At 48.0% G+C, this 144,127-nt stretch overlaps 2 protein-coding genes across 2 annotated transcripts; both read left to right on the plus strand.

The window, feature by feature from the left end:
• The first annotated feature begins 63,219 nt into the window (after window positions 1-63,219).
• Window positions 63,220-71,168, plus strand: LOC128832945 (C-type lectin domain family 2 member B-like). Its single transcript, XM_054020711.1, has 5 exons — window positions 63,220-63,276; window positions 68,219-68,335; window positions 68,634-68,788; window positions 69,701-69,810; window positions 71,015-71,168. The coding sequence occupies exons 1-5, from the start codon at window positions 63,270-63,272 to the stop codon at window positions 71,166-71,168; spliced, it is 543 nt and encodes a 180-aa protein (XP_053876686.1). The 5' UTR covers window positions 63,220-63,269.
• Window positions 71,169-90,500: 19,332 nt separating this feature from the next.
• On the plus strand, window positions 90,501-100,338 carry LOC128830518 (C-type lectin domain family 2 member B-like). The gene is made up of 6 exons (XM_054016367.1): window positions 90,501-90,783; window positions 91,719-91,829; window positions 97,491-97,666; window positions 98,776-98,879; window positions 99,196-99,336; window positions 99,513-100,338. The coding sequence occupies exons 1-5, from the start codon at window positions 90,501-90,503 to the stop codon at window positions 99,311-99,313; spliced, it is 792 nt and encodes a 263-aa protein (XP_053872342.1). The 3' UTR covers window positions 99,314-99,336; window positions 99,513-100,338.
• The last annotated feature ends 43,789 nt before the right edge of the window (window positions 100,339-144,127 follow it).

Raw genomic sequence — 144,127 nt, forward strand, 5'->3', positions numbered from 1 at the left:
AATAAAAGCTGAGGGCTTTCAGTCTTTTCAGACTTATGGTAATGCCTGATCCTTCCCAACTGCAGACAGTTGATTTGGAATGGTTTCTTACCCTAATAGTCAAACATCACCAGCAGATAGAATTAATTGGCTGGGCCACATAAACTCACTCAATGTCTGAAAGCCACCTTGCTCTCGTTTATCCCTCACTAGTCTTAGAACTATCTCAACAGAGAAATTAGTAGATTCATATACTGAGACGTGATCTACACTTAACATTTAGATCAACCTATCTACAGTGCTCAGGGCTGTGAAAAATTCACACTTTTGAGCACAATAAGTAAACTGACCTACCCCCTGGTGCTTGGAAAGAATTCTTCCATCAACCTAGCTACCATTGCTTGGGGAGGCAGATTACATATATCAATGGAAAAACTGCTTCTGTCAATGTAGGAAACCTCTACTCCAGGGGTCAGCAACCTTTCAGAAGTGGTGTGCTGAGTCTTCATTTATTCACTCTAATTTAAGGTTTCGAGTGCCAGTAATACATTTTAACGTTTTTAGAAGGTCTCTTTCTATAAGTTTATAATATATAACTAAACTATTGTTGTATGTAAAGTAAATAAGGTTTTCTAAATGTTTAAGAAGCTTCATTTAAAATTAAATTAAAATGCAGAGCCTCTGGACCGGTGGCCAGGACCCGGACAGTGTGAGTGCCACTGAAAATCAGCTTGTGTACCGCCTTTGGCACGCATGCCATAGGTTGCCTACACCTGCTCTACTCTATGGTGATCCAGCAGCACAGCTGGAGCGCTGCCACTGTAGCACCAGTAGCATAGACATGCCCTCACTCAGAAACCTAAGAGTCCATTTGTACCTAGCTCAGGATTGGATGGGAACTTGCCCTGCCTTCCTTAAACGTTACTGTTGGACTGGAATAGCCCTTCGGACTGTTTCCCCAGCACATGTTCTTTGGGTGTGAAAGTAAAGTGACCCTAGTAGATGCCCCTGAACTGAATCTTGTGCTACAAACTTATGTGGTCCCAGGAATTATTTGAATCACATCCTCTGATCAGCCTAGCTTGGAAAGTGACTCTCATTAGTAGTATTAATTATTTGTATTGCAATAATGCCTAGAGATAATGGCCCCATTGTGGTAGGCATTGCACAAACATGACAAAAAGATTGTTTGATCTAGCTAGCCAAGGAGCTTAGACTCTAAGGGCACACTGCAATCAGAGGTGAGACTGCAGCAAGCATAGACATACTTGAGGTAGCTTTGATCTAACTAGTTTGTGTAACAATAGCACTGAAGCTGTGGCAGTACAGGCTAGCAGCTCAACTGCATACCCAAGGTCCCCAACAGGATTGTATAGCCCGTGCTGCTGTGGCTGCATTGCTATTGTAATTTGAGCTAGCTAGATCAAAGCTAACTCGGGTATGTCTACATGTGCTGCAGTCACACTTCTGATTGCAGTGTAGACATACCCTCACTATAGGATGAGAAACAACAGATGGATACACCAAAGAGATTGGGGGAGGGGGGGGAGAGCACAAGGAATCAATGAGATGAGATGAGACTGAGAAGCAGCATTCACAACACACCAGCTTGTTTAACTCTGGCTGAGTTCTCAGTTCATGGCTAATAGATCTTTCTCCTTCCTTTCTGAACCCAGGTGGGGTGGTTGTGGGTTAGTGTTTTCGGGAAGAGATTTTGCTAATCTACAGTTGTTAATGCTTTGAAATGCATGTAAATTTACTGAGGCTACATTGCATTTATAGCTTTCAAGATATTGTTGATATAACAGACTGACAAGTTCCTACAATATCCTGAAGGAACTTTATTGAACTAAGTTAGACCTTAGTGAAATTGGTGATTACCTTTGGGGGTCCACTGTATTAAGATGTAACTGTGTCTGTATTACTGTGGAATTGTATGTGTTTCCATGGGAAGGATAAATAAGAGAACAGCAGGGGGTAATTAGGCACATTCACTGAGGTTGTAATATCTCCAGAGAGACACCACCACCTGGAGAAGTGCGCCTCCACTAGTTCAAACTGGACGCTCCAGGGACCAACAGACAAAAAAGATTTTTGGATAAATAGCCTGATTTTCAACCAGCTCTGGGCCTTCTTCCTAATCCAGCAAACAGACAGGACCTCTGGTCCACAAAAGGCCCCAATCCTTCTGGTAGGGTTGGAAGGACTGGCCCTAGTGAGCTTGTTCTGAGCTGATGCTGTGATGAACTTGTAACCACAAGGAATCTGTTGGGTGGGGGGATGGAAGAACTGCTCCTGCCAGTATCCATGTTAGGGTGAACTCTGGGAAGCTTAGTAGCATGTGCGTAGTGTCTTTTATTGTTTTAATGCTTTCTTCATAATGATTTTTACCGTAAGAATAAAGTGGGCTGTCATAGGAAGTGCTGTGTGGTATCTTGTAACTGTAGCAATTACACCTGCTAACTGTCTCGGAGGAGAAAGCAAGCAGGCGTCCTTAGGCAACCTGTCTGTGCTGGGAACAACACAGTAAAGGCAGGGAACTGTGCAGCCTTGGGCCTGGTCTACACTACGACTTTAATTCAGATTTATCAGCTTTAATTCGAATTTACCCTGCAACCGTCCACACAACGAAGCTATTTATTTCGATGTAAAGGGCCCTTTAAATCGATTTCTGTACTCCACCCCGACGAGCGGAGTAGCGCCAAAATCGATTTTAACATTTCGAATTAGGGATAGTGTGGCTGCAATTCGATGGTATTGGCCTCCGGGAGCTATCCCACAGTGCATCATTGTGACCGTTCTGGACAGCAATCTAAACTCGGATGCACTGGCCAGGTAGACAGGAAAAGCCCCGCGAACATTTGAATTTCATTTCCTGTTTGCCCAGAGTGGAGAGCACAGGTGACCACAGATAGCTCATCAGCACAGGTAACCATGCAGGCTGATAATCGAAAAAGAGCACCAGCATGGACCGTACGGGAGGTACTGGATCTGATCGCTGTATGGGGAGAGGATTCAGTGCTTGCAGAACTTGGTTCTAAAAGACGAAATGCCAAAACTTTTGAAAAAATCTCCAAGGGCATGATGGAGAGAGGCCACAATAGGGACTCAGATCAGTGCCGCGTGAAAGTCAAGGAGCTCAGACAAGCCTATCAAAAAACAAAGGAGGCAAACGGTCGCTCCGGGTCAGAGCCGCGGACATGCCGCTTCTACGCCGAGCTGCATGCAATTCTAGGGGGGGCTGCCACCACTACCCCACCTGTGATCGTGGATTCCGGGTCGGGGATAGTCTCATCAGCTACACCTGAGGATTCTGCCGATGGGAGAGAGGAGGAGGAGGAGGAGGAGGAGGAGGAGGAGGATGAGCTTGCAGAGAGCACACAGCACTCCGTTTTCCCCAACAGCCAGGATCTTTTTCTCACCCTGACTGAAGTACCCTCCCAACCCTCCCAAGCCAGTACCCAAGACCCTGACCCCATGGAAGGGACCTCAGGTGAGTTTACCTTTTAAAATATAAAACTTGTTTTAAAAGCAAACGGTTTTTAATGTTTACTTTGCCCTGAGGACTTGGGATGCATTCGCGGTCAGTTCAGCTACTGGAAAAGTCTGTTAACGTGTCTGGGGATGGAGCGGAAATCCTCCAAGGACATCTCCATGAAGCTCTCCTGGAGGTACTCCAAAAGCCTTGCCACAAGGTTTCTGGGCAGTGCATCCTTATTCTGTCCTCCATGGTAGGACACTTGACCACGCCATGCTAGTAGCAAGTAATCTGGTATCATTGTCTGACAAAGCCTGGCAGCGTATGGTCCCGGTGTTTGCTGGCATTCAAGCAACATCCGTTCTTTATCTTGTTGTGTAATCCTCAGGAGAGTGATATCACTCATGGTAACCTGGTTGAAATACGGGAACTTAATTAAGGGGACAGAGGTGGCCGTTCCTACTGGGCTGTTTGCCTGTGGCGGAAAATAAATCCTTCCCTGCAGTTAGCCAAGCGCAGATGGGAAATTGGCCCTGAGCTTTTCGTGTTTGGCTAGGCTAGCAGGGATCTTCCCTGTTACCAGCCACGCGGTGGGGGGAGGGGTACCGTGATCATCCCAGAGAATTTATGGCGGGAGGGGGGCGGCGGCGGGGAGTGGGGTGGTTAGTTTGGTTCCTGCAGGGATCTTCCCTGATACCAGCCACGCGGTGGGGGGAGGGGTACAGCGATCATCCCAGAGAATTCATGGCGGGAGGGGGAGGTGGGGTGGTTAGTTTGTTTTCTGCTGCTGCTGAATGTTAACAGAAAAACCGCAGCACTCTACAGGCTATGCTTGGTATGTGGGAAAGGAGGGCGCAGAAGCTGTAAGACAATGGCTTACCATGGCCGCATGCAAGCCGAATTCTGTTGCCCAGACCTGTGATCTCTAGCAGCAAAGCCACAGGCACTCAGCATTAAGAGGCAAAATGCGACCTTGCACAGAAATCACATGTGCTATGTAATGTGAATAGTGTTGGTCACCGTGAAAGAGTATAAGCATTGTTCTGCAAAATGTATCTTTTTAAACAATTCTCTCTTTTTTCCCCTCCCTACAGCAGCTGCAAATTCCTCAAGCCTCCCTCCTCCATCCCGAAGGCTATCACAGATAAGGCGTCGTAAGAAGAGAACGCGAGACGAGATGTTTTCTGAAATTATGGAATCCAGCCACAGTGACAGAGCTCATCTGAATGAGTGGAAGGAAACGGTTTCAAAGTATAGGAAAGAAGCCAGTGAACGTGAGGACAGGAGGGACCAAGGTGAGGACATGAGGGACCAACGTGAGGACAGGAGGGACCAACGTGAGGAGAGGAGGGACCAACGTGAGGAGAGGAGAGACGCTCGAGATGAGAGGTGGCGGCAGGAAGATCAGAGGAGGCAGGATGCAACGCTGGGGCTGCTGCGTGAGCAAACAGACATGCTTCGGCGTCTGGTGGAGCTTCAGGAACGGCTGCAGGAAAACAGACTGCCGCTACAGCCCCTGTACCACCCTCCCCCCTCCCCATGTTCCGTATCCTCCTCACCCAGACGTGTAAGAACGCGGGGGGGGGGGGAGAGGCTCCGTACACCTTCCCATTCCACCCCAGTAGACAGCCCAAGCAAAAGGCTGTCATTTTTTTAACCTTTTTTTAGTGGCCTTTTCCTTCCCACCGATCCTCCTCCCAAATCCCACCCGGGTTCCCTCCCTCTTTTTCTAATCTATTAATAAAGAATAAATGATTTTTAAATGATAGTGACTTTATTTGGTTTGAAAGAAAGCTGGGGGAAGGGGGAGGGTGGGTTCCTTACAGAAAATGAGTCAATAAAGGGGGCGGGTTTTCATGAAGGAGAAACAAACAGATATTTCACACTGTAGCCTGGCCAGTCATGAAACTGGTTTTCAAAGCTTCTCTGATGCACAGCGCTTCCTGATGTGCTCTTCTAATCGCCCTGGTGTCTGGCTGCGCGTAATCAGCAGCCAGGCGATTTGCCTTAGCCTCCCACCCCACCATAAAGGTCTCCCCCTTACTTTCACAGAGATTGTGGAGCACGCAGCAAGCAGAAATAACAATGGGGAGATTTCTTTGGCTGAGGTCAGAGCGAGTCAATAATGATCGCCAGCGACCTTTTAAACGGCCAAATACACATTCTACCAATATTCTGCACTTGCTTAGCCTGTAGTTAAACAGCTCCTGACTCCTGTCCAGGCTGCCTGTGTATGGCTTCATGACCCATGGCATTAAGGGGTAGGCTGGGTCCCCAAGAATAACTATTGGGATTTCAACATCCCCAACGGTTATTTTCTGGTCCGGAAAGTAAGTCCCTTGCTGCAGCCCTTTAAACAGAGTAGTGTTCCTGAAGACGCGAGCGTCATAAACCCTTCCCGCCCAGCCCGCGTTGATGTTCGTGAAACGTCCCTTGTGATCCACAAGTGCTTGCAGCACCATTGAAAAGTACCCCTTGCGGTTTATGTAGTCGGTGGCTTGGTGCTCCGGTGCCAAGATAGGAATATGGGTTCCGTCTATCGCCCCACCACAGTTAGGGAATCCCATTGCAGCAAAACCATCCACTATGGCCTGCACATTTCCCAGAGTCACTAACTTTCGTAGCAGCACCTGAGTGATTGCTTTGGCAACTTGCATCACAGCAGCCCCCACCGTAGATTTGCCCACTCCAAATTGATTCCCGACTGACCGGTAGCTGTCTGGCGTTGCAAGCTTCCACAGGGCTATCGCCACGTGCTTCTCAACTGTGAGGGCTGCTCTCATCTTGGTATTCTGGCGTTTCAGGGCAGGGGACAGCAAGTCACAAAGTTCCATGAAAGTGCCCTTACGCATGCGAAAGTTCCGCAGCCACTGGGAATCATCCCACACCTGCAACACTATGCGGTCCCACCAGTCTGTGCTTGTTTCCCTTGCCCAGAATCGGCGTTCCATGGATAGAATCTGCCCCATTAACAACATGATCTCCAAAGCACCGGGGCCCGCGGTTTCACAGAATTCTGTATCCGTGTCCGTGTCCATGTCCGTGTCCATGTCCTCATCATGCTTGTCGCTGCGCTGCCGCCGCCGCTGCCTCCTCGCCTCGTTTTACTGGTCCTGGCTCAGCATAAACTCCACGAGAACGCGCGAGGTGTTTACAATGTTCATGACTGCTGTCTTGAGCTGAGCGGGCTCCATGCTTGCCATGGTATGGAGTCTGCAGTGTTCACCCACCCAGGAAAAAAGGCGCGAAATGGTTGTCTGCCATCCGTTGCTTTCATGCAGGGAGGGAGGGAGGGAGGAGGTGAGGCTGTACCCAGAACCACCTGCGACGATGTTTTTTGTCCCATCAGGCACTGGGATCTCAACCCAGAATTCCAATGGGCGCGGGAGACTGCGGGAACTATGGGAGAGCTATGGGATAGCTACCCACAGTGCAACGGTGCAGAAATCGATGCTAGCCCCGGTACTTGGACGCACACCGCCGAATTAATGTGCTTAGTGTGGCCGCATACATTTCGACTTTATACAACCTGTTTTCCAAATTCGAATTATATAAATTCGGATTAATCCCGTAGTGTAGACATACCCTGAGACTATGTGCCCTTGCTGGATCACTGAAGGGAAATACAGGTGCAGTTGCCCTGGACTGTGACAGTTGAACCCGGGGTCTTACATTAATTGGCTGAGTGAAGCCTGAGTACACAGAGCTAAGAGGTTTTCTTACAGACCCAACCCCTGATTAATGAGCATCCAGAACTGGAGATCCCATCTGATTCAATATAGGCACATTCTCCAGAACCCTTTACTGCCAACCTGCAAGAGAGAATGAAAGAAACTGTTACCTTGACATTTACCATCAAATAATTCCACTGAATGAGGGAATCCTAATGAAAATAATAATATGGAGATACACCTATCTCATAAAGCTGGAAAGGACCTTGAGTCTAGTCCCCTACTTTCCCAGCAGCACCAAATACTGTCCCTGACAGATTTTTTTGCCCCAGATCCCTAAATGGCCCCCTCAAGGATTGAATTCTCAACCCTGGGTTTAGCAGGCCCATGCTCAAACGATTGAGCTATCCCTCCTGGCTCTGGTGGTAACAAAACCTCTTGAGAGACCCCCAGTGTTTCACCCTAATTCATAGAATACCAGGGATGGAAGGTACCTTAGGAGGTCATCTAGTCCAACCCCCTGCTCAAAGCAGGACCAACCCCCAGACAGATTTCTGCCCCAGATCCTTAACTGGCCCCCTCAAGGATTGAACTCACAACCCTGGGTTTAGCAGGCCAATGCTCAAACCACTGAGCTATCCCTCCCCGGGGATTTCATTCACTGCATGAAATTTATTGCAAAGGAGAAGATAGGAATTTTCTTAATATAAAAGAGTTTATGTATTTAATTCCCAGACAGAAAGCTTAGTTAACATGGAGTTACTAGTAATTACAGCAAATATCGTTTTACAAGAATTTTGTAACAAACTAAATATCTGGAAATTCACTGTTAGGGTTACACTTCTTAAAAAGCTATGGGGCTGAATCTCCTCCTCACTCATGCTAGTTTTACAGTGGTGCAATTCCAGTGACTTCAGTGGAGTTACACCAGTGCAAATGACAACAGATCCTGAGAACACAAAATGTCTCCAGTTCAGGTCTCCCACACACGTTTTCCTTAACCTTTTCAAAGTCTGCTTTCATTTTTGATCTATGACATGAATACCTTGGGTTTGCAATCAGTACATTGGGTTATTTATACATGGGTATTCCTCCATTCCTGTCTGACAGCCCCAAGGAAGTGTTTCTGGATGCTTGCTCATCTGCCCGAATGGGTCATTTAAGGGGAATTCCTTTTCCTGTTCAGCACAGGTGTATGGGTTCTCAGAGAGACAGGGAGTGGTCTGGGCTGTGATGTCATCAACATGCAGATGATACACAAAGTCATTCCTCATGTGGCCCAAATGGTGCATGTTCCTTTGGTTTTTCCAATGTCTGGCTGAGCTTGGGACTAGAGTGAGCAAAAGGGCTAATAGTCAGGTAAAATGGAGACAATACTAGAAGCATACATTGGGATGCTTCAGGGTATTGGGGGGATGGTTCCACACCATTACTGAGGCAATTTGTCACTATTTGTCAAAGAGGATTACAGCCTGTGGCGAATATAGATCCCCGTCTGCTACTGGGAATCTGATACACTACAAGAACCCCAAAGTGCTGTTTCCATCTGCAGCTGTCTAGGCTGTACCCCATTTTTCTCAGATGTGGCTTTTGTCACAGTTCTCCAGGCACATGTGACCTCCAGACTGGATAAATGCATTGAACTGTACGTGGGGCTACCCATGAAGGCTTCATGAAAGCTAGGACAGCCACAGAAATGGAAATCAGTACACCAATCCTTTGTTAACTGCACTAGCTCACTATTTGCTTCTGGGTAATATTTTAGCTGTTGACTCTATCACTAAATCCCTTTATGGGTTGAGTCCTGGCCAGTGTTCCCTCTCATTTTTCCCACACATGTGCGGAATGAATTTTGTTATACCCTGTTTCCCCGAAAATAAGACAGTGTCTTATATTAATTTTTGCTCCCAAAGATGCGCTAGGTCTTATTTTCAGGGGATGTCTTATTTTTCAGAAATGAAAAATGCCTTATTATCGGTGGATGCCTTATTATCGGGGAGGTCTTATTATCGGGGGGATGCCTTATATTACAACGAGAGGCAAAACTGTAAGTAGGCCTTATTTTCGGAGGATGTCTTATTTTCGGGGAAACAGGGTATGCACGAATATGGAGGTGATCTGTGACATCATCCATATTGGTGCACATAACAAATTTCATGTGGCGGGGGTGAGGCTGAGGGGATATGGTGTGTGGGAGGGGGGATCAGGGCTGGGGCAGAGGGTTGGGGGGTGAGGGCTCCAGCTTGGGGGGCTGGCTCAGCGGTGGGGCTGGGGATCTGGGGTTTGGGGTGCAGCCTGCCCGGGGGCTACGGCAGGGAGAGAGAACTCTCCCCAGCTCTCTCTCCCCACAGCAGCACCTGGGCTGGGGGTGGGAGAGGCACCTCTCCCCTCCATGGGAAGTCCGATCTGGGGCAGGGTTGGGGCCAGGGGAGGGGCACCCGTCCCCCGGCCGCAGCAGGTCTGGGCCGGGGCTGGGTTTGGGCCAGGGGCCGAGCACCTCTCCCCCGGCTGCGGCAGATCCGGGGCTGGGTTGGGGCTGCGGCAGGTCTGCGGCTGGCTTGGGGCTGGGGGAGGGGCACTTCTCCCCACCGCGGCTGGTCCGGGGTTGGGGGAGAGTCATCTCTCCCTGCTGCAGCCCTGAGCACCTGCGCAGCCGCACAGCTCAGGGGGAACTTAGATCCTGGTTACCTAACAGCTCGCCCTTCTCCTCACCTGCAGTTACATAGAAATGGAAATCAGGTCACACTAATAGTCTCCAGAATTAAACATCAGGTGGTTGGTTAGGGTTGCCAACTTTCTAATCACACAAAACCGAACACCCTTGCCCAGCCCCTGCTCCGCCCCTCCCCAAGGCCCCACCCTTTCTCCGAGGCCCCACCTCCCAGTCACTCACTCCCCACTCCCTCCGAAACTCACTCTCCCCCACCCTCACTCACTTTCACTGGGATGGGGCGGAGGGTTGGGATGAGGGAGAGGATGAGGGCTCCGGCTCGGGGAGCAGGCTCTGGAGTGGGCCCGGGAATGAGGGGTTTGGGGTTCAGGAGGAGGCTCCGGGCTGGGGCCAAGGGGTTTGGAGCATGGGAGAGGGCTCAGGGCTGGGGCAGGGGATTAGGGTGCAGGATCTGGAAGGGAGTTAGAGTGCGGGAGGTGGGGTCCGACCTGGGGCCAGTGGTTGGGGTGCGGGTGGGGGTTGGGCTCCAGTTCGGTGGCACTTACCTCAGGCGGCTCCTGGTTAGTGGCGCAGCAGGGCTAACCAGGCTCCCTGCCTGCCCTGGCTCCATGTGGCTCTTGGAGGGATATCCAGGCAGCATTGTGTGGTGCGCACTACCTGTGCCCTCAGGCGCCGCCCCTGCACCTCCCATTGGCAGCAGTTCCTAGTGAATGGGAGCTGCAGAGCTGGAGCTCAGGGCGAAGCCAGCACGTGGAGCCTTCCTGATCACATCTGCACCTACGGGCCACAGGGACATGCCGGCTGCTTCCAGTAGCTGTGCAGAGTCAGGGCAAGCAGGGAGCCTGCCTTAGCCCTTCTGCGCCGCTAACCAGGAGCTGCCTGAGGTAAGTGCTGCCCAACATGATTTTTTTCTGTCTTATTATCTATCCCTTTTTTAATGATTCCCAACATTCTGTTTGCTTTTTTGACTGCTGCTGCACACTGAGTGGATGTTTTCAGAGAACTATCCCCAATGACTCCAAGATCTCTTTCTTGAATGGTAACAGTTCATTTAGACCCCATCATTGTATATGTCGTTTTTTGCCATGTGCATTACTTTGCATTTAGCAACATTGAAATTCATCTGCCCTTTTGTTGCATACTCACCCAGTTTTGTGAGATCCCTTTGTAACTATCTGCAGTCTGCTTTGGACTTAACTATCTTGAGTAGTCTTGTATCATCTGCAAATTTTGCCACCTCACTTTTTACCCCTTTTCCCAAATGGTGAAGCATTCCTTAGGCAAGTAAATACACTTGCACTCTTACCCTTCACGGTTCTCTACATGCCCAAGCAGTTCCTTCCCTGTCTACTCTGCTATCTTTAGCAGTGTCCCACTACCAGCGACTTTCCCTGCCACAGGGACAGACTCCAGCAGTAGGGAAATTCAATGGTGGGGGAAGGCACTGGGGAAAGGCTCCAGTAAAGGGGATTCTCTGCCACAGTGAAAGATCCTGGCATAAGTGAAAGGCTCTAATAGAGGGGGAGCAGTGGGGAAGGCTCCTTCAAGTCCCCACTGCCAAAGCCTTTCTCCGCTGCCATCCCCCAACCAGAGCTTTTTGTGGCTGTGTGTGACTGCACACCAGCACAGTGTGGACAAAGCCTGCTTTTCCCCGGCAGCATGCAGCTACACATACCCTACACACTGCCACCAGTGATGTGCCCTGTAGATGAACTGTCTGCTCCTGCTGCCTTGACCTTCTCTCCTTGGTCCCCTCCAGTCTATCCTCAGCCCCCTCCATTCCAGTGAAAATCCCTGACCAAGTCACAAAGAACCTTTGATTTGCTAATTCAAAGGGGCACTTCTCTGTCAATCTTTCTGATGTGCCTGCTGCCTTTATACCACTGATCTCTCTCCTCTTGGACTCTAACTTTGGGCTTTCTTGGATTAACTCCTGCTTTGCTGACCACTCCTTCAGCATCAACTTTAGTAAGTTCTCTTCCTCCTCTCTCTCTCTTTGCTCCTTAGGATTCTGTCCTTTGTGTTCTCAGCTTTTCTCTCCACCTTAACACCTCCTATGATTTTGACCATGCTACATGAAAGATTCAAAAATCTAGCTGCCTACCCCAGTCTCTCATTCTCTCTGCAGTCTCATAATCTCAGATGCATCAGAGGCAATGTTACTTGTATCACCAGCATTTTAATTCTACCTTCAAATCACTCCATAAATTCTGCTTATTCCAGGAACCCTTCATTAACCCTTCTGTTATCATGTATCCATGGCAATACAAGTCAATATCAACTTACAGATTTGTATCTAATGGAGTCCTGTTTACCCAATGGAATTCTTCTCCTGTCTTCTGAAGTCCAATCCACAGATCTTGCTTTGTTATTTTCATTATAAAGTTCTGTAGGAAAAAAAACACAAGGAGCAATCTTTGTTCAGGACTAGAAAATGAAAGGATGGTCTTTCCCTTCTCCCAGAAGACTATGGGTTAATGTACCAGTCTTTCACCTCTTGAGAGCTGACATCAAAATCATAAGTGTGGATCCTGTGATATCCACATAAAAAAAATCACCCCAAAATTCAGCCTGATTGGAAGTCTCTGCTCAAAAGACTGCCATGGACTAATATTAAGCATTTATATTGAGCCATGGAGGCGCTTTGACACTGTAGCGATGTTTAGAGTCTATTATAGGAACCTGGATGAACATAGACAATTATTAAGTATTTACATAGACTCATGTACAAAATAGAGAATAAATTATGTCCCTGCCCTGAACACCCTACAGTCTGACATCAACAGACATGGACAACAGTTTAGGCAAAGTAGGTTGGAGAAATCATCTGTGTAGAGACCAGAAGAAAGATTCCTGGATGAAGTAGGTTTTATAGAGGGAAGTGAATGAAGAGAGAGGAATTGTTCCAAGTGTTGGAATAAAAAAAAAACAGATGGTGCCAAACCAAGCATGGAAGAAGAGGAAGGGAGCAGTGAGGCAAAAAGACTGGAAGGAACATACAGAGCAAGGTGGGAAGTAGGAGAAAATGAGAGCAGAGATACAATCAGCAGCCAGATTATAGAGGGTCTTGAAAGGTAAAATAAGGAGCTTCAGTACAGTGCAAAGTTTCCTGTAGTGAAGGTGTAGGGTGGGAGTATGTACTGCCATCTAGGAGCCACTGCACACCCAGGTGCAGTCTGGACAGAGTGGAGACAAAGGGAAGCAAACTTCCGTGGTGGCTGGGGCCAGTGTGGCCCCTAGCACAACTAAGCGCAGCCCAAAAGCCTACTTTAATTCAGAACAGACCTTCCTGGGTTGGCTGTGTGCAGCTTTGCAACATTGAGCTGCCCAGAACCCACAGAGCAGCTGGTTCTCTGCAGACTCCCCTTCTGCCCCCACTATGACCACTATGCTGAGGTTAGGGATGGGGGCTGTGAGCGCTCCCTTCAGCAGAGGCAATTCTCTTCTGGCTGGCTAGGGGGCTTTTTGGGCCCTGTGCACTGCTGCAGCTCCATTTAAGGGACAGACCAGGGAAAGGAGAGAATCTCTTCCTATATTTCATAGCTGGGCTGGAATGGGACCATTTCTAAAATCCCAGCACTGAAATTTAAAATTCAAGAGAAATGGCAAATCGCAGGGGAAGAGAATTGTTACCTCACTCCCACAAGTATCCAGGCTAGTTGGCCTCGGTGGGTCCTGGTAACTTTGAGAGAATTTATGTCTGGTTACAGATAAGAAAGACGGGACATTGTTTTCACAGTCGCCTCCAAACACCAGCGTTTTTGAATGTGATCAATCCAAAGGTTAAATGAGGCATTCATGGGCAACTTCTAAAATATTAATTACCGGGTTTGAAGACGGCAGCTCCAGAGGAGAAGCTGGGAATGGGTGACAGGGGACAGATCACTTGATGATTACCTGTTCTGTTCATTCCCTCTGGGGCACCTGGTATTGGCCGCTGTCGGTAGACAGGATACTGTACTAGATGGATCTTTGGTCTGACCAAGAAAGGCCATTCTTATGTTCATGTATTTCTGTGCACTGTGCCTTGTCACACTCCTTGCACTGGATTTACTCATTCAGATGAGAGAGCAGAATGAGAGAGTGGGGAATCATATAGATCCCAGGAGATGGGAGGGGGTGAAACTATCATATTTCATTCTCTTACCAGTTCCTGCTGGTTTTCAATTACAGTTAGGGAGCTGTTGTGTGAGGAACAAAAGCTCTGACTGGAGTCCCAGTCCTTTTCTTTCTCAGAGAAGTAGTAACATTTCCTTTGGTGGTACAGCCAGTCGGCAGGGCATGGTTCCGGAGGAGAAGAGCCAGAAGAACCTTTCCCTGCTGAGCTGTTTACTGCTAAAAAACAACAACAAACCAATCACATTTCTGCCAGTCAGATCTCCCAGAGCAGGCTTCTTGGAGCTACATAGCCCAGCCCTGAATTTATGCCCTTTGCAGACAAGAGCTCAGAACAATTGCAAATATTACAGGAAATCAAATATAACATTGGGCTGAGATTTAAATTTAATGAACTTGTATCATTTTCATGTTTCCTAGAGGGTGCTAGATGCTGAACAGCCTCATAAAATAGACCTGGTCCCTGGCCTAAAGAAATTAAAGTCTAATTACAACCACAAGACAGCTTGTGAAAGCAACAGACCCAATTACCAAATTTAAAAAAAATCTCCCCAAATTCTGATAACTTCAGTGTTCGACTGAGCTGGCCTTGGCTGTTATGCCAGAGCAGCATTTTTTGGCAGTCTCATCAGTTTCTGCATTAATTTTGCTTTCATGTTTTTAAAGAGTCAGGGCCAGGGAAATCTTCTGCCTGTGAACTGAAGGAGTGTTTTCTTGAATCTGGAAATAGACAAGGTCGCGCATTCACAAGCCACGTGTAAACAGGACTAGATATTGCCCTTACAATTTCTACTGCTATGGGTTTCACCTCTCCTCTCCAGTCTTGAAACTGAGTCTTAAAATGAAGTGTCTCTCTCAAGGGACACCTATTCAACTCTCAGATCATGGAAGTTATGAACAAGCTAAATTTGGTTTTGGTTTCTATATGAAAATCTGGAGTTCTCTTGACTGTAGAGGTAAATAATACTTTATTTTATAATTACTTAAATACTTACCAAGGTGAATACACAAGATCAAAATCACAACAACAGCAAGAATCCCTGTAGTGCACCTCCAGAACCAGATATTTGAGCAGAGCCCTGAAAACAGTCACGTAATTATAAGTTTGAGAACCCTAAAATAAATCCATGTACTAGAATGGGGTTTAGGATGCAATGACTGGTTGTGGTCTTTAAACTAGTCCCAAGGCACATGAAAAGAAGGATAGGAGCAGAACTGGAGATCTGGGAAAGCTGACAGTTAACCTAGCAAAGCCCAGATGTAGAAATTTCTGCATTCAACAACCACAATGAAAAAACAACAAAAGGCTACTGAAGCTAGGAGAAGAAAAGACTAGACATCCACTACGAACAACTGTGTGCAATGCCAGTTCTCAGCATTGATAATAATAATGACAGAGAGAGAGGGGACTGAGCTGGACGAGAAGAGAGAGGAATAGAAATATGAAGGAACAGAGCTAATGGGTAAGGCAGTGAAGGAAGGGTTCATAGTGTGCATAAGAGAACTAAGGATTGTCATTGTCTACTGCCCTCTAAGTCCAGAACTTCTGCTGCTGGAACCTCCAGTCTCCTCCCACAAAGACTCCCTCTCTTTCCCCCACTCCCTGCTACCAACTTCAAGAGAGTGAGTGCTACTTGCTACCAGGAGGGACCAAACAATCTGTCTGTTGTAGTTTCCTGTTTCAAATCTCAAGGGGCTAGGAGACAGGGGACCAAGTACTTCCAGGAAACTGCTCCCCCAGGGAGAGTGCAAAACAAACAAAGCTGAGAGTGAGTGTTAGATGGGAGTATTTCTTGTTCTTTTTTCTGCTGCTTCATGCAGTTTCTGCGCTATTTTACACTTTGCTGCTCTAGCTGGAAAGTTCCCTGCTGTTCCTCTGTGCCCAGAGCACAAAGAGACATAATTATTTAGCATTTATACAACAAATACTCCTCGGGGAATTCTGCGCCACTGCACAATGCAGAATTTAGCAGAAATTAATGTTGTGCACACAGAAATTCCCCTTTTTCCTCCACAGAAATGGGCAGCAGAGATGTTGGCCACCACTAGGGGCCACTGAATCTGGCAGAGCACAGCTTGAAAATAGAAGACAAGGCTGGGGGAGGGAACTGGAGGGTTCCCAGCACACCCAAATGCAGGCAGCGTGGGCGTGCAGGAAACTCCATGCAAGCCCAGGATCCAGCATCAGGCTGTTTCTCTCTCTGGATCCCTGGTCTCAGAGGGAAGGTAGGGTGTTAGTGTATGGGCTGGGGGAGCCACAGCTGGGCTCTGGGGGTTAGGAGGTGTGAATGTCTGGACGGGGGGCACGCCTAGGCTCTGGCGGGAGGGGGAGGCACGCCTAGGCTCTGGCGGGAGGGGGAGTATGTGTCTGGGCTGGAGACAGGGGGCCTTGCAGCTGGCGTCTGGGGCGTAGAGGGTGTGAGTGTCTGAGCTGGGAGGGGCCACGGCTGGGCTCTAGTGGAGTAGGGGGGGGTGAGTTTCTGGACTGGGGGCGTGGCTGGGATCTTTGTGGGGGTGTGAGTGTCTGGCCACCCAGCTAGGCTCTGGGGGCAGAGAAACAGGAACTGGGTTGTCACAGGGGTTTCTTTAACTCTCTACTCCTGGGGGAAATTGTATGTGTGTTTATATTGTTACAAACATCCTTGCTGACAGGTATTTTTTAAATAAATTACCAAAATAGTTGAAAGTGACATGATTATATAGTGTTATTTTGACAAATAACTTTTACACAATTTTAAAATATTATGCACAGAATTTTTAATTTTTTGGCACAGAATTCCCCCAGGAGTAAACAACGGAAGTATACTTAATGCCTTAAGCTTACAGTTGGAAAAGATACAGGGCCAGATCCACTAGTGTAAATCAGTGTAACTCCATTTAGTCACTGGAGCTACCCAAACTTAAAGCAGCTGGGCATCTTTCCAAAGCTGAGCTAAACAGAGCTGAGCTGAGATTCTGTGGGAACCAGATATAGACTGTGAGGGGTATATTATTGCCCATTGCAGGAGGGAGGCAAAGCAACTCCAGCAGGGGTCACGTGAGGTACTACATGGGGCTCTCTCCACTAAGATCTCCTGGTTACTTTAGGTAAGGCACCTCTCAGTGCATTAGATCAGAGCACAGTGGGAAAGGGGCCATTTCATGTGCAACTGGATCCTGCTGTCATTCCTAAATTCTTAGCCCAGCAGCACTTCCCAGCCATCCCTCATGCTGCCCCTGAAATGGCCCATTGGGCTTTCTGATTGGAAGCCTCATACAGTGGGGAGACGTGGAGCATCCCACCAGACCCAGCCCAGCATATGCAGCATCTTTGGGCAATAGTTACACAGAACCTTTTTGCACAGATGGATGCAATTGGCCACACGGTCTGGCCTACACTACAGACTTAAGTCAACGACCTAACCCTGTATGCATCTACACTAATATGTAGCTCCCACCAATATATGTTGTCCACTACATCACCTTAATAACTCCACCTCCACGAGAGGCATAGTGCTTAGGTTGATGTAGTTAGGGCAATGCAGTGTCTGTGCAGACACTGTGTTACTTACATCGTCTGCTGGCTGTCAGCCCCGTGCTGGGCTCACAGCTGGAGCCCTCTGTCCCCAGGGGCTGACAGCCTGAGCCAGAGAGGAAATGTGAAATAACAGCAGTAGTCAGTTTATATAAATAACAATGTCAATTTCACTGCTGGTAGTCTCCCTGCCCTGGAGCTGGGAGCAGCATTAAGAAACCAGCCTGCAGATGGGGCTCCCAGGGCTGTTGCTGCTGTGTGGAGAACCTGTCAGCCCCCAGAATCCTGGCTCCAGCTGGGCACTCGCAGGCTGGCTGCTGTGTTGCAGGGAACCTGCTAGCTGCACACTCCAGCTGTGTGAGCCCCATGCCAGACTGACAGCTCAGGCTGTCATCCCCAGGGCGGGGGCTCCAGCTGTGAGTGCCTCACAATGCCCCACTTCAGTGAGTGGATGTGCTCCTGGTGAGGACACGCACCACAGACAGAAGGAGCACAGTGTGGATGTGACACACCACTGCTATTACTGCGGTGGCTGTAAATCCACTTAACTTAAGTCACTTTAATTCTGTAGTGCAGGCGAGGCCGGTTTTATCTGCTGCTCCCTTGCATCGCACTACTTCCCTTGCATCGCAGTCACGGGATTTCCCAGAACAGGGCGGGTCCGGGCAGGCTCTGGCCCACTGCCCTCAAGGGGAGCGGGTGGCTCCCTCAGAGAAATGCACGGAAAAGTGTCTGTCCGATGCCCTGATGTACATGAGTCCAGACCCAGGGCACCAGCCATTGCATTGGGATCCCCCTGTCTCAGGGGCTGCGCGCTCCCAGGCCCGCTAGGATCCTCTCGGGGCAGTCCTGGCTGCTGCTCCCACCCAGCTCAGGATTGTTTTCCCTGTCTGGGCTGGGTTAGGGTTGGGGTTGGGGCCGGGGCACTGGTCCCTTCATTAGCTCCAGGACATGGGCTGGGCTCGGCTCTTCACCTACCGTTATAGCGGGTTGTGCAGGATCCGCCTGAGCCTTTCCCCAAAGGAGCCACCTCCCCAGTGACACAGGTCCTCTCGCCCTGGCTTGATCCCGCTGGTGCTGGACTCACTGGAGCTGCTCCCAGCCCAGCTCCCAGCCAGGGGATGAGCCCAGCCTCTGCCCGGTCCCTCCCCACGCCAATTGACATTGATCTGTCTCCAGCAGGGTCCCCTCCTCCAGCGCCACCCCACTGCGGCCGGAGAAGCAGACGGAGCCCCAAGCAGCTGCTGCTGACCCCGGCGGTTGGCTCCCGCAGGCATATTTACCTGGGAGGCATCCAAGGGAAGCGGGGGGCGACCCCCCTCCTATTACAGCATCTCCCCTGCTCCGGCTCATTTAGCCCAGTTCTGCCTTCCTGTCTCCTGCTGCCTGGCGTCCTCAGGGCAGAGGCCAGGGGGCGGATACTAGTGGATAAGGGAAGAGCTTTGGTGAAAGGGGCTTCCCAGCTATTCTCACAACTCTGCACACAAAGGAGGGATCGTAGCTGGGGTCCAGTAAATTCTGACACGGGCCCTTCATCTCCGGCACGGGTAGTTTCTCATCCGGTGCATGGGGGAATGGCGATCTGCCTCCCGAAGAGTTGGAAAGCTTGGTCAATGAGTGTATATGAAGCACTCTGAATCAACATTATGTAAATGTTCAGTGTTGTTGTCTCACCTGAAAACGGAACTGAACTTGGATTTAAACACCGTCATGGGTTGATGGTCCATCTCCCTATGGCAATGGAACGGACGCATGGCGAGGAGGTGCCCCAATGAGATGCTTGTTTCTTAGGTGTGAAAGAGAGAGGGAAAGCATGTTAATTAAAATCATGATGATACTATATTGTGCAGAGTCGTAAATGTAATTGGGGGGGGTGGGGACAAAGAGCTCCAGACAAGTTAGCATTACAGGTCCCCTGTCCTGCATTCCTCCAGTGCAGGGCTATCTGCTCCTGCTGTGTAAATTGACCTTAGTTTGAGACGGAACAAGACCAAGGACCCTCTCCTGCCAAGCTGTCAAGGCTGGATCCCCACTTTGAACTTTAGGGTACAAATGTAGGGGCCTGCATGAAAACTTCTAAGCTTAACTACCAGCTTAGCTCTGGTTCCGCTGCCACCATTTCCCAACTTTTCCCTCCCTCGGAAGCCCTGAGAAACCTTTCACCAATTCCCTGGTGAGTACAGATCCAAACCCCTTGGATCTTAAAACAAGGAGAAATTAACCATCCCCCCTCCTTCCTCCCACCAACTCCTGGTGAATCAAGATCCAAACCCCTTGGATCTTAAAACAAGGAAAAATCAATCAGGTTCTTAAAAAGAAGGCTTTTAATTAAAGAAAAAAAGTAAAAATCATCTCTGTAAAATCAGTATGGAAATTAACCTTACAGGGTAATCAAACTTAAAGAGCTCAGAGGACTCCCCTCTAGTCTTAGGTTCAAAGTACAGCAAACAAAGATAAACACTCAAGTAAAAGGTACATTTACAAGTTGAGAAAACAAAGGAAAACTAACATGCCTTGCCTGGCTATTTACTTACAAGTTTGAAATAGGAGAGACTTGTTTAGAAAGATGTGGAGAACCTGGATTGATGTCTGGTCCCTCTCAGTCCCAAGAACGAACACCTCACAAACAAAGAACACAAACAAAAGCCTTCCCCCGCGCCAAGATTTGAAAGTATCTTGTCCCCTTATTGGTCCTTTAGGTCAGATGCCAGCTAGGTTACCTGAGCTTCTTAACCCTTTACAGGGAAAAGGATTTTGGAGTCTCTGGCCAGGAGGGATTTTATAGTACTGTACACAGGACAGCTGTTACCCTTCCCTTTATAGTTATGACACAAGCAAATGACACTGCCCCCCAAACTACTTAAATCAACCCCATCACCTCTAGTGATTTCAAACATCCTCTTCCCCCTCCCCATTTTTTTCTGTTTGTCTGATTTGGATTGTAAGCTCTGTGGGGCAGGGACCAACACCACTTTCATTTTTCTAAAGCACTAAGCACACTGTAGTAATAAGAATTAGAAATCTGCTACATGATAGCTCTGAAAGGGAAGGGCTTCACCCTGCTCAGAACGTAAAGAGCAACTTAAGTTGGGACCAAGTACTGTGCGGTGTACTTGGGGTTCTAGCCAAGGGAGACAGTGGAACAGAAACAGGGATAAGAATTAGGCTACGGGGAGAATTCTTGCTGCCCTTCCTATTGCTTTGCAGGGAATTTTTGTTTTTTTTTACGCTGTACAACCCCAAAGAGGGACCCTTCTGTTTTCATTCGTGCCCATAACGCCAAATTACTGTAATAATGTAACATTTATGCAGCTCTGTAAATATACATGGGGAAAATTTTCATAAGAGTACAGTACCCAGCTATTTCCACTGTGAACAATGTCAGATACTGTACACAATAGGAGAGGAGTTTATGAGGATTTATCCAATAGGCTTTTGTGGAAGAGAAGCATTTATATCAGAGAAACACAGAGCATCACCAAAGACTCAACAATAACTAAACAGAAACCATTACATAAAAATACCAGGAGAAAGGACTATTTATCTCTGTAACCCACATGCAACAGCATACTGCTATTAGTGGCTTGGACTACAACCCCCAAATACCTCTTGATTTGTTGGTCATGGCAAGAAAGTGCTTTGAGTAGTTTTGTGAGAGGTTAGTGATTTTAAAGATATGAAGTGTTACCTAGGTGTTGCCTAAACTAAACTATGAATTAATTATTAATTAACATAAACTATTGATACTATAAATGGGTGTAAATATAAACTGACTTGCTGTTGACTTAAGGCTTTGCTGCTGCAGCAGCTGCTGCTGAGCTGAGCCAGGAGCCATAGACAGGCTAAGAGACCATAGAAGGAGTCTGGGAGGAGGCGTGGAGAGCGGTGTAGATGACCAGAAGGGCCGTATACTGGGGGACACAGAGAGGTGGCAAGGAGCTGTGTGCACTCCCTGGCCTCAGAACATGGGGACTCTTTGGAAAGCTGAAGCAGTGGACAGGGCAGGGACCTCAAGTCCGTAGAAGAGTGAGGATACAGAGGGGGTGGATTGCAGAAGCAGAGGATAGATGGCCTGATCAAGGGAGAATTAAGGGTTGTCCACACTAGGGAGGGGGTTGGGGGGTGTGGCCATTTGGCTTTACAGCCTCTTTGCACCTGCTGCCACAAGAGGCCGCAGGGTAACGGAATCAGGCCCCTCTGAGCACTGCAGGACAGGGAAATATCAGACATTCCATGAGGTGTCACTCACGCTAACAGATATCTCCAGGCTCCTGGGGGGATGAAGCACCAGTGTCCTTGGCACCTACATGGGTGGAGATTTTTTAAAAACTCTGGAGCAGCCTGAGAGGAACAAGGAACAAGCTTGCATCTCTCCACTAAATGAAGGGGGAGGATTCAGAGTCTGGAATTTACCTGATCAAGATTCTTGAACATATGGGAATTGGGGGCTCAGCTTCAGAGGCTGAAGAGATCTGCGTGTACAAAGGGAGAGGGGTTTGTTAGGGACTGAAAGTATCTGGTGCCTCGCAGTCCATGAACCCCATCTTGCATTCTCATATGTGCACTCCTTGTTCAGTTGATTAAGGCTTGTAAGATGAGGCATTAAAGACTCTTTGATCACCAAGGAAATAGCCTGTTTTCCTGTCCTTGAAGTTTGCCTGAGTATTCGCACAATGAGTGACTCTTCTGGGACAACAGAGCAGAAGTTGCCCTTATGTATGGCCCGGTCTAAGGTTGTGCTGAGTACTTTGTGCAAGTTGCTGTGTGTCCTCAGCTCCCACTGAAAGTCATTGCAGTTGAAGGTGCTGAGTAGATTTGGTCAGAAAAAGGGAAAGAATTAATCTCACCAAAATTTCATTCCCCTTCCCCCCACCAAGGGTTTGATTTTTTCATGAAACTTTCTACTGAAACTTTCCCCATTTTCTAAAATGAAAATTAAAAATGATAGGAAAAGAAAACAGGATTTCAGCCATTTTTAAAAGGAAAATGACCAAAGAAAGGAAAATAGTTCACACTCAAAAAAGCCAAAAAAGAAAAGAATGAAAGGTTTTAAAATAATCAAAATGTCTTTGTGAACACTTTCTATGAAAAAGAAGGGCATTTTTCTATGAAAATCTTTTCATTGTAAACATTTTGATGAGCTCTAGTGCTAAGCACCTTACACATTTGGTCTACATGCCCTAATATTTTGAACCCTGACATGTCCAATCAATTAGGTTCCAGCCACAATTTTTTTATTCATTTATTTATTTTTACAAACTGATATTTTCTTTTCTGAGTATCCACCAATGTTTTATCTGAGAAGAAATAGCTGCATATCAATAGTGCAGGAGAAAAGTGTAACAGACTAGATCACAGCAGTCCCTCCTGGCCTTATAACATGGATCTGTAAGCATGCTTGAAGCATAAGTGGGCACTTACGTCCTGATCCAGCTCCAATAGCATTCAATGGGAAGACTCCAGTAGGCTTTGGTTTGGGCTCTGAGCCCAGTGAAGATGTTAACTGATACTGAATGGTATTTTTGGAAATTCTGGTTGGTTGTTATATGCTAGTCCACTATCGATATGAGTATTACTATCCTGGAGTACAATACAACTCCTATTGAAATCATTGGGAGTCTTTGCATTGACTGCAATGAGAGTTGGATCAGATTCAGGGGTGAAAGTAGGTTGGTACCGGCCGGTACGGCGTACCACTAAGAAGCCGGTAGCGGCCCAAATGCAGCCAACAGTGCTTGAACATCGCAGCCCCTTCCCCTCCCCCCAATCCCCTGTCGGCGGGGAAGGGGGCCAAAGGGGCAGTGACATTAAAGCGCTGCGGCAGCACTTTAACAACGTTGCCCCTTACCCCCTCCCCCCGGGCCACTGACAGAGGGTGGAGGGGGGGCAAAAGGGGCAGCTGCCCTGGGGCCAGTGTTTTAAAAGGGCCCAGGGCTCCAGCTGCTGTCGCGGTAGCAGTGGCCAGAGCCCCCGGCCCTTTTAAATCACCGCCAGAGCCCTGGGCAACGCGGGCCAGGCAGCGCAGACGGCCTGGCTGGGGGAGACTGACCCCCAGCCCCGCTCCTTCCACCTGAGGCCTCTTTTCTTAGTATTTGTAAAATAAAGTGTGGTCCTGGGCCTATTATTATTATTATTATGTTACACTATATATCTGCACGATGATTTAGTGATATAAGAAAAACAAGTTCCCTTCACCAAAAAACTTCAAATCTTAGGCCTCAAGGCTGCAAAGGTTTATGCACACATATAAGCATGTGAGTGCTCCCACTGCATTCCATGGAGCTGGCTCACACGTGTAAAAGTAAGCATGGGCAGGATCGGGGCCTTAAACAATGACAGATGAAAGAGAGGGACGGGAAGGGGGAGGCTGCAACATAAAATCATGCAGTGTGAATTAGCTAGCAGACACTCTGTCCTTGTTAGAGTTTAGAACCATTAAAAAGTCACTGTCCTTTAAAAACATTTGAAAGTAACATTGAAAATATCAGATGCAGCAAGTTAAGGGACAGATCCTGTGAGGTGATGAGCATCCCCACATCCCAAAGAAGCCATTAAAAATTGAGGATGCACCTCAGAGAATCAGATTCTGAGTGTCAAAACAGATAAGCCCTAGAGCTGCAGAGAATGTGTATAAAACCCTAGCATCTAGAAAGCAGTTCCCCTATAGTATTGTGTGGGACACAGCAGGGCAAGTGTTCCAGCTATACTGTGACCTGGGGTTTAAATACTGTTAATGAGTCCAACATTCATTATTATTGTTATTTATTTCTCTTTAGCACTCAGAAGTATGCGAGGTGCTTAACAGAAGACATGCCCCCTTCCCAGATCAAAGACAATCTCACTGGTAGAAGTTAAATACGTGATTCATATATTTCCAGGCCAAAAGGGACCATTGTGATTCTGTAGCAGTCTGACCTCCTGTGTAACACTAGGGTTACCATATTTTGTGCCTCCAAATGGAGGACACTCCACGGCCCCCGCCCCCAGCCCCGCCCACGCCCCGCCCCAACTCCGCCCCCTCTCCAAAATCTCCGCCCCCTCCCCTGCTTCCCGCGAACATTTAATTCACGGGAAGCCTGAAGCAGGTAAGGGGGAGTGTGGGGGGAGGAGGCACGGCCCAGGCTGGCCCCCGGCGGCTCCAGCCTGGGTCGGCTCGGGCCCCGGCCGACCACCCCCGGCCCGCCCAGCACTACTGGCCCTCGGCGGCCCAGCGCACCCCCCAGCTATCCCGGACCGGCTCCCAGCTCCGCGACCCCGCGCACCCCCCCGCTACCCCGGACCGGCCCGCGGCCCAGCGTACCCCCCAGCGCACCCCCCCCGCTACCCCGGACCGGCTCCCGGCCCCGCGCACCCCCCGCTACCCCGGACCGGCCCGCGGCCCCCCCCCCGCTACCCCGGACCGCGGCCCGGCGCACCCCCCGCTACCCCGGCCCCGCGGCCCGGCGCACCCCCCGCTACCCCGGCCCGCGGCCCGGCGCACCCCCCGCTACCCCGGCCCGCGGCCCCGCGGCCCGGCGCACCCCCCGCTACCCCGGCCCCGCGGCCCGGCGCACCTCCCGCTACCCCGGCCCGCGGCCCGGCGCACCCCCGCTACCCCGGCCTGCGGCCCCGCGGCCCGGCGCACCCCCCCCCCGCTACCCCGGACCAGCCCGCGGCCCGGCGCACCCCCCGCTACCCCGGCTCAGCCCGCGGCCCCGCGCACCCCCCGCTACCCCGGACCGGCACCGCGCCCCCGGCTCCCCGCCCGGCCCAGCACCATGCCCCCGGCCCCGCGACCCCGGCCCCGGCCAAAGAGGCCCCGGCCGAGCCAGCCCTCCCTCCCGATTTTCCCGGACATGCCCGGCTTTTGGGGATTTCCCCCCGGACGGGGATTTGAACCCCCAAAAGCCGGACATGTCCGGGAAAATCCGGACGTATGGTAACCCTATGTAACACAGGCCAAAGAACTTCCTAGAATCATCCCTAGAACAGATCCTTTAGAAAAACATCTGCCTTGATTAAAAAATGGTCAGTGATGGAGAATCTACTGTACCCCTTGGTGAGAGTGAGGGTAAAAAGAAATAGGGAGAGGATGGGGTGAGGAAGAACAAGGGATATAGCAATACAATGACATGGAGAAGATGAAGATAAACACGATTAAAATAACATAATAAAAATCAGTAAGAGAGAGAGAGAGAAGAGATCAGGGGCAGGATCCTCAGCTGGTGTAAGTGGACACAGCTCATCTGACTTTCTTTACACCAGCTGAGGATCTGGCTCTAGATACAGATTAAATGTATTTGGCAGGGGTGATCAAACTTACTGGCTCTCCGAACCACATGCGACAATCTTCAGAAGTTAGATGATCCAGGGCACTCCTGCCAAGGCTGGAGGTTGGGGCTTCAGTCTGGTGGGAGGCGCCTGATGGGGGTAGGGGCTGAAGCCCCGCTCCTGCTGAAGCCCCGAGCCCCGGAAGGAGCACTCCACAGAGCTGAAGCCCCAAGACCCCCTGCCCCAACAGGCAGAAGCCCCTATTGCACCACCCCGCTGCAAGGCAGAGGTCCCGAGCTCCACCACCTCCAGTCTGGAAGATGAAGAGTGGGTAGGGGCTCCACAAGCCACACTTTAACAGTAAAAGAGCCACAGTTTGGCCTCTCCCTGCTATATGGGTCTCCAACATTTCCACCTTCCCCGAGGAGTACAGTAGTTTCCTTAAGGCTGATGAGCCTTTCATTGAGTCTAGTTTTAACCCCCTGAAGAGCTACTCACAGTTTGAAGATTTTGCAGCCATGAGCCCAGTGAGGTTTCTCATTCTGTGAGTCAGAGTCATAGCCAGGTGAAGCTGGCCTCCATCCTATTCTCCATCCTGATGACTGTGGTTGGTAAATTTTCTAAGGAGATATCTGTATCCAGTGCATCTGCACCAGAAACCAGCTTAATGGTTGGGGTGGAATGAGGCTGCACAGTTGCCTCATCAGCCAATGCCATCATCTGCTACTTCTCCCAGGAAGCCAGACCTCAGCCATAGTTCTCTATATGATCTATAGATCAGAACCAGTTTCCTAGTTTGCTCGGTGGATTTGTATCACTCTGGGGTTAGGAAGCTATGAAATCACTCTGACATCACTTTGAGCTCTTCAAACCACAGTTTCCTGTTTAGCACTGGGTTTAGTCTTACATCAACTGCAAAAGAATGCTGAGCTGAACATCTGCCACCAAAGGGGCTTTACAAAAAAAAATGTCCTCTCTTGTCTGCCGAGTGAGAGAGGTTTCTTTTTCAGATACAGCCAATTTTAACTGCTCTCCTGCCGACCTTGCCAATGATGGAACTGAGAGATACGGCACTGAAAGATACTGGCCTAGCTCTTTGTGCAGAGATTAGGACCAAATGGGGGAGGGAGGCAGAAGGTCATTTGTGAAGTGCATTAACAGAGTGGTGTGGTGTAGAAGAGAATAAGGGGATCAGAGCGTTTTGTGGTAGTGGAGCAGCTTGTGTTTTCACGGAGAGGAGGGTGAATACAAAGGGATTCCTGATCAGGCAGGTGTACTCACAGTCAACAAAGATTACTTAAATTGAATAAAAGAAAATAAAGAAGAAAAATGGCATCAAACAATGGCTCAGGTAAGCAGAGTCTGAAAGCCTGTCTTCCAGACTACCCTCCAGTCCAGTCACCACAGAGGACTGACTGACCAGGTGTTTTGAACTCTGCATCAGAAAGTGTTGCAGATCTTAAAAGTGCAGTCACCCGATACGATTCAGTCAATTTTTTAAAATCTCTATGCACTACAGGAAATGACTGTGTCTATTTAAGGTACTGGTGGTTAAGGCCTTCTGTGACTTCAGATTTTGATCTGAAGGGGAAAGTATTTTCTTTTAGTAAAGTTCCTTTTCCTAAAATAAAGTTACATAAAATGGCTGGGAAGAATATCCGTCACTGTCTAATCCAATTTACCTTTTTTATTTCACCATCATCATGGTGTGAAGCAGATTTATTGTTTGTAAGGTTATATGAGGTGGCAGCAGATGTCAAAAGGTCATTCCAAGACTAGTAGCTGCTCAGCTGAAAAGAGAACTACAGGTTGCAGCTAGGTGTAAGGGGACTGTTGCCCCCTTACTAACACTCAGTGCGGGTGTTTTGGTTGGCTAGCTCCCAGCACTAAAAGGGGAAGGGTCGATGGCAAATCAGGAGCCTGAGACTGACTGTCCCCAGGAACAATGGGGAGAGGCCAATGCTCCAGATCAGCCTGATTGACAGGGCGGGCAGGCTAATCAGAGAGTCAGGAGGCTGGGGGGGGTCCCGTCCTCGGTGTGAACTGGAATGGCCTGAGTCAGACAGAGTGGGGCCGAGCTAAGGAGAGAGCAGGGGCCCGAGCTGAGCTGCTGGGAGCAGAGCTGCAGCCCCAAAGCCAGAGCACAGCCCAGAGATAGCAGAGCTGTAGCAACCAGAGCCAGAGGGGCCAGACAAGCAGCCAGGAAGCAGGTCAGAGCTGGGAGCAGAGTCACAGAAGCAGCCTGCAGAGCAGAGCTGTGCTGGGGGCAGAGCTGCAGCAACCAGAGCCAGAGAGGCCAGAGAAGCAGCCCAGGGAGCTGAAGGCAGAGCAGCAGCAGCAGCCGTGCTGAGGCAGAGTGGAGCTGGAGCAGTCCGGAGCTGGGGCTGGGGCAGTCCGGAGCCGTGTGCAGTCCGAGTGTGGTGAGCAGCTGGGGAGAGTGAGGGGGACCCTGGGCAGTGGGCCCAGCACAGGGAGACGCCTCAGCCAAGAGGCCTTGCAGGCCAAACTTGCAGGGGGATCATAACCCCGACCGGGCAGGGGCGACGCTGGGAAGAAGGGTCCTGCCACCTAGAGCCTGAGAGCGTGTGGCCACCACCAGAGCAAGTGTCCAACCCACAGCGTCCCTGCAGCACAGACAGGGCCTGAGAAGCAGGCCTGGGACCTACAAGGAACAGACTGAACTGCCCTGACGTTCCAGAGACACTGTTTGTAATGTTCCCTGCCACAGAGCGGGGTGATGTGTTTTCCTTTAACCTTTCCCATTTTTCCTTATTCTTTTTTAAAATTAATTGTTAATTAAACAACTTGTATTTGCTTTAAATTGTATGGAATAATCAGTGGGTCAGGGAGGTGCCCAGTGCAGAAAAAGTACCCCGGAGTGGGGACACCCTAGCCCCTGTCCTAGGTGACCACAGCAGGGTTGGGGGTCGAGCCCCCCAGGAATCCTGGGCCCAGCCTTGTTGGGGTTACGAGGACTCAGCCAGACAGGAGAGTGGAAGGGGAGCCCTCAAGGGCAGGGAGGCCTTTGGGTAAAGGAAGTGGGAGCTGGGACTCAGATCCTTTCGCTAGTCCACTTCACCGGGGTAGTGCAGAAGCCAGGAAAGTTCCCCACAATAGCGGGACCATTCCCCCGCTTACATAGGGATGGGCTCTGTATCCTGCCCTGTTAGAAGTATATAAAGTACAATAAAACAATGCAATCATTGAGTACAAGCTCTTCTTGCTTTAGTAAGATAGAGAACACTGAATGTCTATGTCACGGAGTGTAGGCGAGTCAGGGCCGTGCACCCCACCCTCCCCCCCGCCACTTCCTGCGATTCATCGTGACTCTCAGCACAGCCAGTAAAACAGAAGGTTTATTAGACGACATGAACACAGTTTAAAACAGAGCTTGTAGGTACAGAAAACAGGACCCCTCAGTCAGGTCCATCTTGTGGGGTAGGGAGTCCAGACCCCAGTGCTGGGCCTCCCTCTCTTTCCCCAGCCAGCTCCAAACTGAAAACCCCTCCAGCTCCTCCTCTGGCCTTTGTCTCTTTCCCGGGCAAGGAAACCACCTGATCTCTTTGTTCTCCAACACCTTTAGTTGGCACCTTGCGGAGGAGGGGCCCAGGCCATCAGTTGCCAGAAGACAGGGTGTCGGCCATTCTCTGTACAGACCCCTGCACACCCGTGCCCCTCTAGGGCTCTGCAACAATCACACGCCCTTATCCCACCACCTAGATTCTTAAGAAATGCATAGGGGAAAATAAGGCACTCACCTAGTATTCAGAGAAAATATTAAGAACATTCCCACTTTGTCACAGTCTATGGGGAACAAGTAGCCCCCCAAAATGCTTTTACACACTTTCTCATTTTCACTTTTTTCTTTAATTCTAGTCTCCCCACGCTGTCTCCCCATAAACACAGGATGAGGAAGCACCTCTAAGTACTTCTCCTCCCAGTGTCGGAGACATATGATTCACCACTTGCATGCCAATATAATCCCCTTGATTTCAATGGAGTTACGCCAGTGTAATGCGGTGGTGAATTAGGTCTATGAACTAATCACACCAACAGAGAATGTAAGGGGACAGAACTCATTTTTCCTGCTCCTACTCTAGAAGCCACAAAAGTGCAAGCTGATGGCACTACTCTCTTGCTACAATCTTTAGAACTGGAAATTTTGGAACAGAGTGAGCAGGATGAACAAAGCGCAGGATAGCGCTGATGTCCAGATCATATATATTAGAGTGGAGAAAGTTCCCACTAACACAACAAAACTTTTGCACCCCGCTGTGATCTAAATTCCTATGCTCCCTAAACATTTGATAAGTACATGTTGGATCTCCCGCAATCCACATCTCCTGAACGGCTATACAAAGGTACAAATACTAGAAGGTAAGTCCCTCACCCCAAATTCTTCTTGCACTAGGATGATCCCTTTCCTCCAAAATAAAATGCCCTTTCAGAAGCTGAGCTTCATCCCCAACTGCAGCTGCAAACAGCAAACAAAGAGTGAAGCTGCTGGCCAAGAGGGGGCGGAGAGGGGGGGTGCGAGAGAACTTGGTATTAAACAGGAAGGCAGTGAGTGCCAGCAAACCAGAACTGTCCCACTCCCCAGCCTGTGATGCATTAGATTAGAAGAATGCAGTTCCATTTCCCTGGTCCCTGACTGCTGAGCAGATTTGGGGCTTATAATGAAGGAGCAATGGAGGAGAGCAGCTGCTGGACAATGTGAAAGCAGAAGGCATGTAACTGGCAGGAACACAGCCTGTGTGTAGGTGGGGGTGGGAAATGCAGGGCAAAGCATGTGTGTGAGGCTGGGCCTGGAGGGGTAGAACACAGGGTATGTGCATGGGGCAGGGAAGCATCTAGAGCAGGTTGGATGTGGGGAGCTGGCTTGGGTGGGGGGCAAGAGCAGATGGTGTGTGTTGAGGGGGTAGGATGAGCACATTATTTAGTGTTTGTGTCACAGTAGAGTTTAGAGGGCACCAGAGGCGATGGGTATAATAGGCCAGAGAAGGCTAAACCTTCCCTGGCACAGTCACTGCAGTGGGACACCGTTTGCAGGATTTTACTTATTATTTTTCTCTATGCAGGTTTGGGGGCAGCTGAGGGAGCTGTATTTTTCTATTCAGCTTCCCAGGTTCTCTACGCTCACTACTTATAATCACTTAAAATATATCTTTCTGAAATTAATAAATCTTTTTTATATTTTACCTAAAACTGTGTGTTGCTTGAAGTGCTTGAGGAATCTGCTCAGGTTACAAAGGCTGATGTACATCCATTTTTCTTTGTAGAAACGGTTATCTTAATGAACTTACACTGGTCAGGCTTCTGACCAGTGCAAGACGGTACAGTTCTGGGGTGCAAGGCTGGGGAACTGGGGAGTATTGGCTGGAGCCTCTCTATTGTTGGTTCATGAGTGGCTGGGAGAAGCATTTGTGTAACTCAGTGGGTGTGTCCCTGCCTGTGTATGTCTATGTAAGTGCAGTACCTAACAGAGATTTATGGCTTAGCACAGAGAGTTGTGGGATAGAGGGCTGAGTGATCCCACAGTTCAGGTTGCTCCCTGGCAAAACCTGTTACAATGTGTTTCTGAATTCTCATGGCAACAGATGGGGAAAAACTGTTCAGATATAAAGAATGATAGAACCATTTCATCCAGTAATCTGAAAGTTATGTGAATTTTAATTAAGACAACTTGACATGTTCATACATATATGGAATGTATCAATATCTACTAGCTGTAGGGGTATTCTTTCAGGAGAGCTCTACTACTTTGCCCTTCATAGGGGTATATGTGTCCAAAAGTTTAAAATATTCTGCATTTATTATTAAATCTACAAAATATTAAAATGATAAAAAAAATCATCATATAGAAAATCTTAATCACTAAGGTATTGCAATCACACTCCAGGGCCTTTACAGTAACAAGACCCGAGCATACTGCCGACATTATACATAAGATGGACAAAACCGAACAGCAAATAAACTTTAAGAAAAATACATTAAAGTAAAATATATAAGGAAAAGTGAATAGTAAAAACAGACCATTATGGGGAAAAAATTGCAGTCTAATACTGTAAGTAAACAAGTTATGAAACCAAGCACAATTTTACAGCCATCAAAAAACAGATACACTTTGGACATATGAGAATATCGTGAGATCCTCTTTTTCCTAAATAGCAGGTGGTCTGTAGTGGCTGCATACAGACTTCTCCCTCCAAAAACTCTCAAGTGCCTAGTGTCGCAGATCACAAAGACCAACCTCATGCCTATGGAGTGGGGTGGAGAGAACTCTGAAGGACACATGAAGCCAGAGCCTCTGCTGATGTGATTTGTCACATCTTCACTTGAGTCAATGGAGTTGCAAATCAGTGTATTAGCTGAAGAGCTGGCTCTCTGATCTTTGGGGGCGGGGGGTGGGGAAATCACCATGATAAACTTTGTGCCAGTGGGGATCTGTGTTGGTTCTATTGCCACTGCTCATCGAAGGAAAATTATATTGAAATGAAAGCTGATATTTTTCTTCAGACCTCTCTCACGTTACAGGGCTTCCAGTCTTCTGTTATGGTAACTCCTGATCCTTCCCAACTGCAGACAGCTGATTTGGAATGGTTTCTTACCCCAGGAGTCAAATGTCACCAGCAGCTAGAATCAATTGGCTGGGCCATATAAACTCACTCAGAGTGGTCATTGTTCTCAGAATAGTGAGGGATAAACGAGAGCAAGGTGGCTGTGGAACAATCTCAGAGAAATTAGTAGATTCATATACTGACCTATGATATACACTTAACATTTAGATCAACCTAGCTATAGCCAGCGTAGATAAAAATCAATGATTTTTAAAAGAAATTTTAAAAAAATTGGATTTTAAATTTAAATTGGATTTGAGGAAAAAACCTTTAAAGATAGTTTTAATTAAGATACATTATAACTCAGATATCTCATCATGGAATAAGGATTATAAATTTTAATTCTATAGTATGACACAATATATTCATGTAATGTTTAAGAAAAGTTTTGTAAATGAATTCCAATAGTTCATGGATTAGGGACCCAATCTTATGGGGTTCCACAGGCTTCTGTATAGATTATTTAGGTTAATCTTTCTATCTACCCAATGGGACTCAGTGCTCAATCTAGAAGATACCATCAGAGAGGTTTTGTTCTGCAGTTCTCAAACTGTGGATTTGTGTCTCCAGAGGTAATATGCTTGTTAACAGCAAAAATGTTTCTAAATAAATAAATATATAGAGGTGAGAAATAACAGACCTCAACTCTATTGTCCCTCTGCAAATTTGTGTACACAGAGTCAATCCCTTACCTCTCTTTAAAAGTGCAAAGTTTGAAAAAGTTCAATGAATAGAAGATTGTTGGAGGCCCAATAGATCTGGACAAGGAGAAGAAGTCTGGAGATAAATGTGAGGGACATATGCTTATTTTGGTAAAATATGATATGTTTGCTGTTGAAGAAAAAAATCCAGAATACTTAACGTTGTTGTTTTAGTTAAATAAAATAATTTAAATGTCTGTCTGGTGATGTTCTCCTCCTAATATAGCATGGCAAGAAAATCATCCAAATATTAATGATTAACCAGTTGAACTGGAGATAGTTCATCTCCCAATGACTTCATAAATATCTGCTTCAATTACATTTGGTAAATGAAATAACCAATCATTCATTGCTGCTAGATCTTTCTCCTTCCTTACTGAACCCATGTGGAGGGGTTGTGAGTTAGTGTTTTGGGGAAGAGACTTTGCTAATCTACAGTTGTTAATGCTTTGAAATTTATATACATTAATTGAGACTACATTGCATTATAGCTTTCAAGATTATGTTAAAACCTGGGTCTTCTATTAATTGGGTGAGTGAAGTGACATCTAAAACTGAAATGGGGAACACACAGCACGCCTGATATCTGGTTAGCAGAGCTAGCAGCAAAAACTGTTTTTTTTAAAAGAGGCTGGTTTTGTGATTGGGTGGAACAGAACTGCAAGCTGAGCTTATAGGGATACGTTGGGGGTGGTGTGTAGTATGGGTTGCTCTGTGTATTGTAGGGAATGATCTTAAATTGGATAGTGATAGAATTGGATTAAGCGACCTTCCATGTCTTTCCATCTCTTGTATAATTCTACTAACTACAGCGCTGCTATCAGTGATGATTATAATAAATAAAATCAAGCCATTTGTAGCTAATGGTGAATAAGCATCTAATACTGGAGAAAACAGCCAAGTCAAGCTGTGTCCTGTGTGTATGAGCACAAAGAGCTAAGGGCTCTTTTTACAGACCCTGCCCATGGTTAATGAGCATCCAGAACTGGAGACCACATCTGAATCAATATAAGCACATTCTCTAGAACCATTTGCTGCCAACCTGCAAGAGAGAATGAAAGAAATTGTTACGTTGAAATTTACCATCAAATAATTCCACTGAACGAGGGAAACCTCTGGTGGTAACAGAACCTCTTGGGAGACCTCTGTGTTTTCACCCTAATTCACTACATCACAAAAGGAAGAAAGGACCGCAGCAGAATAAGGACCCTGGACTTCAGAAAAGCCGATTTTGACTCCCTCGGGGAACTAATAGGCAGGACCCCCTGGGAGGCTAATAGGAGGGGGAAAGGAGTCCAGGAGAGCTGGCTGTATTTTAAAGAAGCCTTATTGAGGGTGCAGGAACAAACCATCCTGATGTTCAGAAAGAATAGCAAATATAACTGGCGACCAGCGTGGCTTAACAAGTTGGCGAGAATCCTGCGGAGGGCAATGAAAATAATCAAGGGGCTGGCGCACATGACTTATGAGGAGAGGCTGAATGAACTGGGCTTATTTAGGGTAGGTCTACACTACGAAATTAGTTCGAATTTATAGAAGCCAGTTTTAAAGAAATCGGTTGTATACAGCCGATTGTGTGTGTCCCCACATAAAATGCTCTAAGTGCTCTAGTCGGCGGACCGCGTCCACAGTACCGAGGCTAGTGTTGACTTCCGGAGCATTGCACTATGGGTAGCTATCCCACAGCTATCCCACAGTTCCCGCAGTCTCCGCCGCCCATTGGAATTCTGGGTTGAGATCCCAATTCCCGGATGATGCAAAACAGTGTCGCGGGAGGTTCTGGGTACATGTCGTCAGGCCCCTCCCCCTCCGTCACAGCAACGGCAGACAATAGATTTGCGCCTTTTTACCTGGGTTACCTGTGCAGACAACATACCACGGCAAGCATGGAGCCCGCTCAGCTCAGCTGAGCTCACCGTCACCATATGTCCTCTGGGTGCCGGCAGACATGGGACTGCATTGCTACACAGCAGCAGCTGCTAACTGCCTTTTGGCGGTAGACGGTGTAGCATGACTAATAACCGTGGGGCTGGCAGCCGTAGGGCTGCATTGCACCAGCCCCTTGCCTTTTGGTAGAAGATGGTATATTACGATTGGTAACCATCGTCGTCGTACTGCAGTGGCTGTCAATCATGGGCACCTGGGCAGACATGCTACTGTCTCGATGATGATGGCTATCAATCGTAGTATGCTATTTTCTGCCAATTGCCCAGTGTTGTCTGCTAAGCACCCAGAAGAGGCCGAGGGCGATCTGCATGCTGGCAGACGTGGGGCTGGCAGACGTGGGGCTGCATTGCTACACAGCAGCAGCCCCTTGCCTTTTGGTAGAAGATGGTATATTACGACTGGTATCCGTCGTTGTCGTACTGCAGAGGCTATCAGTCATGCTGCACCGTTGGCTGCCAGCTTAAGATGTAAAAAATAGATTTGTTCTGTATTCATTTGCATCCCCTCCCTCCTTGAAATCAACGGCCTGCTAAACCCAGGGTTTTCAGTTTAATCTTTGGGGGGACCATTCTGTGTGACAGTTGTTTGTGTTTCTCCCTGATGCACAGCCACCTTTCTTGATTTTAATTCCCTGTACCTGTACCTGTACGCCATGTCGTCACTCGGCCCTTCCTCCCTCCCGCCTTCCCTCCTTCTCCTGGTCCGTCAGATACTAGTTTCGTGCCTTTTTTCAGACCAGGCGCCATAGCTAGCACTGGGATCATGGAGCCCGCTCAGATCACCGCGGCAATTATGAGCACTATGAACACCACGCGCATTGTCCTGGAGTATATGCAGAGCCAGGACATGCCAAGGCAAAACCTGGACCAGCCGAGGAGGCGATTACAGCATGGCGAAGAGAGTGATGAGGAAATTGACATGGATATAGACTTATCACAAGGCACAGGCCCCAGCAATGTGAAAATCATGGTGTCATTGGGGCAGGTTCATGGCGTGGAACGCCGATTCTGGGCCCGGGAAACAAGCACAGACTGGTGGGACCGCATTGTGCTGCAGGTGTGGGACGATTCCCAGTGGCTGCGAAACTTTCGCATGCGTAAGGGCACTTTCATGGAACTTTGTGACTTGCTTTCCCCTGCCCTGAAGCGCCAAAATACCAGGATGAGAGCAGCCCTCACAGTTGAGAAGCGAGTGGCGATAGCTCTGTGGAAGCTTGCAACGCCAGACAGCTACCGGTCAGTGGGGAATCAATTTGGAGTGGGCAAATCTACTGTGGAGGCTGCTGTGATCCAAGTTGCCAGGGCAATGAAAGACCTGGTGATATCAAGGGTAGTGACTCTGGGCAACGTGCAGGCAATAGTGGATGGTTTTGCTGAAATGGGATTCCCAAACTGTGGTGGGGCCATAGACGGAACCCATATCCCTATCTTGGCACCGGAGCACCAAGCCACCGAGTACATAAGCCGCAAGGGGTACTTCTCAATGCTGCTGCAAGCCCTGGTGGATCACAAGGGACGTTTCACCAACATCAACATGGGATGGCCGGGAAAGGTACATGATGCTCGCGTCTTCAGGCACTCTGGTCTGTTTCGAAAGCTGGAGGAAGGGACTTTCTTCCCGGACCAGAAAGTAACTGTTGGGGATGTTGAAATGCCTATCGTGATCCTTGGGGACCCAGCCTACCCCTTAATGCCATGGCTCATGAAGCCGTACACAGGCAGTCTGGACAGGAGTCAGGACCTGTTCAACTATAGGCTGAGCAAGTGCCGAATAGTGGTGGAATGTGCATTTGGACGTTTAAAAGCGCGCTGGTGCAGCTTACTGACTCGCTCAGACCTCAGCGAAAAGAATATCCCCATTGTTATTGCTGCTTGCTGTGCGCTCCACAATATCTGTGAGAGTAAGGGGGAGACATTTATGGCGGGGTGGGAGGTTGAGGCAACTCGCCTGGACGCTGATTACGCGCAGCCAGACACCAGGGTGGTTAGAGGAGCACAGCAGTGCGCGGTGCGCATCAGAGAAGCTTTGAAAACGAGTTTTGTGACTGGCCAGGCTACGGTGTGAAACTTCTGTTTGTTTCTCCTTGATGAACCCTCCGCCCCCCCCCACCCGGTTCACTCTACTTCCCTGTAAACCAACCACCCCCACCCTCCCCTCCCCACTTCGAGCACCGCTTGCAGAGGCAATAAAGTCATTGTTATTTCACATTCATGCATTCTTTATTAATTCCTCACACAAGTAGGGGGATAATTGCCAAGGTAGCCGGGGATGGGTGAGGGAGGAGGGATGGAAAAGGACACACTGCATTTTAAAACTTTAACTCTTATTGAAGGCCAGCCTTCTGATGCTTAGGCAATCGTCTGGGGTGGAGTGACTGGGTGGACGGAGGCCCCCCCCCACCGTATTCTTGGGTATCTGGGTGAGGAGGCTATGGAACTTGGGGAGGAGGGCTGTTGGTTACACAGGGGTTGTAGCGGCGGTCTCTGCTCCTGCTGCCTTTCCTGCAGCTCAGCCATATGCTGGAACATATCAGTTTGATGCTCCAGCAGACGGAGCATTGACTCTTGCCTTCTGTCTGCAAGCTGACGCCACCTATCATCTTCAGCCCACCACTTGCTCTTTTCATCCCACCATTCAGCCCGCCACCTCTCCTCTCGTTCATATTGTGCTTTTCTCATGTCTGACATTGATTGCCTCCACGCACTCTGCTGTGCTCTATCAGCGAGGGAGGACATCTGGAGCTCCGTGAACATATCGTCCCGCGTCCTCCGTTTTCTCTTTCTAATGTTCACTAGCCTCTGCGAAGGAGAAACATTTGCAGCTGGTGGAGGAGAAGGGAGAGGTGGTTAAAAAAGACACATTTTAGAGAACAATGGGTACACTCTTTCGTTACAAGGTCGCATTTTTCCTCTGCCTGCCGGTTTGGTATGAGAGATCACTCACGCAGTGCCAGGCAACAGATTTCGGCTTGCAGGCAGCCATGGTAAGCCACAGTCTTTTGGCTTTTTTAACCTTCTTAACATGTGGGAATGGTTTCAAACAGCAGCGCATTTCCCATATCAAGGATGAATTGGGTTGGCCATTTAAAATGGGTTTTCAATGTAAAAGGAGGGGCTGCGGTTTCCGGGTTAACATGCAGCACAAACCCAAGTAAACCACCCCCCCACATACACACCCGATTCTCTGGGATGATCACTTCACCCCTCCCCCAACCGCGTGGTTAACAGCGGGGAACATTTCTGTTCAGAAGAGCAGGAACGGGCACCTCTGAATGGCCCCTTAATAAAATCACCCCATTTCAACCAGGTGGCCGTGAATGATATCACTCTCCTGAGGATAACAAAGAGAGAAAAGGAATGGATGTTTTCTGCATGCCAGCAAACACCGGGACCATATGCTGCCATGCTTTGTTATGCGATGATTCCAGACTACGTGCTACTGGCCTGGCGTGCTAAAGTGTCCTACCATGGCGGACGGGATAAGGCAGCCCTCCCCAGAAACCTTTTGCAAAGGCTTTGGGAGTACATGAAGGAGAGCTTTCTGGAGATGTCCCTGGAGGATTTCCGCTCCATCCCCATACACGTTAACAGACTTTTCCAGTAGCTGTACTGGCCGTGATTGCCAGGGCAAATTAATCATTAATCATTAAACACGCTTGCTTTTAAACCATGTGTAATATTTACAAAGGTACACTCACCAGAGGTCTCCTGTGTGCCCTCAGGGTCTTGGGTGAGTTCGGGGGTTACTGGTTCCAGGTCCAGGGTGACAAACATATCCTGGCTGTTGGGGAAACCGGTTTCTCTGCTTCCTTGCTGCTGTGAGCTACCTACATTACCTCCATCCTCATCTTCCTCGTTCCCCGAACCCTCTTCCCTGTGTGTTTCTCCATTGACGGAGTCATAGCACACGGTTGGGGTAGTGGTGGCTGCACCCCCTAGAATGGCATGCAGCTCCGCGTAGAAGCAGCAAGTTTGCAGCTCTGCCCCGGACCTTCCATTTGCTTCTCTGGCTTTGTGGTAGGCTTGCCGTAGCTCCTTAATTTTCACGCGGCACTGCTGTGTGTCCCTGTTATGGACTCGGTACTTCATGACCTTGGAGACCTTTTCTAATACTTTGCCATTTCTTTTACTGCTACGGAGTTCAGCTAGCACTGATTCATCTCTCCATATGGCGAGCAGATCCCGTACCTCCCGTTCGGTCCATGCTGGAGCTCTTTTGCGATCCTGGGACTCCATCACGGTTACCTGTGCTGATGAACTCTGCGTGGTCACCTGTGCTCTCCACGCTGGGCAAACAGGAAATGAAATTCAAATGTTCGTGGGTCTTTTCCTGTCTACCTGGTCAGTGCATCTGAGTTGAGAGTGCTGTCCAGAGCGGTCACAATGAAGCACTGTGGGATAGCTCCCAGAGGCCAATAATGTCGAATTCCGTCCACACTACCCCAATTCCGACCTGCAAAGGCCGATTTTATCGCTAATCCCCTCGTCGAAGGTGGTGTAAAGAAACCGGCTTCGTCGTGTGAACGTGTCCAGGCTTAATTCGATTTAACACTGCTAAAGTCGACCTAAACCCGTAGTGTAGACCAGGCCTTAGTCTGCAGAAGAGAAGAATGAGGGGGATTTGATAGCAGCCTTCAACTACCTGAAGGGGGGTTCCAAAGAGGATGGAGCTCGGCTGTTGTCAATGGTGGCAGATGACAGAACAAAGAGCAATGGTCTCAAGTTGCAGTGTGGGAGGTCTAGGTTGGATATTAGGAAACACTATTTCACTAGGAGGGTGGTGAAGCACTGGAATGGATTACCTAGGGAGGTGGTGGAATCTCCTTCCTTGGAGGTTTTTAAGGCCCAGCTTGACAGAGCCCTGGCTGGAATGATTTTGTTGGGGCTGGTCCTGCTTTGACCAGGGGATTGGACTAGATGACCTCCTGAGGTCTCTTCCAACCCTAATCTTCTATAATTCTATGATCTTCTAGTCTGGAACAAAGATTTGACATTTTGAAAATTGGATAAAACATTAGAAATGGTTGATGAGATTCCTGCTTGTGTGTGTTTTTTCCTACAGAAATTTATAATGAAAATTGCAAAGCAAGGTCTATGGATTGGACTTCACAAGAGAGGAGAATTCCACTGGATAAATAGGACTGCATTAGATACAAATCTGCTTCACTGGCTGGAGGTGCTTCAAGAGAAGAAGCTGTTTACAGTGCATTACTTCTGTCAGAGCTTCGGTTCCCTTCTCACCTATCTGCCCCCTCCATGCTCCCCATTAGGTCTACTGGAAGTAGGGCAGGGAGCAAGGAGTGCAGCTAACAGCTCAGCTAAAGCACCTGCACCCTGTGCCAGCCATCAGACACTCGGTTGTCCACAGAATTCCAATTGAAGAGCTAATTTTTCTATTTTGAATCGCAGACTTTGTTATTGGTACCATGCAATGGATCTGAGCAGGAGGAGTCTAGTGATATGTTTCATGTGTCTCCTGTCTTTTTTTCTGGAAAACTTTGTAAAAAAGCATTTGAAATTTTCAATTATTTTGAGTGTCCAAAAAGTGGACTCTCCGAGCACCGCCGGCCTGGCCCCGGCCCCGGCCCCCGGCCCCCGGCCGAGCACCGCCAGCCCAGCCCCGGCCCCTGGCCGAGCACCGCCGGCCCAGCCCCGGTCCCGGTCCCGGCCCCCGGCCCCCGGCCGAGCACCGCCAGCCCGGCCCCGGTCCCGGCCCCCGGCCCCCAGCCCCCGGCCGAGCACCGCCAGCCCGGCCCCCGACCCCCGGCCAAGCACCGCTGGCCCAGCCCCGGTCCTGGTCCCCGGCCCCCGGCCCCTGGCCCCCGGCCGAGCACCGCCAGCCCGGCCCCGGTCCCGGCCCCCGGCCCCCAGCCCCCGGCCGAGCACCGCCAGCCCGGCCCCCGACCCCCGGCCAAGCACCGCCGGCCCAGCCCCGGCCCCGGCCCCCGGCCCCCGGCCTCCGGCTCCCGGCCGAGCACCGCCAGCCCGGCCCCCGGAGTTGGGGTGTGGGAGGGGGAGAGGGCTCTGGGAGGGAGTTAGGGTGTAGGGGGGTTAGAACTGGGGTAGGGGGTTCGGGTGTGGGTAGGGGTGTGGGCTCTGGGAGGGAGTTTGGCTGCATGAGGGGGCTCAGGGCTGGGGGTTAGGGTGCAGGTAGGAGTGCAGGGTCTGGGAGGGAGTCAGGGTGCGGCATGAGGTTCCGACCTGGGGCGGGGAGTTCGGGGTGCGGACTCTGGCCAGGTGGTGCTTACCTGAGGTGGCTCCCCATCAGCGGCGCAGTGGGGCTAAGGCAGGCTCCCTGCCCTGGCTCCACGTTGCTCCCATAAGCGGCCGGCATGTCTGGGCCCTAGGCAGAGTGGAGGCCAAGGGGCTCTGCATGGTGCGTGCTGCCCGTGCCTGCAGGCACTGCCTCCACAGCTCCAACTGGCGCAGTTCCCAGCCAATCGGAGCTGCGGAGCTGGTGCTGGGGGCAGCACGTGGAGCTTCCCTGATTGCCCCTCTGCCCAGGAGCTGCGGGGGGAGGAGGGGCAGCGCTGAAGCTTGGCGCTTCCAGCCTGCTGCGCAGATACTTGCTATGGGCTGGATTAAATTAAGCAGAGGGCCAGATCCAGCCCGTGGGCAAGAGGTTCCCCACCCCTGCTCTAGAGCTAAAAGGAAAGGGGTTCTACTCCCAATATTTCTTAATACCGAAGGCCGAAGGGAGACTCATGTCCATCTTAGACCTGCGTCGCCTCAACAAGTATCTCAAAAAGTTGAAGTTCCGCATGGTCTCTCTGGCCTCCATTATCCCCTCTCTGGATCCAAGAGACTGGTATGTCGCCCTCGACTTGAAAGACGCCTATTTCCATTTTCTGCAGACACAGGAGATTCCTCCAATTTATAGTAGGCCAAAGCGATTATCAGTTCACGGCCCTACCCTTCAGCCTCTCAGCAGCTCTGAGAGTATTCACAAAGTAGATGGCAGTGGTAGCAGCTTACCTGAGACAATGAGGTATCCCCATCTATCCTTACCTCGACAAGAGGCTTATCAGGGCCAGGTCTCAAGCCCAAGCCCAAGACATCCTTGACAGTCCGAGCCACATGTCAAGAGCTGGGCCTGCTGATAAACAAACAGAAATCTATTCTGATCCCAGTTCAGAGAATAGAGTTCATGTGGTCAGATGATGACTGCATGTGTGTTCATTTAGTGTGCTGTCCCAGCTCTGCGCAAATAGCGGAGATAGCAGACCTCAATTAAACTGCCCATTAAATCCACAGATTTGGTTCATAGCGAAAGAACTTGGTCAGATTTATTGTCAACAAAGGACGGTCCTAATGTCCTGACTCAATGGTTACAGGACCACTAACACATGTATGCCCATTGCAATGGACTAGTTCAGTTAATGGTGAGACTTTCCATTCTCCCCTCAGCCAGCCAAAGACACTCTCTCTGCGATACATCTTTATACACTGATACAAACAAGTTACGTATAGCCTCTCTGACATATCTAGGTGCCACCCTCTGATGTATTCGGGTGTCATCCTCTGATGTATTCGGGTGCCACCCATTGCTTTGTACATGTTGGTTCGATCAAAACATCTTTATCCATCATGTTGTCACCCTGACCTTATCTTTATGATGGGTCATTGTGTTCCTGTTATCTTTGGGGAATGTGTTTAATATTGAGGTGTTTTGGTTCTACCTTTCTGGAATGTGTTTGCTTATATATTCTTATGCCGAGCACTACTTAAGAATGTGTGTTTCTGCAATATTAGCCCTGTTCTTGCCAGATTATGTGAGCAGGGCCTGCCTCTTGCTCACAACTTAACTTTCCTTTATATTAGCAACTTTTGCCACTACTTTAGTTCAGGCCTCAAGTCTCATATCAGGCCTCTGATAAAAGTGCTTATGTTTCAGAGCGCTCAGGGCAATACATCTAGCCTGCCAAGCATCCCTTCCTTACTTAAAGGGCTCAACAGTGCAAATCTTGATGGACCACCACCATGTTTTACATCAACAAGCAGAGTGGAGTCCAATCATCTACCCTGTGCCAAGAGGCTCTCAGGTTGTGGGACATCTGTGTGTGGCATGCGATTCAGATAGAGGCATCGCACCTCCTGGGAGCTCAGAATTTGCTGGTGGATCTCTTCAGCAGGTCCTTCTGATCTCACCACAAATGGTTACTCCACCCAGAGATGGTCAACATGATCTTCCAAAGGTGGGGGACTTCCCAGGTGGACCTGTTTGTGTCCAGACTGAACAGGAAGTGTCAGCAATTTTGCTCAATTCACGGATTTGCCAGAGGCTCTCTGTCTGACGGCTTCCTACTCCCATGGACGGGGACACGTCTATATGCTTTCCCACTGATACCCCTGGTGCACAAGGTCCTCTTGAACTTCAAAAGAGACAATGTAAGAATCACCATGGTGGCAGCATTGGTTCGGCAAGCTTGTGGATCTCTCCGTAGCACCCCACTGCAATTACTCCCGCACTGGCTGGATTTATTCTCGCAGAACCAGGGCCATCTGCTCCACCCGAACCTAGCATCACTTCATATCACATCATATCATAGTGTAGCTTCTGCGTGGCTGAATGCTGAGGAACAGGCCTGCTTGGCACAAGTCCATCACATCATGCTGGGCAGCAGGAAGCCCTCCACCAGGATGACCTACCTGGCCAAGTGGAAATGCTTTACCTGTTGGGCCTCGGGCTAAGGGGTTTCCCCTTCTAGGTCCTTGCTTCAATCCATCTTGGACTACCTGCTTTACCTCAAACTCCAAAGCTTGGCCATTTCATCAATTAAGATGCACTTGGCAGCTATCTCAGCCCTTCATCCTCTGATTCAGGGCAGATTGGTCTTCTCTCATGACATGACGCTTAGGTTGGAGAGGCTCTACCCTCAGGTCTGAAACCCGATCCCTCCATGGGACTTAAATCTGGTTCTCTCTCGGCTGACAGGTCCCCTTTTGAGACACTGGCGTCCTGTTCCCCGCTTCTCCTCTCATGGAAGGTCGCCTTCTTGATAGTGATCACTTTGGCCCGACGGGTCTCCGAGATCAAAGCATTGATGCTTACATAGTTTTCTATAAGGATAAGGTCCAGCCATGCCTTCATCCAGCCTTCTTACGAAAGGTGGTGTCGCAGTTCCATTATAATTAGGACATCTTCCTCCTGGTCTTCCTTCCAAAGCCCCACAGGTCTAATGAGGAGTGCAGGCTGCACTCTTTAGATGTTAGATGGGCCTTAGTGCTCTACAGTGAGAGGACTAAACCCTACCTAAATTGACTTAGCTCTTCATTGCAGTGGCAAACAGGATGAAAGGTTTCCTCTCAGAGGATCTTGTAACATTCTGTACCTTGGGGGAGTGTCTTGTAACCCCCATATTCCTCATCTGTATAGAATTATGATCTTGCATATAAAGCAGGCAGTGTGAGGTATCAGGGAAAAGGTTATGATCAGCTGAAAGTTACTGTTCTATCTATCTATATATATATCTTTAATGCATATGAAGTTATGAGATTGTGTTGTATGGTTGTCACTAAAATATGCTGTAAGTTGGAGAATCAGTCAAATATTAGCTCCTCAGAAACAACAGCAAGGAAAGTAACCAATGCCCAGGCAGGGTGTCAAACAACCACCAACAGCTATTGTCCAGCAAGGGAGCTACAATTCAATGACTCTCTTGCATGAGGCCACACCAGGGGAATTGCTCAACCTTGCCTGGGGACTGAGCAATGCCCACCAGACATGCCTGTACTTGTGTTCTCCAACCACATGGGACTGAGGGTATAAAACAGAAAACAGGGGACCCATGGTCTTTCTCCTGCCCACACCTATGATGCAAGCAACAAGGACATTGAGAAGATTTAAGACTCCAACAGAGGAGACTAGCCCAGATTTCAAGGACGAAATCTGTATACTATGAACTGCAATATCCAGTGGGGTGAGAAAAACTATTTAATCTAGATGTTGCCCAGGCTAATAGGGTTCAGAGTTTAGACTGCATGCTTATATTTATTTTATTTTATTTTATTTTGGTAACTAACTCTGACTTTTTGCCTATCACTTATAATCACTTAAAATCTATCTTTTGTAGTCAATACATTTGTTTAACTGTTTATCTTTACCAGTGAGTTTGCCTGAAGTGTGTGGCAAAACTGCTCAGGTTTGCAAAGGCTGGTGTATATCCATTTTCCATTGATGAAGTGGTGAACCAATTAATAAATTTGCAAGACGGTATTTTCCTGAGGCACAGTGCTGGGAGCTGGGGGGATTTGGCTCTAGTGTCTTTCTCTGTGTGATTCATGAGTGACTCTGGGAGCATTCATGCAATCTAGCTGGGTGTGGGGCTCCATATGCGGTTGTGCTGAGTGATAACAGCTCCTGGAGTGGTTTGCTGCTGGCCACTAGCAAGGCATAGTGAGAGACAGCCAAGGCTGGAGAGAGTTCAAGGGGCACAGCAGTCCCACATTCCCAGGCTGCACCCCGGGGATCCTGTCACAGATCTCCTCATGGATATCAGCCTGCATCAAGTTCTGCTACAAACAAATCTGGATATTGTGACTGCCCATTCCACCAGAGCACAGACTTCTTCAGTGACCTTCCTCACACAAGTACCAATTCAAGATATCTGCAGAGCTTCCACCTGGTCTTGGATTCATACCTTCACATCCCACTACACCATCATCCACCAGGCCCAGGACAATGCCAGCTTCAGCAAAGCATTGTTGCAAGTTGCACGACCATGAACTCCGAGCCCATCTCCAGCGATACAGCTTCTGAGTCACCTAACATGGAAGCAACATGAGCAAGCACTCGAAATAAAAATGGTTACTTACCTTTCGTAACTGTTGTTCTTCAAGATGGGTTGCTCATGTCCATTCCATGACCTGCCCTCCGTCCCCACTATCGGAGCTGACGGCAAAAAAGAACTGAGAGGGCATGGGGCCAGTGGCACCCCATATACTGGCACATGGCTGTGGGACTCCAGAGGGTGCCATAGCTGGCCCCACGGCTACCATTAAGGGAAAAATTACTGGCAGCTGTGCATATGGACACACATATACCTAGCATGGAATGCACATGAGCAATGCATCTCAAAGAACAAGTTATGAAAGGTAAGTACCCATTTTTCCCCAGAGGATTTCAATCCAAACCCGCAAATCTCTTTATGTCCTGGGGGTCCTGGAAGGCACAGAGCATATGCACCGAGGGGATAAGATTGCCAGCACCACTCAGCCCCTTAAGGAACCAGGAGAGGAAGACTCAGGCTGGCACTCCTTCCCCTCAATAGGTCCAAGATTCCCCCTTCCCTTTCCATGTCTTCTGGCCTAGTTCCTAGGTGGATTAGGAAGAGGCTCACACAGCTCTAGTAGTAGGCAGGAGAAACCACCACAGACAGAGAAATCACACACAGCAGGGACCCTGAGAAGTAGAAAAGGAGGAACCCAGTCAGCACACAAACAGGGATGACTAGATTAGCCCAGCTCATTACTTTTCCTCCACCCGACGTCCTGCCAATTCAGGTCTCCTAGTTGCATCTTCATGCCTGGCCTCAAGCTATGAGCCTTTCCTGTTGATATGAAATGAAAAACACAACTTCATGTAGTGGAATCCTTTGTATAATCTTCAGAGAAATACCGAGATCCCAAATCTCACTTGTCTGTGCCAAAAATTCCCCAAGCCTTCCATTTGGGCACAACTACAGTCAATACCCAGAATATGGGTGACGTTCCAAACTCTAGCTTCCTCATGCTGCATCAGGCATTTGTGACCCAATCACCTATATACCCTTCTCCTTCAGTCCCTGAAGATGTGGTCCATGTTTCCCAGTAACTACTGGGCATCAGGAATATAAAGGGATCTCTTCCCACAGCACTGGCCTGGGATGCAGCAGAAGTTGACACAACAGGGAATGCAAAAGCATCCTGGATACTAGGGAGAATGCCCAGGGGATGAAATGGGATTCCCAGACCTGGGGCTTAGCCAGCAATCTGGAAGGAACTCCCAACTCCTGTAAATGTGCACCAGAATCTTTATTTCCTGCAAATGGCCAGGAGAGTCAGCCCAGAGAGTTGTGTTTAGTTTCCCAAGTGGTGTAAATGTTTCTAGATGAGGGATGAGAATGGTGTGTGTGTGTGTGTGTGTGTATGTGTGTGTGGGTGGGTGGGTGGGTGTTCCCAAGAGGTTGCCATGAGAACAGTGAGGTGGTCCATCACAGGTGATCAAAGCACTTTACTCAGGGGTGGGAAGGGTCAATGTTACTAAACTAATTTCATTGATGGTAAAACCAAAGCCATACAGTGAGTCAGGAGCAGACCCAGCAATAGAATCCAAAAGTCCTGATTCTTAGGCCCTGCTCTAACCACTAGATAGCTATGCTCCTATTCTTTATTGTATTTCTTGTTCTAAAACAATGATACAATAACCAATCAATCAGGATTTACCTGAGATTCATGAAAGGGATGACTGGGCAGATGAGGGAGCAACTGGGACCCTCCTGCCCCTGATACACCTCATCAAAGAAGATGATGAAACAAAGCTGTGACAGCAGCACCAATCCTCTGCTGCCTAGCAACCCCATGACATGTTGGTGTAAAAGACCAGATCAGCCAGATGAGACTGGGGAAGTTGGTATAAATTCATTCAAGTACTGGAGAGATCTCTCCATGGGAACACGCTGACAAAAAGAACATATGAACACAAGAGAGAAGGGTGCATGAAAACCACAAAAGGACCACACCAGGGAGACCTATGACACCAAGGGATGGTGCTGGGGAGCCCAAGGGATGGAATCAGGGAGACCCAGGATGCCAAGGGATGGCAGCAGTGTGAGGATGCTAAGGGAACACTCCACAAAGAGTTAGGGCCAAGATACCATCCCAGGGAGGCCAAGGAATCATTCCTCAGAGAGCGAGAACACCCAGGGATGGCACCAGACAAGAGGTGAGGATGCCTGGGGATGGCACTGGGGACACTAAGGGAGATTGCTGGGCAGCCATGGGACACCAGGAGAGTACACTGGGCAGATGGAGGACTCCGGGGAAGTGCACCAACCCCTAGAACTTAGACAAATGTGAAGGAAGAGACCAGTCCAAAACAAAAGAACACAATATCTTGTTGCAGAGAGTCCAGCAGCAGAGATCCCACATACCCAGAAGAGGCTGACAGAGTCTGAAGAAGGAGAACTTCACACTGGAGAGATCAGGGCAATGAACACAGAAGCCTCTTTACCATCTGTCATGGGATTCACTACTCACTGCTTTGGTGCCTTCTTGTGGCCAATCTGGAGATCAGCTCACAACCAGTCTGACACTCCCTCCTTCAGTTTCTCACCCAATGATTTGGTATTTGTATTGTAGAGGCTGGTAGGGGCAGTGTGCTGGGAGAGAAGCTGAGCCCTGAGTAGGGTACGGGGCTTCTCTGATTAGGGGTCCTATAAAGGTAGCCAGCCAGTCAGGCAGCGGCACAGACAGCCACAGAGGCACAGGAACCAGCAAGCAGAGCTGTAAACAGGGGAGTTTGAGTTTGAGTTTGCAAGGGGAGTTTGAGGGGAAGCCCAAGAGGCAGGCAGAGGAACAGACAGGCTAGTGAAGGGAGTGTGTGGTGTTCTGGCAGTGTTGTGCTGCTCGCTGGGGGTTTGCTTTGCTGTGGGTGGTGGTGTTTTGGTTTGGTTTGTGCTTCCTGGACTAACAGAACTTAAAGGGTGGGAAGGCTATGACAGAGGCAGCAGTGGTGGTGACCCAAGCAGTGTAAGACACAATGAAGATGACTGGATGTGGAAGCTGTGGTATGTACATGATCCTGGAGGGGGTACCTGAAAAGAGTTTCGTCTGCCTGAAGTGTCGCCTGATAGAGCTGATGGAAGAAAAGATCCGAGGATTGGAGATGCAGGTGGAAATTCTGGTTGAGTTTAGAAGTGGGTTCGAACAGATGATGGAGCAAAGTCATGAGGAGGCTGAAGGGAAAAGCTCAGACTTGCAGATGGAAGCAGGACCGAAGAACTCTGAGGGGAGACTGCTGGCTGAGGAAAGTGGACTGTGGAAGCATGTGACTAAGAGAACCAGGCAGAGGAAGAGACGGGCTAGTGAAGGAGAAATAGAGCTCAGGAACAGGTTTGTGGAGTTGGAAAATGAAGAAGGGGCCCAGCAGCTGGTCGCTGAAGGTGAGAGGGCAAGGAAGAAGAGAAGAGCAGCTAGTCCTATAGGAAGAAGAGAAGAGTGAATGGAGATAACAACACCAAATATGAGCGCCAGGAGGATACGGGAATGGTTGTGGAGGATTGCAAGGGAGAATAGGAATCAAAAGGACTTGCAGCCAGAGGGAACAGGGGATAGACCGGAGAATCGCACCATCACCAGGAAAAGGCAGGTCTAAGTGATTGGGGACTCCTGACTGAGAAGAATAGACAGGCCTGTAACTAGAGCTGATCCAGAGAACAGAAGGGTGTGCTGTCTGCTGGGTCCTAAGATACGGGATGTGGATCTGAGGCTGAAGAGGAGCCTAACGGGAGCAGGAAAGAATCCACTGATTGTCCTTCATGTGGGAACAAATGATATGGCTAGATTCTCGCTGGAACGTATCAAGGGAGACTATGCCAGGCTGGGGAAGACGCTTAAGGAATTCGAGGCTCAGGTGATCTTCAGTGGGATTCTGCCTGTTCCTAGAGAAAGGCAACAAAGGTGTGAAAAGATTATGATGATCAACAGATGGCTCAGGCAGTGGTGCTATAAGGAGGGCTTTGGGATGTATGGCCACTGGGAGGCATTCATGGACAGAGGACTGTTCTCTTGGGATTGACTTCACCTGAGTAGGGTGGGAAATAGACTTCTAGGATGGAGGCTGGCACAACTGATTAAGAGAGCTTTAAACTAGGAATTTGGGGGAGATGGTTGGGAGATGTCCAGGTAATCTCTACGCTGGATTTTAACACCGAGAGGGAAGAAAACGAAGTAAGAAAGGATACAGCCATGGGTAGGAGAATGGACATAAGGAGGAAGGGTAGTCTAGATACCAGTCTTATAGGTGGTAGAATGTCTGTGCCTAATCGGGTAAAGAATGTGAGAGAAGCCAAACAGCAAAAATTAAGATGCTTGTACACTAATGCGAGGAGCCTAGGTAACAAAATGGAGGAACTAGAGCTACTGATACAGGAAGTGAAACCAGATATTATAGGGATAACAGAAACATGGTGGAATTGTAGTTATGACTGTAGTACAGGTATTGAAGGGTATGTGTTGTTTAGGAAAAACAGAAATAAAGGCAAAGGTGGTGGAATAGCATTATATATCAATGATGAGGTAGACTGTAAAGAAATGATGGAATGGATAAGACAGAGTCTGTCTGGGCAAAAATCACATTGGGGAAGAAAGCTACTAGAGCCTCCCCTGGGATAATGCTTGGGGTGTGCTATAGACCACTGGGATCTGATTTGGATATGGATAGAGACCTCTTTAATGTTTTTAATGAAGTAAATACAAATGGGAATTGTGTGATCATGGGAGACTTTAACTTCCCAGATATGGACTGGAGGACAAGTGCTAGTAATAGGGCTCAGATTTTCCTGGATGCGATAGCTGATGGATTCCTTCACAGTTGCTGAACCAACAAGTGGGGATGCCATTTTAGATTTGGTTTTGGTCAGTAGTGAGGACCTCATAGAAGAAATGATTGAAGGGGACAACCTTGGTTCAAGCGATCATGAGCTAATTCAGTTCAAACTAAATGGAAGGATAAACAAAAATAGATCTGTGACTAGGTGTAGCTGGGTGGTCACCCCGCTCCTGCCCTAAAGGGCTTAAAACAGCCCTGGGAGAGGGCTGTGGCGGGGAAAAGCTAGGCTGATTGGGGGAAGCAGCCACAGCTGGGGCCATGCCCCAATCAGGCCACAGCTGGCCCTATAAGAGGGCTGAGGGCCAGAGGCTGTAAGACACTCTCTCTCTAGCTTCAGTTGAGAGAGAAGGACCTGGCTGCCTCGAAGCTGAAAAGGGTACCTGAGGTGGAGCAGTGCAGGGGAAGGACAGAGGGAGCTGGGGAGCTCCAGCCAAGAAAATCCCCAGGCTGCAGGCCTTGCTAATAGGGCCAAATAGGTACTGTGGCTGCAGAGGTGGCAGCCCAGAGTTAGGCAAAGGCAGCAGGTCCTAACCCCCTTGCCAATGATGAGTGGCCATTACAAACTGCAGTCTGCCCCAGGGAACGGGGGCTAGATGCTGACTAGCAGTAGCCATAGACTGAGGCAAGGTGGGGATAGGGGGTTGGGGGGGTTCCCCTGGGAGGGCAGACCCAGAGTGAGGGAGCCCTGTGGCAGGCAGAACCAATGGGCAAAGGGCACCGGGGTCCGGGAGGGACATGGAGGCCAGTGGCAGGCGAGACCTCAGCCGGCAGAGGGCGCTCCGGAGCTGGAAAAGAGCTAATTCCCTGGACAACCAGCAAGCGGCAGCTCGCCGGTGAGTTGTCGCCCAGCCACACAAGGGTTTTTGATTTCAAAAGGGCTAACTTAAAAAAAATTAAGGAAATTAGTTAGGGAAGTGGATTGGACTGAAGAACTTGTGGCTCTAAAGGCGGAGGAGGCCTGGAATTACTTCAAGTCAATGTTGCAGAAACTGTCAGAAGTCTGCATCCCAAGAAAGGGAAAAAAATTCATAGGCAAGAGTTGTAGACCAAGCTGGATGAGCAAGCATCTCAGAGAGGTGATTAAGAAAAAGCAGAACGCCTACAAGGAGTGGAAGATGGGAGGGATCAGCAAGGAAAGCTATCTTATTGAGGTCAGAACATGTAGGAATAAAGTGAGAAAGGCCAAAAGCCATGTAGAGCTGGACCTTGCAAAGGGAATTAAAAACAATAGTAAAAGGTTCTATAGCCATATAAATAAGAAGAAAACAAAGAAAAAAGAAGTGGGACCGCTAAACACTGAGGATGGAGTGGAGGTTAAGGATAATCTAGGCATGGCCCAATATCTAAACAAATACTTTGCCTCAGTCTTTAATGAGACTGATGAGGAGCTTAGGGATAATGGTAGGATGACAAATGGGAATGAGGCTATGGAGGTAGATATTACCACATCCGAGGTAGAAGCCAAACTTGAACAGCTTAATGGGACTAAATTGGGGAGCCCAGATAATCTTCATTGAAGAATATTAAAGGAATTGGCACATGAAATTGCAAGCCCATTAGCAAGAATTTTTAATGAATCTGTAAACCCAGGGGTTGTACCATATGTCTGAAGAATTGCTAACATGGTTCCTATTTTTAAGAAAGGGAAAAAAAGTGATCCGGGTAACTACAGGCCTGTTAGTTTGACATCTGTAGTATGCAAGGTCTTGGGAAACATTTTGAAGGAGAAAGTAGTTAAGGACATTGAGGTCAATGATAATTGAGACAAAATACAAAACAGTTTTACAAAAGGTAGATCGTGTCAAACCAATCTGATCTCCTTCTTTGAGAAGGTAACAGAACTTTTAGACAAAGGAAACACAGTGGATCTAATTTACCTCGATTTCAGTAAGGCATTTGATATAGTTAAACATGGGGAATTATTAGCTAAACTGGAAAAGATGGAGATCAATATGAAAATTGAAAGGTGGATAAGGAACTGGTTAAAGGGGTTGTACTGAAAGGTGAACTGTCTGGACGGAGGGAGGTTACTAGTGGAGTTCCTCAGGGATCGGTTTTGGGACCAATCTTATTTAATCTTTTTATTACTGACCTTGGCACAAAATGTGGGAGTGTGCTAATAAAGTTTGCGGATGACATAAAGCTGGGAGATATTGCCAATACAGAGAAGGATCGGGATATCATACAAGAAGATCTGGATGACCTTGTAAACTGGAGTAAAAGTAATAGGATGAAATTTAATAGTGAAAAGTGCAAAGTCATGCATTTAGGGATTAATAACAATATTTTTTGTTATAAACTGGGGACACATCAGTTGGAAGTAACAGAGGAGGAGAAGGACCTTGGAGTATTGGTTGATCACAGGATGACTATGAGTCGCCAATGTGATATGGCTGTGAAAAAAGCTATTGCGGTCTTGTGATGCATCAGGCGGGGTATTTCCAGTAAAGATAAGGAGATGTTAGTACCGTTATACCAGGCACTGGTGAGACCTCATCTAGAATACTGTGTGCAATTCTGGTCTCTCATGTTTAAGAAGGATGAATTCAAATTGGAACAGGTACAGAGAAGGGCTACTAGGATGATCCGAGGAATGGAAAATCTGTACAAGGAGACTCAAAGAGCTCGGCTTGTTTAGACTAACCAAAAGAAGGCTGAGGAGAGATATGATTGCTCTCTATAAATATATGAGTGGGTTAAATACCAGGGAGGGAGAGGAATTATTTAAGCTAAGTACCAATGTGGACACAAGAACAAATGGATATAAACTGGACATTAGGAAGTTTAGACTTGAAATTAGATGAAGGTTTCTAACCATCAGAGGAGTGAAGTTCTGAAACAGCCTTCCAAGGGGAGCAGTGGAGGCAAGAGACATATCTGGCTTCAAGACTAAGCTTGATAAGTTTATGGAGGGGATGGTATGATAGGATAGCCTAATTTTGGCAATTATTTGATCTTTGACTATTATCGGTAAATATGCCCAATGGCCTGTGATGGAATATTAGATGGGGTGGGAACTGAGTTACTACAGAGAATTCTTTCCTGGGTATCTGGCTGGTGAGTCTTGCCCACATGCTCAGGTTTTAGCTGATTGCCATATTTGGGGTCGGGAAGGAATTTTCCTCCAGGGTAGATTGGCAGAGATCCTGGGGGGTTTTCACCTTCCTCTGCAGCGTGGGGCACGGGTCACTTGCTGGAGGATTCTCTGCACCTTGAAGTCTTTAAACCATGATTTGAGGATTACAATAGCTCAGACATAGGTTAGGGGTTTGTTACAGGAGAGGGGGGGGTGAGATTCTGTGGCCTGCGTTGTGCAGTGGGTGGGACTAGACAATCATAACGGTCCCTTCTGACCTTAAAGTCTATGATTCTATGATCTCTCTCTCCCCCGCGCTTTGGAGTCCTCTTTATCACTCAGGGTGATCCCTCTTCATGGCTTGGCCCTCTGGCCAGGTCACTATAGTCCTCCCCTTCCAGGGTATCAAAGTCCTACTGGACAAACTGTTTCAGGCAGTCTTCTGCTCCACTGCCCAGTCTATGCCACTTCGCCAGTGGATGGTAGGGAACCTCCCATTACTCTGTGTTTCATCCTAGGGGACCCTATGCCCAACAACTATGGTCTGCTCAAGCTCTGACCATGTTGCTGTTTCCCTGGTCTTCTTCCTACCTTTTCTTCCTATATTCTGGCCCCCTTCTAGGTTACCACTGAATCTTCCTCTGCTCCCTGTGGCTATTTCACCTCCTCTCAAGTTCTTGCCAGAGTCTGAATTCTAAGGCAAGATTCCAGGATTTATTCCCTGCTAGAACTCCTCCTGGTCTGTTGCCAACTCCCCTCTTCTCTAGAGAATGACTGTAGGGTTCCTCTCTGAAGTCTTCTCTTACCACCAACTTCCCCTCTTTTTGCCTTTTCCAACTCCTCTCCCAGTTGGACTTCATCAACCATTCGGCCTTATCAGCCCTGACTCTTCTCCAGGTGCAGTCTGTCACAGAGTTAATTGGTCCTTTTCCCCTAGTAAGGGCTTGTGTGGGGTAGACACCCCATCACACCATCTAAGGATGGTGTTGTGCTGCCTATTCTTCTCCATGGGGGAAGAATGATCCAGTGATGAGCTCTGCAATGGATCCTTCTCCTCTTTGCTCTCATGATTTAGAGTAGCAGGGAGCAGTTGTGAAAACTGATGATAAACTGGAGTGAATTGCCCAATCAGATCCATTGCAATCTCTGGTCTTGTAGAATGAAGGAGACCAGGTCGGTTCCCTCCATTCTGGAAGCACCGTCAGCAATGGAGACATGGATCTGTATGTTACCAGAGTGGGAATCAGGCTTGTTCCCTGCACTGAGGAGCCCTCCTTCATGACCAACAGAACCTTCTACTCTTATGGCACTGACACTGAAGAAGAATTCATCTCAGTCCATTTCCTTGTTCCAGATCCAGAGGCTGGTGTCACTGAGGCTCTGGAATTATTATCTTGACCCCTGAAGAGGGCCTTGCAGTAGAGGATTTAGCTGCTAAAACATTTTTCAAGAGAAGGCCCTATAAGTGGTTCTTCCTTTCTTTCTTGGCATCTGGTGGAAAAGATCTACAAACAAAGCATTGGAAAGCCCCAAAGCAGCTGGGAAGGCCAGGATAGGATAGGAGATGCAATGCCTGAACTCCAGATTCTGGATGGTCTTCCATATTGGATCCAACTGGGAACTGCTTGCAGAAGGCTCCAGTGATCCTGCAGCACCACAAGGGATCCATCCAGACTGAGAATGTGCAGAGCTCACCCTAGAAAAACTGCAGTTACTGATAAAATGTCCCCCCAAAACTCTCCTCCATTTCCATCCCCATCCCCACTGCTTAGCCCAAAAACCTCAAAGCAGCCAAACACCAGACCAGCTCCTCAATGGAATGCATCCTCCTTCTCCTCGTCCTGGTGCTGAATGAACCAATTGAACTGAAAGATGCAGTTCCAGCTTCACAGCAATCCCAGTGCTTCCAGCCTCAAGAGAGCAAAAGTCATGAGATTTGGCCCCCAAATTATAACATTTTAAAAAAATCACCTCCTGGTTTTAGTCTGTCATCTGACTTTTAAACTCCCCTCTACTCCTCTACCAATGTGTATGTGAGAATTTCAGTTTGAAAAGTCAACATTTAGTGCACACAAAATGGACACCTCCCACTGGCTGCTCAGATGGCAACTCTCCTAGGAGATTGGAAAATTGCCATCCATTTCCTATTACTTACTTGACTGGACTGTCTTCCCTCGTAGTTTGATTCCTTTGATAGAAGAAGGGCTGGCTGGTAAAGAGTTTGTGATCCGCTGACCTAATCATGGTTCACACTTGCACATAGAACTTACATTACTTTTTAGGGTTGAAGAGTTCCAGATATAGATATTAAAGAACTTTAAACGTATATCCTTCCCTGACTCCACCCCCCAATTTGTCTGTCTTCATTCCTCCCCTGGCTTCCCTGGTTCTAGACCCCTTTCCCTCCTTCCTGCCCCTCACATTCCCCTGAATGCCATTTCCCTGCAACCTTCATCTGCCTCCTGCCCCCCAGTGCCTGCTCCCCTCACTCTCCCCATCCTCCTTTCATAGGGTCTCTGCTGCTCCTCACAGTCCCTGGGTCCTGTCCAGCCCTCTGAGTCATACAGGGGAGCCATGTTACTGTGGGCTTCAGACTCACTCAGAACAGTGGAAAGCAGAAGCCAACTTTAATAAGGGCGCCCTAACTACCACATGCTGACAGACTGTAGGTTGATGGCAGCATCTTGCTGGCTTCAACCCCATTGACAGTAACAAGACATGGTGGCAGTTTTGAATAAGGGAAAATCAGTGAGTTGGCTCCTTTCATCGTGCGGTATTGTCAACCACAAGAGATCAGAAATCATGAGATTGGCCCAAAAAATCAGGTGTTTTTTTTTTTAAACATTCTTCTGCAATATTGGTGTCTTTTCACTGTTGAATGCCCCCCTACCCCAGTGTGTGGCAACTAGTAGTGTTGCCCACTCTCGCCAATGTATTGGGTAAGATGATTTTGGTCCCAACTGCAGGAGCTGTCGCACCCACATCTGCTGTAAATATCCTACTCCCACGCCCCCAATCAGTTCTTTCCCCTGCAGCTTCCCCTAGTCTCACCTCTGCTCCTCCACGGGCTTTTCACCCCCTCTGCCCCTTCCCAGGTCGGGTGCTGTAGGGGGAGGAAGAGGAGCAATGATGCCATCCTATCTGTGTGGCTCACAGGAGGGGTGGAAGTGGGGGGAGGGGGGCAGAGCCACCAGGATCTTTGCTCCCCTCCTCCCTTGCTGGGAGAATGGCCAATGGATGGGAGACTTTGCTATCTTCTGGCATTGCTGAACTTCACAAAGAGCTGGACTTTCTTGTGTCATTGTGAGATGAGCTCCAGCCACCTCTGAAAACCAGCAACTGCACATCACACAACAAAAACACCAACCCAGGAACCAATCCCTGCAACAAAGCACGTTGCCAACTCTGTCTCATAGCTATTCAAGGGACACCATCATAGGACCTAACCACATCAGCCACAACATCAGGGGCTCGTTCACCTGCACATCTACCAATGTGATATATGCCATCATGCGCCAGCAATGCCCCTCTGCCATGTACATTGGCCAAACCGGACAGTCTCTACGCAAAAGAATAAACGGACACAAATCTGACAGCAAGAATTATAACATTCAAAAACCATTTGACACTGGCACTTTACAGCATTGAAACTGGCAGCGCTCAGGAGGGTGTTTTTTTTCAGCAATCGTTCCAGTGGTACAGACGTGATAAATCGACTGCTGAGCACTCTCCCGTCGACTCCAGTACTCCACCAGAATGAGAAGCGTAAGCGGAGTCGACGGGAGAGCATCAGCTGTTGACTTACCACAGTGAAGACATCGCAATAAGTAGATCTAAGTACTTCGACTTCAGCTACACTATTCACGTAGCTGAAGTTGCGTATCTTAGATTGACCCCAAATGGTAGTGTAGACAAGCCCTAAGATTCCTGACCCCGATGCTTCACTTTATCTGGGCTTTTGGTTCTAGAGCCCGTCTGAATCCCCAGATTTCTTGTTGTCTTTCCTACACATAAAGCAAAAAGATACTCTATGAGAAGGGAAGAAAAACAAAGGGAGCAACTAGAAAGTCTGTGTGTGCTCTAACAAGCTGTATTAGCAACTCTACCTCTCAAAATGGCTGTTTCAGCAGAGTTCTTAACAATTAAATGATGCAGTACACAGAAAGCAAAGGTATGACAGCTACATAGCTACATTCTTTGGTTATTTTTAAAACTAATGGGTAGGTTGTTAATAAAACACTGATGTAACAAACATCCTGTTTTGTTCTAGCCTGAGAATCATATTTGGTTTGTCGCTTTGAATTACATAAACTGGTTTGCACCTCTAAACAAGCCAGCTGTAGGTGGCAAAAAGGAAGGCCAGACCACCACAAACACCTACAGCCCACATACCCCAGCACATCAGTTAAAGTTTTATGATTCATGCCTGATAATTTATTTTAATGTTTTTTTTTAAATATAGAAATTAATGGTGAACTTAAACATTTCTGCCCACCCTCCCTTTACTGCCTGATTTTTTACATTAGAAATTGTAGGTCTTCAGATACCTTTCTTTGCTGAAGGAGTTTGACATAACAGGAAAAAATTAAAAATAAGTATAAAGATGTCTTTATATATCATAAATAAGCACTATAGTACTGTTTACCTTCAACAACACTTTCTGAATAGTCCCCTCCTTAAACTGTTTTGCAAAAGAACTGTAATGTAAGCAAATAAGAATTCATATTGTCAATATTAACCCATTGACTAAAATTCCTTTAAAATGCAGTTCTACTTTGAAAATGGTCTTTGTGAAAATAACATTTTCTTGCCCATCAAACCTGTTGTCACCTGTTTTTTGGATAACATTGATAACCCAGAAAGATATAGAGGAACTTGTCAGAGACCTAAATGAGATTCTGGTAAGGGTTCTGAATTCCTGGTGTGCACCCTCGTTCTCTCTCAACTCTTTGCCCTCTTTCCTTCTGTGCAAAAATCCTCAGTAGGAGTGAATAGTAGCAGGTGGTTATAAAAATGGTAAGATCTTAGAAATTCCATAAAGGAGTTCAGAATAAGAGCCTTTACTCCAAAATTAAGTATCAGTTCTCCCCTAAAATACCCCAGAGCCCTAGGTATCTTGGAGGACAGATGGGTTAAACAACTCTAGAGATTCAAGTCAAAAACATCTTGGAGATATTTCAAAAACTAAAAAAAATCTTTCAGAATGTGATAAATCTCAGTACTGTAAATTCCACAAGTGAAATCCTGGCCCCATTGAAGTCAATGGCAAAACTCCCATTCACTTCAATGGGGTTTAGGATTCAGCTTGTATCTCTAAAACATCTTGATTCATGTGAAAATTTGTACACTCTTAAAGAACCCAACCACTCCTTGTGGCCAGAGATTGCGAGTGAGAAATGTCAGGCAGGTTGGTTTTGATCTGAGGAATTCAAGAAGGGGGCTTCAAATCTGGTGTATATTGGAAAGCTAGATATCGTAAGGGTTTTGTTTGTTTGTTTGATTGATCAATTGATTGATTTTGGGTTGTTTGTTTGTGAGTTGTATACTCCTTTTCAATAAGAACTTGCTAATGCGTGAAATCAAAAATTAAATAGAATGACTAGCTAGACTCTATGAAGCCACATATGAAAGATGTATGACAGTTTCCTTCCTTTTAAAAGAATGACCCTTCTCTAGAGCTATAGCAGTAAGTGGGGTGGGGGGTAGGCAGGCGCAGCATAGATACATCCCTCAACCCCATGAAACCAGTTTGCTTTCAAAACTCAGAAGAGACTGATCAAAAATGGCAAACAAGATCATATATGTAGACTTAAAAATTTTACCAAAGGCAAGAGAGTCTCCAACTTCAGATTCAGGTAAAGACCATCTTAATACTATTTTTTTATGAAGGCAAATATTAAAAAGCTTTCATGATTTGTTAAAAGGGGTTTTCATTTTGTTATTAGAAGTACTGCATAGTTAAATAATTTCAGATCCACATGAGACTGTGGTAAGTAGCAGCAATACATTTGGAGTCAAAACTATAGAGCTACCCAGCATTTCTAGTAACAGATTGAAAATCACTTTTCAACTAAGGTTAAAAAATTACAAACACAACAACTTTTCTGACCATAATAGCCACTCTGATCTCAGATCACGGCTGAAGCCAAGAGCAATCTCCAGTGCTTTGGATTAGTTTGTTAAGCTCCAATATTGTATTCAAATTCAGTGTTGCGTCTCCATATTTCTAGCCAAAAAGACACTAACGGCAGCTAAAGGTGTGGATGTTGTTTTTGCAAAGAAGGCACTGAATGAAGAAAATTGTTTGTTTCTTTTTAATATTAGTTTTTAACCAGGGGATTTAATAATAGCACAATGTTAAAAGGTCTTTCAATATTCTTCTCCTTGTAATAATCAACAAAGCACCAACTGTATAGCTTTTAAAAAAATCCAGCACTGAGATTATTTTATTATGAATATTAATGATAGCATTTGAAATATGACATTTCCCTTGTGTTGATGTATTTTAGCGTGTGATAATCACAATACATATGGGACAAGATTTTCAAAAATAGAAATGTAAAGTTAGGGTCTTTAACTAGGGTTTTCAGGGTGGCCTATGGAATTTGGGCACCCTACTCCTATTAAATGTCAGTGGGAGAAGGACCCTTAAGGCTCCTTTGGAAATTCCAGGCCTAATTCCATATTTAGGCATCTAAATAAGTGACCTCATTTTCAAAAAAGCTTAGCTCCCTGCAGCTGCCATTGACTTTAGCAACAGCTACTGAGTGATAAGCACTATTGAAAATGAGGCCACTTTCTAGGCAGTGGCACCAATTAGCAGTCAGTGGGGAATGCTCCCCACACTACAAGGTTTTTGCACTTGCTCAAAGTTCCAGAAAAAGGCTACTATCTGCAGGCCCAGATTAACCAGTATGTACTTGGTGCATGTATTCAGGTGCCCCATCTCAGGACCGGGCCAAACTTGAGTGGCACAGGGCCATGTGCAGTGCTTAATTTGTGCCCGGGTTCACCCAGGCTGAGCCCTGGCACCTCTAGGCTTGGCAGTTCATAGCCCCAGCATCTCTGGACTTGCCATGTCAGTTATGAAAGTAAAAAAATTTCTTGAGCTCTGGCATCTAATTGCTTGAGCCCCAGCTCCTCTTTCATTACAAATTAAGCACTGTCTGTGTGTGGGGTGGGCAGCCAGGATCGGGAGTTGCTGCGCCAGCCCAGGACAGGAGTGGAGAGTTGAACTGGGGGTGCTGGTGAGTGGCCAGGAGGGTTCTGAGGGTGGTGGGTGAGGGGATGGGGGTGAATGAGGGATATTGGTGTGGTGGGAATTGGGGCTGAGATGTTGCAGGGGAGTGGCAAATGTTAGGAGCTGTGGCCAGTGGGGCTGAGATGTTGAGGGTTGCAGCAAGCACAATGTATGTCAGGGCTGCTGGTGTGTGTGTGGGTGCAGTCAGGATAAGTGGGGGCTGGGGAAGGGCTATTGGGGTATATGTGGGGTTGGCAGGGCATTTGGGGGTATTTGCGGGGGTCAGATCAAAAAGTTTTCCCCCCAAGAAATATCTGAATTGGTGCCACTGTTATTGAGGTGCATAAATACAGTTTTAAAAACCTAACATTAGACTCCTATTTATGAAAATCTTAGTCATATTATTTTTCATTTTTGTTTGGAGCTGGGGGCTGTACATTTGTGCAACTATAAATGATAAAACCCTTTTGTGCCACATTGTGGGTGACTGGGATAAAATGAATAATAGCAAACCAACTTTCATGGATCTGAAAATGTACCATGGGTAAATGTATCAGATCCATAAATCCAGGTGATATCAGCAGAGCCTGGCAAGATTGTTTCCTAAAAGAGTAGCCCCAGATTATTGGAGATGGGGGCACAAGTGTCTCCTTTGAGTATCACAAACCAACTTCCAACTCTTTTTAATAATTAAAATCATTATAGTTATCGGCATTGTTTCTTCTTTCAGGAGACAGGAACACGTATGCAGTCCTGCAAAGGCCTCAGAACTTGGATAGCCCATCAGAGACTTCCCCCTCTGGTAACTCTGCAGAGATATACATTTAGTTCAACTTCATTTCATCTGGGGAAACTTCATTTCGTTTGAATTTGAAGTCTTTACGCAAGGGGAAATCCTGAACCGTCTTTGCATGCACAGATGGCCCTGAAACATGGCAGAATGTATCCAGTGCCACAGGGCAGTGGGGGATAGGAGTCTGAGAGAGTGTGTAAAGTGTCTGCACCTAGTGGAGCATGGAACACAACTTCATGGGGGTATCAGAGTGGAGGGAGGTTTTGGAATGTGTGGGGGGACAGGGCTGGTGAAGTCACACAGCCATAGATCTCCCTCTCACGCTCACTATTCATGTGTGTAAGTATCTGTGTCTACAGGGGCTACTGCAGACCCACCTGAGGCTGCAGTAACAACCACAAAGTAGCTCTGCTGCTGCTCTGCAGACTGGGCGGGGGCGGATTCCGTCGCTGTTGAAGGCTCCATTGCACCACCCAAGTTCATGAGCTTTGCATGATTGCTGTGTTTTGTAATTATCTGCATATAGTATAATTTTAACTGCAAATACAAGCAGTTTCCAGATGGTGTGGGATCCCATTGTAGGTGAGTATTTCACTGAGAAAATGTTTAGCTCTCTGACCTGCTTCTACAAGGTGAAGGAGCTTTCTGAGTAAAAGTTGTCTATCCCAGAGATGAGCATATGAAACTAAATGAGGATTATTTATTAGAATAAAATATAAATTTATGTTATTCATTTTATCCCCAGTCAGCCACTATGAGGCTAGGTCCTGGCTTCCCTGCCCCAGCACAACCCAATGCAGGCTCCTAGCCTAGGGCCTAGACACCTCAAACTTTCTGGGGGAAATGAAGACAGATTCATTCTAGCAGCCTTTTCCCCTTGGAGGCTGGCTACTCTTTATAAGCCCCTTTCTTCATACTGCAGCATGACTGCTGTTAGAGACTCAGGCTCCAAAGGGATCCTGGTGTCCTGTCTCAAATCCCGAGGAATTCCCCTGGGTCCTAGCCTCCCCTGGAGCACTCCTGTTCCAGAAACCAGTCTGAGGGCAATTCCTTTTATTAAAGAAACTGGGCTGGGTATGCATGAGGATTATGAGGACCCCAACATGTATTTACTGCTTGTCATACAGTCCCAGGAAAAATCCCAGAGAATCAGGGAAATGTCCAAAGGAAACTCTGTGGATTGGGATCACAGGCGGAGACTTTCAAAGCCAACTAGTAGATATACCCAGGCAACTCCCATTTTTAAAAAGCGAGTTACATGGCTAAATCCCCTTATCAGCCTTGAAAATCTCAGCCACAGCATTTCAGCTGGACATTCTCTTCAAGGGGTCTTTCCCTTATGAGGCCCTGTGGACCATGCAGGAGGAAAGACCTCCAAAGGATCCTTAGGTCTGTCTTGTGTATCCCAGGGTCTCTGTGCAGGAAGCTGGCATCTGTGTGGTGCTTTCTGTTCTCCCACTCCCCCATGGCAACACGGCATCTGTATGGCAGCAGCTTCTTTCTATTAAAATCCAAACATTTCTTTATTATTTGCAGGCCCTGGCTCTCAGTGTTCATTCTGGCTCTATGTTACTCTAGTCCTGGGAATTATTGCACTGAGTCTGCTGCATGCATTGATCTTCTTGTCTATGCAGGGTGAGTACCATCACTGTCTGGATAACACCCAGCCCTTGATTCTATAAGTTCTTGTGCTGCACGATGCAGCAGGTTGTGCAAGATTGTAACTCTACATCCTATGGAACTAAAGGATCTTTAGATCTCTCTTGTGTACCCAAATGTGACCTGTTGGCACAAAGTAGGGTTAAGCTGTAAGAATAGTCTTTCAGCACTGAGGGGTAATAAGTCTCAGCCCCCTGTGTACACACATATTTTTCACAAAAGTGCTGGTTAAAAGAAAGTTGGAGTATGGGCAGGTGAAGAATGGGTGTATATGAGAGACAAGGCTCTAGTATACTCCATATGTGCTTTTTGGGTGTCTACCTGTGTGTTCTTCTTAGGCCTAACTCCTGCTGTTAGGCAGAAATAATTTGGTGACTACCCAGCAGCCTGCCCGTTAATGATAGATTTGGTTCCTCTTCACTCCCTGCCCATCATCTTTTACCTTGTGCACAACACTAATTTGTAATGTGCAGAATCAAGCCCACCCTGTTGGATTCATTTTATCCTATGGTTTATTTGTTCTATCTTGGAAATGTGCTGAATATATTTTCCTGGGCCATTATAGTAGGAGATTCCATATCATCCAATTGTGTTAAAATTACCTTTCAACTCCCCAGCATTTTCACTAGTAGTAATGTGGCTTTGTGTAAGGCCTGTGCCCTGATGCCTATGAGAGAATGGAGGTAACTGAGTGAGCTCTCTGCTGGCATCTGCTGGAGGCAAGGGGAGTTGACTGAGTGAGGCAGGTATCTCAATTAAACATCAACTATGTTCTTGCTGGCATCTGCTGGAGAGCAAGGAGAGTCAACTCAATGATGCAGTACCCCATTTACATATTAATTGCGGATAGTTTGGGGACACTGGGGTATTATTTAGCTAAATTTTATACTTGGAGCCAATATTTTAGAGAGCATCCTGTTGGGAAGCACCTGGGCAAGGCCTGAACAATGATTTAATTACATTCCTGGTAATTATTTTCTGTAAGCCTTCAGCAGTAGTAACTTTTAGTTCTTTTTTCCATCCTCCTCTACGAATATTTCTAACTCATAAGTGTTGTTAGTTGTTGGCTGCAGGGGGCGATGGAAGCTCCCTAAAATTGGGGGGGACTGCCAGCACCCAAACTGTGGTGCCGCCATCCCACGCTGCCCCTGTCCCCCTCCTCTCCTGCCTTCGCACCTCCCCTTCTCCCCAAGATCTGATGCTGCCCCTTCTCCCTGAGTCCCCTCCCTCATGCTGCCCATTCCCCCTGAGGCCCACCCTCATGCCTTCCCTTCTCCCTAAGCCCCTGTCCTCACACCACCCCTTCCCCTGAGATCCTGTCCCCACGCCGGCTGTTCTCCCAAGGCCCCAGTCCTGTACCACTTCTTCCCCACAAGACCCTGCCTCCCGCTCACTCCTCTCCATTTCCTCCTCCAGCTGTTGCTCGCCCTTATGGCCAGTAAAAAGTGGGAGGGCATACCCCTCCCACTTTTAAAAGGGATGCGGCCATGGTCCCCTGACCCCCTGTTCCGGCGCCCCGGATTTTCTGCACCTGTGTTCTCTGTGTGTTGCACCAGCTTTGTGCAGATAGCTGATGCATCAGGCCTCAATCAAACTGCCCAAGAAGACCATGGACTCAGTTCAGTAGCGAAGGACATATGGCAAATGTGTGTATTATCCCTGAGAATAGTGATGACATCTATAGACATGACTTTGGATCTGTGCCTGCATTTCAGTCATTGTTTATGTCATGGTGGGAATCTGGTACTAAACAGACTTTAGAGAGGAATTTGGAAGTGATCCCTAACACTTTCCATTATATAAAATTCTGGCAAGCTTTCTTTGAGCAGCTGTCAGACCTCCATTGTTTGCAGCAGGGCTTTGGAATTCAGTAGCAATTTTCCTCCTCTCATTTTTGTTCCTCAGGAGAATTTTGGCATTGTGCTCAAACAATGACTGAACATGAACAAGGTAAAGAACTGGGCCCCCACTGCCATAGCAGCAGCAACACACACTGCTCCCAGGAATGCCTGGGATCTGCCAGGGCAGTAAAAGGGGCAAAGTCAGGTTCTTCACTCCCAGTTGTCCATCCTCCCCTCTGGGGGCACCACAGAGGAGCTCTCCCAACTTCTGGTGTGGAGTGAGAGGGAGAGCACCCCAAGCCAGGCTTCTCTCATCTACACCACAGACCCAGCACATGGTTCCAGTGACCTAGTCTCACACCTTCTGCTACCAGCTAATGTAGCTATTCCTGTAGCTCAAGTGCTAGCAGTCTGTGTTTTGGTGCTAAAATCCTGAGGTGCATATAGGAGGAGGGGTTTCTACAGTGGCATATAATAAAGTTTGTTTTTAACCTTTTCTTTAATAAAAATAGGAATCTACCTATAACAAAATGACCTTAAAAGAAAGTTATTTAGGTTGCAAAGCCAAGCACTTAAAAGTTGTGAAGTGCCAGATTTACAGTTGCTTGTGAAATCTTAATTCTTCTCCTTTGTGCATATGTATTATGATATAGTCTTTAATTACATGATCACAGCCTTTTTCCACAGAATCCCTGCTTCATTCAGTGCCCAGGATGGACACACAAGGAGGCAGAATGGGGATTGCATAGGCAACCTTAAATCTGGCATTTCCTAACATTCAAGTGCTTGCTTTTGCAACCTAAATGAAGTTTAGCAACCTAACTAATTTTTTGGTTTTAATGTAATAATATTGACACTAACAAAAACTGGTGCACTAAATAGCCACATCCCATTATTCATTATATAATACTAGTATTAAAATACCTTCTTATACCAGCTCTAAATGTGTCCTTATTGACCATGCTCCTTTCCATTAATGTGTGCTCTCCTTAGACTGTCACACAGTGACACTGGCCCTTTAAAAGAGAGCAAGGCCAGTGCACCTGTGCTGGTCAGTTGACCCCAGTTGAACTCTAAAAGAGGGCACTTGGGCTTGGTGAGAGGCAGTCTGGATGAGTCAGGCTAGGAACCAGTCAGGAAAGGGGTAGAGAGTAGCCATGTGGCTCTCACTGCCTGCTCCCTGGGAACAGAGGCAGGGAAACCCAAGCAGCAGGACTGCTAGAGTCCCCTGGGAGGGTAGGCAGAAGAAACCTGAGAACTAAAAGAGGAAATATCTCTGGGAGCTGTAGCCCAGGGTGAGTTTCAAAACTGTGTTTCTGTTGATTTGACCTAAGCCTGTGTGGATTTTCAGAACCCAAAGCAGTGGTAACTTAACTTTTTCTCTCCAGGCACTGTCAGGAATAAATCCACAGGGACACAGCTCTTCCATCTGATAAATGATTGGTTCAAACTAGAGTGCTTTTACCTAAAACTACTTTTTTTATTAGGTCTCAGGTGCATGTGCACACACACACACACACATATGTTGTAACAATAGGTTCAGAACATCCTAAACCTTTATATTTACCAAAGTTTAAGATGGTTTTGAGGAATCAACAGCCAGCTTTCCAGGGGCCCTCCTTTCATCTAGCTGCCAGGGAACTTAGGTGTCAGATCCTCGCCCAACGAAAAGCTTCCTTGACAGCTCCCAAGCATATTCTTTCACCTAATCTTTTATATCTAACTTTAAACAAAGCACATAACACCTAGCAACTCCTAGTGGGTCACCCTAGTAACCCCTACTTTTAGCAAACTACTCATTATTTCTTATCATCAAAGCATTTCTAGTCATGGCAGCAATAAAACTTACATGTCAAAGGTGTCAGAAACATTTGAAGGCCGGCTGTCCAAACATTCCTTCTATTTTCACAGTACATTAACTCCTTGTTCCATCCTCCCATTCTGATTAGCGGAACTGCAAACATACAGCTGCACCACCTTGCCTCTCAGGGTCCCAAAAATTATTCCTAGCTATGTGATGTTTGGATTTCAGCTAGCAGTGGCTGAACACACAAAATGGCTGACTTGCAGTACTGTCAAGTTCTGGGCTAACACGCAGGAATATCAAATTCTGGGTTACATTTGGATAATAAAGCTGCATAAAAAAGACTGTGGGTATGGCAGTGAGTCCTTACCAATCTGGAGAGAAGCCCTACTGTGTTAGTCTCCATGCTAGTCCCCTACATGAACTATTATGTTACACACCTCTCTAGATGGTCTGCCACTTGTTGTGAGTCCTATTGTAAATTCAAAACTGTTGTTTCATTCAGCACCAACTTTGAATTTAGCCATTTGTGTGCTACAGATTCAACAGGGAGAAGACATGTAAAAGAACGTGAAGATGGCAATCCAAAACACCCCAAAGCTGGATATGCTTAAGGTTGCCATCACAACTTTAATTCTGCCCCCGGTGTGTAGACATGATGCTAGTCTTTAACAGTCATGACTGTTCTGTTTTTCTCCCCTGAACTCCTGTTTCATTCAGTATGCATCACTACCACATGAGGGAAGGTGTTTGGATTTTTGATTTTGGGGAAAAAATAGAAAATTTACATTAAAAGGTTAGTCTTAACTCTGCCTCCTTGTATGTATGCATTATGGTAAGTCTCTAATTACTTTATCATATGTTTTCCCACACAATTCCTGTCTCATTCAATGCACATTTTTTCTCTAGGGAATATCCTAAATTTTCTTTCAGGTTCCTACTGCCTCCTGCTGAGGTATATGAGCTGCTCTAAAAAGGTCTCACTTTAAAAAAATATAATGGGGAAAGTGCATTTTTATCATTCTCTTCATTTTGAAGGAAGCTGAAACACTTTTCCTGAAACTTTCAAAATAAGAAAGGGAAAAAAATGATCCCAAGCTAAGAAGAAATGTACATATTTTCATCCCCCAAAATAAAAATGACAGTTATAAGCATCTGAAAATAACATTTTAGAATGAGAGATTTGCAGCCTTAACTATAGATATTTTGTGTGCTCTGCCTGTAATACAGACAGGAAAGTATATTTTCCATGTATTTTTTCCCCTACACTCAGGTTTCAGCTGTCCTGATAATGCCCAAAATTCATCCAAAGAACTCCGTGTAAATGCTTCAATGATGCTGGCCAAATTAAAAGAAAACCTATGTGGAAAGGAAGGGAGCAGGAAAGCAGGTAACCACTTCTTGAGTCACACTCCCTTTTACCATAGTTATTTATCTTATGGTAGTGTCCAGATGCCAAATTGGAATTGGGCCCCAATGAGCTATGTGCTGTACAAATTGAGGTGGAAAGTCCCAGATCTGAAGAGTTTACAGTCTCAGAAAAAGTGTATAATCATTACTGTCCTGGAGGCAAGAACGGTGTACTAAAGAGAGAAACAGTTTAGAAGAAGATAAACAAAGGGATGGAATGATAGGAGGGAGAGATGTCACCAGGAGGTGCTCTGTTGATCTCTTTCTTTACTCTGTAGAACATGCCCCATGTGAGTACTGCCCAGTCAGATGGGTTCTGCATGAGAGGAAATGCTACTACTTCTCTGAGAAGAAGAAAACCTGGAGTGATAGTGAGAAGTACTGCAGCTCCCAGACTTCTAGCCTGGCTGTGATTGACAGCGAGGAGGAGAAGGTGAGGAAACAACTGATTCACACTTCTAATGGAGTGAAGTCAGCAATATATATTTATCAGGGTGAAGGAGTTCCTTCGATGTCCAAGACAAATCTCTGAAAATCGCTTTTCCCTCAGTTTATTAACTTGCAGAACAAGAAGTGCATTAGACCACTATCTATCTGCCCTTGTGCATTAAGACATCATGTTCAGGTGTGTTATATCACCTAGCTATGCTCTTGTCATCTCTTATAAACTGGATGAGGTTATGATGGGTTAGCACTTGGATGAGAGACTGGGTGCCCATGGATTTGTTGTTGGTAATTTACTAAGTGGTAGTACTGAGACAGTACTGTACCAATGCCCCAGCTCAGTGTTACCATTCTGATTAAGGGACCATCTTTTTTCATAAGATGTAAAAACAAAACTACAGACCAGGAGTCAGTTAAAACTTATTTCCTTTTAGAAGTATCTCCTCTCTCCCTCCAGTCCAAACCCTTCTCCACTCGCATAAAAATGTCCCTGCTATGATGGCTGTGCTATATTTTTATGCACAAACTGCAACTCTATACTTTAATTTGGAGTGATTTTTATTTTAGGTTATGGAAAACAGTAAGAACAAAGCAAAGTAAAATCTCCATGACAGAGTAGATTGTAGGTTTCTCTTCTCTAACAATCTATAACAACTCTGAGAACAAGATAGGAGCTGTCTCTGCACACAGGCAGAAAACTTCAGAACTGTTAACATAGAAAACAAAGGTATCACAGTTTCATAGCTACACATACACCAGAGGCTTTCCCCTCCTTGAACAAGTTCGTTCACACTCCCATATTGCCCTGACACCCTGTTTCTTTATTACTGTTGTTGTCATGATGTATTTGTATAGTGCCATAAGTATACATGGTACAGGGCTTGCATTGTATCTTCTCCAGAACTTTATAACAACCATGCTGACGAAAGCACGTGGCTACAGTTGGCTTGGACTAACTAAGGAGAACAATAGATGGATGTGGGTGACTGGAGATGTATTACTGCCAAAAATGTATGTTTTCTTTTTACTATTAGAAAAGTGTTAAAAAGAAAATCAATTGTCATGTTTATGCAGCTACTGCCTAAAGTATTTATATGGCCCCCATGTTACAGCTGGGTAACTGAAGCAAAGAGAATAAGTGACTTGTCCAAGGTCACACAGGAAGCCTGTGGCAAAAAGGCTAATTGACTCCAGGTCTTCCAAATGCCAGGTTGGCATCCCAACCACTGGTCCATCCTTCCTCTCAAAGCATAGGACCTGTCTCTTGAGGCCTGGGTCCTTACTTCACTAGCAACCACCTGACTCTGTGCCTGGAGAAGAAAGGCAGAAGATAGTGTTGTATCTTTCTTGTTATAGAGGAAAGTCTCAGTCAAAGAGGAAGATTTTGTAACATCAATTAAATACCATGTAAAGTTTTATTTATGTTGTAAATACATCATATTGCCAATGGAATTTTCCCATAAGTTGGTATAAACTATGTTCTTCCGAGAACTAAATATTTAACTGCATTTAATAGTATTTATGATGGGCCAAATCTTGCTTTCCCATCTTTAGTCAGTTCTTCAAGCAAAACCGCCATTGATGTCAGTGGGGATTTTGCCAAGTAAGAACTGTACTATTTCATGAAGCACAAGTATCACAATATCTGGTGTTTATGTGTGTGTGTTTTTTATAAAAAGCCCCAATTCATTTTTAAGCCCCTCATGGTTTCAGAGAAAACCTTGAGCCCTTAAGGTTCACAGAGGTAATATTTTCAAAGGAGAATTGCTCTGTGCAGGCTTGAAAGCATGTCTTTCTCACCAATAGAAGTTGGTTCAATAAAAGATATTACCTCACCCACCTTGTCTTTCTAATATCCTGGGACTGACACAGCTGCACCAACACTGCATAGGCTCAAAACCATCTGACAAAAGAACACAAGATGTATAACGCTTTTTAAATATCTCATGATTGTGGTTCATGATTTCTGAGTGCTTGGGGATGGCAACGCTGAGTATTAACAATTATGCTAAAACTGTTCCAACTAAGCACCAGCCACTATAATTCACTTTCATCATTAAACTAAGTCCGTTTGCCTGGTAGATGTCCCAATAATACAGCCATCCCAATACTACTTGTCCCAGACTCTGGTGGCAACTTGGAGAATTTTTGTGCTTCTCAGAGACAGGGCAGTACCGCAGTCTTTGTTTTACAGTTCTATTTTTAACTCCCTTAGGTTTCATATGAAAGAGGTCAGCAGCAGCAACTCCACCTGTGCAGTTTTCCATGTGACTGGTATACAGGCTGAGAAGTGCTTCAATCCCAACAAATGGGTCTGTGAGAAAAACACCATGGAATTTCCAACCCTATTTGAACGCCTGCAGGACTGAAATTCCCCTGACACCACTGCTTTTCCCATGACAGACACATTCCATTATGCATGCAGGCCTGAGTGCTTACCAGGGACTGAATTGAAAAAAATAATTTCCTCTGCCCATTACATTAACTGCTCATATTCACTCATGTGCCTGTGTGTGCAGTGCCCAGAGAGCCCAGGTCACTTCAGCAATGTTTTGGCTACACATTAAAAAGAGAAGTGATCCTTGTTAGGACAAGACTAGGAGCGGTCTTATGGTGCGCCCTGTAGGGCCTGCACCTGTTGATGTCCACTGTGGGTAGCAGAGCACATGGTTGGATACCAATGTACATGACCAAATGAACACCTCTGTTATGCATACTCTAGAACTTAGTCTGAAGAAAGAGTGTGTGTGTATGCACTCCCTGATACTGGGGGGTTGGGCCCCTTCAAAAAGCTCATGATAGAGTATATATTATATGTAGTTAATAAGCTTCTGTCTCATCCAAGAATGTTCAAAATGCATAGTTTCATAGATGGCCTGTCACCGCTTTTTGAAAAGTTGTATGCTTGCCCTTTCCTATTAAAATGGATTTTTGCATTTGCAAAGGCAACATAAATAAATAAATAAAAGAATAATCACTGCACCTAATTTCATGAAAATAAATAGGGATTTCAAATGTGCAAAAAAATCACATAATACAATGGCACGAAGCTGTGAGGAAAATTGTGGGGAAATGTTTTAAACAGCATTAACAAAAATAAAACTATTGTAGGACATGGATTCTGTGTAATGAGCTAACAATGACAGGGTGGTTATTGAGGAGTAGGTGGAGGGTGTGCAGGGTTTCATAAATGATATTATTTGTAACTTTGAAAAAATTATTTAATAGGTGTCATAGTAGTGATGCCATTAGTAAAGGTTCCTAATATCTTCCATTATAACGGTGTGTTATCATTTTCCATTGTAATGTAACTCTTTTACCAGGTGAAATCAGCAACAATAAGGGCTGGGCTCAATATCCAGGGGTCCTTCTTAACAATACAATACAGAACTGGCTCGAGCCCCCACCTATCTGGGAAAAATCCACACACCCCCTGAGAGCGTCCAAAAGGTAATACTTCCCCTCTCACAAGCACAAAGTCTGAGTGTAGAAAATAAACTTTTAATGAAAGGAGGGAAGTAGCTCAGCATTAATTTGGGAAAACACCGCAAGCAGGATTCATAAACATAAAACTATGAGCAAAACAGCCACCCCAGAGTATGTTGGGCAGTGCCCCTCCCTTCTCCTTCCAACACACCCCACTGACAGTAGTTGTCCTCAGACGGCAAAGACCTTGAGTTCACCTCCCACCTTGGTGGTAAAGGGGAAGGCATCCTGCTCACTCTGCCATCCAGGCACTTGCTTTGGCATCAGCTACCTCACTGGACGCTCCGCTAAGTCCACCGGCCGTCCTGCTGGCCATCACTGATGCACACCATCATCTTCTGCTGCCTCCTGCCTCTCTACTGTGACCTTGGAGGGTCAGTCTCCTGAGGTTCTACCCAGCTCTTAGTGATTTTCAGCACTTAGTGAGGAAACCTCACTGCTGAAGCAGGCTGGGCAAGAAGCGCTCTCTCACAACAGATGATTTCAGCTCTAGTGATCACTTAACAAAACAAAAAGACTCCTAATATAGCCTTAATTAGCTCTATCTTTGAACAGTGGGAGGCAAGTTAAACAATGCCTAGGACTCTTAGGGAGAGCCATGGCCCTAGAAGGAGTGGGAGCGGGAGACGGGGCCATGTCCCCATCATTGTTTACTGGCCGTATGGGCAAGTGACAGGGGAGAGGAGCAAGCAAGGTGTTGGAGGGAGAGGCAGTGTGGAGGCGGGGCTTCAGGGCAAGGGGCAGCACAAGGGTGGGTCCTTGGGGGAATAGCCAGCACTAGGGCAAGTGCTTAGGGACAAAGAATGGCGTGGGGGGGCATGGTTTGGGTGCTAGTGGCCCCCACACTTTTAAGGAGCTTCTGCCGCTCCTAGGCAGAACCCTCCAGGCAGGAACACCTGTCCCCACTCCTCTTCTCCATCAAGGGGTCTGGCATCTGAGCCCCCTGCTTAGCAAATTCAGTTAAGTTGAGGGTGACCCCCTCTGTCAGGACAGGCGAAGTATAATTATGTTGCCCTTTACTCATACAATACAGATAACAGCATTTAATTTCATTTAAAAATTTGTATTAAAGCTAATGTTAAAATTATATAATACACAGGTTAAGGAAAGCGTGTTTGTACATCTGGGTAGAGTGCTTAAATTATCCAAAAGTACAAAGTTTGATTTAAAAGTCATAAAATACATATCGTACATAATCTGCAATAACCCAAATTTAGGGTAATAAAATTAATGATACAGTTTAGATATTAGCATCCAAATATTCGGGTACATTACTCATAAAAGGTTAAACTAAGGGTATGTCTATACTACCCGCCGGATCGGCAGACAGTGATCGATCCAGTGGGGATCGATTTATCGTGTCTAGTCTAGATGCAATAAAGCGACCCCCGAGCCCTCTCCCGTCGACTCCTGTACTCCAGCGCCATGAGAGGCGCAAGCAGAGTTGATGGGGGAGCGGCAACAGTCGACTCACCGCGGTGAAGACCCCACGATAAGTTGATCTAAGTACGTTGATTTCAGCTACGTTATTTACATAGCTGAAGTTGCGTAACTTGGATGGTTCCACCCCCCCGCCCCCCCTCCCAGTGTAGACCAGGGCTAAGAGTTGGTTGTGGAAAACAAACATAGCAATGAGTGTAGATTGTCCCTCAGTAATTGAGCATTTAAGATAGGTTGTCCCTCAGTAGATACAATCCATCAGAAAAGTATTCCAGTTACTGTCCTGACTTTGCTTCTCAACAGCACTCCTGGTCATCTCTCTTGGTATTGCCAATGTCTGGCGATGTGTTCTAAATAGATTTCCCTCGACCACCTGATGGCGTCCGATACCATGAGTTGCCACATCAGCCAAGCATAATGCTGACCAATTCCGCATTCCCGTAACACTCGCTCATTACAAGGGTCCCATGCACCCAGGGCTCCAACGATCAGCCTGTGTGTTTGAACCTCGTAACCCCTAGTTCTCAAGACATCGGCCAAAAGGGCATATTTCTCCACCTCTCAAGCTTGGGTATCACAGAAGGTCGGGTCCTGTTTTCAAAGGGCACTGTAATGTCCATCATGACGATCTTGATTTGTAAACCAACACTAAAGTGATTCATAACCCAACACCAGTCAAATTGGTCACTTTGCCAACACAGCTCTGTCTGCTCATACCTAGGCTGAATGGGTGTGTTCATGTAAATACAGTCTGATCCTAAAGCTTTTTCCCCACCCCAGCTCATCACTAGCTGTCAGTGGAGAGCTCATTTAGACCCTGCTTACAGTAACTTTGACAAACTGTAACCATTTGGGCTGAAATTTCCCATTGTTGGGCTCTGTCTCTGGCTGAATTTTTGCCAGGGAATATTCCTTAATAGTCCCTTTTGCTATCCCCTCAAAATTGGCCCACTTTTGACAGTTTCATGCATCTGCCAATTTCCACTTCTGCATGTGCAGTAAATTTGGTAAATGATTGGTCCTTAACAGTTCAATTATACAGAGCAAAATCTGAAGCCTGACAGCCTCCTACATGTGCACTGCACCAACCATGCTACCACATCCTCCATAACATTATCTACATGGTAGGCTATACATTCTAATCTCACTTCTTCCACTGATTGGTGTTAATTCTATCCACTTTACAGACCTTAGTGAGTAAGTGTCAAAACCACTATCCTAGTAGGGAGGTAAGTATCAGACCCCTTCATTTTACAGATGGGGGTAACTAAGACCTTGCAAAGATCACTTCTGACAATGCTAGGAATAGACCATAGTTCTCTAAAAGAGCATATTCAATTCTCATCCACTCAGCCACATTGCCTATCACAATGAATGGGCCAAGACTATGTTCTTGGCTATGTTGTCTGTAACCACTAGCCCACACTACCCTCCGCAGACAGTAAGGATGCCAACCCTCCTGATTTGGGCAGGAGTCTCCTGGAATCGGGCTCGATCTCATGGAGGCTTCTGAAGACAATCTGGGAGATTTTAGGCCACTAAAAGTCCGGCAGCACAGTGGGGCATGTCTGGGAGCGGCTCCAAGAAGGAGGCACGGCCAGGGGGTCTCTGCACCCTGCCCCCATCCCGAGCACCAACTCCACAGCTCCCATTGGCTGGAAACAAGGAACTGCGGCCAATGGAAGTGGCGGGGGCAGTGCTTGCAGGCATGGGCAGTGTACAGAGCTGCCTGGAAGCCCGTGAGCCTAGAAGCCCGGACATGCTGCTGCCTCCAGGAGACGCCAGAGGTAAGCACTGCCCAGCCGGAGCCTGCACCTTGAACCCCCTCCCACACCCCAACCCCCTGCTCCAGCCCCCTCCACACCCAAACTCCATCCCAGAGCCCACACCCCAAATGCCCTCCTGCACCCTGAGCCCCCTGCCCCAGGTCATAACCCCTCCCGCATCCAAACTCCCACCCAGAGCCTGCACCCCAAACCCCTTCCTGCATCCCAACCTCCTGCCCCAGCACTGAGCCCTCTCCCACACCCAAACTCCCTCATGGAGCCCACACCTCAACCCCCTGCCCTAGGTTCCGCACATAGCCCCCTCCCACACTCCGAACCCCTTGGCCCCACATCCCATCCTACACCCCAGTCCCCTCCCCCATGCCGGTGAAAGTGAATGAAGCAAGCAACCGAGGGAAGGAGGCTGGAGTGAACGGGGGCAAGACCTCAGAAAATGGGCGGGGAAGAGACAGGGCCTTGGGAAAGGGGCAGGGCAGGGGTGTTACCAGATGTGCCCGTTACTTTGGGGTATGCTCATTTATTAGGGTTGGGGGGGAGGGGGTTGGGTTCTGTAATTCTATCAATGTACTGCTTGTATCACTTGTGTGTTCATATGGAGCTCTACTTTTCCCTTCTGCAAGTCCCCTCCAATGCAGCTATCCTGCAGGACCTAGTTTCCCTAGGGCTGGGTTTCTCCAGCCCCAGAATCAGATGAACACACACACACACTAACAGAGCAAGTGTGAGTGGACTGGGTCAATCAGCACTCTCAAGCTGACCCCCCCCCCCCCATATGTCCCTGTACTCAGTGGGCTGGGTCAAGCAGCACTTTCAAGCTGCCACCCTTATATGCCACAGGTTCAGCACATCCCTATCCCCACTTTCACGTTACAATTATACTGGTAGTAACCCACTTGATGAGCAAACCCCCCGGGATTTTTGGGTGCTACAGGGATCTTTAGCTTAGCTAAAACAAGTGTTGCTGCAGAGTAAATGGGGAAGCTAGAAACACAAAAAAGTAAAGTTCAGAGAGAAAGAGAGAAGCAACCAGCTTAACAATAAAAGTTATGTATAGTGATAACTTCACAAGGAGGGATAAACAAACATAACAGTTACATTATTAAAGGTTAATACCTGAGGTAGAAAAGAAAACAGAGAAAGAGAGAGAGGGAGGGATTTCACCCACTCCATGAGGCTTGAACTGGTTGGGGTTCCCAGGTGATGGTGGTAACTCAGGGTCCTGAGTGTTGGAGACAGGCAGAGCCCCCAGCACGATCAGTCAGGAGATGGAGTCCCAGTGGAACAGATGCAGAGTTTGGGTCCATGTATCAGAACACTTACTTGGGCATAGGTAGGGGTTTTTGTAGAGAAAATACAATGGTTCAAGGGAGAACACTAGATTTGTTTATGGGTAAACTGATGACTCAAGGGTTTTCTTTAGGCTAGACAATAGGAGCTGATCACTCTTGGCTATGGGTGGTGTTTTCTTCCAGGGAGCTCACAATGCAATTAGGCTGCTTCAGTATTTTGGATATCAGTCAAGGATTCATTACTAGAATTGATCTGATAACTGCTGAGCTGGGTGTGGGCAGGCGTAGGTTCATTAACATCTGGAGCAGAGATCCTCCATGATGCAGTGCTTCCCTGCTTTTCTGGTCCCAGAGTTCAGTGCGGTTCCCTGTTCTCCATTCTGTATGCTAATGGAGATGTCTTAATCTTGTCACCCTTGTCAGGAGGGGTCTAGGTGTGTCTCCCAACACCCTTCACTGCTCTCTGCAAGCCTTTTCTCTGATCGGTTTTGGTTCAAGCAGAGACTGGTGTGGGGGTATTTTTCATGAGTCAGACAGGCTGGATACTGCACCCTGGTTCCCCAAGAACACAGAGCTGACTGGTATCAGGGGTGGGGCAAGGGTGTTTAGGTTTGTGCAATTAGACAGTTGGCAACCCTGGCCAGACACCAGGTATACAGAGACTAACAGGGAGCTGTTAGTAGCAGCTCTCGTTAGCTCAAATGGTATGAACTCTATGCTGTGGATCTGAAATTAGTGGGCACAAACCTTAATTTTGCCCTATGCTGGAGGGTAGATGGAGATGTAATTATATAGTATTTTACTTTTTTGTTTGTTTGTTTGTTTTAAAAAATAGACAATAAAAATACATTTAGGGGATTTTAAATTTGCAAAGTTAACCACTCAAAAATTAGAAAATGTCATGTAAGGTTGCCAATGCAAACTTAATTTGGCTTCCTTGTCTGTATGTGTTATGATGCAGATTTTAATTACATGGTCTCACAGGAGTTCTGCAAAAACAACAAGGAGTCTGGTGGCACCTTAAAGACTAACAGATTTATTTGGGCATAAGCTTTCGTGAGTAAAAACCTCACTTCTTCGGATGCAAGACTCCTACCTCATTCAGAGCACAGGATGGACAGTGTCTGAGTGAAGGGGCTGCAGAAACACAAGAAATGGTCTTGTGATTAAAACACTGGATTAGCACCCAGGAAATCTGGATACTATTTCCTGCTCTGCTATGGGTTCCTATGTGATGTTGGGCAAGATTATATTTCATACTACTGATGCACACGAAGCTGAATGAGGTTATGAAGGTGGAGCATGAGTGTATGTGCTAGGACCCGAAAGATGGTGAACTATACCTGGGCAGGGGGAAGCCAGAGGAAACTTTGGTGGAGGTCTGTAGTGGTCGTGACGTGCAAATCGGTCGTCCGACCGGGGTATAGGGGCGAAAGACTAATCGAAACATCTAGTAGCTGGTTCCCTCCGAAGTTTCCCTCAGGATAGCTGGCACTTGTCTGCCTCCACATATTGTCTGGGGGACGACTGCTAAGCCTACCCCCCAACCCACATACACACTCTCTGGGGGACGACTATTAAGCCTCCCCCCGGACCGCCCGGGGGAAGACTGCTAGGCCTCCCGCCAGGCCCCCGCCCAGCCAGGAGGAAGACTGCTAAGCCTCCCCCCCCACACACACACACACTGTCTGGGGGACAATTATTAAGCCTCCCCCTGACTGCCCTGGGGACGACTATTAAGCCTCCCCCAGACCTGCTCCATCTCGACTATTAAGCCCCCCTCTGTGGGCCTCAGGATCACTGCCGCACTGCCCTCGGAGTAGGGTGACACCCGGGCCCGACAGCAAACTGGCCACCAGGTCAACCCATTAGATTCAATGGGTTGACTTTGCAATTTTTATGTTTTTTCAGTGTAGCTTTTTGGATGCAATTTGAAATAAATTGGAAAAAAGACAACTCACCATTATTGAATGCATTGGCCTAGATGAAGGCCCTAGAGTTCTAACGAAGGCAAGAGTATTAGCAATCAAATGTACACTTAAGAATCACTCAGCATTTACAGAAGCTATTGTACAGGTTTTCAAATGAAAGTAAATATTCTGAGAGTGCTTAATCTTTTTTGGTCTGCAACTCACCCAAAAAAAAAAAAAAAAAAAAATCACACAAATTATCTTAGAAAAGATTCCTAGAAAAGATTGTGGAATTGGGGTGCATGGGGGAGGGGGGAAGATGGGAGTGTATCTAAGTGAGATTCTACCCTGTGACGTTATGAGTGTAATATAATATCTCATTGAAAGGTGACAGGGCCAAAAAGAGTTAATTACCTCGCAGACTAACCTGACCCATGGCCGAACTTTAGAGACAGGTTAGGAAGATATGTAAATGAATAGAGCTTTGAAATGCAAATCTGAGGTAGAAGGGTAGGTGTTTGCTCAGATCTTGTGATGTAAGCAAACAAGTCTAGTCTATTGCTATAGCTTTGGTTCAAAGATAAAAAAAAGGAGTATTAACATTTAGGAAGACACTTGAGTGAAATAGTATTATTGTCTATATGTCTCTTTGAAAGTTGTGGTAATCTGTATCTGAACTGTTTAATGGATAAATTACCCTGTGCTAATTGCCAGAATGTTTAGGAAAAGGAGAGTTAAGCCTATTGTTTTCTCAGGCCAAAAGGCTGCTGGAAATGTATAAAAACCCTGGAACATGATCCTGCTTCATCTCAGATCTGCTTTGGGTTTCAAGAGGGGGAAACCTTAAGCCACAAGGATTGAGATCCCCAGTCATTGACTGGAGCCACCCTTAATATGGACATTGGACTATAAGCTATGGACTATAACTAAAAGGACTTTTGGCAACTAAAAGCTCATCTCTGCTATGTATCTGAACCTCTAGAATTGAATTCAAGTCTGTATGTATATTGATCTTTTAACCAACACTCACTCTCTTTTCTTTTTTGATAAATTTTAGTTTAGTTAATAAGAATTGACTATAGCATGTATTTTGGGTAAGATCTAAGTTATAATTGAACCTGGGTGTGTGGCTGATCCTTTGGGATTGGAAGAACCATTTCTTTTATATGATGAGATAAGATTTTCAGTAATCATAATCATATCTGACGTGTGTGTCTGGGTGGAGGCCTGAGGCTGGGTACTTTAAGGGAACTGCGTTGTTTGGACTTCTGAATAACCTGTATGGTAATATAGAAGTTGTTCTGTGCTGGTTTGGTAAATCTAAGTATTGGAATATCCACCAGCGTTTGGGGTTTGTTTGCCCCGTTTTGTTTGCAGTTCACCCTAATTGAGTGACCTCAGCTGGCTCCCATGGCCAGCACCGTCACATACCCTAAAAAGTAACTTGGTAAAAATGGCATAATGAGGTTCCATATTAATTGTGTCTCACTGATTTTCACATCAAAACTGAAGTTTGCAAATAAATAAAAAGATGTTTTCCCTTACTGCCCACAAATGCAGCCTTGGCTCTAACAGTGAAACTAGGTTATTTCATTCTCATGCATCAACAGCAGTAAGAGAGGTTCTGCAGGCCAAAGTTGGCCCTAAATATGCAACCTTATTAAGGATAATCAGATGACAGAGAGGTATTAGGGAGAGCACAATCTGAAGAGAAGAGAGTTACACAGCTATTCCCGAGAGCCCTATTTGACCTACAAGAGCCTGGATCATGCCCTGTCAGGCTTGTTCAGGTCAGGATATGGGGTGGATATTTGTTGCCCTGGTAAATGACTTCCTACCTGCCACAAAAAAGGGAACCATGTCCATACTTATCCCATGGGATCTTTCAGGGACAGCTGATACTGCTGACCAGCAATCTCTCCTAACCTACCTCCAGGACTTAAATTCAGCCAGAGCTTCCTGAGAGGAGCTCCAGTAAATATTTTCAAACCCGTGGGGCAGAAGCTCCGAATCCCGATGCCCTCCTCAGGGCTGAAGCCCCAAGCCGCGGAGCTACAGGAAATACTCTATGAGAATTTAAGCCCTGCCTACCTCCAAGAGGCTGCCAGGTGAATGGAAATGCCCTAAAAAGTCTCAGGGCTTTCATCTCTGACAAAGCTTATTTTTTCAACTTCCAGATCCCCCATACAGTGTTCTGAAAAAATCAGTTATCTTCCCTATTCTATTCTATATCCATATAAAGCCATTGGAAGAGGTAGTGAGACAACACAGGCTGGTCCAGCAGTACATAAATGACAGCTGCCTCTCCATTTCTTCGCATCAAATGTAAACTTGCACATTCTCCCAGTGGTCTGTGACTAGTGGACATGGCTGCCTCCCTCTCCCTTTCAGACAGAAGGTGAACAATGAGGCAGGAAGGAATGAGTGTAACTAGCAGTGGGATGTAGGCGAGAGCAATATGAGACATGGCAGCCAAGCAACACCATTGTCGTACTGATACCCAGATCACAGCTTCAAGGGGCAAGCTTCAAAACTTGATCCACATCCACACAGGCTAAAAACACAATTTGGTTCAAAACCAAAGCTGAGTTTCTGAAGCACCCATTTGACATTAAATAAGACACTGGGTATATTCCCTCTATCGGCAGAGCGCGTCCATACTTGGTGCTCTAGTATCGACAATGAGAGCAGTGCACTGTGGGTAGTTATCCCACTGTGCTACTTACCACTTTCTGCAGCTAGGACTTTTGGGAAGGCGAAGAGGATCACAGCACATCTTGGGTGTGGGCTCAACATCCCATGATGCATTATTTTCTGTCCCAGCATTTCATAGTCTTCCAACTGCGTTTCACAGCATTTTTCAATGGCCCCATTTACTGTGCGCCCACCATCTCTGTGTGAAAGGATGGATCCCGCACTGCTCTCAATTGTTGTAGTAACTGTTATTAACACATCGTGGATGATCATGCAGTGTATCACGAGCTCCCAATCTGAACAGGAATCAGAGTTGCCAAACTGCTGTGTGCCACCGAAAGAAATACCAGATTACTTTTGGCGTTCACGGAGCAGCTGCACATCGTGGTCTATCGCTTTTGGGCTCAGGAATCAAGCACTGACTGGTGGGATCGTTATGAAGGTCTGGGATGACGAGCAGTGGCTACAGAACTTTTGGATGCAAAAATCCACCTTCCTGGAACTGTGTGTGGAGCTCATCCCAGCCCTGTGGTGCAAGGACACCAAAATAAGAGCTGTCCTCTCAGTGGAGAAATGCATGGCGATCGCAGTGTGGAAGCTGGAGACTCCTGACTACTACCAGTCAGTCGCGAATCAATTTGGAGTCGGGAAGTTGACTGTGGGTGCCGCATTAACACAAGTGTGCAGGGCCATTAATCGCATCATATTATTAAGGACTGTTACTCTTGGCAATGCGCATGAAATAGTGGATGGCTCTTCAGAAATGGGATTCCCTAACTGTGGTGGAATGATAGATGGCACACACATCCCAATTTTGGCCCTGGACCATCTTGTGACGGAATACATCAATAGAAAGGGGTACTTCTCCATGGTATTGCAGGCTCTTATTGATCACTGCGCGTGTTTCACTGACATCAAATGCAGGGTGGTCTAGGAAGGTATATAATGCTCGCATCTTCAGGAACACTGGCCTGTACAGAAAGCTGCAAGCAGGGACTTTCTTTCCAGACCAGAAGGTTTCAGTGGGGGATGTTGAAATGCCCAGAGTGATCCTGGGAGATCCAGCATACCCCTTACTCCCCTGCCTCATGAAGCCTAAGGCCGTGGCTACACTCGAAACTTCAAAGCACTGCCGCGAGAGCGCTCCCGCGGCAGCGCTTTGAAGTGCGAGTGTGGTCGCGCAACATCGCTGGGAGAGAGCTCTCCCAGCGCTGCAGGTACTCCACTTCCATGAGGGGATTAGCTTACAGCGCTGGGAGCACGTCTCCCAGTGCTGGGGCACTGTTTACACTGGTGCTTTAGAGCACTGTAACTTGCTGTGCTCAGGGGGGTGTTTTTTCACACCACTGAGCGAGACAGTTGCAGTGCTGTAAAGTGCCAGTGTAGCCAAGCCCTTACACAGGAAACCTGGACAGCAGCAAGGAATGCTTCAACAATAGGCTGAGTAGGTGCAGAATGACCCTGGAATGTGTGTTTGACAGATTAAAAGCGCACTGGCAATGCCTTTATGGCAGATTAGAGCTAAGTGAGGAAAACATTCCCATGGTCATAGCTGCCTGCTGCATGCTCCATAATCTTTGTGAGGCTAAGGGTGAAAAGTTTGCCCAGGGGTGGATTACTGAGGCAGGTCACTTGTTTGCTGATTTTAAGCAGCCTGATACCAGGGCTATTAGAGGGACACAAAGGGGAGGGAGCGGGATTCCAATCAGAGAGACTTTGAAGCAACATTTTGATAATGAGAACCAGTAATATGTATTTCTAGACAGTCATCTGCCATTCTCCATTAATCTGAATTTTGTTATTTTGCCTAACACTTGTGATGATTCTTGAGCGGGATTTGCAGTAAGCTAATGATTAAACTGCATGTATATGTTTTACTACCAGCAGCAATCACTATGTGTAGGACACAAATAAAGTTTGGTTATCTTTTACAGAGTTTGTTTTTATTAAACACCAATTACAACACACAAAAAGATAGGTGGGAAGGGAGGTAGCATTGCAGGGCAGTGGAGATTTTCATAGCTGTGCATAAATCCAGCTATAATTTTGGAAGCTGTCTAAAAGGGCGGAGTGAACGGGATACTGAGATGTTCCGGCAAATTGGAAGGAATGTGTAGGAGAAGTTTGGGAAGGGCATGGAAAACAGTTCTGTATTGGCTGTGTGTGTGTGTGTGGGGGGGAAACACATCTGTTCTGACTGTAGCGTGATGAGGGACTTCAGCATCTGTTTGCTCCTCCATGACTTTTATCATCTGCTCATGGGCCTTTTGAACATGCTCCACACTCTCCTTTCTGTCCTGCCTTTCTATTTCTCTCCACTCCCTGCTTTCCCTTTTTTCTGCCTGAGCGGATTGGAGCTCCTCACGGAACATGTCCTCCTTGTGCGGTCTTGGTCACTTCCTTATATGGCCTAGATGCTCTACCGGGGTGTAGGGGGTTCTCTATAAGGCCACATCTGCAGAAGCACATGAAACAATACACAGAAGCATGATTGTCAATTCATGCATAGCATTGAATCATCACAGTAAAATACACTTCTTGTAACATACCAATCACTTTCTCACTGACCCTTGGCAAGCACACATCTTGGCAAACACCCTAAACATGGTAAGTTCGGCCTGGGTGGGTGGTGGGCATTCAAGCTGGGACAAAGAGTGTAGGTAATGTTTCAGGGGGATCAGTGCAGGTGAGCAGGGACAATATTGAAAATTCTGCCAACGTTTTCCATAAGTGGTCTTGGTCCCTATGTTGCTCGCCTGTGTGCTGATTTGGTCCCTGCACATGTGATTGCCAAGTCGCGCAGGAAAATTTCCTACAATGGGAGAAGGAACAAAGCAGCTCTGCCAAAGAACCTTTGGCAGAGGATTGGCGAGTACCTCCAGGCTAGTTTCCTAGAGATCTCTCTGGAGGATTCCCGTGAAATCTCGGTGTGCATCAACACACTATTCTGCTGCACTACTTAGTTGCACAGGGGAATGTGGAGCACACTCAAACACAATTAGTCTTTCACATTTCTATACCTTCACCCCCTTCTACAGTATACAGAGCAAAGGATACCTGTACATCATATAACTAGACAACTCCGGAGTGAAGAGTTCCTGACTTGCCGCACCACCAGACGACCCTGCTATGAGCTCCACATTGTCCTCCAAGTCCACTTCCTCAGCCACGACTTCGTCCTCACGGTTAGGTCCATTGTCCACCGCCTCCAGTCCCACCAAAATATCCATGGGGCTCTGGGTGGTGGAGGTGGGGAGGCCACTGAGGATGGCGTCCAGCTCCTCATAGAAGCGGACGGTCTTCAGCACAGCACTGGAGCAATGGTTTGCCTCCCTTACCTTCTTGTATGCCTGCCTCAGCTCCTTTATCTTTGCTCACCACTACACCATGTTCTGATCATAGCCCTTATCACACAAGCCATGAGAAATCTGCCCTTTGTGTCAAAGTACCTATGGCTGGAGTGCAGCTAGAACTGCACAACCTCCTCTCCCCATATACTGAGCAGATCCAACAGTTCTGCTGTGGTCCAAGAGGGGGAGCATTTGCCTCGTGGAGCCACCATGGTCACCTGCGAAGATGAGATGTGAGTTCTCCACACCAAACAGGAAGTGGAATTTCAAAAATTCCTGGGCCTTTAAAAAGGAAGCAGTGGATGCTTGTGCAGGGCAGCGGAGTTCAAACTGCTGATCAGAGCAGTCAGGATGGGCATTATAGAACACCTCCTGGAAGCCATTTACAGCAACAAAACCAAGCATGATGTCTACACTGATTCTTTGTCACTAAAACTTTGCTGCGAAAAGCCCTATGCCTCTCATACAGGTGGTTTTATTTTGTTGCCAAAACAAAAGAATTTTGTCTGCAAAAGTGACATGCCTTTCACTGACGAAACAGTGTAGTGTAAACCAATGGTTTTCACACTTTTTTTCTGGTGACCCAGTTAAAGAAAATTGTTGATGCACATGACCCAATGGAGCTGGGGATGAGGGGTTTGGAGTGTGGGAGGGGGCTCTGGGCTGGGGCGGGGGGTTGGGGTCAGGGTTCTGGGCTGGGGGTGCAGGCTCTGGGGTGGGGCCAGGGATGAGGGGTTTGGTGTGCAGGAGGGGGCTCTGGGTTTGGGGGGGGGCTCAAGGCTCGGGCAGGGGATTGGGGCACAGGCTTACCTTGGGCAGCTCTCGGTCAGTGGCACAATGGGGGTGCTAAGGCAGGCTTCCTGCCTCTCCTGGCACTGGGGATCGTGCTGCATCCAGGAAACAGCCAGCAGCAGGTCCGGCTCTTAGACGGAGGCGCGCTAGCCGCTCCCCGTGGCTCTTACCGGCAGGCACCACCACTCCCAGCTCCCATTGGCTGGTTCCCCGCCAATGGGAGTGCGGAGCCGGTGCTCGAGGTGGGGGCAGGGCGCAGAGCCCCGTGGCACCCCCCACCTAGGAGCCGGACCTGCTGCTGGCCGCTTCTGGGGCGCAGCGTGGTGTCAGAACAGGTAGGAACTAGCCAGCCTTAGCCGGGCAGCACCGCTGACGACTTTTAACGGCTCGGTTGGCGGTGCTGACCAGAGGCGCTGTAACCCAGTGCCTTCCATTCCACGACCCAGTACTGGGTCATGACCCACAGTTTGAAAACCACTGGTGTAGACAAGGCCTTAGTTGATCTAGGATTTTAACTAATTACAACTGTAAACCTCCCCCCTCCCAATTTAACTGTAACTAATTACAGATTGCTTCCGTCAACGTGCAAAGGCTGAAATTGTGGAAAAGCAACATCACTTGCCACATAACTTCAGCAATGCTGAACACAACGCCATCTACAGCCTCAGAAACATAATCATAATCAAAAAGGCTGACAAAGGAGGTGCTGTCGTCATCATGAATAAATTGGAATATGACCAAGAAGCTGCTAGACAGCTCTCTAACACCACATTCTACAGGCCTTTACCCTCTGATCCCACTGAGGATTACCTAAAGAAACTACACCATCTGCTAAAAAAAACTCCCTGACAAAGCACAGGAACAAATCTGTATAGACACATGCCTAGAACCCCGACCAGGGGTATTCTATTTGCTACCCAAGATCCATAAACCTGGATATCCTGGAAGCCCCATCATCTCAGGCATTGGCACCCTAACATCAGGCTTGTCTGGTTATGTAGACTCTCTCCTCAGACCCTACGCTACCAGCACTCCCAGCTATCTTCGAGACACCACTGACTTCCTGAGGAAACTACAATCCATCGGTGATCTTCCAGAAAACACCATCCTGGCCACTATGGACGTAGAAGCCCTCTACACCAATATTCCACACAAAGATGGACTACAAGCTATCAGGAACAGTATCCCTGATAATGTCACAGCTAACCTGGTGGCTGAACTTTGTGATTTTGTCCTCACCCACAACTATTTCACATTTGGGGACAATATATACCTTCAAGTCAGCGGCACTGTTATGGGTACCCGCATGGCCCCACAATATGCCAACATTTTTATGGCTGACTTAGAATAACGCTTCCTTTAGCTCTCGTCCCCTAACACCCCTACTCTACTTGCGCTACACTGATGACATCTTCATCATCTGGACCCATGGAAAAGAAGCCCTTGAAGAATTTCACCATGATTTCAATAATTTCCATCCCACCATCAACCTCAGCCTAGATCAATCCACACAAGCGGTCCATTTCCTGGACACTACTGTGTTAATAAGCGATGATCACATAAATACCACCCTATACCGGAAACCTACTGACCGCTACACTTACCTACATGCCTCCAGCTTCCATCCAGGACACACCATACGATCCATTGTCTACAGCCAAGCTCTAAGATATAACCGCATTTGCTCCAGTCCCTCAGATAGAGACAAGCACCTACAAGATCTCTATCAAGCATTCTTAAAACTACAATACCCACCTGCTGAAGTGAAAAAACAGATTGACAGAGCCAGACGAGTACCCAGAAGTCACCTCCTACAAGACAGGCCCAACAAAGAAAATAACAGAACACCACTAGCTGTCACCTTCAGCCCCCAACTAAAACCTCTCCAGCGCATCATCAGAGATCTACAACCTATCCTGAAAGATGATCCTTTACTCTCACAGATCTTGGGAGACAGACCTGTCCTCGCTTACAGACAACCCCCCAACCTAAAGCAAATACTCACCAGCAACCACACATCACTGAACAAAACCACTAACCCAGGAACCTATCCTTGTAACAAACCCCGATGCCAACTCTGTCCACATATCTATTCAAGTGACATCATCATAGGACCTAATCACATCAGCCATACCATCAGGGGCTCGTTCACCTGCACATCTACCAATGTGATATATGCCATCATGTGCCAGCAATGCCTCTCTGCCATGTACATTGGCCAAACCGGACAGTCTCTACGCAAAAGAATTAATGGACACAAATCTGACATCAGGAATCATAATACTCAAAAAACAGTGGGAGAACACTTTAACCTGTCTGGTCATTCAGTGACAGACCTGCGGGTGGCTATATTACAACAGAAAAACTTCAAAAACAGACTCCAACGAGAGACTGCTGAGCTGGAATTGATATGCAAACTAGACACAATCAACAAAGGATTGAATAAGGACTGGGAATGGCTGAACCATTACAAACATTGAATCTATCTCCCCTTGTAAGTATTCTCACACTTCTTATCAACCTGTCTGTACTGGGCTAGCTTGATTATCACTTCAAAAGTTTTTTTTCTCTTACTTAATTGGCCTCTCAGAGTTGGTAAGACAACTCCCACCTGTTCATGCTCTCTGTATGTGTGTATATATATCTCCTCAATATATGTTCCATTCTATATCCATCCGAAGAAGTGGGCTGTAGTCCACGAAAGCTTATGCTCTAATAAATTTGTTAGTCTCTAAGGTGCCACAAGTACTCCTGTTCTAATTACAGTTAGTTAATCTAATTACATACTGTTAGTTGCTCTAGGGTTAACTAATTACAGGGAAAAGCAACAGAGGGTCCTGTGGCACCTTTGAGACTAACAGAAGTATTGGGAGCATAAGCTTTCGTGGGTAAGAACCTCACTTCTTCAGATGCAAGTAATGGAAATCTCTAAAGGCAGGTGGTGTCTAGGAAGTGGACCTCCCGTGTAGATTGGTCCAGGCTGAGGTTGATGGTGGGGTGGAAGCTGTTGAAATCATGGTGGAATTCTTCATCATCATCTGGACCCATGGGAAGGAGACCCTGGAAGAATTCCACCATGATTTCAACAGCTTCCACCCCACCATCAACCTCAGCCTGGACCAATCTACACGGGAGGTCCACTTCCTAGACACCACCGTACAAATAAGCGATGGCCACATTAACACCACCCTATACCGAAAACCCACCGACCGCTACGCCTACCTTCATGCCTCCAGCTTCCACCCCGGTCACACCACACGATCCATCGTCTACAGCCAAGCACGGAGGTACAATCGCATCTGCTCCAACCCCTCAGACAGAGACCAACACCTACAAGATCTCCACCAAGCATTCTCAAAACTACGATACCCACACAAGGAAATAAAGAAACAAATCAACAGAGCCAGACGTGTACCCAGAAGCCTCCTGCTACAAGACAGGCCCAGAAGAGAAACCAACAGAACTCCACTGGCCATCATCTACAGTCCTCAGCTTAAACCTCTCCAACGCATCATCAGTGATCTACAACCCATCCTGGACCATGATCCCTCATTTTCACAGACCGTGGGAGGCAGGCCAGTCCTCGCCCACAGACAACCTGCCAACCTTAAGCATATCCTCACCAGCAACCACGCACCGCACCATAACAACTCTAACTCAGGAACCAACCCATGCAACAAACCTCGATGCCAACTCTGCCCACATATCTACACCAGCAACACCATCACAGGACCTAACCAGATCAGCTACAACATCACCGGCTCATTCACCTGCACGTCCACCAATGTTACATATGCCATCATATGCCAGCAATGCCCCTCTGCTATGTACATTGGCCAAACTGGACAGTCCCTCCGCAAGAGGATAAATGGACACAAGTCAGATATCAGGAATGGCAATATACAAAAACCTGTAGGAGAACACTTCAACCTCCCTGGCCACACAATAGCAGATGTAAAGGTAGCCATCTTACAGCAAAAAAACTTCAGGACCAGACTCCAAAGAGAATTGCTGAGCTCCAGTTCATTTGCAAATTTGACACCACCAGATTAGGATTAAACAAAGACTGTGAATGGCTATCCAACTATAGAAGCAATTTCTCCTCCCTTGGTGTTCACACCTCAACTGCTAGCAGAGCACCTCACCCTCCCTGATTGAACTAACCTCGTTATCTCCACACTGATTTATACCTGCCTCTAGAGATTTCCATTACTTGCATCTGAAGAAGTGAGGTTCTTACCCATGAAAGCTTATGCTCCCAATACTTCTGTTAGTCTCAAAGGTGCCACAGGATCCTCTGCTGCTTTTTACAGATTCAGACTAACACGGCTACCCCTCTGATACTTAATTACAGGGACATATATAAAGTAATGCTACAGGTTATAGCTAAGTGAAGACAATACCATTACTATTGCCTTTGAACTAAACTAACACACAAGTGAATTGGCCTGATTAAAATACAAGACCTTTTGACACTTCTTTGCTTTCTATTAGCAAATGAGTGAATTAGCCTGCAGCCCTGTCCTGAACTGGTACCTAGGTAGACAGAGTCGCCCTGTTAACAAGATGAAAGGAAGGAAGCACAGGGCGTGGAGATCTAGTTACACTGGTTTCTAAATGATCTCAGGGTCCGTGCTGCATTTTGGGGACGGATTCAATGTATTGTTTAAGGCTGAGAGTCTTTTATGGAGGTCGGGGATTCCCTGACTTCCACAGCTGCAACCGCTGGTGCAGCTGACCCCAGGGCTGCCTGAGCAGCCGGGGCGGCCTCAGGATCAGTTGCACCGGACGCTGCTCTGGCGGCCCCAGGCTGGTCACTGCGCTGCAGAGCCAAGGTCCGGTTCGCCAATACGGCCAAGAGTGGCCAATTATTTTGAGGTGATCCTGGCGGGAGATTTGAATGAGGGCGCGGGCGGGAAACTGTGGCGGCCGCTGGCGCTGCAGCAGGAGGCGATGGGGAGCCTGGGTTCGCTTCCACGCCGCTTGCTGACGCCGGAGAGCAGCGATTCGGGGGCTGACTCGGACCCGGCAGGGGAACCGGCTCTGCCTGGCCCGGGGCTCCCACCGGGGGCTGCTACGCATGTGGCGGTGCCGCCAGCGAGATACCCGGACCTCACCGGGAGTACGGGGGCGGCGGCCGCGCTGGTCCCGGCCGGGCAGCAGCCCCAGGCAGTCCCACTGCCGAGTCCCCCCAGGAAGCGGGGAGACCCGAGGAAGAGCTGCCGGTACCTGCGCGGTGAGAGCAACAGGGCTGGGGACATTCGCCCGGGAGTTGCTGGGATCTCCCTGCCGGGAGCGGGGCAAGGGCCGGGCCGGGCTCCTTGCAGGAAGAAGCCCCGGGGAAGGTCCCGGCCCTCGGCGAGATTCGCTGCCGCTTCCTGCGCTGCCCCGGGGAAACCGTAGCCGCTGTCTGGGCCCCAGCCCTGCACGCCACGCTCGGGCTCTGGGGGTCTGCAGCGCCCGGCACCGGGCATTGACAGCGCCTAGGGCAGATCCCCGCAGCGCTGCGGTTCCCTGACCCCGGTCCCAGCACGCCAGCTCCCGGTCCGTGCTGTGCCCCCGCACCGCAGCAAACTAAAAACAGGAGCCGGTGTTACTAAGAGCCAGTTCTCGAGAGGGTGTTTGGTGATCGTTTTCCCCAGTCAGGCACTGGGCAAAGGATGCCTGGCCTCGGTAATAAGACGGCTGTTAGCAGTTAGAGTAATCACCACCGAAACCAAACAGTATCATACATTAATTTGGTATAATTTGGTCTGGATAAATTATATTGCAGGAATCATTCACTGCCTGGCTTATTGGCTGCTAAAGAGGAGAACATCTTAAAAATCTGACTCCACTGTATGCTGTCTGGTCACTCAGTCTGTTTGCTTCATTGAACTAGACTATTAATTTCCCCTCCAGGTTCTCATGTGTCCCAATACAATAATGCATTGCAAATACCAGAGGAATTTTTTTCAATTAATGGTGTCACTTCTGTGCTAGTTCAAACGGATTTCAGTCTAACTCTAAACCTAAATGTTAAGCCAAATTAAACCCAATGCTTCCTTTAAGTATTGGTTTTTATTTTCCCATAATGTTCTATGTTTTGCCTGCTTTAGACTAGAAGCAGAACTACCAATGTACCTTTATTTTCCATGTAATGTTTATGTGCACTTATGTAACTTTTCTTAGTTTCAGAGCTGTGTTCAAGCATCTGGATCTGGAAATGTCTAGCCTGTATGGCTATGGTTACAGTCATCTTGGTTACAATCGTATTGGTTAAAATCTCCCTGGATCTCAGAGGTAAATGCTTTAAGATTGAAGAGGAAAGGGTCTCCGGGAAATGCATTTCCACAAAACTCTTACAAACTACTTTTAAAGCTTACTAATATGTTAATTTTTAATTAATTAACATTGTTAGTTGTAATCATTTCTAACTTTGTCAGGATCCAATGACAAATATTTGTAGCAAATATATACATCACCCCAGGGATGCTTCAGAATGTAAGCTTTCATTTTAAAAAAATAATTGATCTGTCCATCATTGTTCAGGAGAGAGCTTCAGTTATACCTGATTCAGTTTTTCAAGGTTTCAAGACCAGAAAGACTAGAAACATGGGAGCCACTATGCTGTTGCCCTGTACTTGGTATAAGTCACTTGCTTTAATGCAAGGTACATATAGAACACCATCAAATCAACATGGTTATGTTTTACACTGCTCTAAATCAGTGGTTTTCAAACTATCGGTTGCAATTCAGTACTGGGTCGTGGAATGTAAGGGTACATCTACACTACAGGGGGGAGTCGATTTAAGATACGCAAATTCAGCTACGTGAATAGCGTAGCTGAATTCGACGTATCGCAGCCGACTTACCCCGTTGTGAGGACGGCGGCAAAATCGACTTCTGCGGCTTTCTGTCGGCGGCGCTTACTACCACCTCCGCTGGTGGAGTAAGAGCGCCGATTCGGGGATCGATTGTCGCGTCCCAATGGGACGCGATAAATCGATCCCCGAGAGGTCGATTTCTACCCGCCGATTCAGGCGGGTAGTATAGACCTAGCCTAAGGCTCTGGGTCACCACACCTCTGGTCAGCACCGCCGACCCGGCTGTTAAAAGTCCCTTCAGCGATGCTGCTCGGCTAAGGCAGGCTAGTCCCTACCTGTCCTGGCTCCACGCTGTGCCCTGGAAGCAGCCAGCAGCAGGTCCAGCTCCTAGGTCGGGGGGCCACGCGGCTCCACGTGCTGCCCGAGCACTGGTTCCGCACTCGCTAGGGGGCCAGACAGTGTCTGTGGGCGAGGGCCACGCAGAGCTGCTTGCGCGTCTCTGCCTAGGAGCTGGACCTGCTGCTGGCCACTTCTGGAGTGCAGCATGGTCTACTGTGCCAGGAGAGGCAGGAAGCCTGCTGTAGCACTGCTGCTGCGCCATGGACTGGGAGCCACCCGAGGTAATCCCATGCCCCAGCCCTGACCCCCCCCCCAAAAAAAACCCAGAGCCCCCTCCTGCACCCCAAACCTCTCATCCCTGGCCCCACCCCAGAGCCTGCATCCCCAGGCCAGAGCCTGCACCCACTCCCTCACCCCAATCCCCTGCCCCAGCCCAGAGCCCCCCCATACTCTGAACCCCTCATTCCCAGCCCCACCCCGCAGCTCTCGCCCCCACACCCCAACCTTCTGCCCCAGTCCTGAGCCCCTCCCACACCCCAAACCCATCATCCTCCGCTCCATTGGGTCATAGGCATCACCAATTTTCTTCAACTGGGTCGCCAGAAAAAGTTTGAAAACCACCTCTCTAAATGACTACAGAAGGTGCAGGGCAGTGAATTAAGTGCATGTGGTTTTCAAGTGAGTTTAGATCAGAGGTTCCCAAACTGTGGGGCACGCCCCCCTAAGGGGCATGGAGGAACAACTGAGGGGGCCTGGACCAGCTCCCACAGGGGGCGGGAAGGAAGCTCCACCTAGCTCCTCCCCACCCCCAGCTCTGCTCCGGTCCCACCTCCAGTTGCGGCCCCAGCTCCACCTCGGTGCAGCTCCGTTCCCAGCCCCAGGCCAGCCCCCAGCCTTGGCCAGTGAGTGCAACTTCGTTCCCTGCCTGGGGCCAACAGTGGAGGTGAGACCAGGAGCAGTGCCGCACCCTGGCTGCAGGCCCGGCTGCCAGCCCTCACTGCACCCTGGCTGCAGGCCCGGCTTGCCACAGCCACGCTCCACCTGGCTGCGGCCCCTGGCCACGGCCCCAGCCCAGCTGCAGCCCCAGCCTTGGTCCCCTTATTCCTGTCTGTGTCCTGTCCCGCCACTTTCGGAGTCATAGTCCCACTCCCAGGGCTGGAGGGGCGGGTGCGCAAGCCTCAAAAGTTTGAGGGTTGCTGATTTAGATCCTTGAGACTGTCATTGTGGTTTCATAATTTTTAATGTCCATCATCTCCCGGCGAATTGCCGCCGCAGATCACAATTGCGGCTTGGGGGGGGGGGGGTGGCAAAAACCCTGGAGATGGCCCTGCCAGCCTGTTCTTTAAAATCTGCAATGATGGGGATTCTACAACCTCCCTTGCAAGCCTATTGCAGACCATAACTACCCTTTAGTTGGAAAGTTTTTCCTAACAGCTAACCTAAATCTCCTTTGCTTCAGATTAAGACCATTACTTTTTGTCCTATTGTAATGTTGACAGACCCCGGTCATTGGCGGGCGGGATCGAACGTGGAGCCTTTGGAGCTTAGTGCATGAGCCTCTACTGCATGACCTAAAAGCCATGTGGCTCCTAGATAAGGCTGTAGAGCAGGGATCTCAAGCTCAAATCACATGAGGACTAGTACATTGGCCCGAGGGCTGCATCACTGACACCTTTTCATACAAAGATACAAAAGCACCCACCTCTGCCCCTGGTCCCACCCCCACTCCATCCCTTCCCCAAAGTCCCTGCCCCAACTCTGCCACCTCCCTGCCCCTATTCCAACCCCTTCCCCAAATCCCCGCCTCTTCTCCGCCTCCTCTCCTGAGCGCACCGTGTCCCTGTTCCTCCCCCGTTCCTCCTGGAAAGTCCTAAGCGCTGCCAAACAGCTGTTTGGCAGCAGGAAGCGCTGGGAGGTAGGCGGAGGAGCGAGGACGCGGCACGCTCGGGGGAGGAGGGGAGCTATGACGGGCTGCAGGAAATAACTCTGTGGGGCCGCATGTTTGAGACCCCTGCTGTAGAGCAAACTCATTAATATCTCTCTCTAAGTGGTCTCGGTGGCAATAGATGAGATAGAACACCACACCCAGGAGGTGCATGGGTTACAACTACCGTCAGTGGACATGTAGAACAATTGGTCACCGTCCTCTTCAACATATTTGTTGAAGACTGTTATCGGGTCTCCACTCAGTCTTCTTTTCTCAAGACCAAATATGCTAAGTTTTTCAACCTTTCCTCATAGCTCAAGTTTTCTAAACCTTTTATCATTTTTGTTGCTTTCCTCTGGACTCTCTCCAATTTGTCTGTCTTTCGTGAAATGTGGCACCCAGAACTGGACACCAATATTCCAGTTGAGGTCTTGTTGGTGCTGAATAGAGTGGGACTCTTACCCCCTTTGTCTTGCATGACACTGCCGTTAATAGGCCCCAGAATGATATTAGCCTTTTTCACAAGCATAATGTTTTCATCTTCAGCCTCATCTCTGGGAGGGAAGAGTGTGCTGCGGCGGGGGGGGGGGGGGGGATTGAAAATGGTGAACAGCATTTCAGACTACACAAAGGGTTGGAACTATTCTAGCCTTTTCATCAGGAATTTCTTTCTTTTAACTATAGATCGCAAGATATTCCTCCTTGAAGTGTAATTAGCACTTCATGTACAAACATAATTAATTCTCACCTTACCCCTGGGAGACAGGGAAAGGTAATTATCCCAATTTCTCAGACACAAAGACTGAAAAATAGAAAGGTAAAGCCAGGAATAGAACTCAAATGCTCAAGTCACCAGCCCTGAGCTTGCTTTTTTTTTTTTTTTTTTTAAATATGCTGCTAAACTGTTTTTATGAGAGAGCTGTATCTTTCACTACAGCAGTTCCTGGAAGCTTCTCTGTACATTGAGTCTGGGGATTGTATTTTACATCTAATTTTTTTTAATTTATAGTAGCACCTAATTTCCCAACTAATTAGGGACCTATTTTGCTAGGTTCTGTTCACACACATAGTGAGAGACAGTCCCTGCCCCATAGACCTTACAATCTACATTGAGAAGACAAAGGGTTGGTGGGGACTCCCAGACACAAAGAGGTAAAGTGACTTCCCAAAGGCCATGCAGCAGGTCAGTGGCTGAGCTTGCAATAGAGCTCTAAGTATCCTGATTGCTAGTCTAGTGCCCTGTCCACTAGACCATACTGCCTCGCTGTACTTGTACAGCTCTAAACTTGGCATTTTATCTACTGGTTAATGTACTTCACCAAACAGCAACAAAAATTAGAACTGGTTGGAAAGTGTCACCCTTGGAAATTTTTATCTTTTAATTTCTTTGAAACATAATATTTATTGTGGACAGTTGACACTTTCTGTGAAAATTTTTGTGGTTAAAAACTTCAGACCAATATATGACCTCTTTGAAAAGTTATGAGTAGCTTCAAACAGAAATACAAAGGCAGCCTTAACTATAGTTGTTCCTGCAGTTAGAATATTGCATTTTATTTAGTGACTTATATGTAGGGCCCTACCAAATTCATGGCCATGAAAAACATGTCATGGACAGTGAAATCAGATCTCCCCCATGAAATCTAGCTGTGGGAGGGGAGAGACAAGGATGGGGATGCCCCAGCTGGGGGCTGCTACTGGGCCCCTGGCTCCAGCTGCTAGTCCCCTCTGGGCTGTGGAGAGACGGGACTTACTCTTCCCCTGCACAGCCACTCTCGGGGGGATGATCAGACCCACCTCTGGGTACCTACCCCAGCTGCAGGAAGCTGCGGGACTGGGCAACAGCCCCAGAGCTTCCTGCAGCCACAGGAGGTCGCCAGAAGTGGAGGTGGGTCTGATCTCACCCCCCCCCCCCCCACTACACCACCACCCAAGCATGGCCATGCCAGGGAAGAGCAAGTCCTGTGCCTCCCCAGCTCAGCTGGGACTAGCAGCTAGGAGCTCCTGGGTGGGGTGCTCCCAGCAACACGGGGGAGATCAGACCCACCTCCACAAACCTCCTCCAGCTGCAGGAAGCTCCAGGAGTGCTGCCTTCAGAGCCCATCCCAGAAGTGAGGATGGCAATACCATGACCGCCCTACAACACCATTGACCCCCCCCACACACACACACACACAATCCCATTTTGGGTCAGAACCCCCACATATACAACACCATAAATTTCAGATGTAAACATCTGAAAATGTGAAATTTTCAAATACTGTGGCTGTGAAATTGACCAGAATGGACTGTAAATTTGGTAGGGCCCTACTTACATGAAAGCTGTTTATAAAGTATAGAGGCATGAACAAGTTTCCCTTACCCCACCTTGGTGGTGTGACATGGATGTTTGGACCACAAAGTAACACTGCCCAACAGTTTAGGACAAGAAATAAAGAATACAGTAAGCCACTGAAACTGTAAGGAGAATCTAGGTAGATAGGTAGGATGTAGTAAATATATTTAAAAAAACAAAATACTCTTGCTGGAAGGTTGCAGTGTAACACTACTTTTATTTTAGATTCCAGAACAATAACACACAGTAACTAAAACCAGAAAGATAAAGCAGGGTGCTTCCAAAGGCCGAGAGGCACAACTCATCCCACTTTAGGCAGGCAGGCTGGCTGGCTTTAGACTGACTGCTGCTAGGCCCAGATTGCACACTTCCCTAAGAGTCCCCTGCCTGCGATCACGACCCAGAAAACCACCCTGGGAGATTTAAAGTGACCACTTACAATTTTAACAGTGTTCAATATACAATCTCCTTCCTCATCCCCACCCCCACCCCCAAAAAGAGAAGAAAATGTCTGCTGATTGTCTTCTGTCTGCTAGCCATAGAACGTGTCCCTGCTGTGACTGGAAAGTGCATACCCTGCCCAGGAGGCTGGATGTGGTTCAGAGGGCAATGTTACTATTTTTCCAAAGAAACCCAGGACTGGGATGCCAGTAAGGAGTTTTGCAGTTCTCATAATGCCACACTTGCTGTGATAAAAGAACCATCACAACTGGTGAGAATAAGAAATTTCATTTGATTCTCTCCTAGCAAAGATCTTCATGGAATTACATAATATGGCTGGATCACTTGTGTAGACCTAGATGGGGCTGCAGATGTGGACATTGGTGGGGGAAGGACAAGATTCTTGAAAATAAGGGACTGGTCAGATTATTTGAAAATTGAAAACTCAAAAATATAACTTTAAAAACCCTACCTGTTGTGGAACCTTGCTGTGGAATTTTATAGTAAAGTTCAGTCTAATGCTAGCAGGAACATACCAAGATGTGCTCTCTATGCAAGCACTCCTTGGCTTCTCTGCTGAGACTACCATGGTGCCAATTCTGGTGGTAGTGCTTTTGGTAATGCGGGCAGCCTGTCTTTCTGAAGTGGACAGAAGTCCATAAAAAGTATTCCAGTAGGCCACCAAAGAGATAAGTGGTAACTTCTGCTCGCTTTGGGTGATCTGTCCTGGATTTACATGTGCGAGCTAGAGGTTAGATGGTATCCTGATGCCTGAACCATATTGTCCTTAAAGTTTGAAAAATAATGTTATCGGGTTTACCATGACGGTCCCTTTTCAAAGAGCAGTTCTGTCTTGAAGAGTGACAGTAAAAATACCAAACCTGGTCTCCATGGTTATTGTGTCTCAGTATCTACAAGATGTTTGTTCTGCCTGCCAGCCCAAAAAATTCCCCTGGGCTCTTTACATCTTTCTGCAGGCCAAACCATGCCCTTGCTAACACCTTGGCAATACCATTGGCCCTAACAGGTTTGCACAAATGTAACTAGCTGCCTCTGCTTTTCAGTCTCTTCCTGAGCATCTGTCCCATCTGCCACATCTCCCTGCTTCCTCTGGACACCATTGCCCTTCTCCCACAGCACTTCCAAACAATGTCACTTTCATTCTTTCCCATGTTGGTCTATGGAACAGCACTATCTACAGGAGCAGCAGAGGTGGAAGGGGGAGACTAGCGGCCCCTGCTGCCATTCTCACCAATAGCAGTGTTAGCTCCAGGAATGCACCCTACTATACCCACTATCCTATTCATAATCTAAATCTATAGAGCATAATAGGTACTGATAAGAATATGCTTTCTTTCTTTCTTTCCCCCCCCCTTACAGGAGACTATTCACTCTTTTAAAGGAAATGAGGATTACTGGCTTGGACTAAGCAAAGGAGGAGAGGGATGGCAGTGGGTGGATGGATCTCCATTTACTAATACCATGTAAGTTATTTCAGCTGTGACTGGCAGGTGTGGGAGATATTGGCATACCTGACTGATCAAACCCAGAAAAAAAATTTAAGTTGCTCCCAAAGCAGAGTTGAGGAAGTGTCTGCATGGAATCTTGTTGAAAGTTGGTCAATAGATTTGCAAAACAATCAAAAGACTATGTTGTAGTTGCTGGTTAGGAGATTTGTGGAGAGGTCTGTGTGTGTGTACATGTGAAGTAGGGTAGAGCCTATTGGTGGTCCTGTTCCTTATTTGAAATGCCAGATTCACAATGGAATCAACTTTAGTCCCATGTTTTCATCCTCTCCAGAATTCAGTTGGAAAATGATGCCCCAAACTTGAACTGTGCTTTCCTTAGCATGAAGCAAATTGCTACTGTAGACTGCACATCTCTAAGATACTGGATCTGTATCAAAGAGTCCAGATGAGTTTTCTCAATCAGCAATGAAAGGTTTGTTTGATGCAAGTTGCAAATGAAATTTGTCTTCTGTGCTGTGTTGGAAGCATGTCCTCTGGAATGGTGGCTGAAGCATGAAGGGGCTTACAAATGTTTAGCATATCTGGCACGTAAATACCTTGCAATGCGAGCTACAGAAGTACCTTGCAAACACCTGTTCTCTCTTTCAGGTGACATTGTAAACAAGAAGTGGGCAGCATTATCTCCTGCAAATGTAAACAAACTTATTTGTGTAACCCCTTTGGGGTTTAGAGAGCATGGCTCCTTTAAATCTTTTTCCTAGGGGGGAGGGGGAAGAGTAAGAAGAAAGGAGGGAAACTCCAGGGGGCAGCGCTGGAACTCCAAGGAGAAGGAGAGGCAGCCTGAAGCCCTGGAAAAGTGAAGCAGAGAGAACCTGCTTGAAGCCTGAGAAGGACAGGGCTGATCGGGGACACCCCAGGACAGGAGCCAGGAGGAGCACTGTGCCGGGGGGAATCGCCCGAGAAGGACCGGCTGGAGCTGGACCCAGTATCACTGCTGCCCAGAGCTGCATGGGGCTGTGAGTACTGGGGCTTGTGACTCTTCATTAGGAACAAGGAGGGAGGCTGTAGCTAGTTAATTGGGGAGGTGGTCACTCTGTGTAGCTTTGCAGAGAGCGGCAGAAGAGGGCACCGGAGGGGTTTGTTGGGGGAAAGTTCACTGGCGACGAAGACGACCAGGAGCACCCAAGACTCACCCCTGAACTGGAACTTTGCTAGGGTTACCATCTGTCTGGGTTTTCCCAGACATGTCCGGCTTTTTCAGCTTTAAATGGCCGTCCGGGGGGGGATTTCTAATGTCCGGGATTTCCCCCTTCCCCTCATGCAGAGTACGGCTTGGCTGATTGGACGGCTGGGCCTGATTGAAAGCCGCTCGCAGCCATTGGGGCCTCTAGAAGCCAGAGTCCCTCCCACTCTCCCTCTTCCCCCGCAGAGCCGCGCCACAGTGTTTGGCTGCACGTGAAGCTCGCAGCTCTCCCTCGACCTGGTGGGGGGGGGGGGGGGGCAGGCAAGGGACAGGGAAGAGGGGGGGGTTAGATTGGTCGGAGGTTCTAGGGGGGTCTGTCAGGAGAAGGGGGTGGAGAGAGCGGTTCGGGCAGTCAGGGAACAGGGAGAATTAAATAGGGGGTGGGGTCCTGGGGGCAGTTAAGGTGGGGGGGGTCTCAGGAGAGGGCAGTCAGGGGACAGGTAGGGGGATTCTGAGGGGGGCGGGAAGTGGGAGGGGGTGGGGCTAGGGCGGCACCCCATGTCCTCTTTTTTGATTGTTGAAATATGGTAACCCTAACTTTGCTCCGGACTCCTGAACTCTGTGTGCAGACACATTGCTCAGTGTCTGCCCCTCCAGACTCTGCTACCACTGGGCCTGTGGGGCCTTGGTTTGGATGCAACCCTGTTCTACTGCTCCCCCTATATTTCCCCTTGTTGTATTTCTCCTCTCATCCCTCTGTAAATAAATATTTCCCTTTGTTATCTCCATTGTACGATTCCTGTGGGTGGGTGTGTTCACTCTGGGGGTTTGGAACAGGTGCCCCTATGATGGAAGGGATTTCTCCTGCTGCATTCCTGCGCGCGCCTTCTCTTGGCCAGAGCTGCCTGCATAGCAGACTCCATCTTGGCCATGAGGGCGCTAAAGTTACATTTGTCTGAGCGATTGGCTGAACAAGAAGTAGGACTGAGTGGACCTGTAGGCTCTAAAGTTTTACATTGTTTTATTTTTGAATGCAATTATTTTTTGTACATAATTCTACATTTGTAAGTTGAGCTTTCATGATAGAGATTACACTACAGTACTTGTGTTAGGTGACTTGAAAAATAGTATTTCTTTTGTTTTTTTTACAGTGCAAATATTTGTAATACAAATAAATATAAAGTGAGCATTGTACACTTTGTATTTTGTATAGAAAGGAAAATCAATATATTTGAAAATGTAAAAACATCCTAAAATATTTAAATAAATTGTATTCTTTTAAGTGTGATTAATTGCACATTTTTTTAATCGCTTGGCAGCCCAAGTAAAAATGTTTAAATGTAAAAAAATGATTTTTTAAAAATAAATTAAAATGTTTATTTTAACTCAGATTTTCTCTTTACCCGTTAAGTATTCAAGACTATAAAATAAAGTGATGTTTTGTACTTGACTCTTTAGAGTTTCCTAATTCTTAATAGACAAAAAATGTATGTATGCAAAATTTGAAATTCTACTAAGTAGTTTCACACTTTAAATGCTCATCATTGCTGACAAGTCCAGGACCACATTAACATCTTTGCTGTGGGGAAAAAGCAAGTAGCAATCAACACCACCCTCCAGTATATTGACCTTCTGCAAGTCAAGAAAACTGAAAAACATTGGCTAAGCAATTCTCTTTCATCAGGGTTTGCTATTTGAAGTCAGTGGGACTTCAGATGGCTATTTTTGAAGATGTGGGCCTGTATACAGAAAAAAGTTCACAATAGCTTTGATTATGTATTGGAAGTTAATCAAGACTGGATGCCTTTATGGAAGACATGCTTTAGTCAAATATAAGTTATGGAGCTCAATACAGGGATAACAGGATGAAAGTTAAGGGCTTCTGACATACAGGTGGTCAAACTAGTTTAGATTCTAGTGGTCCCTTCTGGCCTTAAACTCTATGACTCTATGAACTTTGATTGCCATGGTAGTCTTAATTATGGCAGACTATTCATGTGAGTAAAATTACCTGCTTATGTGTTTTCATGATTATGGCCTTAATTGTCAATATTTTGTTTTGCCTCTTAGCAATTTTGTAAAATTCTATTGACTCCCTACCAATACCGCCAATTAAAAAAACAAACCCACAACATTTATTATTTGCTTTATTATAAATTTTCATCTCAACTTGGCATAGTACAAATGTTTCTATTAGTGTTACAAAGCATCAGTTGAATTAGATCACTTCTTAAAAATCAGATTATTGAAATCACTCCAGACGGGGCTGGGGAGGCTGGGCAGAATTCAATTTTTTTTTTTACATTTTGACTATCAATTTTTATTTTTTTAAGGATTTGTATCTACTTTTAAAGTTTCTAGGTTGCCCAAAATCATGGAATTTAAGCATTTTTTCATTTTTTATTTGAATTTTCATAGTTGTGGGAAATTAAGGGTGTGTAGCACACAATAAGTTAATGACACTAGATGTTGAGATTTGAAATGGTAAAGCTTCATTTATTTGTAACAAGCCTAATTCAAGAGTGGAAATCAGAGAATTTTGCCCAAAAAGTCTTCAGATCCCACAGCTTGAAGGTTTGAGCTTAAAAAGAAACTTGTGGGCCTTTTGTTACAGGTACTGGAATGCATAATTATTTGCCAGAGCCAGCAGAGGAGTCCCTGGCCATCCTGCTGGTGAACAGCTCTGGCTTAGGGGCAGCAAATGATGCCCCATACTCCCAGCTGGTGAATGAGTCAGCAGGGTTGCAAGGTGCTCCTTGCATTGCTGCAGTCCCAAGAATACTGAATCCGTATGGGTACAAAATGTAGAGGAGTTTGCAATCCTGGCCTGTTGGAGCAGAGACCATCACAGCCCTGGCTGGGGGGGAGGATGAGTCCCCAGCTGTGGTGAGGCCTCCCTGCTGCTGAACAACTCTAGCCTGGGGGAGGCAGACAGTCCACCATGCTCCTGGCCTTTGAGTGAGGGTGTAAGTGGGACCAAGGATACATGGCTGTGGGCTCAGGATACTGAATCCCTGCGGGCACTAGGGGCATGGGAGCTAATGCACACTGATTACAGTCAATGGATATTTTTTTAATTGATTTGTGTCTCAGGTGAAATTGATGTTTACTGACAATTTAAATCAAATCCTTCCAAGCCTAGTGGTGGTCTGACTGTCAATGGGAAGAACTCATCTCCACTGGGAAGGAAGTAACTGGATTTTTCCCCCTGCCATGCTTGTGACTGGTCAGGCATTTGTACAAAGGGTTCCATAGCAGGGACAGAAGGATCTGAATTATTAGATAAGGGTAGGGTGTGTAATGAGGAGTAAGGGCCTGCTCAGAGAGGGACATATGAGGCCAACTGCCAGTGTGGAAGGACCTCTGGTCCTTAGGTGTTATACTTAAGCCTAACGGAAGGGGAAGAAGGCATCTGAAGACCCACCTCCCTTTGAGCCCGTACCATAATCCCAGCATGCGGAAGGGAAAGAGTCAGAGAGAGTTAGTGATCTACTGTGGTGGGGAACTAGTTCAGGAGCCCTCTGAAGAAGTGCCCTTGCCTGTGGGGTGGGGAAGCTCTTTGTAATATAGCTTTAAACCTGTGTAGGACAGTGTTTGGCTCTTCTAGCTGGGATGTGGTTCATTAGGAAAGGGTGCCAGCAGAGGCATCTACAGGGTCCAGAGAAGTGAAGCTGGAAAGCGGGCTAGGCCCAGCTGCTCCTATCACTGGCGAAATCCTGAGCACTACTGCTGCTGTGCTCCCCTGAACCCAGTGGGAAATGGTCAGGTGCAGTCACAGAGAAGTGGCAATGCCAAAGGCCAGTAGAGTAGCTGCTGCTATAGCAAAATTTAGAACGATGGCTAGTGGAGGCTGGGTGCTGCAGACAGGTAGAAGGAGTCTGAGAGGGCTTAAAGGAGAGAATTGTTAAAGAAGTGAGGTAGGACAGAAAAGAGAGAATACATCACTGCAGAGCCTATGAGCAGTATGATGGATATAGAGCTAGACAAGCTCTGAAGGGGCAGTAGGTGGGTGCTATACAAATCTGCAAGAAGTTGCCTCTAGAATGTAATGTAGCATTACAGGGCGGTTCCTGAATACTATCAATATTTTCTACTGCACTACTGCTAACCATCATAAGAGACAGACAGATCTGAGACTCCCAAATGGATTACTCCATTTAGGTTGGTGCTTAGATAGAAATGTGCTAAATGTTTTATAAATACCTTACTTTGACCCTGATATCTGAAAATATATTTAAGTATTGAATAACTATGCAAATCTCAGATGGTGGATTACATAGGTGATGCATGGGGGGGTATGCAAGGTCAAGTGCCCCCCAGATTTCTGCTCGGCCTCCCAAGGGGGAGAAAGAGAGGAGCTCTGTCCTTCTCCTGCTGCGCCTGCCCCCTGGCACGTTCAGTCCCTGGCTCTGGCCACCGGGCCCAGGCTGGGACAGAGCCGCTTATCATGCCAGCTGAGGGTGGCTGCTCCAAGTTGCTGCCTCTATGCAGTGCGGCAGCTGCCTTCAATAACCTGGCTGGGCAGGCAGTGGCGGCCTGCCCCCTCTGCTTCCTGCCTGGGCTTGGCTGCCGGGGACAGGGGCCGAGCAAGCCGGAATCTCCCCTCCCCCAGGCACATTTCTGGCTTGCTCGGCCTCTGCCCCCAGCAGCCCAGTCCGGGCGGGCTGCTGCCCCCTCCCCAGCCAAGCTCTCTTTCAGGCAGCTGCTGGAGCAGCCACCCTCAGCCGGCTTGAGTAGTGGTTCCATCCCACTCCCCGCCCGGGCTCGGCTGCCAAGGAGAGTAGCCAAACATGCCGGAGGGAGGTGTAGTGGGAGAAAGACAGAGCCCCTATCCCTCCCCCTGCAGGTAACGGTGGGACAGGGAGAGCACAGAAGTCTCCAGGCTGGGCACAGGGCAGGCAGTTGCTGAGGAAGGTAATAGGAGCAGGTTTCTTGGCCTCTGCTCAGCAAGAGCTATGGGCATTGCCCGTGCCCACATCTCCCCTGCTGAGGTGTCTGTGAGCTCTGGGGAGAAACTGGTGCTGTGAGTCTCCCTGGACTTGGGCTGGCCCTAGCCCCGGAGACACTGGGATTGGCTGCCCTGTTCCAGGGAGGTGGGGCTGAAAGTTCCTCCCAGAAGCAACCTGGAATGGTCTCATCTCACCCCCCTCCCCTTTACATTGTGCCCCTCAGTGTCAGGAGGGATGAGTCATCTATGGCAGATTATTTATTGTTTGCTTTGACTTAGTTATTTTCTTGGGATCAGTCACTGAAATCACATTGCTGTTTCTGATCCCTGATTCCATGTATGAAACAGGTAAATAGCAAATGATGAGCAACAAATAACGTTTTTGAACAAATAATCTTGTGTGGTAAGACTGATTACTTTCAGGAGTTGTCAATATTTTTAGAAGTAGAACAACCATTTGAATACTTCTTAACAAATAAGATGACCCTACAAGTAGCAGTGACATGATCTTGCCATGCTTATTTGGAGTTTATTGTATTATTCAGCCACCTCCAGTCATACATAACCTGTACTCTAAATCTGCCTATTAATTTGATACATGTAGCAGGCATACTTTAAATTGTGGGAGACTCATGTTTATAATCTCAATGATTTCTGTAGCAAATGTGCTTGGTTTCTACCTAAAACTGCCAGTTATACAAACTCAGCATCAAGTTGTGTTCCTTTGCTCCCACACATCGTCTTGCCTGCTCTTCAGCAGAATGATGCTATAAGGAGAACTTCTGCCACCTCTTCCCCTACCCAGGATCCTGATGCTGGTTGTTCTCCTGCTGTTCCAAATGCCATGTAGGAAGGTACTTCAGCTGGCGGGACCAGCCTCTCCTCAGAAATCACCCAGCAGGACCTCAACACCTGCTCAGCTGAACCTCTCAATTCTACTCTCCCAGATCAAGGAGAACCATCTAGCAACACTGATGATATGACTGAAGCCCATCCAATGGAGGGAGAAGAAAGGGAGAATGATTGCATCTGCCTCAAGTATCGCCTTCCTATAGTATCTCTGCCCTACCTGCTATCCGGTCCGAGGATTCCAATACCTTGACGGTCTTAGCAGATACCTGAAGAGAATCTATAGCAAGAGGATTGCCTTCCAGTGTGCCCTCTGCGACCTGCCTTTCAAGACACAGAAGAAATGTAAGTCATATCAAGTCACCTGCAAAGGACATCTCACACCAGAAGAGGCCAACTCTAACAGACTATGTTGTCCCCACCACATCTCTGCTTCAAATGCAGAAATGCTGCGTGCTCTACCTCCAACTTCCAACTATCCTAATACTCTGGTACGGCACACCAGCCAACTCCCCTAGAGCCACAATACAAAAAGGTGGTCCAACAATTTACTGATGGAAGGACTACCCCTGTCCCTGGGACCACCAAACAGGATGCCACCATTGAAAGAAGAAGTGCTGCCTCAAAGATCCCTATACTGGACCTGGCCAATAGGAGGATTGGCACCTTCTCCCAGTTTATGCAAGGTAACTCCATCTCCAGATAGCATAGTGCATCCTCACAGAATGTCCAGCACAACACCATCATCAGAAGGGTCAGTGCCCCCCGTAGGTAACTTCATGGAATCCTGTCATCAGAAGGGCTAGCACTACCTCACAGGTCCCCCAGCGAGACCCAACCAGTGGAGGAGCTGTTTCCACTGCTAGGACCACACAACGGGACCTCATCCCTAGGCAGACCCACGGCCTCCAAGACCACTCAACGGGATCTTGCCCCCAGAAGGTCTCTTGCTACATCAAAGACAGACAGAATAGAACTCATCCACAAAAAGACCAGCGTCATACCAGAAACTCCCAAGCAAGACTGCATCCTTAAAAGGACCAGTACCGGTGCCTCCAAGACTGTTCTTTCTAAAAGGACCCAGGCTGCCCTAAAGTCTGTAAGGGAAGAAAAGAGGCTACAGGCTAATTCCACAGCAATTTTACAGCCTGAGCCTGCAGAGATTGAACAACCAGAGGAGCAGCAGCCTACAGTGAGGTCCGCCACACCATGGCAAGCTGCTTGGATGGAGGAGTTAGCAAGGACAGCCTCCTTCGATGACTTTGACCTCCTTGTAGACAGATTCACTAACGATCTGTCTGCAGAAATTGTATCTGGGAAGAAGGGAAATCAGGAGACCACATGGACTGCTCAGGGAACTCCTGCATTAAGCCATAACAACAACACCAGGGAAGTCAGGAGAAGGAACATCAGTCATTACTACGATCCAGCAGCAGCTTCCAGGATCCAGAAACTACCGATCAAACTGCCCTAAGGCTATGAGCGAGATCCTCAACTGGCCCTTATCTTACTGTGCAATCCCATCCAAGAGACTATTCTTGTACTTCAAGGGTGTGTTTGACCACATAGCCCAGAATAATGTGTGGTGTCCAGAGAGCCTTCATCCTCTGCCCCAGGTTAACTATGCAAGGGGCCTGGAAGAAGACTTTACATCACAGAAAATAATGACCAGATTTACAAAGACAAAAACCACAATCCCAGGAAAAGTTGGCATTCACTATAACTTCCTGAAAAAACGAGATCCTGATTGCCTGGTATTAACTGCCATTTTCAACAAATGCAAATAATTATGCCATATTCCCAGTTCCTGGAAGAAGTCTGTGATGGTGCTCATCTACAAGAAAGGCAAGTGAGATGACCCCAGCAACTGGAGACCCATCTCTCTGTGTTCCACCATGTACAAACTCTATGCCAGCTGCGTCGTGACTAGGATTACAGACTGTTTGGTGAACGGAGGAGCCATCAGCTCCATCCGGAAGGGCTTCATGTCGTGCGAAGGCTGTTATGAACACAACTTTGTCCTTCAATCTGTCATCCAGGCGGCCAGGAGGGCACGAAGGCAATGTGCCATAGCATGGTTCAACCTTGCTAATGCTTTTGGATCCATGCCCAACCAGCATATTCTTGACATGCTCGGAGAGTACGGGATGCCTGAAAACTTTCTCCAGTTGGTCTGGGAACTTTATGAGGGCTACACCACCATCATCCGCTCCATGGAAGGAGGGAGACCTGAAATTCCAATCCGTAGTGGCATGAAGCAAGGCTGCCCCCTAAGCCCCATCATTTCAACCTAATTTCAGCGATCTCCAATGGTCTAGGCGATTTCGACCTGTATGGCAACAGGTTGAATATCCTGGCCAATGCAGACGATCTGGTCCTGATTGCAGACAATCCTGAGAGTCTCCAACAAATGCTCAATGTCACAAGCCAGGCTGCCAACTGGATGGGACTCCACTTCAACACCAAGAAGTGTGCATCCATCCATATTGATGGCAGTAGAAGGGGCTCGGTCCAGGTGATGCCATTTCAGATCCAGGGTGAAATCATGGCCTTCCTTGAGAATGGGCAAGCATACCAACATCTCGGCAGGCCCATACGTTTCCATGTCCAGCAGACACCTGAGGATACCATTGTGGAGATCCTATAGGATGTGGCTACGATCGACTCCTCCCTACTGGCACCATGGCAGAAGATCAATGCCTTGAACACCTTCCTGATCCCGCGTATTTCATTTGTCCTGAGGGGATCTGCCATGGTGAAGGTACCACTTAACAAGGCAGACAACACCATAAGGCAGTTAGTGAAGAAGTGGATGTTTCTTCCCCAGAGGTCCAGCAATGAACTGGTGTACATCTTGCATAGGCAGGGTGACACCAACGTCCCTCAAATGGGTGATCCGTGTGACATTGCAGTGATCACTCAAGCATTCTGCCTTCTCATGCCATGGTGAGGAACATCGCAGTGAGTGCTATGCATGATGTCATCAGGAAGTGAATTGCCAGGACCCCCTCCAACCAATATTGCCACCTACCTGAGCGGCTCCCTGGAAGGTGAATTTGGAAGAGATGGGAGAAACTTTTCTTCACTCTGGACTCACAATGCAACACGACAACTGGAGCAGCATATTGGCTGCCACTGGACATGTCACAAGCCATGTGAGGAATGTCAGGAGCTGGGAGTACTAGTGCCACAGGCCAAGAATACAGAACACACATTCATCATTCCAAGAACTAGAACCATACTGGAGAGGACCTTGAAGGATGCCAACTGCTGGCAGTATGTGGAAAACCTGAGATAGAAACCAGACCAGGGCAAGGCCTTTGAGGAGACCTGCAAGTGGGATGCCAGCAACCACTTCTTCCCCGGGGGAAGTTTCACCCAATTTGCCAACTGGAGGCTCAGCCACAGGGCCCGGCTCAACTGCGTCCAGCTGAATAGAGCCATCTGCCACAGGAATCACTACAAGTGATGCAGAAAGTGTGTCTATGCCAATGAGACGCTACCCCACGTCTTGTGTAGCTGCAAGCCCCATTCTAAAGCCTGGCAGCTGCACCTCAATGCCATTCAAGATCGTCTAGTCAGAGCCATCCTGCCACCCAAGGGGAAGGTTGCCATGAACTCTGCCATCCCTGGAACGGAGAGCCAACATCGTCATCACCGAGGAACAGAAGAAGATCGTCATGGTAGACATCATAGTTCCCTTTGAGAACAGGGCCCTAGCCTTCCGTGACACCCGAGCTCAAAACGTGGAGAAATACACTCCTCTGTCTATCAGAGTCCTGGGCGCATGGGACCCCAGTAATGAGCGAGTGTTTTTTTCATAGATTCATAGATTCTAGGACTGGAAGGGACCTCGAGAGGTCATCGAGTCCAGTCTCCTGCCCGCATGGCAGGACCAAATACTGTCTAGACCATCCCTGATAGACATTTATCTAACCTACTCTTAAATATCTCCAGAGATGGAGATTCCACAACCTCCCTAGGCAATTTATTCCAGTGTTTAACCACCCTGACAGTTAGGAACTTTTTCCTAATGTCCAACCTAGACCTCCCTTGCTGCAGTTTAAACCCATTGCTTCTGGTTCTATCCTTAGAGGCTAAGGTGAACAAGTTTTCTCCCTCCTCCTTATGACACCCTTTTAGATACCTGAAAACTGCTATCATGTCCCCTCTCAGTCTTCTCTTTTCCAAACTAAACAAACCCAATTCTTTCAGCCTTCCTTCATAGGTCATGTTCTCAAGACCTTTAATCATTCTTGTTGCTCTTCTCTGGACCCTTTCCAATTTCTCCACATCTTTTTTAAAATGCGGTGCCCAGAACTGGACACAATACTCCAGCTGAGGCCTAACCAGAGCAGAGTAGAGCGGAAGAATGACTTCTCGTGTCTTGCTCACAACACACCTGTTAATACATCCCAGGATCATGTTTGCTTTTTTTGCAACAGCATCACACTGTTGACTCATATTTAGCTTGTGGTCCACTATAACCCCTAGATCCCTTTCTGCCGTACTCCTTCCTAGACAGTCTCTTCCCATTCTGTATGTGTGAAACTGATTTTTCCTTCCTAAGTGGAGCACTTTGTATTTGTCTTTGTTAAACTTCATCCTGTTTAACTCAGACCATTTCTCCAATTTGTCCAGATCATTTTGAATTATGACCCTGTCCTCCAAAGCAATTGCAATCCCTCCCAGTTTGGTATCATCTGCAAACTTAATAAGCGTACTTTCTATGCCAATATCTAAGTCGTTGATGAAGATATTGAACAGAGCCGGTCCCAAAACAGACCCCTGCGGTACCCCACTCGTTACGCCTTTCCAGCAGGATTGGGAACCATTAATAACAACTCTCTGAGTACGGTTATCCAGCCAGTTATGCACCCACCTTATAGTAGCCCCATCTAAGTTGTATTTGCCTAGTTTATCAATAAGTTGTGGGAATGTGGAATCAGTCATCGCTACACTTGGCTGATGCGGCAACTCATGGTATCAGACACCATCAGGTGGTCGAGGAACATCTATTTAGAACACATCACTGGACATTGGCAATACCAGGAGAGATGACCTGGAGTGCCATTGAGAAGTGAAGTCGGGAAAGTAACTGAAATACTTCTTTGATGGATTGTATTTACTGAGGGACAACCTATCCTAAATTCTCAATTACTGAGGGACAATCTACTCTCATTGCTATATTTGCTTTCCACAAGCTACTTGTAGTATAACCTTTTATGAGTGATATACACAAATAGCTGGATGCTAATATCTAAACTGTATCGTTAAATGTATTAACCTTCATTTGGGATATAAACCAAACTTCATATTTTTGGACAATTTAAGCATTTTGAATGCAGGGGAATGAAAAGTTGTTTTTCATATTGTCTGAGTAACCTGTCCCGATTTAGGAGATCACCCACCCTCATCTGAACTGTACTCACTAAGCAGGGGGTTTGGATGCCACATCCCAGTAAAGAGAGAGAGTGAGGGTGGTGACAGATAGTTTTGTTTGGTGCTGGGGGCTCTGCCTAAGAGTCATAGGCATCATTTGACATACACCTCTCCCCTGTTTAAAGGTAGAGTTGATTAGGCTCCATAGAGAGTCTTTTCTTTGTAAGTGACCACTAGAGCTGAAATCACTGATAATCAGATCTAAGTGCTTAGACCTGCTGCGGGACAGTGTTTCTGTGGAAGGGATGGCCAGTCTGCACTAGCAGTGAGGTTCCCCCACTGAGAGTTATAATCACTCAGAGCTGGGTGGAACCTCAAGAAACCAGCTCACAGAGGTCAGTGGCAGTTGGCAGCACCATCAGCTCTGGAGCGCTGAACTGAACAGTGGCATGATGAAAAACAGTGGCCAGAGCGAGCAGCCGGAGTGAGTGGCAAGCAGCTGGAGGAACAAGCAAGATGCCCTCTCTGACCCGCACCCCCACTCCCACCCCTCAAGCTGGGAGGTGAACTCACACAAAAACACCTTTGAACTCTGTGTGTCCACTGACCAAGGACAACAACTATAAGTGGAGTGTGATGAAGGGAGGGGCACGCTGAAGGAACATTTGTTTGTTGGACTATGTTTTAGTGACTTTGCTCCAGAATGCTAGATTTGTGACTGGGAAACATTTATAAATATACATTTCCTAATAGACCAAGATTTTAAAACTGCATTATTTGCCAAGGTGGTTATCTCACATCATCACTATCTCGAGAGGTCATTATCTTGGGGAGTTTCTGTACTAAACATTTTTATTATTATAATTAATTTTTACATAAGAACCACCATACTGGATCAGACCAGTGGTCCATCTAGTCCAGTATCCTGTCTTTCAGCCAATGCCTGGTACTTCAAAGGGAATGAACAGAACGGGCAATCATTGAGTGATCCACCCTTGTTATCCACTCCCAGCTTCTGGCGAACAGAGGCTAGGGACACTCAGAGCATGGAGTTGCGTCTCTGTCCATCCTGGCTAATATTCATTGGTGGACCTATCCTCCATGAACTTATCTAGTTCTTCTCTGAGTGCTTGATCACGTCCATTCCATGTTAGGTGTGTGTGCTCGCCACATGCATCGTTGCCAGAAGTTTTCCCCTCAGTGGTATTTGTAGGGGATCGGCTCTGGTGTCTTCTGTAGTGGTGTGTGCATGCGCTGGTATAAGGGGCACCGCCGCCCCCATCCCCCCAGTTCCTTCTTACCACCAGTGACAGTGCTGGAACACCTCTTGCCTTGGCAAGGGTTTTCTACCTAGTGGTTTTTTCTCTTGTTTAAATAGTTTTTAGAGCAGGGGTTCTCAAACTGGGGGTCGGGACCCCTCAGGGGGTCGCAAGGTCATTACATGGGGGGTCGCGAGCTCCACCCCAAACCCCGCTTGCCTCCAGCATTTATAATGGTGCTAAATATATTAAACAGTATGTTTAACTTATTAAGAGGGTCGCACTCAGAGGCTTGCGATGTGAAAGGGGTCACCAGTAAAAAAGTTTGAGACCCACTGTCTTAGATAAATTTTATTGTTTCTTGATAGGTCTCTTAACAGTATTGTAGATAAATTAGATAGTCCCCCGAGGGACTTATCCTAGGGACAGAGCATGCCCCAGTCCCTGGCCTTCAAGCCTTGTGATTGCTGCAAAAAACCTGTGCCGGTTTTTCATAGCTGCTTGAAGTGCTTGGGGGAAACTCAGGTCAGCAACAAGTATTGCATCTGCTAAAGCTTCAAGCCAAAAACTAAAAAGGAGCGGGACATAAAACTAAGAGCACTCCTTATGGAGTCAGCCCTCGCACTGGCCTCTGAGCTGGCCCGATTGGACTCTGGGCTGAGCACCTCGGCATCGGTGCAAAGTGCCCGCCTGGCACCGATCCCCGGTGCCTGCTAAGAAGCAGAGGAAGCACACCGTGGGTTACAGGGAAGGGGAAACCCGGAGAAGAGCATAGGCCCACATATGGCAGCGTATCTTCCCTGGAGCTCAGCCAGGCACCTACATCCCTGGCTAAGCTATCGAGCCCGCCTAGGGACCCACCAGCCACTCCGGGTAGTGGCAGAGGTCCCCAGCACCTGGAGGTTCCATCCATGCCAGAGATCTTCCATGCTGCTAAAGACATTGTCTTTGCCGGTGCCGCCAACATCCCATCAAGACATTGTCATCTCAAGGGGAAAGCCAACACTGGGGCCCATACAACGTTCCCCATCCCTGCGACATTGCTCCCCAGCATTGTGGCAGTCAGCGTCGAGTCAGTGGTCTGAGGTCTAGGTGTCCATCGCCAGTCTACTGGCATCGATCCGCTGAGCTTCGTCACCAGTGCCCAAACCCCAGCACCTCGTCCCCGGTGGCCAGCACCGGAATGGCAGGCATAGAAGGGAGATGGACACGGCGATGGCACTACCCTGGTCCCCAGGGGAGGGACTTTCCTCCTCAGGCTCAGAGGCTGAGGAGATTGTGAGTCCCTTGAGCCAGGCAAACCCAGCCAGACCTGGGGGATTTCCACTGGGGCTAGCAGCCGGTGCATGGCCTCAGGGACAATGGCCCACCCCATGGCATTTTTGTAACCTGTGGGGTTTTCCCCAAACCTCGGAAACCCTAGGGTGACCAGACGTCCCGACTTTATCGGGACTGTCCCGATATTTGCTTGTTTGTCCCGCGTCCTGACCAATGTTAGGTCGGGACACTGGACAAACAAGCAAATGCTCCGGAGCCCGGAAGTGCTCGCACCCCCCCGCCCCGACTCCGCCCCCTCCTTCCCCGATTGGCTCCCTCCCCAAATCCCCACCTCTTCCCCAGGCTCACCATTCCTCCTCCCTCCACAAGTGCTGGGGGAGCGCGGTGGCGGGGTGAGTGAGAGTCCGGCCTGGCCCCGAGCCCTGCTGCCCGGGGGAGAGAACAGTCGCCACCTGGCCCCGGGGGCCGCCCCCCTACTCTCCCTCCAAGTACCGCCCAACTGAGTTCTGCCTGCGCTCGGGGCCAGGCCGGACTCTCACTCACCCCGCCACCGTGCTCCCCCTGCGTCTCCGGGGCCTCCCTCCAGCGCTTGTGGAGGGCGGAGGAAGGGGGCGGGGTTTGCTCTGTCACCTTTTTTTTGCCCCGCCCCCCCGCCCCCGTCCCGATATTTGACCTGGGTGATCTGGTCACCCTAGGAAATCCAGATGCAATGGTCGGTGTTGGAGGTGTCAGAGAGGCAGTCGGCGACAGTCCCTCTCCCCTCCCCTCCCCCGGACTCAGAGGAAAGGTCCGTGCAAAGTGCTCAGGAGCACGCTTCGGCCAAGGCCACTCCTGCAGGGGAGGCAGAGTCAGTCCGTCCCCCTCCCCTCGCCTCCTCATCTTCCTCACCCGACGAGGCGGTGGCAGGACCATCCCAGATAGTGCCTCAAGACAATTTCAAAGTGTTCCAGGACCTGTTAAAGCGGGTGGCAGAAAACCTTGGGTTGGAAGCAGAGGAGCTGGCAGAACGCTCTGACACCCTGTTCAACATTTTGGCCCCAGTGGCCCCAGCTAGGGTCTCACTGCCTGTCCATAAAGGGGTGGTGAAGCTGGTCAAAGACCTATGGCAGACCCTGTCCTCTCTTCCACCCATCTCCAAATGAGCAGAGGGGAAATATTATGTCCCTGCTAAGGGTTTTGAGTACTTGTATTCACACCGAGCCCTTAACTCTCTAGTGGATCTCAGCTGCCAATGAGAGAGACAAGCAGGGACAACCCAGCCCAACTCCCAAAAACAAAGATGGAAAGAGGCTAGATTTATTTGGCAGAAAAGTTTATTCATCTACCAGCCTCCAATTCTGTGTGGCCAACCATCAGGCCTTACTTGGAAGGTAAGACTTTAATTTTTGGCAGTCTGTGGCCAAGTTCGCAGACTTGCTGCTAGAGGATTCCAAGCAGGAGTTCCTGGCTATTTTGGAGAAAGGGAGAAATGTAGCAAGAGCTTCCCTCCAAGCAGCCTCTAATGCAGCAGACTCAGTGGCCTGGTCCATCACTATGGCCACAGCAACCTCAACCTCCCACCCGGTGGTGATCAGCTGTTCCACAACATCCAGGAGCTGCTGAGAGGGTGAGGGGAGGAGCAAGGGTCGGAAGGGGTGGAGTGGGGGGGGGAGGGGAGGCTGGGGCAGAGCTAGGGGTTGAGCAATCCCTGGCACATTAGAAAGTTGGCACTGCTGTCCCAATCAACTAAGCCCCCTTCAGAGTGGAGGGAGGAGTGGCAGGCACAAAGCAGAGAAGTTCCTCCTTGGCCAACATCTCTGTGGAATTTGTGTGTGTGATACATGAAGGGGGTGGGGAGTAGCTCCCTTTGATGGAGACCCAACCAGCCAGATAGCTGTAAAATCCCTCTTGGTCTGTTCTCTGCTTGCTTTACCTGTAAAGGGTTAACAAGCCCACAGGTAAAAGGAAGGGAGTGGGCACTTGACCAAAAGAGCCAATGGGAAGGTAGAACTTTTTAAAATTGGGAAAGAAACTTTCTCTTTGTCTGTTGCTCTCTGGGCTGAAGAGACAGGGCAGCAGGAATGCTTTGTAAAGTTTGAACCAGATATGAAACCATCAGATCATATCTAGAACTACTTTTAACAACCCAAAGGTGTAAGTAAATCAGAATGTTTAGCTAGACGCCATCAGGTTTATTTCTGTTTATTTTTTAAGACTTGTGGATCTCCTCTGTGCTAACCCCAGATGCTTTTGTTTGCTTGTAACCTTTAAGATGAACCCCCAAGAAAGCTGTTTTGGGTGCTTAATTTTTGTAATTGTTTCTTTTAAGATCTAGCAAAAAGCCTAAGTTCCAGATGTATTTTTTCCCTTTTTGTTTTTAATAAAATTTACCTTTTTTAAGAACAGGATTGGATTTTTGGTGTCCTAAGAGGTTTGTGCATGTTGTTTGATTAGCTGATAGCCACAGCTAATTTCCTTTGTTTTCTTTCTCAACTGTTCCGGGCGGGGGGGAAGGGGGAGGTGAAAGGGCTTGAGGGTTTTTTGCATTTGGGTGGTGGCAGCGTTTACCAAGCCAAGGTCAGAGAGAAGCTGTAACCTTGGGAGTTTAATACAAGCCTGGAGTGGTAAGTATTAATTTTTAGAATCCTTGTGGGCCCCCACCTTCTGCGCTCGGAGTGACAGAGTGAGGAATCAGCCTTGACAGTGTGTGTGCCACATCTACATGTGGCTAGGCTCATTGATAGTGTGGGCCTGGCGCCAGTGGCGCCATGGTAAATCCGGTACTGGTTATGATGGTAAAGGCAGCTAATAAAGAAAGCAAAGGTAGGCAGGGCTGCGAGCAGCACAAGATACCCAAGGAACATCGGGTAGGAGTTGGCAGAAGTCTGATCAGATTCAGTGAATACTTTGATGGTAAGGCACCATGGTGGCATTCTTCATCTGTTGATTGGGAGTACATATCACCTTGATGACTCTACCAAAGAAGTGAACATCACTGGCATTGAGATAGCTCAAGTGGGTGAGGTGCACCAGGACAGAGCAGGGTTCCAGCATAACAGGGATCACAGGTTTCCTTTCTATGCTCTCTTGGAAGGGGCGGGAGCTAGGGTTGGTCCCTGGAGCAAGCAAGTGGCCGGGGGTAAACTGCAAGCACAGCAGACCTGGGTACAGGGTAAACAGGATCTCCCCTCCCCCGCCCAGCCCCTGCCCACATAGAGCGGGTACCTACTTTCTCCCTGGTTCTAGCCCATTCGCTTTGTCTCTCTCTGCACTGAGCTGAAGGTGTGGGTGCACTGAGCACAGGGCTGGGGGTGCAGGGTCTGGGAGGGAGTTAGTGTGCAGGAGCAGGCTGGGGGGTTGGGGTGCAGGGTCTGGCCAGGAGATAGGGGGAGGGCGGGGGAGGAGGCAGGAGGTTGGGGTGTGGAGCGCTTACCTGGGGCAGCTCCCATTTGGTGTGAGGGAATTTGCCCCCAGCAGCTGCCTTGCTCCAGTCAGCAGGGATTAATCCTCCCCCCATGCCTCACTGTGCTCACCTTGGCCATGACCCTTGCCTCGCTCCAGCTGGGGACCAATCTTTCCCCCCTACCACCACCACTATGCTCCGCTGTGCTCTTGCCCCTGGCACCTGCCTCACTCCAGCTGAGGACCAATCCTTCCCCCCACACACACACACACCATGCCCCACTGTCAAGGTGGATAAAAATCAATAACTTTTTTTTAAAATCAGATTTTTTTTATTTAAATCAGATTTTTGAGGAAAAAACCTATCTAAAGATAGATACATTATATCTCATCATAGAATAGGGATTATGAATTCTAATTCTATAGTATGAGACAATATATTCATGTAATATTTAAGAAAAGTTTTGTAAATGAGTTCTAATAGTTTATGGATTAGGGACCCAATGTTATGGGGTTCCACAGGCTTCTGTATAGATTATTTAAATTAATCTTTCTATCTAACCAATGGGACTCAGTGCTTAGTCTAGAAGATACCATCAGAGATGCTTAGTTCTTCATTCATCAAACTGTGGATTTGTGTCTCCAGAGGTAACATGCTTGTTAACAGCAAAAATGTTTTTAAATAAATAAATAAATAACATATAGATGTGAGAAATAACAGACCTCAACTCTATTGTCCCTCTGCAAATTTGTGTACACAGAGTCAATCCCTTACCTCTCTCTAAAAGTGCAAAGTTTGAAAAAGTTCAATGAATAGAAGATTGTTGGAGGCCCAATAGATCTGGACAAGGAGAAGAAGTCTGGAGATAAATGTGAGAAGCAAAGGACATATGCCTTTTTGTTAAAATATTATGTTTGCTGTTGAAGAAAAAAATCCAGAATACTTAACGTTGTTGTTTTAGTTAAATAAAACAATTTAAACGTCTGTCTAGTGATGTTCTCTTCCTAATACAGCTTGGCAAGAAAATCCTCCAAATATTAATGATTAACCTGTTGAATTGGAGATTGTTCACCTCCCAGTGACTTCATAAATATCTGCTTCAATTATCTTTGGTAAATGAAATAACCAAACAATCATTCATTTTCTGATATAGCTATAAATCTCATCTGAAAAGTTTTCAAAATAAATGTATAGTGTGTACCTTCTAAAAATGAAACCTACATCTATCTCTGAGTTGTGAAGAATATGTATTAAGGTTATAACAACCAACAAGAATGCACTTTTATGTAGAAAACCATGATTGAATCGAGTCTTCCTGACTAGTGATTTAAATCAAATCCACCCTGCCCGCTGTGCTCTTGCCCCTGGCCCCTTCATTCCCCAGGGGGGCCCACAAATATGTTTGGTGCCAGGCCCACAAAAAGTTAATCCAGCCCTAATACATAAAATCAGCTGATGAAAAGCTTCTGGAGATGTCTCAAGTTGCCGGTGAGGCCAAGTATCTGTTGGTAAAGAGCTCACTGCTAATTGGCTATGACTCCCAAGTGACGCTCCACTTTGTCTACATCTCCCTCATGGGGTGCAAGAGGGAGTTCTGAAAGACCTTTGAGGAGGAAATGTTTCAAAGGACCCTGCACTATTTCTCCTCTGACTATGCCTGCTTTATAGCCAAGAAGCATTTCCCCTTCTCCTAGTTGGGGACCAAGCCAGGACATTGGGATAAATGGCCCAGTTTCTGGATGTTTGTTTCTCGCTGCCTGCAGGAAGGATCCTGGTGCTGGAATAGTGATTATCATCCAGAAAAGAAAGAGCTGATATTAGATTAGATCATTAGACAGTGGTGAATATACACTCTGGGAACTAAGCAGGCAGGGTATTTAAGTACTGTTAACCCTAGATCCCTGATCTTTCTTCTTTTTCCTTGGGAAAAAAATTCCCCCTGAGGAATGGGTAAGGAAGGAATTCTCCTTTCTTCCCCATCCTTTGATTGCTAAATAGAGATAAGATGCATGTAGCCAAGCCAGGGAACCCAATACATCATTTCTCTCCTAGTTGCACCCCATAATGCTTTATGGAAATATGCTTATGGAATATGACATAACTGGAATATGTTTTATGCTAAATATGCCATGTAACAGATCTCTGCAAAGGTTATGATCTACTGGATATATTCAGGGCCGGCTCCAGCGTTTTTGCCCCCCAAGTGGCGGGGGAAAAAAAAAAAAGCCGCAATCGGCGGCAGCTCTACAGCTGTCCCTTCATTCTTCGGTGGCAAGTCAGCAGCAGGTCCTTCCCTCCGAGAGGGACTGAGGGACCCGCTGCCAAATTGCCACCGAAGAGCCAGATGTGCCGCCTCTTTCCGTTGGCCACCCCAAGCCCCTGCTTGCTGCGCTGGTGCCTGGAGCTGGCCCTGGATATATTCATCCTATTTGTATGCATGTATCATTTTTGTATTCGAAGTTATTAATATTGACTATGTACTTGTTTAATTTTAAGTATCCTCAGTGAAGCAGTTGGTCAGCTTCCTGAGAAAAGACTATTCTCAGTAAGTGCCCAATCAAGAAACACTTAAGCTAACAATGAACTTGGAGATGCCAATCCACATCTGAGCTTTCCTGGGAATGTGATCTGGTTGGTAAGGAACTGAGTCATGCATGGACATGTGACTTGCCCATGTGAGTCCAAAACTCCATCGTGGCGCTGGATTCTGGATAGGAGAGAGGAGGGGGTCTCCACCCACAAGAGAAAGTCTATTTAGGCCCCTGGGAGACCCCTTCATTTGGTCTTCAGCTAGCTCAAGAGAGAGCCTCTCCAGCCCCAAAGGATACCAGAAATAAACTGGAACAAAGGACAGTAACACAGGGGTATGAGTGATTGCTGGACCCAGACTAGAAGGAGGCTAGTCTGTAAAAGAAACTTATTGTAACATTTCTGAGGGTGAGATTTAATCTGTAATCACTTTCTTACTGAATTAGGTTTAGACTTGCATGTTTTATTTTGTTTGGTCATTTACTTTGTTCTGTGTGTTATTACTTGGAACCACTTAAATCCTACTTTTTGTACTTAATAAAATCACTTTTTACTTATTAATTAACCCAGAGTATGTATTAATACCTGGAGGGGCAAACAGCTGTGTATATCTCTCTATCAGTGTTATAGAGGGTGAACAATTTTTGAGTTTATCCTTTATAAGCTTTATACAGGGTAAAATGGATTTTTTGGGGTTTGGACCCCATTGGGAGCTGGGCATCTGAGTGTTGGAGACAGGAACACTTCTTAAGGTATTTTCAGTTAAGCCTGCAGCTTTTAGGGAACATGGTTCAGACCTGGGTCTATGTTTGTAGCAGGCTAGCATGTCTGGCTCAAACTAGGCAAGGTTCTGAAGTCCCAAGCTGGCAGGGAAAACAGGCTCAGAGGTAGTCTGGGCACATCAGTTGGCAGTTCCCGAAGGGGGGTTCTGTGATGCAACCTGTCACAATAAGCCACAAAGGAAAAACCTCTTTCTGTCTGGATAGGTAAGCATGCTCATATATAGCCAGGGATGGGGACATTTGAAGAAGGTGCAAGACATCTGCTGTGCCCTATGCAAGGTCCAGGTACAATGTGGCGGGCAGTGTGCACTCAAACCTCCCTGCAGGGGCCAGATTAAGATCACAGTCCTGAGCCCAACTTCCCTGCAACAGTCATTGGAGCTGGCCAGACTAGGGAGGGGATGGCCACCACAGTCTGCATTCATTTAAAGGTGTCATTCATAATTCTTCCTGGTGATCCCAATGCAGAACAGCCTTATCTGATCCTTCCTCCTCTAGAAACACCCCCCTCTAAGCAGGGCCATTCCTAAAGCTACAATCTAGACTTTAGCCTCAGAGATCAGCACAGCCTGAGTTTTGTAGAAACTACACGTTTGATTAATTAAAAGGGAGGGCGTACAGTGCTTGAGAAACACTATAATGTTAGCTCTCCATCTAGCTGACTCGCTTTCAGATCAAATAAAACTGTTAAGTACTGAGGAATGTCATTGCAGCGGCAACACTATCAAGGCTACTAAGTTGTTACACATGCTCAGTGCTTCTGTTTTTGGAGTTCCAATGTTATTAGCACGAGCAGAAAGCACAGCCTGCTAATTCAGCTGACCTTGATGTCACACATAAAGAAAGACCACAGGCTCAGTTCGGTGGCGAAGGTGCTTGATCAGGTTTATTGTCAACGAAGCACCGTATAGCACCCTGGCTTCATGGTTACAGGTACACTAACACATGTATGCCTGTGACAATGGTACCAGCTCAGTCAGTGCACCAGTACGCTGTCCCTAGGCTGGAAAAAGGTGCCCCTCCTGTGACTTCTACTTTTGTACACCAATACAAACAAGTTATGTATTACACTCCAGACGTTGTTAGTTACCAACCCTACACCTTGTGCCTGCTAGTTCGAAAAAAACATCCTTATCCATTATCCTGTCATCCCATCCTTATCTTATGGAGGCTCAATATGTTCCTATACCATCTCTTAAGAATGTGTTTATGTAATTACTTGAGAACTCTGGGTGTTCTTGTGTCATCCTCTCTGGTCAGGAATGTGCTTACTTGCCAATACCTAGTGTGTTGTTATTTTGCCAAGGCCAGGCCTACTCTGGTTCACAGCCTTTGGTTCTCACCGTTAGTTATGCCTAGGGCTCCAGCAAGGCCTACATAAGCAAGTCTGTAAATGGGGGGAAACAATCAGTTATAATATTCTCCTGTGAGACTCAGTCCTCATCTCCCCTGCGAGGACATTTGTCTCCCACGCTCTTTTAAAAATGAAACTTAGAAAATCTGGATAGACCCTCAGGATGAAGAACTCCTAAATCATCTATTCCGTGGCTTAATAATATCTTCAGGCAATGTGACCATTTTTGCAGGCTAACTTTTGGCTATATCAACCATTCCTCCCTCCTCCCCACCTTCTCCCAATCACTTGTGCATCGTATAAACGTAGGTCATTCTAGATACTAGTTTTGCAGCATACACAGTTGAATGAAAGACAAGCAGGCAGGTGTCACACATTGCCCAGCATAATACAGAACATTATTACGGTAGGAAGGAGGATCCTAGAGTACCACTCACAAAAGCCTGAAGTGCCAGTTGTGACACTGGTGGGCCAAATGCCAGCTCTTGCCCAGACTGCAGCTAAGAATTGACAGTCTCGTAGCTGGAGACCAGACCAGGTCACCTGTATGTTAGTTTTGCTCAAAACAGGTATTAGTCTTGTAAGAATGTATTTCATACTTAGACTCTGTGAAATAGTTGTTAGTTACTGCAGGCATTAATCTCACTTGTAATGGCTATAAGAAAATATGTAAGTTTTGCTTTATAACTTCAAAAATGTTTGCTCTGAACTTCTGAATTCAGGCATGGGAATCATCCCCCTGCCTATCTAGAAAGACTATCAAAATCAGATGGGCCATCAAGGATCATCCAATATAAAGGATTGGTTAATGGGTTTATCACACCCATGGAGCAGTACATGCAGAAGACCTCATCCCATCACTTTGAAGGCTGAAAGAGGGAAATAAAAATAGCTGATGTGAAGATTTTTCATCTTTTTGGCTCTAAAGGGCCAGGGATCTGCCCTGAAATACACTTTGAATTGACAGATCACATCAACTCTGTCACTCTTAGTATTTAGAGGATAACTCATTTGTGTGTACACTTGCTTGAACCTGTAAATAACTCTTTTATTCCTTTTTCCTGGCTAATAAACCTTTAGATAGTTTATTGCAGGATTGGATACAGGCGTCGTCTTTGGGGTAAGATCTGGGGTACCAATTGATCTCGGGTAAGTGACTGGTTTCTTGGGACTGAAAGTAATTTGAATGTGGTGTGATGTTTTGGTGCAAGTGACCATTTATCACTAAGTACAGTTTGTCTGGGTGGAAAGATAGAAGTGTAAGGGAACTGTCTGTGACCGTGATCCAGGAGTTCACATTTCTTACTCGCTTGGTGAAATCTAATTATACACTACACCACCAATTTGGGGTGTTTACCCTGTTTTTGACAGTCTGCCCTGAAGTAAGCACTTACAGTCGTGAGCCACTCTAGACAGTGTGACAATTCAGTAATAGTGTGCTACTGTAGATGGACACCCTTGCTTAATCTATCTAGTGCAAGATTGTCTTCTGCACTGTGGTATCTCAGAAATCAGGTCACATCATGCTCACTCCCACTTTCTCAGCCAGCGTATGATTTTTCCCCTGAAAATAATATTGAGAGCTCTGCCCAGACTACTCTTAAATGGAGAGTTAACTCCCCTCTTAACCCAGAGGCTGTCCCTTTGGATCAGGAAGCTGGGTAGGTGGTTGCAGATGTAAGCAGGGTCTGAATGAGCTCTCCCCTGACAGCTAGTGATGATCTAGGGAGGGTAAAAAGCTTCAGGACCAGAGTGTATTTACATGAATGCACCTGCTCTGCCTAAGTATCAAGAAGACAGATCTGTGTTGCTCAAAATGATCAACTTTGGCTGTGTTGGGTTACAAATCACTTTAATATTGAATTCAGGGGTAATGGAATGTTGTTATCCTTATTGTACGAGTAAAGGGTAGCAGAACTGTATTTAGCTTGTTCTGATTGAGGGGGTCACCCTCAACTGAACTGAACTGACTAAGCAGGGGGTTCAGATGCCAGACCCCCGTGAAGGGTAAGAGGGGGTGTCCCTGACTGGAGGTGTGGGTGCTGTTTAAGAGCTCTAGGCATGGTTTAACCAGCCCCCCCCCTCCGTTGCCACTGTTTAAAGACAGAGTTAATTAAGGCTCCCTTAAGAGTCCTTTGTTTTTTTTAAAGTGATCACTAGAGCTGAAATCACCTGTTGTGGGGCAGCATTTCTGCCCAGTCTGCTTCCGTAGTGAAGTTCCTCCACTAAGCACTGAAAATCACTGATAGTTGGGAGGAATCTCAAAAGATAAACATGCAGAGATCACAATAGAGAAGCAGGTGACAATATGCATTGGTGGTGGCTAGCGGAGCAAGGTGACTGGTGGAACGAGGCAGCTGGCAGAGTGGAGAAGTGAGCGGCTAGCAGGGTGGCTAGCAGAGTGGAGCAGTGGCTGGCTAGCATGGCAGCAATGGCAGAGCAAGTGCTCAGATGGTGGAGCGAGCAAGGTGCCTTCTTCCCCGCCAGGGTGAGAGGTGAACTCACGCAGATGGACTTCCGAACTCTAGGTCTTCATTGACCAAGGACAACCATTGTGAGTGGAGTGTGGTGGAGGGCAGGGGCACCAGAACAGGGGCGATCCAAGAGGCCATGGGGCCCTTCCACTTTTCGCCACGGGCCAGCCTTCTGCCCTTCCCTGAGATGCTGTCCCCTGGCCAGGCCAGAAGCTGGAGCCCAGACTGGGTAAGAACGGCCTGGGGAGCCCATGCAGCTGTGGGATCCTGGGCCAGTCCACCTGCCTGGGGTTGGGAGGGCTAAGAGCAGCCCCCAGCCCATGTCCCCACCCTCTGGGCCCCACTGGCTCTGCGCTGTGGCTCTTTGGCCCCCAAGGAGCTGCCCCAAGGCCAGGTCAGAAGCCGGAGACAGGTCAGAGTAAGATCCACACAGGCTGCTGTGGGGAGATGTGGACCCTCCACCTACCCTGGGTAGGGGACCTGGGGGGCAGAGATAAGGGTTGGGGGTTGCTCTTGGGTCCTCCACCCCAGGCGGGTGGAGAGACCCAGGCTCCCCAGCCTGGCTCCAGCTTCCAGCTTGGTTGGGGGATGAGGCCTTGGGGAAAGAGGAACAGCAGAGGTGGGGCCATGGAGGGGATGTGATCGCGTGGCCCCTCACTTTTAGGAAGAATCTGTCATCCCTGGTGGAGGGAGAAGGGAGGGGCATGTTAAAGGAACTTTTGGTGATTGGACTCAAGAATCTGAGGCAAAAGACACTGCCCAACATACTCTGGGGTGGGTGTTTTGCTCACAGTTTTATGTTTATGAATCCTGATTATGGCGCTTTCCCAAATTAGTGCCGAGTTACTTCCCTCCTTTAATTAAAAGTTTTTCTACACTCAGAGATTGTCTATGCTTCCAGCTAAATTGGCACTGCTACTGCTATCGATATGCAGCAGTGTCGATTTAGCAGGTCTGCTGAAGACAAGTTAAGTCAATGGCAGAGCACTCTCCCGTCGATGTCTGTACTCCACCTCCCCGAGAGGCAGAAGGTAAGTCAGTGAGAGAGCATCTCCCATCATCATAGTGTGGTGTAGACACAACCTAAGTTACATCAACTTCGGTAACGTAACTTACATAATGGAAGTAGTGTAATTTAGGTCGATTTACAGCTTTAGTGTAGATTAGCCCTCAGACTCTATGCTTGCGAGAGGAGAAGTATTGCCTTATAGAGGCACCCAAGGGGTGGTGTGTAATTTTCCCAGGTTACCGGGTGGGGACACGAGCCAGTTCTGTGTTGAAGGATGAGGGCTGGGGTGTGGGCTCCTGCCACAAGGGGAAGATACAGACTGAGAGGTAAGTGGTTACCTGGATCCAGGAAGAGTTCTGGTGTTCCTGTCATGAGGAGAGACTTAGGCCAGGGTATGTCCACAATGCAACATAACCCCAGGCTTGAGCCCAGGCTCAAAGCAAATCCTTCTTGCATCGACACTGCAATTATGCTAACCCAGGGCTCAAACCCAGGGTCCCAGTACCCTGCAGGGTCTGAGCTCAGGTCAAGGCAGAACCTTGGCATTCAGATGTGGCCCTTGCTTGATTCAGGTCCTGGGAGTCAGTTGGATGTATCCAAGAATTCCTTGGGGCAACTTAGTTAATCCTCTTTGTGCTAGCAATCTGCAATTCACTGTCTTGCAAACGGAAGCCACAACCCCTTTGCAAACAGCAGCAGCTCAAGTCAGTTGTCTTCTGATCACCAATTTGCAAGAATGCTATTGGAGAGCCTGCGGGGTTTTCAGTGGAGACAAATCTGATCAAGCCTTTTGCAAAGCAAGCTGCTTCCTCATCTAGAAAGCACAGCCAGATTTTGGTGAATCTGTGGTGTGAGGCCTGTAAAACTGTGGACTTCAGCAAAGCACCAGGAATGACCACACATACCAGCAGATAGTTAAAAAGCTAGCAGCTCTGCAGATTTCTGGACAGGTGATCAGTGCAGGAAGCAAATTAAGAGACTGAAGAATGAGCACAGGAAGACCAGGGATAAGAATTGCACATGGGGCAATTTGCCAGTGTAGTCAGTTTTTGGCTGTGTGTATGTGTATGCCCAAGAAGACCACAGACTCTGTTCAGTAGTGAAGGCGCTCAGCCAGGCTTATTATCAACGAAGCACAGTCCTAGTATCCCATAGACTCTACAGGACTATGCTTGTTGCAATGGACTCAGCTCAGTGAATGGCGGGACTTTCCATTCACCCGTCAGCCAGACAAAGACACTCCCTCTGTGACCCCTCTTTATACACTGATAAAAACAAGTTACGTATTGCCCCTCTGATGTGGTTAGTTGCCACCCTTTACCTTGCACCTGTTGGTTCTATCAAAACATCTCTACCCAACAGCCTGTCATCCTAACCTTAACTTTAGAAGGGGGTCAGTGGTGTCCTTGCATCATCTTTGGGGAGTGTGTTTACACCATAATCCTGTATCGGGGTGTTCTGGTACCACCCTTCTGGAATGTGTTTACATGAGTGTGCTGTGCCTAGCACTTCTTAGGAATGTTTGTGCTTTTGCAATACCAGCCCTGTTCTTGCCAGGTTTATTGTGAACTTGCAAGTAGGCATGTTTTGTAACAGGGCTGGGTTTGACTTTAGTTTGGGCCTTAGGCCTTACACCGGGCCCCTTATGCCAGGCCTCATGGCTCAAGCTCTCTTTTTCTACTACAGCCAGCAACATGCCCATTTTATGATGACTTTGACCAGGTCCTGGCTGCTGTGCCCAGCACAGAGCCAACCGTGCTTCATAATGATCTGGTGGGCTGTGAATCCAGCATGGGGACTGATTGCAGTCAGCAGCAGCCTCCCAGCCAAGATCATAAAGTGACACTTTTAATTAAACCAGTCCCAGAGTAGGCTGTGGATCAGGCTCCACAGGAAAATCTCGGTCCCTGCTCCGAGGAGCTATCTCAGCCCCCTAATGATGAGAAGCAGCCCACTGACAAGCCTGCAGAGAAACTGGTGGAGACAGAAGCCACCCCACAGCCGGGTAAGTGTATGATTCAAATTAAAAGTTTATTATTACAATAATGGGAGGGATTTCAATTTTAAGAAGCAATACAAAAATGATAAGCCCCAGCTACCAGCATTTGGTCATTAATGCCAGATTGTATCACAGCACCTAGGTATTCCCCTTCCCCTCCCAACATATGTAGTTCAAAATGGCAACTTGGAATTTCAAACTTTCACACACAGTTTTAAAGGTTATTTTAACTGTTAGGTCACAGAGATTTGCTACAATCATTCTTGTTTTCCTTTTAGTAATTAGAAATTTGCCACTCTGCAATCTCTCCTCCTGGGTCTATGCAGCTGACTGTAAACAGTGAACTGAGTGTGAGTGTTTGGAAAATAGTATTCTATATTTCCAAATCTAGTCCATTTCAGTTAGCGGTAAACCATGCAGTAGTAAAGTTGTAGATTCAGAGCCGGCCTTAGGGCAGGGCAATGTGGGTACCCGCCCAGGGCGCCGTAGCCAGGGGGTATCGTGGTGCAGAGGCCAGGGGCTCAGGCTTCCTCTCACTGCCTGCAGGGTGCAGTCTGGCGTGGCAGGAACATCTGCTTCCCTGCTCCTGCGAGCAAGGCTCTTCCCCCATTCCTCCCCGCAGACTGTCCTAGCCCTGCTGTTCCTCTTTCCATGGGCTGCACTATGGGTGTTGCCATCCCTCACAATGACAGCATTGCTGCCTACCTCAAATATTTACCAGATAATGGACAACCCTCAGGTATCCACCTGTGATGATTTGTACCCCTGTATTCACACCTTTCACATGATTGTAATAATCCCTATAATATCTGGTTTCACTTCCTGCACCACTTGTTCTACTTCCTCTATTTTGTTATCTGGGCTCCTTGCGTTGGTGTACAGACAATCTTAGTTGGCTTTGCCTGGATTCCTCACCCGATTAGGTATAGTCATTCTACTGCTAGTATCACCTACCTGACTGTTAGGGAATGGCTACACTTGCAAACATAGAATCATAGAATATCAGGGTTGGAAGGGACCTCAAGAGGTCATCTAGTCCAACCCCCTGCTCAAAGCAGGACCAATTCCCAACTAAATCATCCCAGCCAGGGCTTTGTCAAGCCGGGCCTTAAAAATCTCCAAGGAAGGAGACTCCACCACCTCCCTAGGTAACGCATTCCAGTGCTTCACTACCCTCCTAGTGAAATAGTGTTTCCTAATATCCAACCTGGACCTCCCCCACTGCAACTTGAGACCATTGCTCCTTGTTCTGTCATCTCCCACCACTGAGAACAGCCAAGCTCCATACTCTTTGGAACCCCCCTTCAGGTAGTTGAAGGCTGCTATCAAATCCCCCCTCATTCTTCTCTTCTTCAGACTAAACAATCCCAGTTCCCTCAGCCTCTCCTCATAAGTCATGTGCTCCAGACCCCTAATCATTTTTGTTGCCCTCCGCTGGACTCTCTCCAATTTTTCCACATCCTTCTTGTAGTGTGGGGCCCAAAACTGGACACTGTATTCCAGATGAGGCCTCACCAATGTCGAATAAAGGGGAACAATCACGTTCCTCGATCTGCTGGCGATGCCCCTACTTATACAGCTCAAAATGCCGTTAGCCTTCTTGGCAACAAGAGCACACTGTTGACTCATATCCAGCTTCTCGTCCACTGTGACCCCTAAGTCCTTTTCTGCAGAACTGCTACCTAGCCATTCGGTCCCTAGTCTGTAGCAGTGCATGGGATTCTTCCGTCTTAAATGCAGGACTCTGCACTTGTCCTTGTTGAACCTCATCAGGTTTTTTTTGGCCCAATCCTCTAATTTGTCTAGGTCCCTCTGTATCCGATCCCTACCCTCTAGTGTATCTACCATGCCTCCTAGTTTAGTGGCATCTGCAAACTTGCTGAGAGTGCAGTCCACACCATCCTCCAGATCATTAATAAAGATATTAAACAAAACTGGCCCCAGGACCAACCCCTGGGGCACTCCGCTTGAAAACGCCTGCCAACTAGACATGGAGCCATTGATCACTACCCATTGAGCCCGACGATCCAGCCAGCTTTCTATCCACCTTACAGTCCATTCATCCAGCCCATACTTCTTTAACTTGGCTGCAAGAATACTGTGGGAGACTGTAGCAAAAGCTTTGCTAAAGTCAAGGAATAACACATCCACTGCTTTCCCCTCATCCACAGAGCCAGTTATCTCATCATAGAAGGCAATTAGGTTAGTCAGGCACGACTTCCCCTTGGTGAATCCATGCTGACTGTTCCTGATCACTTTCCTCTCCTCTAAGTACTTCATAATTGATTCCTTGAGGACCTCCTCCATGATTTTTCCAGGGACTGAGGTGAGGCTGACTGGCCTGTACCCCGGATCCTGTTCCCCGGATCCTCCTTCTTCCCTTTTTTAAAGATGGGCATTACATTAGCCTTTTTCCAGTCATCTGGGACCTCCCCCGATCGCCATGAGTTTTCAAAAATAATGGCTAATGGCTCTGCAATCTCATCCGCCAACTCCTTTAGCACCCTCGGATGCAGTGCATCTGGCCCCATGGACTTGTGCACGTCCAGTTTTTCTAAATAGTCCCAAACCACTTCTTTCTCCACAGAGGGCTGGTCACCTTCTTCCCATATTGTGCTGCCCAGTGCAGCAGTCCTGGCGCTGACCTTGTTCGTGAAGACAGAGGCAAAAAAAGCATTGAGTACATTAGCTTTTTCCACATCCTCGGTCACTAGGTTGCCTCCCTCATTCAGTAAGGGGCCCACACTTTCCTTGACTTTCTTCTTGTTGCTAACATACCTGAAGAAACCCTTCTTGTTACTCTTAACATCTCTTGCTAGATGCAACTCCAAGTGTGATTTGGCCTTCCTGATTTCACTCCTGCATGCCTGAGCAATATTTTTATATTTGTCCAATCTTCCACTTCTTGTAAGCTTCTTTTTTGCGTTTAAGATCAGCAAGGATTTCACTGTTTAGCCAAGCTGGTCGCCTGCCATATTTACTATTCTTTCTACACATCGGGATGGTTTGTTCCTGCAACCGCCATAAGGATTCTTTAAAATACAGCCAGCTCTCCTGGACCCCTTTGCCCTTCATGTTATTCTCCCAGGGGATCCTGCCCATCTGTTCCCTGAGGGAGTCAAAGTCTGCTTTTCGGAAGTCTAGGGTCTGTATTCTGCTGCTCTCCTTTCTTCCTTGTGTCAGGATCCTGAACTCGACCATCTCATGGTCACTGCCTCCCAGGTACCCATCCACTTTTGCTTCCCCTACTAATTCTTCCCATAGAGCACTTTGAGTTAAACCTGCCTTCATAGAGCACAGTATGGAAAGCACTGCAGTCTGTCCACACTGACAGCTGCAAGCGCACAGGCGTGTCCACATTTGCAGCAATTGCAGCGGCATTGGGAGCGGTGCATTGTGGGCAGTGTGACAAAGTTCCGTCCTTGACTCCGGGGGTCCAGCGTTTCCTGACGGATTTTTGCTAGCCTCAGAGGCTCAGTGTGACCCTCCACATAGCCCTTCTCTCTCTAGAGGCAAGGGTTACAGTCTACTGAGCCATTTTCATCATAAGCCAGCAAGGGAGGTGAGGAGAAACAACCCTCCCTCACACAGTTTCTGTTGTCTCCCAGTATCAGTGATTAATCAGGGAGGGGAGGGGGGAGCCCGGGCCCGCCCTCTACTCCGGGCTCCAGTCCAGGGACCCTAAACTTAGCAGCTATGAAAGCTGACTTTTTGGAAATAGGGCATGTACAATTCCCTGGGCTACTTCCCCACAGCAGCCCCCACTCAATATCTTCTTCACAATTACCTCAGGGCCTCCTTCCTTGCACCTGATATGGATTTGTACTACTTCATTCCTCCAACAGCACAGCTCCGTCCTATAGCTCCTGGCACCCACCCCGCACTGACTAACTGGGAGTCTTTTAACTAGTTCCAGCCAGTCCTTGATTGGCTTCAGGTGTCCCAATCAATCTATCTGTCTCTCCTGCCTTCTAGAAGGATCTTAATTGGCCCCAGGTGTCTTGATTAGCCTGGAGCAACTGCCATTTGGTTACCATGGTACCAGGGATTTGTTTAGCCTGGGGCTAACATACCTGTTCCTCACTACTTTACTGTAGCCATCTGGCCTTGCCCCATCACATATCCCCGCCCCCCGCTCAACACCATGGAGTTGGGCAACTAGGGACGCCAGGCAGTGTTCTTGTGACAGACCATCAACGTTGCCATGGTGGCATCCAGCCCTGTGCCGTATGCGGAACTGGAACGGTTGGAGGGATAAGAACCACCTGGTGACCCTTGTGTTCTTTTCCTTATTCCGCTGCATCCACTGGAGGGGTGCATGGTCCGTCACAAGAGTAAATCGCTGGCCTAAGAAGTAATAGTGCAGTGTCTCCATGGCCCATTTGACAGCAAGGCATTCTCTCTCAACTACTGCATATTTCTGTTCTCTTGGGAGAAGCTTTCTGCTTAGGTAGAGAATCGGGTGTTCCTCTTCTCCCACCATTTGCGACAGAACTGCCCCCAACCCCACCTCAGAAGCATCTGTTTGTAAGATAAATTCCTTGTTAAAGTCCGGGGCTATGAGTACAGGGTCATTACAGAGGGCCGTCTGAAGGTCTATAAATGCCCCCTCTGCTGCATCGGTCCACTTCACCATGTCTGGACCTCGGGCCTTCACCAGGTCTGTTAGGGGACTTGCCCTAGTGGCGAAATGGGGAATAAAACATTGGTAGTAGCCTACCACGCCTAGGAACGTGCGGACCTGCTTCTTTCGGGTCGGCCAGGGCTAGTTTTCAATCGCCTCTAGCTTATTCATTTGGGGCTTCACTATGCCCCTCCCTACAATATATCCCAGGTACCTAGCCTCTGCCAGCCCTATGGCACATTTAGCGGGATTAGCAGTGAGGCCAGCCCGCCTTAAGGTGTGCAGTACTGCCTCAACTTTCTCCAAGTGGGTTCCCCAGTCTGGCGTATGGATGACGACATCATCTAAGTATGCGGCTGCATAACTAGTATGGGGGCGCAGCAGCTTATCCATGAGGCACTGGAATGTGGCCGGGGCCCTATGTAGCCCAAAAGGGAGGACGGTGTACTGGAATAGCCCATCCGGGGTGGAGAACGCTGTCTTTTCTTTAGCTTCTTTGGTCAGGAGAATCTGCCAATACCCTTTTGTCAGATCCAGTGTAGTCAAGAATTGGGCACTACCCAGTCGGTCAACCAATTCGTCGATGCGTGGTATGGGATATGCATCGAATTGGGATACTTCATTCAGTCGGCAAAAGTCATTACAGAATCTCATGGTACCGTCAGGTTTAGGCACTAGAACAATTGGACTGCACCACTGACTGTAAGATTCTTCAATAACCCCTAATTCTAACATTTTCTTTACTTCGGCCTTGATTTCTTCTCTTTTAGCTGCTGGGATTCGTTAGGGTCTCAATGTTACCTTGGCTCCAGGGATTGTGCGGATATGGTGATAGGTCTCAGTCGTCCGCCCCGGTTTTGTAGAGAACACATCTCGGTTGCGATTAATCATGTCGGCTGCCTCGATGTTTTGGATCGGCGTCAAGTTGGGTGATATCCTCACTTGCTCATGTAAGTTGTCCTCCTGGGGAAGAGTCTCCTGGGTGTCTAAGCATGCCTCTCGATCATGCCAAGGTTTTAGAAGATTGATGTGGTAAATTTGCTCCAGTTTCCTGTGGCCTGGCTGCCGCACTTTATAGTTTACCTCTCCCACGGCTTTGATCACTTCGTAGGGTCCCTACCACTGGGCCAACAGCTTACTTTCTGCTGTGGGCACCAGGACCATCACTTGATCCCCTGCTTGGAACCGTCGAAGCTTTGCTTGGTGGTTATAATGGGTTCATTGGGTTTCCTGTGCCTTCTCCAAGTGTTCCCGTACAATGGGTGTAACTCGGGCTATCCAATCCCTCATTTGCAGTACATGCTCGACTATGTTCCTTCTGGGATTTGGCTCCTCTTCCCAGGCTTCTCTGGCTATATCCAATATGCCCCGGGGGTGGCGCCCGTATAGTAGTTCGAACGGAGAGAAACCTGTGGAGGCTTGTGGGACTTCCCGGATGGCGAACATGAGGTAAGGCAATAGGGTATCCCAATCTTTCCCATCCCGGCTCACCACTTTCCTGATCATGGCCTTGAGGGTCCTATTGAAACTTTCCACAAGACCGTCTGTTTGTGGGTGGTATACAGAGGTCCGTAGAGCTTGTACATGGAGCAATGAACAGAGATCTTTCATCAACTTGGACACGAAAGGTGTCCCTTGATCAGTCAGTATCTCGTTGGGTAGCCCAACCCAGGAAAAGATCTGTATTGGCTCCTTAGCTATTGTCTTGGAAGCCGTGTTGATAGGGGGACGGCTTCTGGGTATCGGGTTGCATAGTCTAGTAGAACAAGCACATGTTAGTGGCCCCTAGCTGTCTTCTCTAGGGGCCCAATCAGATCCATGACTATGTGTTCAAATGGTACCTCTATTATTGGAAGAGGTATCAAAGGGGCCCACAAGTGCAGGCGAGGGCTATGTAGCTGACACTCTGGACAAGAGGTGCAGTATCGCCAGACATCTTCATGTACTCCTGGCAAGAAGAACCTCCCTCCGCAGGATCCGTGCCTGGGTTTTCTCTACCCCAGGTGTCCTCCAAACAGGTGACTGTGGGCAAGGCTCAATATGGCTTTTTGATGTTTTCGTGGCACCAGAAGTTGATGCATCTCCTGCTCCTGCATTTGCACCACGCAGTACAGGAGATCTTTCTTTACTATAAAGTAAGGTCCTGGACCCCGGACCTTCCCCTCCACTGGTATCCCATCTATCTCAGCCACCTCTTTCCTGACGTTATCATATCTAGGGTCCTCTGCCTGGTCCCGCCCGAAAGTCTCTCTCCCGGGACTAACCTGTCTGAGCTCCCAGGGGCCAGCTTCTGCTTCTTCCAACGGCTCACCACTGTCATGGCTGGGGCCAGCCGCTGGCTAACCTTCCATGGTGGTAGTTTCTCTGATGGTTGCTCATGTCCCTCTGCCTACTAAGGCGGTCTTCTGGCTCTGGGTCAGGATCCGGGTTCCCAAGGCCTTCGCAGCCTTCCTCTCTTTTTTTGTCTTCCGGGCCTTTTGGGGGGCTGAGAATAGATCCTGGGAAATCTCAGCGAACATTGGGGGTTGACATTCCCCCAATGATGAGTCACTGCCGTCAGGGTCCCCACTTCCCTCTAGTCTCTCCGGGGGAAGTAAATTTATCAAACCCTGGATAGTCCCTCCCCATGACTACAGGATATGGGAGTTTAGGAACCACGCCCACTGTCACCTCAATGGGGTTCCCCTGAACCTCTATCTCCACTGGGATGGTGGGGTAATGGCTCATGGCCCCATGCACACACGTCACTGCTACATGTTTGGCTTGTAGCAGCTGGCTACTTTTTACCAGCTTACCCGATATAAGGGTGATAGCACTCCCCAAGTCCACAAGCGCTGTAGTGTCTGTTCCATTTATCTTCACCAGCCTGGTGTAGTTATGCGGGGCTAATGTGACGTCTGCAAGGTGGATAAGGGAGCACGGGATCTCCCAATCCCCCAAATTGCATTACATAGGCTCCTCAGTGCTGGGACACTGTGCTACTATGTGTCCCCACTCCCCACATGTGTAATATCTATAATTGTTTCTAATCACTCCCCTATCACGGAGGTTAGGGGGCTTAGTCCCAAGGTTCCCCCCACTCAGGCCAATCCCTTCCTTCTGAGGTTCCCACTGGTTTTCAGGCCCCCCCCCTTCCTCCACCTAGGACTCCCCAGGGGTTTGGCAGTCCCACCTTCCAGGGTTGGGGTCGGGTGCTTGCTTCGAAAGGGGCCTTCCTTGGGTAGTCGGGTCAATTCCCTGTCTGTCATGCGTCTTTCTACCAGCGTGATCATCTCATCATAAGAGGATGGATCGTTTTGGCCTACCCATTTGCGGAGATCTGGTGGCAGTCCTCGCATGTAATGGTCCATGACCAGGGTTTCCAAAATCTCCTCTGGGCTGCACACCTCGGGCTGTAACCACTTCCGCGCGAGGTGTATGAGGTCGAATAGCTGGGGGGTTTGTTCTCCTGGTACTTCCACTCCATGAACCTCTGGGCCCGTACCACTGCCGTCACCCCTGATCGTGCTAGGATCTCTGCCTTCAGTTGGGTATAGTCAGTGGCAGGCAAGTCAAAGTAGTCCTTCTGGGCCTCTCCGCACAAAAAAGGGGCGAGAATGCTGGCCCACTGCTCCTGGGGCCACGTTTCACGCTGAGCAGTCCTTTCGAATGAGAGGAGATATGCCTCTATGTTATCTTCTGATGTCATCTTTGGCAGACAACCAGTGGCCCTCAGGGTTCGCGTCCCATCTGACCCCCGGGCCTGGGTGGTGAGGATCTTTAGCTTGTCCACTACCTCTCACAAGAGGGCACGATCTTGGGTTGCCTGGTCCATTAATAATTGATTGGTTTCTTGCTGTAGCCGCATAGACTCCTGTTGCGCCATTGCCTGAACCCGGGTGGCCTCCTGCTGGGCTGCAGTGGCTTGTACCAGAGCTCTTACCACCTCCTCCATTGTTATACAAAGCAAACCAAAAAAACCCAAAACCAAAAACAAATCCAAAACCCCAGTGCATTTTTTAACCTCTTTCTTCTGCCACGCTGTGAATGATGATCCCACTTCTGACACCAGTTGTGACAAAGTTCTGTCCTTGACTCCGTGGGTCCAGCGTTTCCTGATGGATTTTTGCTAGCCTCAGAGGCTCAGTGTGACCCTCCACATAGCCCTTCTCTCTCTAGAGTCAAGGGTTACAGTCTACTGAGCCATTTTCATCATAAGCCAGCAAGGGAGGTGAGGAGAAACAACCCTCCCTCACACAGTCTCTGTTGTCTCCCAGTATCAGTGATTAATCAGGGAGGGGAGGGGGGAGCCCGGGCCCACCCTCTACTCCGGGCTCCAGTCCAGGGACCCTAAACTTAGCAGCTATGAAAGCTGACTTTTTGGAAATAGGGCGTGTACAATTCCCTGGGCTACTTCCCCACAGCAGCCCCCACTCAATATCTTCTTCACAATTACCTCAGGGCCTCCTTCCTTGCACCTGATATGGATTCGTACTACTTTATTCCTCCAACCGCACAGCTCCCTCCTATAGCTCCTGACACCCACACCACACTGACTAACTGGGAGGCTTTTAACTAGTTCCAGCCAGTCCTTGATTGGCTTCAGGTGTCCCAATCAATCTAGCTGTCTCTCCTGCCTTCTAGAAGGATCTTAATTGGCCCCAGGTGTCTTGATTAGCCTGGAGCAACTGCCATTTGGTTACCATGGTACCAGAGATTTGTTTAGCCTGGGGCTAACATACCTGTTCCTCACTACTTTACTGTAGCCATCTGGTCTTGCCCCATCACAGCAGCTATCCCACAGAGCACCTCTTCCCATTCTGGTGCTGTGGGTTGTGGGAAGGAGGTGGGGGGTGCGGGGCATTCTGGGTCCTGTCCCAACTCCCTGTGATGCATTGATTCGCATCCCAGCCATCCTTCTGCTTCCGTCCACAACTGGCGCCATCTTTCAACATTTTTTGTACTGTGCGCTCTGTCTTCCCTTTCGGTCTGCGGGAATGGAGCCCGAATTGCTGAGGAATATGCTGACGAGTCTCGCCAGCACATCACATTTGGCAGTTGAGTTACTCCTTAAGATCCAAAGTGACAGTGAGGAGTCCGACGATGATATCGACTCGAGTAACGCATACAACACGAGGTTGCTTGTGGCATTCACGGACATGCTCACTACCATGGAGTGGGCTTGGGAAACAAGCACTGAGTGGTGGGATCACATTGTCATGCAAGTCTGGGATGATAAGCAGTGGCTGCAGAACTTTCGGATGAGAAAAGCCACCTTCATGGGACTGTGTGAGGAGCTCGCCCCACCCTGCAGCGCAAGAACACGAGATTGAGAGCTGCCCTGACGGTGGAGAAGCAGGTGGCTATTGCAATCTGGAAGCTGGCAACGCCAGACAGCTACCGATCGGTCGTTAACCAGTTTGGAATGGGAAGTCAACTGTTGGAATCGTGTTGATGCAAGTTTGCAGGACTATTAATCGCACCCTGGTCAGAAGAACCGTGACTCTGGGTAACATGCATGACATTGTGGCTGGCTTTGCACAAATGGGTTTCCCTAACTGTGGAGGGGCGATAGATGTGACGCATATTCCAATTCTGGCACCAGCTCACCTGGCCTCTGAGTATGTTAATTGGAAGGGCTATTTCTCTATGGTTCTCCAGGCGTTTGTGGATCACCACGGGCATTTCATTGACATTAACGCAGGCTGGCCCGGAAAGGTGCATGACGCACGCATCTTTTGGAACACTGGCCTGTTCAGGAAGCTGCAAGATGGGACTTTTTTCCCAGATCAGAAGATCACTGTAGGGGAAGTCAAAATGCCCATTGTGATCCTTGGAGACTCCACTTACCCTTTAATGCAGTGGCTCATGAAACCCTACACAGGGAGCCTTGACAGCAGCAAGGAGCAGTTCTACAACAGGCTGAGCCGGTGCAGAATGACTGTGGAGTGTGCTTTTGGCCATTTAAAGGGCCACTGGCACTCTCTATATGGGAAACTGGATCTGGCCGATAACACATCCTCACAGTTATATCTGCGTGCTGTACCCTCCATAACATTTGTGAAGGGAAGGGTGAAAGATTCACTCAGGCATGGAACTTGGAGGTTCAACACCTGGAGGCTGAATTTGAACAGCCAGAGAGCAGGGCTATTAGAGGGGCCCAGTGCAGGGCTGCAAGGATTAGGGATGCCTTGAGGAAGCAATTTGAGGCTGAAGCCACCTGTAATGTCTGGTGCCCTGCAAGGGAGTGAAGTGCAGTGGTTCCAATGTTAGTAGGAATCTGTGTTTGCTACGTATGATACACTGACTTGCAGTGCCTGTTGTTTTCCTGGGCTACGGTATCTTTTATGTTATGCAATAATAAAGAATGTTTTCAAAGCAAAAAAAAATCCATTTAATGAAAAGAAACTGCATTTATTGAAAAGAAACACAATTGCTTGGGAAACAGAAAGGGCAAGGGGGTGGGGTGGGGAATGGTACAATCACAGATTTGCGTATGTCCTGTTATCATACTCAGCCTTCCTGTCTGGAGTGCAGTGCAATGAGTGCTGTACTTCAGGATGGCTATACTGCATGGTGATGGGGGTTGAGTGCAGTGGGTAAGGGTCGTAGTTTTCAGGGCTGGATGGTGAAGCTACAGGTGTTGGAGGCATCTGGTGGTGATAAGAACCCGGATGTTGGGGAAAGTGGGTTGGAGGTGACATGGGGGACGAGGGAAAGAGTTTTGGGACAAGGGCTGCAGGGGGGGGCAGGCATGGTAGTGCTCTGGCTGCATGGCTACGAGCACCTGGATCGATTTCGCTTGGCGCTCCATGATGCTTATCAGCTGCTCTGTGCTTTGGTGCTGGCGAGCTGCATTCTGCTGGCAGACCCTCCTTTCACTCTCCTGCCACTCCTGCACTTTTTGATTTTCATTAAGGGAGCGCTGCATGACTTCGTGCAGCATGTTCTCTTTGCTTCTACGTGGCCTCTTCCTGATTCTTTGCAGCCTCTTGGCCACTGATAACACAGACGGCTGAGATCTCAAGGTTACATCTGTAAAGGCAAAATGCAACACTTAACAGAGGCAGCATTGTTCACACCAGACAGAGCAATGATTCCCCTATACTTGAGGGCAAGCACAGTCTACACAAAATGGTGAGTAAGCAAAGGGTCAAGGGGGACTGATTCTTTCATGGCGGTACTATCCTCTGGGTTTCTGTGCCTTGGGGAGAGCCAACAGTGGCAGGGGGCCCCTATACTGAACACTGTCCCCACATTTTCCACAGGAGTTCATCCTGGAAGATCTCTTACTGCTGAGGGTGACCTGGGAAGCAAGGGAGGGTCTTCTACTACAATGTGGCTTCCGCCCTGGCCCAAATGCAGCTTGCCTGTGCGCAGCAATGGTCCCCCCGCCCCTCCCGGCACAGTGGCGCGGACATGTTAGCCTGACTGGGAGAAGGACCACCGTGGCTCTCCCACGAAACCTGCGCAAGCGCATTGCCCAAGTTCTGGATGAGACCTTTGAAGAGATCACTGAGGCCAATTACTGCGATGTGAGAGAGCACATCAATGCCCTATTCCGCATCTAGGCATGCATGCAGCCCTAACCCTCCTCACCCCAAGAGCCCGCACCGAATAACTTCCTTCCCAAAATAAAAGCTGCTTTCTGGGAGCCTCCTCTGGTGTTTGTCCTTCCCCAAGCACCGGCCGCCGCAACTGACTACCTTCCTCCTGGCTTGAGAACAGCTCCTGGCTGCCTGCATCTAGGGATGCCGGGGTGTTATCCTCCTCCTCAGCACCCTCGCTCCCGTTTGCTCCTCCTCCTGCCTTGTTGGACTGTGCTCTGAAGGTCTATGGTGGTAGTCGGAGTGGAGGTGGGGTCGCCCCCAAGTATTGTATCCAGCTCTTTGTAAAACCGGCAGGTCACGGGGGCAGCACCGGAGCAACTGTTGTAGGCATTCCGCAGCTCCTGCACTTTAACCCTGCACTGCAGTGCATCCCAGTCATGGCCCCTTTCCATCATGTCCCTTGATATCTGCCTGAAAGTATCATAATTCCTACTTCTGGAGCACAGCTGGGACTGGACAGCTTCCTCCCTCCAAACACTGATGAGGTCCAGCACTTCACCATTGCTCCATACTGGGGATCGCCTGGCACGTGAGGCATGGTCACCTGGAAAAATTTGCTGAGAGCACTCCATGCCTGGCTGAGCAAACAGGAAGGGGATTTTCAAAATTCCCAGAGAATTTAAAGGGCAGGTCTGACGGTTGGTCACCTGAGGTCAGGGCAGTAGAGTTCAAAGTGATGACCAGAGTGCCTAGAACAGGCATTGTGGGACACTTCTGGAGGCTGATCAGAGCACATTAACAGACTAGGGTGTCCTCACTGGTGCCCTGGCGTGCCAGTGGCGGCGCATCAAATGTTATTCCACTCGCCGAGGTGGAGTACCAGGAGCGTGCTAGCCACGGAGTCAGAGCGCTCTATGTGCCTTGCCAGGGTGGACACGTCATGAGTTAGAGCGCACTGGGTTGCTTTAATGCACTCTAACTCGCAAGTGTAGCCATGCCCTTAGTGTCATTCACACTATCTTTCCTTTTGATGTCCATTCTCCTATCCTCTGTTGCTCTTTTCTTCATTGCAGTATACTCTGGGCTACACTACACTAGCAGGAGGGTTCAAACTAAGATACGCAACTTCAGCTACGCTATTCGCTTAGTTCGACTTACCTGGCCATCCTCATGGCGGCAAGTTGACTGCTGCAGCTCCCCGGTCGACTCCACTTACTCCTCCTGCCGAGCTGGAGTACGGGCGTCAATTCACGGATCGATTTACTGCATCCAGATGAGATGCAGTAAATCAATCCCCGATAAATTGAACACTACCCGCCAATCCGGCGGGTAGTATAGACGTACCCTTACTTGATCATTGACGTTCAATGATAGAATCAGTTGTCAAGATTATATGAGCATCTCCCAACTGTCTCCCCAGAGTTCCTAGTTTAAAGTTCTTTTAATCAGTTGTGCCAGTCTTCATCACAGAAGCCTATTTCCCTTCCTACTCAGGTGGAGTCGATCCCATGAGAACAGTCCTATGTCCGTGAATGCCACCTAGTGGCCCCAAAGCCCTCCTTATAACACCATTGCCCAAGCCATCCATTGATCATCATAATCTTATTTTACCTTTGCTTTCCTCCTCTAGGGACAGGTAGAATCCCACTGAAGATCATCTGAGCTTCCATTTCTTTAAACATCTTCCCCATCCTGCATATGCATTCCAGTGAGAATATAGCTGCATCTTTTGTTCCCATGTGAGGGGCAATCAATGGATTCTTTCCAGTTCCCATTTGGATCCTTTTCAGCCTCAGGTCCACATCCCATATCTTAGCTCCAAGTAGACAGCACACCCTTCTTTTCTCAGGATCAGTTCTGCTGACAGGCCTGTTCATTATTCTTAATAGGGAGATATAAATCACATAGACCTACCTCTTCCTGGTGATGGGATGATTCTCCAGCCTTCCCCCTCCTGTTCTTTCTGGCTGCAAGTCCTCTTGTCTTTTGTTCTCATTTGCAATCTTCTCTGAGTCATCCTCTATTCTCTTGGGGCCATGGGTGGCAGGTGAAGCTTCCTTTGTGGGAGGCTAGCTCCCTGTCTCACCTATTCCACCCCTGGCCCTGACCCTACTCCATCCCCGCTCCACCCCTGCTCCACCCCGGTCCCACTCAGCCCCACCCACCACCATTCACTGCATTCCTCCTCTCCACCCGTCTTGTGAGGCCCCCTCTGCCCACCACTTCCCACCTCCCTCCTCCCCTCCCCACTCTCTCCTCCACTAAACCCCCATCACTCGCGCTCTCCACATCCCTCCTTTCCTCCTCCCTTGTGAGGCCCCCACCACTTTCAGGGACCTGGTGAGTGGCAGGGACCTCTGGAGATGGCGGGTGGAATGGAGGAGAGGAGAGAGTCAGCCAGGCAGCTGCAGGCAGTGGGGGCCTCAGGGAAAGGACAGAGCAGGGATGGGAAGAGGCAGAGTGCAGGTGGGGTCACTGGGGCCCAGGCATCTGGCGCGGGTTGGTGGCAGCTTCTATACCCACAGCCTATGCCTGGGGCTCTGAACTTTGGCTATCTCCATTGACTCTTCCCCTGTTCTGGAAGGACTAGATGCTCTTCTTCTTTGCCCTGCCACCTTTTGTTATTGCCTGCTGTGTCCCTTCTTCATTGTCCAACTCAGCTAATCTGTTTCTGAGCTCTATTTCTCTTTCATTAGCTAGTCTTTTCCTCACCCTGGTTCTTGCAGTCACATGCTTCCACTGGCCACTTTCCTCACCCAGCAGTCTCCCCTCAGAGTTCTTCAGTCCAGCTTGCATCTGTTAGTCTTGAGTTTTCCCTTCAGCCTCCTCTCGCCTTCCCTCCGTCATCTGCTCTAATCCCCTTTGAAACTCAACTATAGTTTTTACCTGCATCTCCAAACCTCTATCAACCCTGTGAGGTGGCGCTTCATACAAACAAAGCATTTTTCGGGTATCCACTCCAGGATAAAGTACATGTCACAGCTAAATAGGGGCATTGCCAGCAGATTGAGGGACGTGATCATTCCCCTCTATTCAACATTGGTGAGGCCTCATCTGGAATACTGTGTCCAGTTTTGGGCCCCACACTACAAGAAGGATGTGGAAAAATTGGAAAGAGTCCAGCAGAGGGCAACAAAAATTATTAGAGGGCTGGAGCACGTGACTTATGAGGAGAGGCTGAGGGAACTGGGATTGTTTAGTCTGCAGAACAGGAGAATGAGGGGGGATTTGATAGCTGCTTTCAACTACCTGAAAGGGGGTTCCAAAAAGGATGGATCTAGACTGTTCTCAGTGGTAGCAGATGACAGAACAAGGAGTAATGGTCTCGAGTTGCAGTGGGGGAGGTTTAGGTTGGATATTAGGAAAAACTTTTTCACTAAGAGGGTGGTGAAGCACTGGAATGGGTTACCTAGGGAGGTGGTGGAATCTCCTTCCTTATAGGTTTTTAAGGTCAGGCTTGACAAAGCCCTGGCTGGGATGATTTAGTGGGGGATTGGTCCTGCTTTGAGCAGGGGGTTGGACTAGATGACTGCCTGAGGTCCCTTCCAACCCTGATATTCTATGATTCTGTGATTCCACATCCGGTCAACTTCATTGTCTCATCCATTTCTTGGGTCACTACCATTGCTGCTTCTGTAGCTGTCATAGCCTTCCTACCTAAGTTCTTGACAAAGAGAAAACATGAAAAAAAACAAAAACATGCACATACCAAACAGAAACAGAAAACCACACACTCCCTCCACTAAACACCCCTTACAAACTGCCACACAAACTCCCCTCTTTCCATCTATATTTGCTAACTCCTGTGCTGCTGGCTGGCTGCTTCACTGCCTTAGGCCCCCTACTCAGGGAAGTGTTACCCCTAATCAGGGCTCTGCTGTGTTCAAAGTTTCTGCTTCTCTCACAGCACACTGCCCCCTACCAGCCCCTGTAAACTTAATAAAACTCAACACACAACCAAGCAAACAAACAAACACTTGCAAGAACTCACTCAATGCCCCTAAGGAACAGGGACTTGCTCTCTTCTTCCCCAACAGATGTCCACTCAGACATCCCTTTTTCCAGCTCTGTTTGCTGGCTCTAGGGTGACCAGACATCCCGATATTATCGGGACAGTCCCAATTTTAGGGGACTTGTCCCGCATCCCGACCTTACATTGGTTGGGACGTCTGGTCACCCTATATGAGGGGGACTGCGGCAAGCCAGCGCCACTCACCTTTCCTCCCTGGGCCCTGGGGCAGTGCGCAGCTGAGCTCCTGGCGTGGCGGTGCCAGCCCATAGGGCCTGCTGCCTGGTCAGCAGGAGCCTGCAGAGCACAGCCCTGCCCCGGGCACACAGAGAGGCAGCGAGGAGGTCTCGCTCCGCTGTGTGCTGCAGCTTGTAGACTCTGGCAGCTGGTGCCGGGCAGAGAGTTCCCCCCACCCCCCTCCCCTCGACCCGACCCTAGGAAGGAGCCAGAGGGACTGGGAGGGACCTGCCTGCTGGATGCTTCCTGGGAGCCGCTCCAGGTAAGCACTGCTGGGCTCACCTGGCCCCCTGGCAGGTCCCTCTGGGGGGGCTCCCCTAAGACCCACTGCCCTCAGCCCCCACCCTGACCCTGTTCCCTCAGCTTCCCCCACAGTCTCCCCTGTGCCCCCACCCTCAATCCACTGCCCTCAGCCCCCCGACCCTGTTCCCTCTGC

This window comes from Malaclemys terrapin, chromosome 1, assembly GCF_027887155.1.
Source record: "Malaclemys terrapin pileata isolate rMalTer1 chromosome 1, rMalTer1.hap1, whole genome shotgun sequence".
In the NCBI taxonomy this organism is placed as follows: Eukaryota; Metazoa; Chordata; order Testudines; family Emydidae; genus Malaclemys; species Malaclemys terrapin.

Excerpts from the sequence above, each read along its gene's own strand:
- LOC128830518 (XM_054016367.1), top strand. The coding sequence starts at position 90,501 with ATGGGGAGCCTGGGTTCGCTTCCACGCCGCTTGCTGACGCCGGAGAGC. Across the intron at positions 91,830-97,490 it reads AATCTCCCTGGATCTCAGAG|CCATAGAACGTGTCCCTGCT; the intron begins GTAAATGCTTTA and ends TCTGTCTGCTAG. Across the intron at positions 98,880-99,195 it reads TCTCCATTTACTAATACCAT|AATTCAGTTGGAAAATGATG; the intron begins GTAAGTTATTTC and ends CATCCTCTCCAG.
- LOC128832945 (XM_054020711.1), top strand. Across the intron at positions 68,336-68,633 it reads GGAAGGGAGCAGGAAAGCAG|AACATGCCCCATGTGAGTAC; the intron begins GTAACCACTTCT and ends TTTACTCTGTAG. Across the intron at positions 68,789-69,700 it reads TTGACAGCGAGGAGGAGAAG|AACTTTATAACAACCATGCT; the intron begins GTGAGGAAACAA and ends TATCTTCTCCAG.